The sequence below is a fragment of the Rhinolophus hipposideros genome (assembly GCF_964194185.1).
Source record: "Rhinolophus hipposideros genome assembly, chromosome: 20".
In the NCBI taxonomy this organism is placed as follows: Eukaryota; Metazoa; Chordata; class Mammalia; order Chiroptera; family Rhinolophidae; genus Rhinolophus; species Rhinolophus hipposideros.
The window spans coordinates 38,081,969-38,193,915 of NC_138066.1; the positions used below are offsets into that span (position 1 = coordinate 38,081,969).

Sequence of the window (111,947 nt, forward strand, 5' to 3'; positions counted from 1 at the left end):
TTTATTGAGTGTTTACTATATGCTAGGCATTGTGCCACACGTTGCCTAGGCTACTGTGAACAAAACAGACATGTTCCCTGCCCTAATGGCTCTTTACGGCTTGGAAGGCTGGGGAATTTTTAAATAAATCCACAGCCAAATAAGTGCTACGAGGGAAACAAAAAGAGAGGGTGCTATGAGAGAGAATAACGCAGGACCTAAGTAGACTGGGAGTCAGCAAAGACCTCTCTGAGGAAGTTACATGTAAGCTGAAGCCTGAAGAATGAGTAGGATTATCATGTGTATGAGGGAGACAGAGTCCTGGACAAGGGGAGCATTCCAGGTAGAAGAAATAGAAAGCACAAGGTCTTAAGGAAGAAAATAAAGAAGACGATGTAAAGGAACCATGTGAAAGCAAGAGGGTACCGAGGTGAGGCTGGAGAAGTAGCAGAGGCCACACCACGCAGACCCATGTACACCACATTCAAAACTAGATTTGATCCTAAGCTCAATGAGAAACCAATGAAGGATTTTTAAGCAGGGAAGCGACATGATCCAATCAATGTCTGAGAAAGATCATTCTGTGATGCTGTATGAACAGAATTGATGTGGCCAAGAGTGGAGGATGGCAGTAAATTGCAGACGGCTGATGATGGTTTGGACTGACGCGGAAGGACGTCTTAGGAGTAGCAATGTGAGGTCTTGAGGATGAATTGGATATGAGGAGGGTAAAGAGAGTTTCTGTCAAGGTTGACTCTAAGATCAGGAAATGCCATTTCTGAGATGAGAAAGACTGAAGGAGGAGCAGATTTGGGGCAGCAGAGGGTAAATTAGGAGTTAACAGTAATGTGGACAAAGAGAAGGCTGTAATGTAAATTTGAGGATATTCAATTCTGTTACAAAAGATACATAAGTTTATAGTTTGTAAAACATGAGTGAAACATTTTAAGGTGTGTTAAGTATGGTTAAGAATCTAGCAAGCAAAATGTTTGTTAGACAGAGGCAGACATCATAGGATGTATTAAATAGTTAGCAAGTAGAACATGTGTGTGTTAAACATAAATAGGAAGGACCAACAGATAGATGTCCAACATTCACGAGGCATCTGGGTACCAGAGTCATGGCACAAATGCATGAAAGTATGAAATATTCATGATATCCTGAACATGCATAAGACACACGAGGCACTAAATATACCAAAGGCACTAATATTCAGAAGACATTAAATATACATGAGCACTAAATATTCATGAGGTTTTAATTCAACTATTTGGTGATACTTATTCTGACTCCTGTTAGTCTACCCAAGATAAACAAACATACCTGTGGCTACTCAGCAGGCTAATTGACAAGTTATACGTATGGCCTGGCAAACTTCTTCCCATGCTTGGCTCAGTGCACTTTCCATCTGTGGGTCCCCTTGCTTAAGTGTCAACTCTGGTCCTTGTTATCATCAGGGAAGGCTGATGCAGCAGAGAGATATACACAACATGTGAACAATGCATACCCCAAATTCATGTAGTGGGGCCCTTCCACCCTGCTTGCATCCTACCCTAAGTTGGTGAAGTAGCCCCATCCCTTTCTCTTTGCTTCTTGCTGTGTATTTTAAATTGATTTAATAAACCATGTGGTTTGAGCATTTCAACTTGATCTCTGATTCTTTCTGTTCTGTGACCTCAGGGATAGCTCACTTGGTCGTGAAGTTGGAGGCTACCATTGCAGGAAGAGGCTACCACAACAGAAGTCATGGGTGTATTTTTCTGTGGTGGCTACCATGTAAAGTGGTGTTTTGGAAAGATTGTGTGGCATGGATTGAAGCAGGGAATACCGAATGTAGAACTAAGGTGGGAGTCCTGGCTAGCAGCTCTGAGACCCTACACCAGGGTGGGAACCCTCGGAATAAAAGGATGGGATGGATTTTAAGAACTATTATGAAGGAAACATCAGCAGGATTTGATAACTTACTGGATGAAGGAAGACCTCTGGGTAGAGTCAAAGACTATTCATGGTTTTAAATATGGGTAGCTGAGGGAGTGATAGAGCCCCTGAATGAGATAGGGAGAAATGGAGGAAGAACTGGCTTGGAGGTAAAAACCGTTGTTTTAGGCTAGTTGGTTGCAGGTGCTCCGGGGACCATGGAAGCACTCTGGTTCTGCAAGGCAGGGAGGATCATGGAGGGGACAGTTTAATTATTTGTTTCAAATGTAAAAAATGGCTTATTATACCTTTGCTCCTCTGAGTGCCATTGTAGATGACTAGGGAGAAGAATCATCCTGGTTTCATTTCCTCCCGCCCCCAATGCCACGCACCGGGTCCAGGAGAGTTGAGAAAATTGAGGGGCTTTGTTGCATTCAAGACAACTGGTCTGAAACTCTTCCTGTTGATGATTTGTTATCATGGAGGGGATACAGGCCATGAGATGGGCAATGTCCTGTAGCCACAGCCCACTAAGGACACCAAGTGATTCTTGGGGGGCGATAATGAAGGCAGAGTGCCTGGCAAATGGTTGTCTCACCTTCTTAATTTGTCAGTTTGGAGCTTAGGCCTCAGGAATATAAGATGAGGGTGTGGCAAGAGTCATCCAGAAATGGAGTGAAAATAAGACTTATTGTATAGGAGGACTCAGAGTTAACGGCAGGCAGGCAAGATAGCTGAGTAAGTTGGGAGGACAAGAAGTCAGGCAACAGGAATCCAGGCTGGGAAACTGGAAAGCAACAGATGAGGCACCAGCTAGAGAGCTGAACATCAAGAGTCAGGAATTCAGGCCAAGAAGTCCCCCAAACAGACAGGAGCAGCAAAAATGCAGCTGAAAGCTTTAGAGTTCAAGGGGTCTCAATTTCCCAGTTAGGACCAGACCTATCTCAGGGTGTGGGTTCCTTATCCTTGACAATGGTTTTACTAATATTATCTTATCTTTTGCCCGACCAGGGATGTTTTCAAGGATTAATCATGAGAACATACGAAGATCTGACAATTAACTACGCAACTCGTCGTAGAAAAAGTGCTACGTACCTCATTGTTGAATATCACCATGGTCACCTTCGAAGTACTCCCCTTGGGAAGCCATGCTCCGATGCCAGCAACTAGTCCACCCTTCAAAGGAATTTTGGAACTCTTTTTCTGGAATGTCGTTGTATTACCCTTGATTTCCTGAATATCATCAAAATGTCTTCCTTTCAATATTTCCTTTATCTTCAAGTAAAGAAAGAAGTCATTGGGGGCCAGATCAGGTGAGTAGGGAGGGTGTTCCAATACAGTTATTTGTTTATTGGCTAAAAACTCCCTCACAGACAGTGCCGTGTGAGCTGGTGCATTGTCGTGATGCAAGAGCCATGAATTGTTGGTGAAAAGTTCAGGTCATCTAACTTTTTCACGCACTTTTTGAAGCCTTTTCAGCACTTCCAAATAGTAAACTTGGTTAACTGTTTGTCCAATTGATACAAATTCATGATGAATAAACCTTCTGATGTCAAAAAAGGTTAGCAACAAGTTCTCGAACTTAATTGTCAGACCTATTCCTAGTATTTAGTCCTATGCTAGCTTGAGTCCAAGTATCATTTATTTGGTCATCTCTTTGGAAATAGAATCACCTCCTAGGGTGAGGAGGCAGGGAAAAGGAAAGGGAAGCAACAACATTTGGAGTTATCCAGGTTCATGGGCTTACTGCAAGGTGTTCTAAATCACCAGTTCAAACTCCTTGTTATCAAAAACTGTGAGATCTGAGAAATGCCTCCATGCAAACAAGACCACTAAGGGCTTTAAAGGGGGCTAATGATAAAGCAACTGACTCCCCTTTCCTGACCTTGAAGAAGCAAACTGTCAGGAGTTCTACAGCTTCAAGGAAATGGATTCTGCCCTGTGAGCTTGGGAGAGGCCTCAGCTTAGATAAGACCCTGGTTCCAGCTGACACACTCATTACTATTTTGTTAGACCCTGTGCAAAGGCCCAGCTGACTTGTGTGTGTTTTAAGCTGCTAAAACAATAATGAAAATAAAGGAGACTAATGAGAATTTCGTGGGAGCCAAGTCTACCCTAACTTACTACTCGCAATCAGGCATCTACCTATTTCTGCATTCCCTGAAAACAGAAGAAAAATAATGTCAAAGTCACCTATTTTGTAATGTTTTCAAAAGCTTCTTCAATTCGTTCATATTCATTTATTCCTTTATTGTATTATTAGAGTATAAGAACCTGAGGACAGAGTTCATGTTCCTTTGGAATAGAAGTTTTTAGGCTTTTAAAAACCATAACCCATGGCAAGAAACACATTTTACGTATGACCTGTATACATATACTTATATAAACATATAAGTGAAACAAAAGTTTCTCAAGACAATACTAACCTTTCCTACCAGCCATGTACTCTGATCTTTTCTATTTCATTTTGGTTTTTAGTTTGCTTATTTTGTTTTTAATGTTGGTTACATCTCACTAATTGATTTCACAATTCACTAATGGATTGAAACTTGCAGTTGAAAAAACTGTTAATGAGTGTGTGAAAGGCATAAGGACTAAAAGCTGGGTTTGAGCCCCAACTGCCATTAGCTGTGTGGCCTCAGGCAAATTACTTTGTCTCTCTGGGCCTCATTTTTCTCATCTGGAAAATGAGGAAATTGGACTTAATGATTTTGAAGCTGCCTTCCAGCATTAAGGTTTGTTTTGTTTTAAATTAGGAAAGATCACTCAGAGCAAAGACATATCATTAGAGACCAGGGCTAAGATCATCCACACCCTTGTATTCCCAATTACGACTGTATGTATGGATGCAAAATTTGGACAGTGAAGAAGACTGGTAGGGAAAAAATGGATTCACTTAAAATATGGTGCTGGAGAAGCGCTCTATGACACTCTGGACCGCCAGAAAGATGAACAAGTGAGTCCTCCAGCAAACTAAGCCTGAGACATCACTGGAGGCAAAAATGACAAAACTGAAGCTTTCCTACTTCGGACACATCATGAGAAGGCAGGGTTCTTTGGAAAAGACAATAATGCTGAGAAAAATAGACAGCAGCAGGAAAAGTGAGGGGAAAATGAGATGGATTAACTTCATAAAAGAAGCCGCAGGCATGAGTCTGCAGGAGCTGAGCAGGGCTGCTGGGGACACGACATTGTGGGCGTCATTCATTCAGAGTCACCAGAAGTTGAAGCCAAACCAATAGCACGTGACACAACGCCCCCACCCAATGCTGCACACCTTCCCCCCAAAGTACACTCATACATAGCACCCAGGACTGGGTTCCTGTTATTATTGACTGAATGACTATGTCACCTGGGAGGCCAGGCTGATAAAGGGTCATCTAAAAAAAAGTTAGTGATGTTAGTTCTCACCTTAATATCTTAATATCCCCTTGAAGGAAAAGCCTTCCAGCTATTGTACAAATGGTTAGTCCATTTGACCTAATTTGGTCATTATCATCACTTACTGCCTCTCCAAAGTCTTTATTACGCACTTAAATGATGATAATAGGTTAATAGCTTACAGCAAACTATAACCACATGTCACGAAAACCTAAAAACCTTACAAGCAGATAGGAAAGATGCTATCATTATAAAAACAAAACAAAAACAATGCTGCTTAAAAAGAAAAAAAACAGTTGAGGAAATTTTCTAGGACTAAGTGCATAGTCCAGTCACAAAGGTAACAAAGCTGCTAAGAGGCATTGCTGCATTATGAATCAATACCTTCTGTTTCCACACCCAGGGCCTTTGTTCTCTGAGAACTCAGATCCAGGACTATACCATCCCAGAAGTGGCCTGTCTTTCTGTGGCTGCAAGAGGGAAGTTAGGCTGGGTATGAACAACTGATTAGGATTTGCTAAAATACCCCAGTCCTGCCATGCCATAGTTAAAAGTCCATTTGGTCTTGGTCCCATGTATTTTCCTTTCCACTTTAAAATATGAGTATCTTCTGAGGCTAAGCCAATCCATGTGTTTCTGATTCATTTACACTTAATTTTTCCAAATAGTGCTCCCTGACATCCCTAAGTTTCACAGATTTTCTAGAAGATAGGAAATAGGGAGATGCCAAGTGTGGAAAGAGATGGAGCTCCCAGGCACCCACTGGGATTCTCCTCCTTAGGAAAATGATGTCTCCTATCCTTACAGCGGAATCTGAGTTGAGCCTGACTTCAACTCCATTTACCAGCTTCAGCCCTAGCCAAGGTCATAGTTGTAACACCTGGGCCAGCCAGCATGGGACTCCATCCAGAACATAAAACATAATGAAGCTAGAAATGAACTTGATCCTTGATAGCTTGGCCAGGACATGAAGTAAGGTCATGTGTGAGAGAAGCAATGATTCTTTGGTGCTTCCACTATCCTAATCATATTCCTCAGCAGGAGGGCTTAGATGCCCCCTCTAAGCAAATCTGACCATAACAATGACATAAAAACATGAACTAGAATAACATGATAGGTAGCCCTTGATGGAGAAAATATATGGAGACAATACAACATAGTGGAGTGGAAAGTGCTGTAAGTAAGGCAAACCTGGGTTCAAAGCTTGGATCCAACATTAAGTCCAGGGAATTTAGGCAAAGTACTTAACCTCTGTGAATATCATACATAAACCCTCACCCCAGAAGATTGTTGTAAGAATTAAATGAGATTATGTGTATGGAGGATAATTAATATGCACTTAATAAATGGCAGCTAGTAGTGTCCTATTATCTGAAAGTAAAATGCCATATGGTGAATTCATTCTTTATTCCCATTTAAATCAGGCTCTAAGCAGTCTCCTAATACCCTGTTGAGTCCAATATGGAAGTTTTGGTAATAATTAATCAACAATAATCTAATGAGAATGTGTTATAAAGCTAGTGCTGGATGTTATGAGGGTGCACTGGAGAAAAGAAAAAAAGTAGCAGGTTAACAATGTTGAGGAGACATAACTCTAGGCGCAGATGCTTGAGAAAAATCACAAAATAATTTAGCAGTAGATTAACAGAATCCAAGTTGAGTCTTGTGCTACTGACAATGCAGAAGCAAGCTCGGGGGACACAGAGGTATGCTGCAGGATGGCCTTAATCAGGAAAGGCCTCTTTATAATTTTGAACTTGAACTTGAATTTTAAGCTTCCTTAATACACTATGGACCTGAAGCCTGGGATTTTATAATAAAAATTCAACTTTTTTGTGCGTGTTAAAAATTGATGGAGAGGATGGAATGGGGGGAAACTGCTTAATGGATATGGAGTTTACTTTTAGGGTGATAAAAATGTTTTGGAACCAGATAGAGTTGGTGGTTGCACAACAATGTGAATGTACTCAATGCCACTGAATTGTTCACTTTAAAATGGTGAACTATATTACATGAATTTCAACTCAATTTAAAAACTCATGGAAATAAAATTATATTTTTAAAGGATTAGCTTTCCCAGTTATTAGAAAATATTTTTAAGCTACAGAAATTAAAACAATGTGTTATTGGCACAGGAATAGATTATAGATCAAGGGAATAGAATGGAGTCAAAATGCAGACTCAAGTGTACTTGGGATAGTAGCTAAATAAGACAGTTAAACTCAGTGGGGAAAAGATGGATTGTTCAATAAATGCCGTTGGAACAAGTGGCTAACTATTTGAGAAAAAAAATAACGCTGGACCCATACCTCACAGTTTATACCAAAATGAATTCCAGATGGGTTAGATAATTAAATGTAGAAGAATGGAACTATGAGAGTTCTAGAAGGAAAATATGGTAGCACGTTGTATAATCCTGGGCCTGGAACCAAAATGGAAAAGACTGATAAATTTGACCATATACACAAAACACACAAATAAAAGCAATTTCTGTATGTTCTGCACGGCAAAAATTACTATAAACAAGGTTGAAAGACAGATAACAAATTGGGAAAATATTTGCAATTCTTATTATAGATAACTAATTTTTTCACTATGCAAAGAACTTTTTCAAGAGAAAGCCAATCACTTCTATTGAAAACAAGAATCGGGCCGGCCCGGTGGCTCAGGCAGTTGGAGCTCCGTGCTCCTAATGCCCGAAGGCTGCCGGTTCGATTCCCAAATGGGCCAGTGGGCTCTCAACCACAAGGTTGCTGGTTCAATTCCTCAACTCCCACAAGGGATGGTCGGCTGCACCCCCTGCAACTAACAACACAATTAACAACGGGCAACTGGACCTGGAGCTGAGCTGCGCCCTCCACAACTAAAGACAACAACTTGAAAGGACAACTTGACTTGGAAAAAGCCCTGGAAGTACACACTGTTCCCCAGTAAAGTCCTGTTTCCCTTCCACAATAAAATCTTAAAAAAAAAAAAAGAAAAGAAAAGAAGAATGGATAATTTATAAAAGAAAAACTGAATGGTCAACAGACATATAAGAATATGTTAACCTCATTAGTAATTAAAGAAATGTAAATAAAACCAACAAGGCGATTGTATGTATTGCTTACCAAATTGATAAAGAAAAGACTTATTACCCAGGCGGTAGATCCTCTCGTACATCTGGTAAAGGTATAATAAAATAGTATAACTTTCCTGGAAATTTTTTTCTTTTTTTTCAATCCTTCTAAGTCTATAGATAGACTTAGAAAGGTCTTCAGAAAATATTGTCTGGTGAAAATGGGGTACACATCACAATGTGTCCCCCATCTCTTTTATAACATTTTCCAAAGAAACCATGTAATAACCAGAAGCCCCAAAGATGGGAAATTTTTATAACCACCCTAAGTGTAATAAAATACACATGCACACACACTCACACACAAAGATGTCCATGAACATGACAGCACATGAACTCAACTATATAAATTGTGAATTGTAATTTTAGAATGGTCAGGACAGAAGCTAAAAATAAAAATATTCTTTCAGCACCATCTCATAGAAATATTTACCACTATCATGTTAAATTATGCCCCAGTGTTTCTATTTGTGATGAGAAAAATTAGATGACATGTGTTTTCCATTATGCTTTGGGGTGTGTGTGTGTGTGTGTGTGTACATAGAAGAGAGAGACTGAACGCTTTGACAGTAGGGTGGGATTGCTAGGGATTTAAAAAATTTTTTTCTTTAACTTACTCTATATTGTTTAACCTCTCCAGAACAAGCAGTGTTATCTTTGTAAACTGAAAAAAAAAAATTAAGAAAAGAGAAAAAATTAAGGTGCAATGTATATATATTTTTTTTCTTCTTTTTTTAAATTTTTTAAAATGTATTAGTTTCAGGTGTACAAGACAAGGTAATGTATATATATTTTTAAGCTGAGTGTTTTAGTAACTGCTTCCAGCATGGGAAATTTCTGAAAGAGAAGCAGTCGCTAGCACACAATGTTAAATTCAAGGCTGTGGTCCTAGCTTTGCTGTTAACAGCGATGAGATCACTCACAAGACAAATCACCTCTCCCAGCTTCAAGGTTAAGAGGAGACTAATACCTTTTCTGCACAAAGTCAGGGCCTGAATCAGATAATATCAAAATCCCTGTCAAAAGCTTTGGGAACCCCTGATCTCAGTTCAGTTAGTGTTCATTTTGATAAGATGGCGAACTTGTTCTTGGTCTGGCTTAGAGGGAGCGAGAATAACAGCACTCCAATTCATCACGATCACTTGCATCATTCACTGAATGCACCATTTAGTACTCAGCCTCTTGACTGAAAGGCATGGACAGAGCAGAAGTTCTCAAAGTGTAGTCCACGAGGCCAGAGGTTTCAGCATCACTCCTGAATTTGTTAAAAATGCCAATTCTGGGGCCACACCCCAGACCTATTCAATCAGAGACTCTGGGAATTGAGCCAATCAACAAGCCCTCTAGGAAATTCTGATGTAGGCTGAAATGTGAGAACCACTGGCATAGGTGAAGCTATTCAACTGATGGCTGAAATCAGCCATGTTGCTTATGACACAAGAAGTATTATTGTGGGGGCAGCTGGATGGCTGTTGGTTAGAGTGCGAGCTCTCAGCAAGAAGGTTGCTTTAGGTTCAATTCCCGCGTGGGATGGTGGGCTGCGCCCCCTGCAACTGAAATCGAAAATGGCAACTGGACTTGGAGCTGAGCTGCGCCCTCCACAACTAGATTGAAGGACAGCGACTTGGAGCTGATGGGCCCTGGAGAAACACACTGTTCCCCAATATTCCCCAATTAAAATATTTTTTTAAAAATAAAGTATTGTTGTGGCAGATCAGAACAAGATGATTGACACAGAACATAGCTTCTAAAATGTGTTCAGTTCCTAAAATTTGTGTGGCAATAGCCACACGTATAACACTGGTGTCTTATTCCAAAGGTCCACAGCATTTGTATGTTGTATGTTGAAGAGCTACTTTTTATTGTCTTAGAATCCTTGATTGTGCTTGTTATGAAACTTTATATATATATATATATATATATATATATATATATATATATAGAGAGAGAGAGAGAGAGAGAGAGAGAGAGAGAGAGAGAGAGAAAGGGATGAAGAACAGTGAGAAAAAGCATTATTGTATATTATGTTCTCCTTCCTACCAAAACAACTGATGCAAACCCAGGACAGTTGTTTCTAATTTATGGGTAAATACCTACTAGTCAGGGAGTCTGCTCCACCTCATGCCAAAACATCTAAGTGAAAAATGAAAAATTTTGCAAATGAAATATTTGGTGCCATGTAAGCTTTAAAATGTTGGTTTTAAAATAAAACACCTTATATTTTATTTTTGTAAAAGCAAACAAACAAAAAACAGTATTAGTGTAGACCTACAAGCCTCACACATTGCTGATTATTTCCAAAAGACAGAAGTATTATCCTGGAAATTACAGATAGTAGAAAATTATCTTGAAGGCTGATTATGATGGTGATTACATGAGTAGCTAATTGTGAGAAGATAATAATGCCTTACTACAGACTGAGAATTAAAACAAAGTGACTGTGATCTTATAAACGTCCATTTCTCCAGGAGCAATCCTTGTGGAAAACATGAGTTCTAGAGTCAGCTCTGGCACCTCCACTTCTGTGATTTGGACTTCTCTGAGCCTCAGTTTTCTCATGTGTACATTTGAGGACTGAGTCAAATGACCCTCAAGGGCCCTTCCAGATCTAAAATTCTATAATTCTATGGTTCTAGCAACTTGAATTTTTCTGTATTCCAATTTTGTGAGGGAAAAAATTATAAACAAAGCTTTCAGGAAGTAATTTTAATTATATATTATTAGCCCAGTCCTATCTCATCGAAAGCTCCAGTGCTATACAATGATTATGAGTTCAGAATCTATTCTGAGGGCACTGTAAGAGGCTGAATCACAAAGTTTATGTTATGGTTATCAAAACTATACTATTGGGCATTTTACTCTGTTCTAGTTATATAAATATTTGCTAATATGTATATGGTCTAAGACAACTTCCATTTAACCAACATATGGAATGCATTGGAATACTTCATTTCTTGCTCATTCTGATTAAGTGGGAGTTCAGTGAATTTCTCTCTCTTCTGAGGAATTCAACAAGTTTTTATTTCTGGCAGTTCATTAACATCACTCAATCTTTGAATGATGAGACTAGAAATTATTGTCTGTAGGTTATAGATGGGGATGTGGAATCAGAAAAATTTAGAGTTGTAAGGAACTTTAAAGGTTGACTAATCAGACCCTTTATTTTACAGCTGAGAAAAATGAAACCTAGAGAAGGCAAAGACCCAAAATTTGGAGATCGTCTGGACAAGACGTGGAATAAAACTCTAGGCCACTTGATCCCCAGCTTATTTACCAACAGAAACTCCCCCAATAAATTTCCATTTTGGTGCCCAATAGTTAAGACCTAGATAGGAAAAGCTAGTTTTGTTTAGGGTTTACCTATGTCATGGGTAGTTTCTATCTCTTCCCAACCCCAGCCTAGGGCCTAAATTCAATTCAACTATACAATTGTCTGAGAGAGTTCTTAAATGAATAGAGATGCAAGACCTCTTCTTAACTTTGACAATGAAGTGTGGTTGAAATGGGGAGCCCCTTTTAATCGTTAATATTTACATAATCTCAATGTTCAAGGAAGTTGCTTACAAACTAGATCATATTAGAGAGTTAAACAGTCCTTGGTATAATCAGTAGAGCAAGGAAGAAAAGAATGAAGGATTCATGTGTGTTGGGGAGACTGAGAACTCCAGACTGGTGAAATCTATTAAGGAATGATATTATGGGTAGAAGGGACAGGTTAAGGAGGACAGCCAGGAAGAGCACTGTTGCCAACAGCACTGTTATCAATTAACATTCTGGAAACCACAGCCATACTTCTCTTCTTTGGGGATCCTATAAAATGAGACCATAAAGATTCACTGAGCCAACAGCGCTGTGGTTGCATATTGGTGCGAGTGGTAGGGAAATAAGCATCAAGAGGCTCACAAAGGCATCCAGACGTCTGCTTCACTGGAGTGGAAAAACCATCACAGTGATTTCTACAATACATCTGGCAGGACAAGGTGCCGCAGAAGCCAACTACACTAGTTGAGAGTAGGCATAAGCTGTACACACAGAGAGAGGTTTAATTCAAGAGGTGTTGCTGAGTTGTGAAAGAAACGGGCCTGCCCTAAATCACAGGCTCACCTCTCAGTCTGATGGAAATGTCAGTCCTGTGTTCCCGTCCTTTAAGAAGGAAGGCCCTACCTTTGGGGAAAGAAGCTATTGAACATCTCTGTTCTCATTTGCGGGGTCCATAAGTTCCCTGTGCAGTTCTAGGAAGCCAAGAACATTATGGGCCTGCCTCTTTGTAGCCTAAATAATGCATAAGTCAAATTTTGTCACTCCAAAATACCACTGAGATTTGGGCAAGGAGTTGGACCTAAAAGCTAAGCAAAGGTTGGGAACAAAGAAAAGGGGCAAGTTAAAAGCAGGGTCCTCTCCCAGGGAGTATGTGGAAGCTGAAAGTCTAGAACAGGAGTGGGCAAGCTTTTTCTGTAAAGGGCCAGACAATAAATATTTTAGACTTGTATGCCATAGTGTCCTTGTCACAGATACTCTACTGCCACTGCACAGCAAAAGCAACCATAGATGATACATAAATGAGTGTGCCTGTGTTCCAATAAAACTTTATTTATGAACAATGAAATGTGAATTTCATATAATTTTCAGATATCATTTTTTTGTAAAAATTATTTTCAACCACTTAAAAATTTAAAACCATTCTTAGTTTGTGGGCCATATAAGAACAGGCAGTAGACCAAATGTGGCCTGCAGGCTATAGTTTGTGGACTCATAGTCTAGAATAATGATGTCCAATAGAAATATACTGACAGCCACATAGGCAACTTAACATTTTCTAGTAACCCCGTGTAAAAACTAAAAAGAAACAGGTGAAATTAATTTAAATATATTTTATTTAACCCAATCTATCCATATATTATAATTTACTTATGTTATCAATATAAAAAGTACCAATGAGATATTTCACACTCTTTTTTCATTCTAAGTGTTCAAAATCCAGAGTATATTTTATACTTATAGCACATCTCAATTCATTCCAACTATATTCTAGGAGCTCAAGAGCTACACGTGGCTGGAGGCTACCATGTTGGACAGTGCCGGTCTGGAACAGCATCAGAAACACCTGGAGAGCTGTTCAAGTACAGATTACTAGGCCCCATCCCCAGAGCGTCACACTTAGTAGGAATGGGTAAGGCCCCAAAACTTGCATTTCTAACAAGTTGTCAGGTGGTGTTGATGCTGTTGGCCTGGGGACTATGCTCTGAGAATCACTTGTCTATAAACTGGAGCAGAAAGAAAAACTAGAGAAGCAATTAGGAGCCAGGAATATGTAAAAGGAAGAGGCGAAAAATAAATAATAAACAATGGGATATCATTAGACACCTAATAGCCAAAATTCAAAGCACTCATGACACCAAATGCTGGCAAGTTTATGGAGCAACAGGAAACCTCATTCATTGCTGATGGGAATGCAAAAGGATACACACTTTGGAAGACATGTGGGCAGTTTCTTATAAAACTAAACATACTTTTACCATACAATCCAGCAATCATGCTCTTTGGCATTTACCCAAATGAACTGAATATATGTCTACACAAAAAGCTGCACTTGGGTATTTATAGCAGCTTTATTCATAACTTAGAAGCAACCAAGAGGTCCTTCAGTTGGTGAATGGATATATAAACTGTGATACGTCCAGACATAAAATATTATTCACTGCTAAAAAGAAATGAGGTATCAAACTATGAAAAGACATAGAGGAAAGGCAAATGCATATTACTAAGTGAAAGAAGCCAATATGAAATGGCTCCATACTATATGATTCCAACTATGTAACATTCTGAAAAAGATAAAATATGGAGACAGTAAAAAGACAGGTGGTTATCAGGGTTAGGAGGGAGAGTGGGATGAATAGGCAGATCACAGAGGATTTTTAGGGCAGTGAAATTATTATGTGTTATACTGTAATGGTAGCTACATGTCATTATACATTTGTCAAAATCCATAAAATGTACAACACCAAGCATGAACCCTCATGTAAACTATGGACTTTGGGTGATAATGATGTGTCAATGCAGGTTCATCAATTCTAACAAAGGTACCACTCTGGTACAGGATACTGATATTGGGGGAGGCTATGTATGTGTGGGAGCAAGGAGTATAGGGGAACTCCCTTACTTTCCACTTAATTTTGCTGTGCACCTAAAACTGCTCTAAAACATAGTCTATGGGGGGTTTGGGTGGGGGTGGAGGGGAGAGAGAGAGAGAGAGAGAGAGAGAGAGAGAGAGAGAGAGAGAGAGAAACACCAGATTATTAAACCAGATAAGCAGTAGGACTCCAGATCAGAGGAAAAGAACTTGAAACAGAGGTAGAGCCTTACAACTGGGAAAACCTCTCTTACTCCACCCTCCAAAGCAGGAGTTAAGGAAGTAGATTCTCCAGATTTCAATTTTGTAAGTGTCCTGGGGGAAGGACAGAGCTGGAGAACCCAGCCTAATTAGGGGCCAGCTCAGAATGTGAGTCTGTTTTAAAAGCTTTTGCAATGGAACAATTATCTCCAGGCTCTGACAAACTCCAAAAGATTCCAGAGCCTCTTCTTGTTTAACACAATGATTTACAAAACAACCCAACCATCATATTGGACTTATATGTATGTCCTCTCACAATACCTCAGACTGCTGAAATAGAAAGTGAGATAGATAACATACTATAGAAATGTGGGCTTCTTAAAGATTACAATAATTAGGAGGGCTATACATTTTCAGGAAGATTCTATAAATTCAGAATCTATTTCCCCCCCTTAAGGGTATATAATCATGCAATTTGGAAAGCACTTCTTTCATGAATGTCCTTTGATTACCCTTTGGAAGAAAGCTTGCTTGCAGCGTACATCACAACACGTAAAGCTTTCACGGACCTTTAAAAATGGGTCCCCTCATAAGTCCTTGAACTTTGTGGTCTAAATTAAAACTCTGAATCCTAACTTTTTTTGAAAAAAGAAGCTGTTGTCTGGTCTACTGGTGTCAGAAGACTCTTCATTATATAGTCTGAGGATCCCTCAAATTCACGAGAAATTCAAAGGTCTAAAGAAAATTTATAAAGATATCTTTTTAAGGTGTCTTTTTTTGGTGGCAGTCTTCTATGAATACTTTCTAACATCTGTTTCCAATCAAACACTGAGAAATAGAAACTCAGTTTTTGAGGGCAATGAAACAGATATTCAGAACTTTTTATTTTACAATGAAAACTCTAGTTCAATGCCTAATTCGTCTGTTTAAATATCAAATATAATTCTGTTAAAATCCATTAAAGAAATGTTATATTTAGAAAATATCAAAATATAAAAAGATGAGAAAGAACATGAATTCTGGCCTCTGAAGGGATAGGAGACGTTTGCTATAGAAAAAGCACATTAATATTATCTTTGATAAATATTGATCAACTCAAGTATCTTTCCCCACTCTAAGCAGAAACATTTACTCGGGAAAGGTAAATGCATGAATCTTTCAGGGTCTCATCTCAAACTAAGAAGAAACATACAAGTTTCCTGGAGCACAGATTAAGAGAGAGTGACTTGGTACCCGATTCAAAAAGCAGAAAAGCAGAAATAAGCTAACCTCATACAAAGGAAGAAGCTATTCAAATAATGCTGGAGAGCCAGAAAAACACTAATTTGAGTATCCTAAAAAAGGAAAAGCAGTTTCAAATAGCTTTAGAAAGGAGCATTTTTCTTTTCCGCTGTTTGCGGCGCGAGTCAACACGAGCAGCAAAGTCTCCCGCGACACCCTGTACGAAGGGTGCGGGAGTTCCTGCACGGAAACCAGCGCAAGCGCTGGAAGTTTTTGGAGACGGTGGAGCTGCAGATCAGCTTGAAGAACTATGACCCTGAGAAGGACAAGCGCTTCTCGGGCACCGTCAGGCTTAAATCCACTCCCCGCCCCAAGTTCTCCAGCTGTGTTCTGGGGGACCAGCAGCACTGTGATGAGCCCAAGGCTGTGATATCCCCCACATGGACATTGAAGCGCTGAAGAAACTCAACAAGAATAAGAAACTGGTCAAGAAGCTGGCCAAGAAGTATGATGCCTTTTTGGCTTCAGAGTCTCTGATCAAGCAGATCCCGCGAATCCTGGGCCCAGGCCTGAATAAGGCTGGCAAGTTCCCTTCCTTGCTGACCCACAATGAGAACTTGGTGGCCAAAGTCGATGAAGTGAAATCCACCATCAAGTTCCAGATGAAGAAGGTGCTTTGTCTGGCAGTGGCCGTTGGTCACGTGAAATGACAGATGATGAGCTTGTGTACAACATCCACTTAGCTGTCAATTTCCTGGTGTCATTGCTTAAAAAGAACTGGCAGAACGTCCGGGTTTTATATATCAAGAGCACCATGGGAAAGCCCCAGCGCTTGTATTAAGGCAGAGTTTAGTAAACCATAGTGCTACCATTAAAAAAAAAAAAGAAAAAAGACAGAAAAGAAAGAAAGGAGCATTTTGTAAGACTTCCAATAAGCTATTAGAGGTTGAGAAACCATATCTGGCAGCCCAGTTAATTTCAGAAGAAATAATTAAAGGAATTTAGTCCCTCAAGTCAGAGAAGCCTGTGAAGAATTGCATAGTTTGAATTGCAGCAGGTTTGCAGCCCATTTAGGTCATTGGACCACTCGTCCATTAGGAAACTGGAAAAACAATTCATTTGATACTTGTGAGCATATATAACAATCCTGCAGTGATTAAATTATATACTGATTTGGAATTATATCATTGCTCTTTATTGAGGATTAATTCAGAGTTCTCTCTTTAGCATGGAAGTTGTGCTCCCATACACTTTCAACTTTCAAAAATAAGTGCTTTATTCAAACTCAGAGTTTTACTTGGGAAAATAATGAAATTATTTACTTTATCACTCAAAACATTTCTAGGGCTGACCTGGTGGCTCAGGCGGTTAGAGCTCCATGCTCCTAACTCCGAAGGCTGCCGGTTCGATTCCCACATGGGCCAGTGGGCTCTCAATCACAAGGTTGAGTTCAATTCCTCGAGTCCCGCAAGGGATGGTGGGCTCTGCCCCCTGCAACTAAGATTGAACACGGCACCTTGAGCTGAGCTGCCGCTGAGCTCCTGGATGGCTCAGTTGGTTGGAGTGCATCCTTTCAACCACAAGGTTGCCGGTTCGACTCCCACAAGGGATGGTGGGCTGCGCCCCTGCAATTAGCAACGGCAACTGGACCTGGAGCTGAGCTGCGCCCTCCACAACTAAGACTGAAAGGACAACAACTTGACTTGGAAAAAAGTCCTGGAAGTACACACTGTTCCCCAATAAAGTCCTGTTCCCCTTCCCCAATAAAATCTTTAAGAAAAAGTTTAAAAAGACAAAAATCCTTTACAAATTAATCTATGAATACAATGTAATTTCAATAAAGAGTCCAAATGATTTAAAAAAAAAAAAAACATTTCTAGGTGGCAGACTGACTTTTTTTTTAAATGAAACGTAATTTTTTGTTCCAAAACAAAATATTTAAGTATCTGTAAAAGTATAAAAAGGACTTCATTAATGTAACTGAAGAGTACCTCATTGTACATTGTCTTCCAGAGTTGAAAAAAAGGTTAACCTTTAAATATATTTTGGAGGAGAAAGTCTGCCTTCTGCACTAAGTTTTCAGGATGAAATAGACTTAAATTGTTCCTAGTTCTATCAAAGAATGTTTTTAAATATATTTTTTAAATATCCAACCATAAATTTATTTTCATTTAACTATCCCCAAAATAGCAAGGGGTAAAAATGAGTTTGTTACTTGAGGACACCATCATTCTGAGTTGGGTCAAGGTTACCAAAATGTGATCAACCTTATTATATAAAAATCTTTCATGGTTGCACCTATATAGGGACATTTAATAAATGGAGAAAGAAAGTCACCATTGCCCCTCAAAATTTTAAATTCAGATGAAAGCAGAGAAAACATAAAGTAATTGAGTATTTCTAACTCCTCACCTTAATCTGAAGTTTGTGTATATCTTTGGATAAGATTGTGAAACCAATCCCACCCACATCTCAATATACACATGCAATGAATGAGACCTTCCAAAAAAAGATACTGCATCACATTCTCTAGAATGGCTATGATTTAAAAAAAAAAAAAAAGGAAAAATGTTGGTAAGAATGTGGAGAAACCCTGGTGGATTGCTGGTGGGAATGTAAAATGGTGCAGGTTGTGTGGGAAACAGTTTGGTGTTTCTCAAAATGTTAAACAGAATTACCATAACGCTGGCAGCACACTTAGCCAGTCAGCCCAGCTCCAGGGAGAACTGTTGTTCACAATCTTAGCTGTAGAGGGCACAGCTCACTGGCCCATGTGGGAATCGAACTGGTGACCTCAGCTTTAGGAGCATGGTGCTTCAACCACCTGAGCCACCAGTGGGCCAGCCTGTAGCAGTATTATTAACAATAGTGAAAAGGTGAAAATAATCCCAATGTCCATCAACTGATGAATGGGTAAATAAAATGTGGTATACACATATAGCAGAATATTATGCGGCCATAAAAAGGAATGAAGTTCTGACACATTCAACAATATGTGGATGAACCTCAACATTATGCAAATGAATAAGACCATCACAAAAGGACAAATATTGTATGATTCCACTTATTATGTATGAGGTCCCTAGAATAGGCTAGTTCATAGTGACAGAAAGTAGAATAAAGGTTTCAGGGGTGGGGGGAGAGGAAATGGAGAATTGTCTACTGTGTACACAGTTTCTGTTTGGGATAATGAAAAATTTCTGGAAATGGATAATAGTGATGGTTGCACAACACTGTGAATGTACTTAATGTCACTGAATTATACACTTTGAAAATTATTAAACCAAAATATACAAGGAACTGATGCAACTCAACAACAAAAAAACAAACAACCCAATTGAAAAATGGGCAGAGGACCTGAAGAGACATTTCTCCAAAGAGGACATACAAATGGCAAATAGACAGATGAAAAAAATGCTCAACATCGCTAATCATCAGAGAAATGCAAATAAAAACCACAATGCGATATCACCTCACCCAAGTTAGAATGGCTATCATCAAGACAAAAAAGAAAAAAAAAAGAAAATTATTAAAATGGTAAATCTTATGTATATCTTATTACAATAAAAAAAGATATATAAGAAGATTCATAATTTTTCAAATTCTTCTTGGTGCTACAAGAGAGAGACAGAGAATAGTCAGTTCTCAATGCAAGAAGGAGAAATGAGCTTCGTGTCAGCAACTTAAAGGGTGAGGTAGGGAAAGAAATGTAATTGGTACAGCCACATAACCTGGTCAGCTTTCTAAAATCAAAACTGAGTAGAGATCCAAAATAACTATGAAGACAATATGGGCCAATAAAACTCATCCAGCTACCGTATTTCTATTTGTGCCTGAGTTATAAGAACGTCTTCCACTTAACTGAGTGCCTCTCAAGTTTTCATTTTAAATATAAACACCTTAGAGGTGCTTCCTGTGTTTATTTTTGTCATCTTCGATATTTCAGTGCACACAAAAAATTTTTTAGCATTGGAGACAAAAACTCGCATTTTTCTGAGATACCACATCCCCAAATGGGACTGCCAACGTAAATGACTGGTTGGGTGCGGATAAGTGTACTTTGTTCAACAGTTATATTAACGCCAAAATGCCTTCACACCCACTGTAGCCTGGAGCCGAGGACAGAGATCGGCTCTCCCTCGGAAGGGAGTCTCTCAACAGGCAGTTCCAAAAGGGGTCCCTCACCCTCTGTAAACGATCACACGTCTATTAATCTCTGGATGGCTCCAAAGGATTCTGGGAATTGGGGGGGCAAGGGGCAAAAATGAAATGTTGGCCCAAGGCTCACAGCGGATAGGTTTAGGATTGTCAGCCAGTTGCTGAGCTATTTCTCACTTCTCTCACCCGGTAGACCCGCGTTCCTTCCCCACCCTCCACGCCCCGCCTCTGGCTGCCCTATTAGCCAATCATCCGGCTGGTGCTTGCCAGTCTGGGCCAATCTCGGACACGTTTACTTTGAGCGGGAAAGGCTCAAAAGCTGCAGGAGAGCGAGGGCCGCTAACCGCCTCTTGGCCTTGTCTCTAGGGGGTAACAGGCCCTGGAGGCAGTTGCCCATTGGCTGGGCAGCGGGCCAATGAGGGGGTGCGAAGCGGGGGGGCGGGCCTCACAAGAGGGGGCGGGGCGGGGCGCTGTCGAGTCGCGTGCCGGGGTTGGCATGTAACGGCCTGTCCCCCCCGCCCATCCTTCCCTTGCTTTGACCCCCACCCCACCCCCGCCCACAGACCCGCTCCAGGCAGCGCCCGGGGCGGCGGCGGCGGCGGCGGCAGCGGCGGGGTGCGGGCAGAGGGAGCCGGGCCTCGACGCCCCCCTCGTCCCCGTACCCCAGAAGCTGTACCTAGTCCCAGAGGGGCTAGGGGGCCCCATGGAGGTGAGAGGCGGAGACCCCTGGCCGCCCCTTCACCCCTCAGGCCTGAGGGAGGGACTTGAGGTAACCGGTGGGGACGGTCAGGGTCCGGGTGGCGGCCAGGCTTGGAGGATGGCGACCGTGAGGAGAGGCTGAGGACCGGGTGCAGCCGCACACGCGGTTCTCTGAGAGGGCCGCGCCAGGGCGGGAGAGGGTAGGTCGCTGGTGAGGAGCCCCGACGGGGCGCCCGGGCCGAGCCGCCAGGACCCGCTTCCCGCGCAGCGACAGGTCGGGTGGTGACTGGGGGTCGCGGTGCGGGCTGACAGGACAGGCCGGGTGGGACTAGGGACGCCCGGCTGCCTCTGCCGCCGCCTCCACGTCGGGCAGCGGCGGCGCTGAGGGGGGCCCGCTGGCGAGGCCTGTGTGGGCGCGGAGGGCGGCGCCTCCGCGTGGACCCGCAGACAGCCCGAGGGCAGGGAATCCCGGCGACCCAAGCGCAGGCTCCAAATTAGCGTCGTCGGGGATTCCGACTTGGGTCAGGGAAACAGTCGTCCGCTGGCCGTTTCGGCGGTGGCTTCGCACTGTGTGATGTCGCCTCTGGTTTCCTGTTCCTGTCCGTGCAGCCCAAGGTGGCGTTCCGTGGAGGTGCGAATCGCTGCTGGAACCTCGGGGCCGACGCCAGCAGATTAACGGATGTGTTCAACAGCGTGATGCTGACCGGCTCCACTTCCTTCTATGATTCCTACAAATCTCAGGTGCATTCATCAATGGCCCTGTGCTTGAGGATTTATCCCGAATCAGATTCGTTTGCCCGAGCCGATTCACATTGGTGTTTAAGTTGCTCCATTTAGAACCAAAAAGCCGTAACAGTTTAAATAGTTTTTGCATAAGACATATTTTGCTTTAAAAATAAGTCAATAAGCCTTTTCACTGATTCTTGCTTTCATCTTGTGCTCAGCATCACATGATGCCAGATATGTAAGAAAATCCATATTTTCTGACTCAGACCTTAAAATGCTTTTTCCTTCAAACATTTATTGTTAAAGACAAGATTTGTGTCCCTCCTTTATTATCTGGCTTTAACAATGTCTTACATTACGTGCTACCTTTTACCTCACCTAAAACGTTTAATTTTGTTAGGCGTGTTAAATTATTAGTCTTAGGGTAATGTAAGTCATTTTTACTTGAAATCGTTTAAGCAGGACACCAATGTTGATATTGTTATACTAACAGTATCCTGAAATAAATTATTTAATCCACACTACAATCTTGTGTTGTGCTCACTGTACAGACTGAGAAACTGAGGCTCACAGAGCTTGATTTGTGCTCTAAGTGACAAAGACCAAGTGGAACCCAGGTTTTTCACAGCCAAGACCAGCATTCCACTGCTCTCTATAATGTTAACATCGCTACTGAAATTTACCAGAATTTAATTTCAGTTGTTTAAAGTATATCAAGATAAGTGATGCATTTTGAAGTTACCCAGACTAATTAATATGCCAACCCCAAGTATTTGCATATTTAATTTCCATAAATGTTTTAACTGAAAAGGATCCAGGTATTTATATTTGAATCCACCACATTACTTTAGTTGCTTGTTTTATCCTAGAACCTGAAATTTAAATCAATCTTTTAAAAGGATTTATTTTTTATATTGAAAACTTGTTTTTAAATGTGAAATATACTTGAAAAAATATTCCCAAAATATATTTAGTTTCCAATGCTATTTACCTCGTTATTACATAATCTGAAAATGCTCCTTTTGTTTAAGCAAATATTTCAAGAAGATGAACAATTATTTATGTCGCTTTGGATACTTCACACCTAAAAAAGAGTTAAGGTGGGCCTATGATAAAAACTTCAGAATTAAAAGAAAAGATTATGAAAGGTTCTAAAGGTAAAAGCTTTTGTAAAAGTTCTAACATCTGGAAAGGTAGTTTTTAGTGGCACTCTTAGCAAAATTTCTTTTGTGCCTCAGTTTCCCCTGCTTTAGAATAGTCATCATAATAGAAGCTATAAACAAGAAAATTATATTTCAAACAATCACCATAACCACTATTTAAGCAAATGGTTGTAAAGTAGTTGAGATTCTTGGAGACTGGATAATTGGAAGTTATTAATTTTCATATTTTATTGGTATAGTATAAGCTCAGTGTCATATATTTTAAGTGTTGTTTTTCAATTATGTCTATGAAGAACAAAAATTTAGGAATACTTTGATCTAAGTATGTCTTCTCTCAGTATATAAATTTTGACCAATAATAAAAGCCATTAGAAAAAATTTTTAGCCAGTATTATATCTCGTCTGTATTTATAAGAATGTATCATTTCTACTGTGTTATGTTTGGATATTATAGTTATTACATCTAAGTTCCTATTTGCAGAGTTAAAAATACTTTCAGACTTCTTTAAAGAAGCATTTTTCTAGAATAAAATACATCTAAACGCTTAATCTTTTTTATTTGTTGTTTATTAAATTCATTCTATTTAAAGTATTTTAAATTATTTTCACTGTACCTCAATCCTTTTTGTAAGGAGGCAGGATTTTAAATAATTCATTAAAATCTTAAAATTCAAATGTTTTACCGTATTTACTCAAAGTTCATTATAGAAGTGTTCACAAGAAAAAAATGAACTAGTATTTTTCTTCTAATTGAAGTAATATCTTTAAAATTTCTGAAAAGACCATAACAGTTTATATATCATCTCATTTTGCAATCTCTTGGAAATAGAGACTGAAAATTAAAGATACTGTTTTAAAAGGTCCTAGAGTAGAATTAAGAAGACCTTGAGTTTGGGTTTTAGTTTTGTTAGCTATTGGCTCAGTAACTTGTAGCCTCAGTTTTCTCACTTTTAAAATAGAATACCCGTATCACAAGGTTGACTGAATGCAATAACATATATGGAATTTCTTTGAAATTCTATATAAATGTACATTAACTTTTTTAACAGATTGAATGCATTAAGACTGAGTTTTGTAAATGATTTATTAAAAGTAACATTGATAATTTCCACATTATGCTTCTCTGTTCAAAAAATTAAAACTGCAATAATTGTAGGTGTTTTATACTAGGGATAAGCAAGAAGTACCCCCAAAGGCTACATCTGCCAAGAGCCTGTTTTTATAAACAAAATTTTATTGGAATACAACCCTGTCCATTTATTTACATATTGTCTGTAGTTGCTTTGGGGCTACAAGAACAGAGCTGAAGAGTTTCAACAGAGACCTTAGGAGTCAGCAAACCCTAAAATGTTTATCTGGCCCTTTACAGAAAAATTTGCCAACCCCTAGCGTAAAGTAAGCTTAAGTAAGTCTAGATTTGATTTTGTCTCCCAGCTCTTACTTATTATATCACTAATATTCTGTAACAGATACAGTATTGATGTGTCTGATATACAAACATTTCTTTAAAATTTCAGAGTGAAGACAATGTTGACTTAAGGCAGACCTATACTCCACTTTCTTCATCTACAGAATATTCATGTTCTGTAGATTCTTCACTTTTGTATGCACCATGGTCTACTTATGGAGATGATATTAAACAGCCTTCTAATTCTCAGATCAATGTAAAGAACAGGTAAATTAATAAATTATATTTCTCTGGCCAAGTGAAGTGTTTTTAGTTTGATTACATGGGATCAGCTCTTTGTTCCCTAGATCAGCATTTTAATTTTATGCTTTTAATTTTCATGTTATGGCATTATAATTTTACGTTTATCAAACTTTTAGGAAACCCTAAACTGGGAAGTTATGTGTATATAATTGTTAGCTTATTACTTTTTTTATTCATTAGAGACAACCCTTAGTGAATAAATCTTAAGTTCCTCTTTTGAAAGATATATAAATGAGTCACAATTTTTAGATCGGTGTTTTTCATCCAATTCTAAATTTTTTTCCTTCACAAGTACACAATAAACAGGATTTTATCAAACATAAGATACTTTTAATTATTGTTCTACTCAATTCCACCAATAATAAGGGCCTACTCGAATCAGATTCTCTCCTACTGGGAATATTAGCATTGACATGGCAAATATTATCCCTGCCTTTGTAGATCTTACAATAATGATGATGATGATGACTTGCAGGCACTGCAAGTATAGTAGGATTGAAAAGAGGAAGTATAAAATATTATGGGAGCCTATTGCAAAGAGAAGTCTAAGGGACTGACATCTACATTTATTTAATTATACACAAGGGAGCAGTTGATAGAGGCTGATGCGTGTTTAGTATAAGCAGGAAATAATTCTTTTAAAAATCTTATTTAAAAATTGTTAAAATTTTTAATTTTTTTGTAAATTCTCTATAAAATAGTGATTTTAGAAAGACTATGTAGCATAATTTTATAAAAAGCAAAAGTATTTTTTAAGTTGATACATGTTCATTGAAAAATTAAGACTTTACAGAAATATATAAGGGAAAGTAGAAGTCCACCTTAACACTGCCTCCTCATTTCCCAATCACAACTATTAATAGTTTAGTATATATTACATTGAATATTTTTCTAGATACATACTAATATGCTATTATACAGAAAAACTTTATATTGAATATTTGTGAGATAACATGTACTAGAAAAAGCATTAGATTTGTTGGCAGACAATTTTGTTTAGCAAGTAAAAGGTTTGGCAAATCCTACATCCTTGCAAAATATAAGTTTCTTCATATCATAAATGATCATTCATTCAACAGCTGAATGATTACTAATACTTGCCCTTCCTGTGTTATGAAATGTTTGAGTGTTGTGCAAATATAAGGTATTATTTCTAAAATCTTCTAATATTATGAAATGTTGGAAATAAAATATGAGAAAACAAGAAGTTACAATTTAAAACAACATATTACTTCTAGGAACAAATCACTCCAAATCCACAGGAGGTAAAAAGGCACCAATTTTCCATCATTTGCTTTTTACATTTTGTATTATTTTGACAGTGTTAGTCAGTCACCAGGTAGAATTTCAGGTAGATGGAACTCCAGTGATCTCTTTGGCAAAGATTTAGGGATAGCCCCCAAATATGTTACTTTTAAGGAACAACTGCAATATTGCTGTGGAATTGTCAATAACCATATCACATTTCACTTTTTAATCTAACATTTAGTATAAAGAGACACAAAAAGAGAGCAATGGGTCCATATGGTTTTCAAATCACAATGAAAAAACTGAGCCACTGTTGATGGAATGATGTATAATAGAGCCAGACATGCTCTCAAGAGCAGCCAAGGTACTAAGTATCATAGGTCAGAGATTTATATTTGGTCACCTAAAATGAGTAGCATGTGTTTTGGAGAAATAAGAGGTAAGCATACATTGTGAACTAGACATAGGATTTGAAATGAAGGAGAAATATTTATGTAGCATAGACAGTATGCTAAAGGGAAATTATTCTTGAGTTCTTGTTCCTTCTTTATTTGAAATGATGGTATAGATTCAATCCAAATATTTTATAGAAAAATAATGGTAGAATAACTCTGGCAATAAAAATCAATATATTGTATTTCAGTGTGAGTAAAATAACTTACATGTAATATTTATTTGTAGGATTCAAACAGAAAGAAATGACTATGGCAGTGAAACAGACTTATATGGACTTGTGTCTAACATTTTGGAAGAACAAGATAAGTCACAGCCATATTTTGCTGATGGGTTAGTATATTATATAAGCTATATAGTGTACAGTAAACTTTCAAATTCACATATAGTAGATTACCCTATTAACTTTTATTTTTACTTAATAAAGGATCATCTGACAGTAGATATCTTAATTCAAATATCTGTTTTTTGGAGCCTTGATTTGTTAAGGTCCTTGCCATTCAATTGAAAGTTTCAATCTAAGATTTGATTTGCTATTAAGAACTTTCATTTGGAAAATTACTCTTGCATAATTCAGAGCTATTTCCCTTGAGTTCATGAGCTAAAGTTTGGCTTAAAGAGTATAAATTCCAAGGAGCTTTTATACCTATATCCCAAAGAATAAAACTATCGTTTCTGCTTTCCAGAAATCCACGTGGATTGTATTCATTGGTAAAAAATGTTTAAATATGCTTTAATTGTTTTATTTGGGTGTGAAAGCCATATTACCCAAATGCCCTATTTCATAAATAGGGAAATATGTAGCACACATGTAACCAATTAAAATATTTTAATTTCAATAATAGTTTGAGCAAAATACATCTTTTTTTATTGAAAAAATTGTGGTCAACACCACTTGTATTATGTTACTAACCTAATTAAAGGGAAAACTTGTTTTCTGCTTACTATAGATAAAAAGTTTTTGTAAGATCATGCAGTCATCAGCCTCAGGCCTTAGTTAATGACTCTTGGCAAACTATAGTGAAGACATATTAAGATTAAAATACATCATTTACATAGCAAATAGCACATTTCAAGTGATAGAGAATTATTTGGATGTCAATTATTTGGTAGCTTATAAGGCAAAGTTGGAAAGGATTAGAGAATGGTGAGGGGGGTAAGATAAATGTTTTTGAAAACCTTTCCTTCTCCACTGAGGAGATAAAGTCTTAAAACCTAAGTTGTAATTAAATATATTTACTTGTTCTAGGACCTGCTCCTCCAATTTAAAGTCAGTTTGGCCATTGAACACAAGCAGATATGCAGATCACCATGACCTCTTAACAGAAACCAAAAGGCCAGTAGATACAGCCATCTCTCAGCAAGCTTTTTATAGTGGTGAAACTATGTCAGCAGTGGAAAAGCAATACCTGCATAATAGTAATTTTACACCACAACAAAAAATAGATGAACTTTATCATGGATTTACTGGTTTAGACCTTGAAGAACAATGGATGTACCCCTCACGAAGCGATCATTCTAACTATTACAATATTCAGACAAATGATACAGCTAAGACAACATTCCAAGAATATCCATTTATCAAAAACTGCTTCACACCACAAGCTGGCATATCTGACATCATGAAAGAATCAGGAGTTGATACTTACCCTTATGGAAGAGAGAAAATGTGTGTTAAAAGTCTTGAAGCACCATTACAGCAGAAAAGGGCAGAAATATTTCTTTCCCAATTTAATAGATACAATGAAAATGCAGATTATTGTAGATATCCAGAATATGCTCATCCTAATAAGGCTAAGCTTAGTAAGTGTTCGAATTTTAGTGTCCAAGATGGTAAAAAATTAGCCAACGGCACACCTGAAACACCAACTGTAGAAACAGATACCTACACAAAGTTATTTCAGGTTAAACCAGCAGGTCAGAAAAAAATGGAGGAGACAATACCTGACCAACAGAATTTCACATTTCCGAAAACTACACCACACCTGGCAGAAAAACAGTTTGCAAAGGAAGCAGCATTCACTGCTGATTTTGGCTTAAAATCAGAATATGGACTAAAACCTCACACAGCTTGTCCAGCTACTAATGATTTTGCTAATGTCACAGAAAAGCAACAGTTTGCTAAACCTGACCCCCCAAATTCTGAGTATTTTAAATCAGTGAATTTACTGTCAAACTCAGCAACATCTGCAGCAAGTATCAACTTAAATAGACCAACTTGGATGAATATCCAAACAAAAAATAACACTCTTATTCCTTATCGAAATCAAGGTAACTTGATGAAATTAAGTAGTCATTTAAGTGCAGCTTCAAAAGGTTCTAACCATTCTTCAGATTTCCCCCAACTATCATCCACGAATTTAAACCCAACTAGCAATTTATTTCAGAAGTATTGCCAAGAAAACCCTTCGGCATTTTCTAGTCTTGATTTTAATTATAATGGTGCAGAAAGAATTCAATCTGTCAATCACATGGAAGGACTGACAAAGACTGCAGAAGAAAACCTCTTTGAATCGGTTACTGATAAAAAACTAAAGCAACCAAATGGATTTTGTGATAACTATTCAGCTCAGCAGTATGGGATCACTGAAAATGTAAACAAACATAATTTTCAAGCCAAGCCCCAGAATGCGCATTATGATCTTCATGAAGGTCCAAAGCATTTAGATGGTTTATCTCAAAATACATACCAAGATCTGTTGGAGGCACAGGGTCATTTTAATAGCCATAGACAGGGAAGTGGAGACAACAATATTAATAGCCGTGTGAATCACACACAGGCGTCATGCTTTTCTAATTACATGATGGGAGATTTAAGGCATAATCAGAGTTTTCAACAACTTGGTTCCAGTGGGTTTCCCCTAAGATCCACCCACCCATTTGGCCATTCAGTTGTTCCACTGTTGGAGTCCTATGATTTGTTTCCTTATGATGACTTAAGCCATTTATACCCTTATTTTAATGATATGATGTATGGTGATAATTCCTTTTCTGGTTTCGTGCCAACTCTTGGACTTCAAAGACCAATTAAAACCCGTAGTGGACCAGCCAGTGAACTTCATATTCGTCTAGAAGAGTGCTATGAACAATGGCGAGCGTTAGAAAAGGAGAGAAAAAAGGTAACACAAAGCTATCCATTTAGAAGTAACTTAAGAAGATAGGCAGTGTGTCCCTCTGCCTATCTTCATGTTGTTTACCTTAGTGTATTTTGAGTACTTGTCTTATTTCCAAGCCGAATTCTCTAATAAGCAGTATTTGTGAAGTCCATGACTATAAGAAATTAATTAGGTGACTTAGACTAAGAAAGCTTGTGATTCAAAAAAAAATTACTTATGTCAAGTCCATTTTGCCTATGAAGTAGACTTTTTCCTTAATGGGTTAAAAGTTAATTTCTTTGAATTTTTAAAATATTAAACTGTTGGGAGTGTTCAAGTATTTTATTTGCATTAAGTACGACAGAAAAATATTGTGGGACTGTGGTTTGTATTTGCTGCCTTTTGATACCAAAACAGTTTTTAAGGGAGTAATTTTCAATTTATTGCTTAGGCCTATGAGAAATATTCACAATTGACTCATGTTTGGAAAATTCAGCACCTAAAAATTATATTTTACAGACTGAATTGGCCCTTGCCAAGAATTACCCAGGAAAAAAAGTATCCAGTACTAACAATACTCCAATTCCAAGGCTGACTTCCAATCCATCTAGAGTTGATCGCTTAATTGTGGATGAACTTCGAGAACAAGCCAGGGTAAGCTGTAAAAACTTCCAATAGTGGATTTTTAAATTGCTTAATAAAATTTTAAAACATTTCAGCAAATTAGAGTTTTAAAGGATTTTTAAATCACATTTATCTGTAACTCTGTGAAATATATTCTTTTCCATGTTTGGTCCTAAAACTATGATTAATATTTAGGAAAGGGAAAATAGCCCCCCTCATTCATTTGAAAACTAGGTTTTGTAACTTAAATGGTTCCTCTTCAAACCCAAATTGGCAGTGGAGCTAATCCTCAACAGAAAGAAATTTTTTAAAGCAAAAACCATTTTGAATATTATTTATAGGGAAAGTCCCATTTCTTTGTCACAAGCATTTGTTTTCTAGCTTGATGAGCAAGTTGTGTTTGCATTATAAAGATGGTAAATTAACAGGGAATTACCATATTTAATTTTCTTACCCCTGCACTCGTGTAATTCAACAAACATTAAGTATATACAGCAGTGTATTAAATACTGATGAACAAGTATGTAGGTATGCATAATTTTGTAAAATAGCCTTGTTTTGGAAAAGTAGTATATCACTTCAAATCAAATGTAAAGAATCCTGATAATTGTCCTTTTGTAATTTAACGAATTATTATTCCTATTATCTCTTGTAATTTCAGAATTTTCTAATCAACTGTAATAAACTCTTTTTTCTTTTTTGACCTTCCTCTCTTAAAAAGTGAAACTCTTTTCCAAAAAGAACTTGATGAAAATGTCTGAGAAAAAGCATATAGTGAAATATAATGCTTCTGTGATTGAATAATTTTTGGAATTATAAAAATCAACATAACAGAGTATTTTATTAAACATCAGTTTCTTACTTTTACCATACTGTCTTTAAAATATAGATATGAACTACTTCAGTGGAAAAAGATTGATTTTACCTAGCTTTCAGCCTTGGTCAGGTGGGATTCTTTTATCAAATTTGTAAATTTGTACAATGGAATTTATCAATAGTATAGTCAGATACTGATATGGGTTACAACCAGATGTTATGTTAATAAAAACTTCAGTCTTTTATAATTTTTTCTTAAAACTGTTCCAAGTTAAAATTCCTTTTTCTTACTAATACATTTCTTGGCAATAAATTAAAGGATTGAAAACTGTGGATATTGGATTAGAAAGTGCAAATTAGTAGACACAATACAGTTATGGGAATATGAAATACAGTATGGGGAATATAATCAACAATGTTGTAAAGATTATGAGTATGTAAGGTGCCAGATGTCACTGGACTTATCAAGGGGATCACTTCATAGACTGTACAGAGGCCTGACCACTGTGCTGTATACCTGAAGCTGAAGGAGAATAATATTGTATGTCAACTATAAATACATATGGTCACGGAAGGTGGAGTATATATAAGATAGTCAATGGTATTGTTAACAGTTATGTAAGATGTCACTGGGGTAGTATCTTGAGGGAGGGGGGTTATCACTTTGTGAGGGGTGTAAATGTCGATTATGTTGCTTTGTACACCTGAAACTAATAAAAAGAAGACTGTGGATGTTAAGAAATACACTTTTACCAGCTTTGGTTATGCATCACATCAATTTAGGTTATGTTTATAGCTGTTACAATAATTTTGTTTTATGTATATTTAGCAACATTAAATCAATAATACAGAGGGCAAAAATATTTTGATATGTACTACTCTCTAGGTTGCTAGTGAAGAAAGATTTTTAAAGTTTATTAAAAATCACCAGTGCAAATTTTTCTTTATACTGATCAGTTATTCAAAATGATTATTTTAAAAATATGTAATTGATAGTTCACTGGAGTTATTTTTAATCTTTTTTTTTCTTTTGTTGTTTTGTTATCCCTTCAAGGATCTAGGTGGTTGTACAGTTGGGAGCAAAATATTTAATACTTCTACACTTTTGTTTTCTCCATGGGCCTGAACCAGCATATACTTATTTCAAAGAAACTTAATACATATGAGTGTGAAGGTAGAGGCGTTCATTCAGCTGCCTTTAGCTTCTTAATAGAGAGGTATTTTCCTAGTCTCTTCAATCACTAAACACCAAGTGCTTATGTGAATTTTAAATCATTTAGTTCCCAAAGGAAATTATTCAAAAAGTTCTTTCCTCTACCTTTCAAGATTAGAATTTGAAACAAGTTAGGTATATACAACTATGAAACATTCCCCTTACTAATACATCAGTGCCCTTTTTAAAGCTTACTTAACCAGAAGATTGAGACTTCCTACTTTTTCTTAGTTCTGATAATCGTAGGATTCATTCTGTATTATTTCAACATAAATTTTAAAAAGTATTTTCTGGATTAGGGATTCCTTAAAACAACAAGTAGGCAGTATCATCATTATCTGAATATTTGTGATTTCCAAAAAGAAAACATTGGAGGCCAAGAGAAGACTTGCTGAGGTCAGGATTAATCAGTCTAGGACTTCTCTCGTTTAGCTTAATTGTTTTCCCTTTAGACTATAATACCTCCTCATAACACTATTTGCAGGCTACTCTTTGCAAAAAAACAGTGTCAGATCTATATTTGCATTTACTGTTAATGACATAGGAATGTTTGAATGTTTGACTTTTTCATTGTTGCCTATTCTCATTAATTGGTTACTTGAAAAATTTTAGAATTAACAGTACAAGTAGATACTGAAGACTGACTTTCCATCTTTGTTTCCTCCAGCATGATGTCAGGACACAGTAAACATTCAGTTATTTATTGAATAAATATTACTGCTCTCATCTCTATTCTGCTTCATTGAAGATTTGTTTTTACTTAAGTTAATGACAAGGCAATGTGGTTACTTGCCCTTATCGAAATTTAAAATGTTTCCCTCAGGTTGTGACTTTACTAGGCAAAATGGAACGTCTTCGAAGCTCTCCCCTTCATGCCAATATCTCTACTGCTCTTGATAGACACTTGGAGTCCATTCACATTGTACAGTCACGTAGAAAGGATGAAATTGTTAATGCTTCAAATCGACAAAGGCAAGGAGTTCCTAGATGCCAAGATGACAGAGGTACAAATATTAATGCAAATTCTGTTGATAAGGCAATGAGATAGTTTAACTAAAATCAGGTTCTAAGTTTAAAAGGTTAGAGTGCTGGGCCGGCCCGGTGGCTCAGGCGGTTAGAGCTCCATGCTCCTAACTCCGAAGGCTGCCGGTTTGATTCCCACATGGGCCAGTGGGCTCTCAACAAAAAAAAAAAAAAAAAAAAAAAAAAAGGTTAGAGTGCTATAATTTACACTTATCTAAAGAATAAATTGGTAAATGCTGCCAACATAATAGATACTCCAAAAGTATCTATTCTATCCATTTAATGATAGTAACTCTGTCAAAGTCTGTGTTCTACCCAAAGCATAGTCATCATATAAATCAGAAATAAAGTAGTAACACTTTTAAATATTACGTCAAGTACTTTGGTTAGCTCAGTCAATATCCATCCTTCATTTATAAAAATAATGTTTGATCATTTAGTAGCACAGCACTGGGTCTTAAGAATTAAGGGTTACTTAAATGGTATCTAATGTGAACTGGCCCTGAATGTTTCTTTTATAGATGTTTTTGCCCTTGCTTCAGCAATTAAAGAGATGTGTGTGGCTACTCGGAAAGCACGCACTACCCTGTGGTGTGCATTGCAGATGACCTTGCCAAAAACAGCCAGTACAGCTGGCCAAACAGATGTGGAGAAGTCTTTACAAGATATAGTAAACTGTGAAGATAAAGTCCATGAAAGCATAAATAGTAGCAATCCAGTGAACCAGAGAGGTGACGCAAACAAACATTAAGGAAATGAAATGCCAGCAGAAAGAAGACTAAAAAGCTGATAAGTAAATGTATCAAGACATGCTAAAAAACTTTAATGAACTTGTCAAACTTGAAAATTTCAGTACATTAATTTTCTTTCAGATTTAAAGTTAGTACCTTAATGAAGTCTAACTTCTATTTAAAAACCTTCTGTTTGGAATGAATCAGATATAGTTTAAAGTGAACTCAAAGGTAAAGTTGACTACAAGTTCTGAGTAGTCAAAGATAAGTTTAAGTAAATATTTCCTAACAGCTAAAATATTGCTTAAACCCATTCTGCAGTGCAGGTAAATGCAAAAGTGAAATTCTTCTAGAAGATAAGTTTCATTTAGGTCTGCCTTAGTAAGTATAATTCCAAATAATGAATCTAAATGACTGTAACCCAATTATGGCTACAGTCTAGTAAGCAAGACAAGTTTTGATTGTGATATAAAAGTGTTTTCCTTATAAAACTTGATAATATCTAGGAAACAAAGGAAAGCAAAGATGAACCCAATATTCATGTAAAATTTTAATATTTAAAATACTACCATATTTATAAATTTGAAATCTTAGTGCCTAAGTATATGGAGGGAAATGCATCTGATTCTCCTAAATTAGTGATAAAAGTGCCAGTGTAAAAACCATGCAAGTTACTGAATATAAAACCTGTTCAAATCATTTGTATACATTCTTAAAATTTAATTACACTATCAATTATTAAATAGTTCCAATTTTAAAGTATTTAAATTGAATCAAAACATTTCCTTTTTTCAGGATCTTTTAGACTTGATGCACAGTAACTAAAATAATGACTTGTTTCAATACCCTTAGTTTGCTGCCTTTTATAAGGGTATCACGAAGTTCTAAAATGTATTTTTTTAAGGTTAATCTTTAGTTTGCAATTGGTTAGTGTATATTTTATGTAGTTGTGTTCATTAGTTTGCTTCTGTATTTTTTTAAAAGAGCTCTTGTAAGCTTGGCTTTTTCTGTTTCTCATCACTTAATAATATCTTTGTATGGAACCCAAGTAATTTATTCATTAATATGAAATGTTGGTATTATGTGACTCAGAAGATCTTGGGTTTTAACATTTCTAGCATGAGTTAAACTATAATATAATGTACTGATGAAATTTATTTGAACTATCCTTGACTAGAAACACTGATGTTTTAAATGTTGGTGTTTTTCCTAGTTTTAGAAATCCTGGTATTAAAAAAAAAAGTTTAATCACACCACATAAATTTTCTTTAGATGATGTGCAGAAGAAACTGATTGAGAATGCAGGAGTAACTGTAGGGAGAAACATTTTGATCACTGATACCTTAGAACTACCCAAATGAATTACATTGAGGGTAGTCAAATAAAATAGATCACCCCACCAGTCACTGCATAGAAAGTGGTTAAGTTTGACATAGACATGTTGGATGTTATGAAAACAAATATTGTACTGAATTTAGTCTCTCAGGAAAAAAATAAATTACTTTGTTGAAAATATTTGTTTTCCATTTTTTGCCTGTTTGTATTATTTCTAACCTTAAGATTCATTCATGTTAGAAAGCCAGTCAAATTTCACGTAACTGATAAGAACTGGTGCTAAGTTTTAAATTTCATTACTATTAACATGTAAGTAATAATGTTGGTAAATCAATGCCATTCAGATATGCTTGGATCTAACCCTACCTCCTTCAAAGATGAAATTTTTGCTCTGCCTTTATGCTAATCCAGGCAAACCAGGATGAAAATTCAGAAATGAAACACTAGTCCATTAACAAAAATCAAACACAAAAATTCCTTGAAATTTTGTTAATCACATCACCCTGTAGATAATTCTCAAATTGGTTAGTTGTCCTTTTCTATGGTATACCTTCTAATGGATGGTTTCTTATGTACTCGTATTTCTGAATTACATAAAAACATTATAAAATTAACATCACACAAGATTTGTAGAACTGATAAAACTACTGCTCTCATCATTTCTAATCCAAAAGAATTTGGCATACTCCCAATTTTTTTAATAGTAAAAGCACTTTATGTAAACGTGGTTGAAAATTACCTTGAAATATATCAGTGTCCTTTCTACTCGAATGACCTTTTACTATAAAGTTTTAGAGTTAAATAATGTTATGAATAAAGCAATGAATAATATTATGACTGAAATTCCAATTTGGCCTAAAGTCATCATACCATAGATGATGTGGTTGTTTAAAATTTGCCCTTTGCAATACTGAACATTTTAGATGTAAAGGATTTATTAGCACCTAAGTTACCTAATGAGTTGATCCTTTTTTTCTGTTTAAGCATTAGTTCAAGTGTACACTTAACTACAACATACATGACAGAGTCCCAGAAGAATTGACTACTGTTAACGCAGATTGAAGTAAGTACCCTTCAGAGGTCCATGGATATAACCTGACTGCTTCAAAGACCCAAATAAGAGAACAAAAATCCAAAATCAGGGGTTACTAAATTAAAATAGGCTTTCTCATACACTATCATAGCGACAGCCTGTTGCCACTGCCACATAAAGAACTAAGTAAGACTCCAACAGTACTTCAAGGAACTTCAAAGCAAATTTACTGACTTCGCGAAAAACAAGGTAATCTTTCTGATCTCCTAATACCCAACCTCACAGGCAGAGAATTTATAGATTTCAGGAAGAGGTTCTACTAGTAAAAGAGATTATGGCTAATCAAAACAAAGCATAAAGTAAAATTTAACACATTCCTAAGAAACTGTCCACACACAATTCACTTCTATGGATAACTGGAAGGAATCAGAATAAATCAGAAGACACTGATTTAAATAAAGTTTATTTTTTAAAAAGGTGGTTTTAAAAAATTTTTTGCAATGCCACGGTTATAGGAGTGTTGACAGAGATAACACATCTTTTCCTTAACCATGCTTCTTTTTACCTTCTGCACAAAGGTAAAATCTCTAATGGTATAAAACAGAGGTCGGCAAGCTTTTTCTCTGAAGGGCCAGCTAGTAAATGTTTTAGGCTTTATAAGCAACATAAGGTCTTTGTCATATTCTTTCTTTCACAACCCTTTAAAAATGTAAAATCCATTGTTAGCTTGCACCATACAAAAACAGACTGAGCCAAATGTGACTTGCAGGCAGTAATTTGCTGACCCCTGGTATAAAGTATCTACTTTGTCTTGTCAGAGAAATTGCTCTCTGTAGGCTTCTTGAAAGACTGTTGCCTAAAGTAGAGAAAGGCCTTATTTAAAATTGAATGTGACAGAAAGTAGAAATGGAGAGTTCCTGCTCATTTTGACTCTCCCAAGCAATTTTCCCATTCACTTAGTCAATTATATTGTTGCGCACCTACTATGTACACTCTTAAATATCTTTGTGTTAGCAGAGATTTCCAGTGTTTCTTCCTTAAAAGGGTGGTTCCTCTAGTTTCTCTAAACTTGTAATTATCAGGTCTTTATACTTCTATATCAGGTCTTTATGCTTTAAGGCCAACCAGCATTAAAATCTCCACTAGTAATCGAGGATTCATGATTACAAAAAATGAATCTAGCTAACAATGATACCCTTGCACACAATACTGACACACATCCTTAAACTCACAACCTAGATGAGGAAAAATGTAACTATCTCCACTTAAAAAGATACTTCTTTTCCTCCCGTAAGCTGAACTTTAAAAAAAATTTTTTTTTCTCAAATCTAGAACATCCGTCAAATAATTTCTTCTCATTTTCCTAGTTTGTTGCCATGTAACATAAAATCTGGATCCAGGTAGGGCTCTCCATCAGCTTTCTATTCCAGCTGTAAAATAACACATTTAGGGGTAAGTATTACTTCTGAAGCAATTTACACTTCCACATTTCATTTCAGGGAAGGAGTGGTCATGATTCTGCTCCTTTAGGATAGAAACTGTAACTTAGCTTTCTGAATATTCCTGCTGTTTATTGAAGGTGAGGGAAGACTTTTGAAAGTGGCCAAAAGTTGCACAGGATTTCATACTGAAATATAAAGGTTGCCCCCATTCCAGATCTTTGGAACAGGCATCAACAATAACCTGATTACCCACACCACAAGAGACATGGCACAGTCTGTAATTAGAAATGTTTGTCATTTTCCTTTTGACCATGTAAACAAAAGTGTAAATGCCTCGGGAAATCATTCTGCAATGTTCTCTCATTTCTCTTAAATAATGCATGTGCACAACCAGCTCTCCTTTTGATCAGTTCATGAGGAGAAAGGATAGGGTAGACTGAGGTTATCGCTTTCGCTCCCCTCTTTGAGTCCTTTTCTTTTCCTTTTCCTTGCGCTCCTGCTTGGCTAGTTTGTCCTTCTCCCGCTGCAGCTTGTCCTGTTCCTTCTTCCTTTGGGACTCATCCCGAAGCGAGTCTCGCTCCAGCTTTCTGGCATTGAGGACATCTTCCACATTGGTGTTTCGGAACAGAGCTACAGTGAGTTAAGGGATGAGGGCAGAGGTCACCCAGGTCCCAGCTACTGCTCTCTTTCCTCATTCTTGCTGTCCCCTCTACGTGCTGAGTGTTGAATACTCTCTACCTACTCCTAGTTTGTTTTGTGTGTTTTTTTCAAATCCTTAACGCTTATCCTTGGTCTGATGGGAAATCCTAAAAGTACCATTACAAAAGTTTAAAACTAACCCCCAGGATAAAAATCTCATTCAGACTTATCTAAACATTTTATGAAAATGAAATTTCATTCTAGAATAAGTGCTTACATCATTCAATGTCAGACTATTGTTGGAGTATCTAAGCTAGTTTTAGTGAATAGAATATTAATATAACTGGCAAAACTTTTATGTAATAGGCACAGTTAAAATGCCTGAAGAGTAAAATAAGTTGTTTAGCATTACTAAACTTTATTTCAATTTGTTTTCCTACACCACTAAAGCTTAAGTGAAAACCATGTTCTAACAAACACAAACTCTGAATTTATAAAAGATATAAAATAATAAGTTTAGCCAGTTAGAAAACTACCTAGCCAAAAACTTTACCCTTCATCTCTTACAACTTTAAAAACAACCTGTTAAGCTCCTCTCTACTCTTAAAACATCTTATTTCTGCTTCAGTGCTTTAAAAATAACGATGTCTCCCTAAAATTACCATCCCTCTTCTCTGATAATCTACCACACTTCTCACCTTTATGAAGGTGGATTTCTAAATCCACTTTCTCTGGGAAGCTTCTCATAAGTGACTTTGCTCAGCACATGTTTCAATCTGTCCATATTTTTAGCTTCAAAATATTTGGTGTTTGTGTTCTCTTTCCAACAAATTATAAGGTTTTTGAGGACAAAGACCAAAACTGTAATATTATTTTAATTGCTTCCACAGTGCTGGGAAAGCCAGGGCTATCCACGGAGAATACAGATTCCTACTTCCCTGAGCAATCCTTCCTCTAAGCTAACCCTTTCACAATACATGTTAATATGCTTTCTTTGGGGAAAGTTCTTGCTAAATTGACCACTTAGGGCTGTCCTAGAAATGGGGCTCACAACACTGGCCTGACATGAGTTCCTGGAAGTACAGGGAGCCCCCAGCAACGACAGCAAAGTAAAAAGAGATCCTGAAGAGGATTCTACGGAGAAACACATGGGGAAGGACACAGAGAAGGATACACTTGTGAGAACCAATGTTCAGAGTGGTGGCCCCTGAATCATCCTTCTCATCTGCTTCGGTGAGTGACGTTAAGGAACGTCAGATGAAAAACAAAGGTTAGCACATCCCAACCCAGCATCAGAAAACATTCACTAAACTGATGGGTCAGACAAGCACAGTGAATGGAAGGACTCTGCCAGGGGCGCGGTAGTAAACCCAAGAATCATCTTTAGAAGTCTCAACTGGAGGAAGACTGTTCAGAGCTTCTGTAAAACCCTTTTCTCTTTGGAGGCTGAAAAGAAACTCAAGCTGGTCTGGGTGGACTGCCACATTACCTGGAAGCCAGGGGACGGTGAAATGACCTGTGAAACAGTGGTTCTCAAAGTGTGGTTCCCAGAACTCCCTGGAAACTTACTAGAAATGCACATTCTTGGGCGTCACCCTGGACCTAATAAATCAGAAACTCTGGGAGGTAGAGCCTGGCAATCTGTGTTTCTACAAGTCCCCCAGAGAACCACTGCTTAACATACTCTTTTCTAGCCTGAGAAATGAGATTTTGTAATTGGAACCACAGCTATGCCAACCCTGGCAAAAAAAATCATGAGGTTTCGAAAACTATAAGAGAAGTTGGTTCAAAAGAACCTAAGAATTCTTTCCTAAACTAGTGCTTAGACAGCTGACATTTCTGGTATGATGTCCACTCCATTCAAGTGGGCTCAGTAAACGAAGCATTTCCTAAAGAAACATCAACGTCACAGGGAACTAAACCTACTTCTACCAGCAACACTTTTCTTTTTACGCAGTCCTCACTCAAATTCCAGATTTCTGGTGTTGCTTGGGGGTCCAGTCTCACTTTCAATTATGTGGTCACCGGAGTATTAAAAAAAAAAAAAAAAAGAAAGAAAGATTCAAATGAAACTGCTTCAAATTTGGGAATCCTTCACCCCAAAATATCGAGGTTCTAGTTCTGATTTTGCCACTAATTCTATGAATGTCTCTGATCACCCACTCATCTCTTAGTGCCTCAGTTCTTTATCAACTGAGAAAGAAGATAAAGACATTGTACACAACACGGTACAGCATAGAATGGTAAAGAATCACAGCTATATCTTATTTTCTGAAAACAATATAGATGGTCCATTACTAGGGCATTGTTTGTTTTACACTTAAGTTTTCAGGAGCATTCTGATTACTCAAACATGTTGAAAATGTTAGTCTAGTATCAACTATTCCAACATTAGTCCTCACACCCATGAAGGGCCACAGATCACTGCCGTTTTAGAGGAGAAAATCAAAGCTCATTGTAAAGCAGTAAACCCTTCTGGCTGGAGCCTCTGGGAATGGTGCTAAGACTCTGAAAAGGATATTCTTCATCTGTCACATCAGCATACTGGGCCAGGAGGGCAGCTTTTCTCTGCTTCTCCTCTTCTGACACCATCTTGGGCTTCACCACTATCTGTGCCTGTTTCTCAATTAAAGTGGCAATGGCCTGTACCTCATCTGGGAGGTGGTAGAAGGGGAGGGAGGGACAACAAGGTTGTATGAGAAAAAACAAGCTCACCATATCACTAGTCCACCTAGACAGTGCTCGAAGTAAAAGAAATGGCATCTGCTGACTCCTTAGAGCCCTGGGGTTCAAAGGAGGTACCTCGAGGGCCAATGAGAAAGGCAAGAAAAGACCATGCAGGCCAGGCTTTAGGTCTTGTATCATCGTCAATCAGAGGAGCTCTGCTTTTACTTGTTTTATATATTGAAGTTCTGCTCTTAAAAGAAAAAAAAAAGTGAAAAGCACTGCATTACAACTGTAGGAAATTAAGCCTCCAAATATGCAACTGTCTCCTCGCTCAACCCAGAAACCTAAAAAGGAATCTAGAATCAACTTAAGTTGGTCCCTTTCATGTTGCTAACTGTACCAGGTGAAATCTTAAGCTTATTTTAAAATAAAATCAACTATTAATTTCTCCATTCTCCCAGAAAAGACGTAATAGTGTCAAGTAGTGGTTCTCTTGCCTGGCTGCATATTAGAATCATCTTGGAGAGCATTTAAAATAATACCAATACTTGGGCCCCAACCCCAAAGATGTTTATATAATTGGCTCATGGTGTGGCTCAGGGCCTGGCATTTTTAAAAGTACATCAAGTGACTCTAACGTACAGCCAAGACTGAGAACTATCAGTGTAGAATAAATTTTATTAATGTTTGGTTTTCATGATTTGAGTTTTCTGCATCCTAATGGTAAGTATATTCACTCACTTCTCTTTCATTTTAAAGTGTGAAGGCTTTAGCTGAATAAAGGAAAAGACCAATCATCATTTGTGTTGTGAAACGAGAATATGAAAAAGATCAGGGGTGGGAAAATATAGTTGACCGCCTCCCCCCAACCCCATACCTGTAATGCAACTCTACAAGGGGTAGTGGGAAAAGGATAAAAAAGAAAAAAGAAAAACCACAGTGAAAATAACTGTGGTCAGCTGAAGTAGAAAAGGGGAAAAGGAAACTAATATTCAGTTAAAAAGTTAAAGTAAGCTGCTGGGTGTTTGCCAGTTTAAATTATCTTAGAGAAAATGAGTATCCAACTGAGAAAACTAAAAACTCTCACCCTGACAGCTGTAAAGTAAAGGTTGTTGGAAAAGGCACTGGAGGTTAGACATCAAAACTCCAACTCTACCTTCTTTTTTCACTTTGGTAACAACATTCTGAGTCTCTGTCCATCGTTCCACAATCTCCTTGCAGATGTTAAGGAGAGAATCTTCTTCCTAGTTGGAAAAGTAGACTAATTAATTTCCTGAGAGGGCCCTCAATTTGAACCAAACCTATGCAGAGAAGAAATCACCAGAAGGTTTGGGAGCCACAGAATAGAGTATGTCTCTCTTCTGAGGCTCTGGTTGCAGAAATAATCCTGTGTGAGATTCCCAGAAACCACACATGCGGTCAAGAGCACCCACTCCATCCTGGCAAGCTTCAGGGGAAAGGATTCCCACTAACTCAGAGCAGTCTTCGTCTTTTGAAGCAATAATCTGTTACCTGAGTCCAAACCCTCCTCTGTGAAATATTCCTCTGCCGAGATACTCAACTTAGTACATTCTCCAAGGTTGATCATTTTCATGCTAAGAAACTATTAATAGGGGCCAGCAAGGTGGCTCAGGTGGTTGGAGCACCGTGCTCCTAACGCCGAGATCGCCAGTTTGATTCCCACATGGGCCAGTGAGCTGAGCCCTCTACCGCTAAGATTGTGAACAACAGCTCTCCCTGGAGCTGGGCGGCCGTGAGCAGCCAGTGGCCAGCATGAGCGGCTGTCAGCCAGCGTGAGCGGCCGGCAGCCAACAGCTGCTGTGAACAGCCAACTGACCCCCTCAGCCATGGAGCCCAAGACTCATAATACCAGCATGGGCCAGGGAGCTGTGTCCTACACAATGAGACTGAGAAACAATGGATTGAACCAGAGTGGGGGAAGGGGGAGGCGGAAGAAAGGGGGGGGGAAACTATTAATAGTCTAAGGCAAAATTTATGCCTGCCTTTATCAGCAGGCATACAGCTCCAAATAATGACACCATGAAAAAAAATAGATCAGGGAGCTAGATCAGGGAGCTGGTACCGATGGGTACCCAAATTACTTCAAACTTTTTTTTCATAGAGTATTTAGAAACTTTTCAGTTGGAAATAAAAACTAATGCAAATTGCTTGCCACCTACTCTTTCTCCCTATAACCTGCAAGGTCAGGGTCCAAGAAAATAATGTATTCCACTGGGTTGTATTTCTACTGAAATTATGAGCTGCATCACAAGCTGTGTTAAAGCTTTCCCAATATAGGTCAATCTCACCAGAGCAGTCTCTGGGACAAAAAGGGGTCCCTTACCAGTAGGTCCTGGGACACCTATACTAGTGTTATATTTCAACCATGTGCCCAATCAATAAACTCCCCCTAGTGTTAGTGGAGATGAAGGCAGAAGAAATGATCAGGAAAAGTGGACAATTTGGGGACACAGCTCAAAGTATTCATTTCTGAATTCCTGAATCTGGCTGTAAGAGGCTAAGTGTCAAGATTATCTCTCTTCTTTAAAACTGATCTCTTATTCCTACATCTACTCCCCCCACAACACACACAACAATGATCACTGCATTTCTAAATAATATAAAGGATAAAGCACAATATTTGCTTCTGTTCTGCCTCGGCATGACAAGACCTCTACCGCAAACTTACCTTTTTGGACTCCCACCTCCAAAATAGGAACCGAGAGGGTACTTCCTGCAGGCTTTAGACATGGGACAGCCCTGGACATTGCTCTTAAAAGCCACAGACATCCTAGACATCCACAGACATCCCTCCTTCCCCACCCCCGCCGCCATGAACACTGTCAACGGATGGGAATGAAATTGGTCGTTAGACGTTTATGATAAAACTCTCATTTAGACATTTCAACGCCTTCGGAAGAATACTCACCCACGGACATCAGAGAGGGTCTTGACCCCCGAAATAAGGGAAAGCCCTTTCTTTCTATGCGCCTGCAACATTCCGGCTTCCCAAAACCCTGGATGGGGAGCAACTCTCTTCCCCCGCGGCCCAGAGCTCAGAAGAGTATTCCTCTCCCAGGTGAGACCACTAATCTTCTGGGGCACGGGGTAGAGGAAAGGGTATACAAAGTACTGACAGGGGCTGGCAAGAGGCTAAAGGAATGAGTTTGGGCTTACCAGGAAAGCAGAGAGGATACTCTGCAGAGCGTCCAGCTTCTCTTCTTCCTCCTCCTCCTGCAGAATACCCAGGATGTAGGAGCCGTAAACGGCTCGGTCCACTCCCAGCGCCTCCAACCGTCCGTCCAGCCACGATCCAAAGCCGCTGCCCCCGCCATCGCCTTCGCCCGAGGAAGCCGCGTCCACTTCACTGGGCGCCGCCATCTTGGGGTCAGGGTCCTGCCAGCCTCTAGGGCGCCTACCGCAGTGCCTGACGGGCCGCGCCGCGGGCCAACTGCGCATGCTCAGAGAGAGAACCCGTGCAGGGACGCTTCTGGCTTGAGCCGGGTGAAACTCTACTGAGTCCCCTTGGCGTTTTTGACCTTGCGAATAGAGTGCATCGTGGCATGCGCACGGTCAAGTGGTCACTCAGGGACCCTGGCAGGTGACTGTTCTTAACAGAATCTTTTTTACAGTGGGGGAAGTTCTGACAGGTTTAGTAAACTTGGCCAAAGTCACGCGGCTAATAACTAAACAGTACTGGAACTGAAGTTCGATTCCAGCGCTTCGACCCCCTTGGTCCAGCTGCCCTTACGCGCACCCTTGTGTGATAGATACTAAGCCACCCACTCGCACACAGCTTTCAAGCAGGGACCTGCTGACTCTGTCCAGAGTACCCGCGGTTGCTTTCGCCTTTCCAAACTCCTCCCCTATCAAAACTCAAATTTCAGAAAACCTTCCTTGATTCTCTACCACTAAGGTGTGCTGCAGTTGCTTCTCTCCACTTAGCATGATGTACTTAACGCAATACCGGACACATAATAGGTGCTCAATAAATACGCAGGCAACCTCAAGGCATTTCATTCATTCATTCATTCATTCATTCATTCATTCATTCATTCAACACTTAACACAGGAATATCTTTGAGGCGCCTTCTTTATCTTTTGCCAGGCCCTGTGCTAAGAGCTTTTTTAAAGTGGATCAATTTATTAATTAGATAACATCCTAATTATCCATTTTGTTCTCAATCAGGAATTTTATAAAGGACCAAGAAATTCTATATTGCTGAAAAGAGAAAAACAAAAACATTTTCATTGAAGTATTTCACAAACTGTTCTTACATGTTCTTATTTAGGATTAGAAATAGTTTCACAGAATATTAATAAAATCAATAAACAGTGATATGTAATCAATATTTGTTGTTGATAATTTTTTATTGATTTTACTTAGTTGATTATAAAGAACTTGAGAAAATACCAGGCACCATGTTTCTAAAATGTTTGATGCATTGTCTCTTGCAACCTTCCAACAATCCTGTGAGGAGATGCTTTTATTGTCCCCTTATTGAAGATAAGGAAACTGAGACACAGAGTCACACAACAACAGAGAGCCTAACCAGAAGCAAGAGCTGGTACACAGCAGCCAGCGCCTCAGCTGACTTTCTAAAACACTGGGCTGAAATGAATTACCCAAGAACCTGGGATGGCTTTCCCGGAACTGCAGAGGAGGCTGGCAGGTCACTGGCTTGACTCCTTCATTCACTAAATATTGAGTACCTGCAGCATGGCATTGCTCTTAGACACTGAAGATACAAAAATGTATGTCACAAAATCTCTGCCCTCAAAGGGTCTTAAATCCAGTGAGAACAGACATGTTTAAAAATAATAACATATGAGATAAATGTGATAATGGCGCTTTGGCTAATGGAGGTTGCAGTAGGATGCCTAGAAGATTAAATTAACGTTGCCTGTTGGAGTGGGTTTGGAAGCTGTGGAGATGGGAGACTCAGAAAGTCTTCTTAAGGGAGACAATGCTTACACTTTTTTGAAGAATAAATAAGAGTTCTTAAGACAAAAAGACTGGAAGAGATAGGGAGCAGATCCAGATGGGAACTATGTGCAAAGTTTTGGTAGGGGGGGCCCTCCAGAGAATCATGTATAGCTTGGGCAACAGAGTTCAGATGGAAGATATTCAGGTGATGGCCACAAAAAGAAAGGGAAAGCCTTGTATACCTTGCAAAGGGCCTTTTGAGAGAGATCTCTACCCTTATTATCATTGAGATAATAATGTAATTGAGTGGACATGGAATACTATAAAGCTGAGAAGAAATACAAGATAGTGTGAATATTCGCCCCATGACTTCTGTGTTCTCACTGAATTAGAATGTGACAGGAATGGAGCCAGAAGCCAGAGTCAGCCCCCAAAGACTTGCCCCTGTTTCAAGTTCTCAGATGTATCTACTAACCCAGTGGCTGTCTTGCAGATGGGGGCTTGTCAGTTGAGAGAAGTGGGAGCCATCATAACTCAAGAATCATAGTTTGAGGTCAGTGCAGTGCCCCCACAACCAGAAAAGTTGTACTAAATTATGTTAGGGGTTTTTTTTGTTTTATTTTTTTACTTTTTATTTTGAAATAATTACAGACTCACGGGACGTTGGGAAAATAGTGCACAGAGACCTGTGCACCTCCACCCAGTTCCCCCCAATGGTAACATCTTACAAAACTAAAGTACAATATCAAAATCAGGAAATAGACACTAGTGCAATTCACAAAGGTTTTTTGAAGGCATGGCAAGCTTCTCACAAAACTGAGTGAATCCTCTTCAGACCCTGCATTAAAAAAAAAATCCTCATTGGCTACTTTGTTACAAAAGTAATTGCTCATGGTTCAAAACAGAATTCATACAACTAGACAAATGACAGCTTACAGAAAAAAATCAAAATGGCTTTTTACACTACAAAAAGACGCTGTTGCATTTATAATTATAAAAATATTCAAATTAAACTTGTGATAAGATACCTTATTTGCTTCTCAGGTCAAAAAGTCTGGCAATACACTGTATTGAGCTGTGATTGGGTAACAGGCACTGGAAAATGTTGGGGCAGGAAGTAAATCGGTACAATCTTATTGCAGGGCAATTTGAAAAGACCCAGCATTTCTACTTCTAGGAATTTATTATAATGCATACGTCTATGCAGAATGACATAGTTATAAGGATATTCGTTGCAGTGATGTTTATTGTAGTGAAAGGATGGAGACTGGCTCAAAAACGCTGCAGAAAGTATTGTGCAGCTGTAAAAATGGAGGAAACTCCTTATGTACTGATGTGGGACAAAATTCAAGATATGATGTTTCAAAAGTAAGCTCAGAACAATATGTAATGTTTGCCACCATTTGTATTTGAAAAGAAGATGGGCAGGAGGGAATACATATACACACATGTCCTTGCATGTGCATGACATATCTCTGGAACAATACACAGGGATGTGAGCATGGTTGTCACCACCAAGGAGGAAAACTCAGGGAAATGAGTTTCAAAGCATCTTGTTTTAAAGAAAGGTGTGAGCTATTTGTTATATTTATCTATCTTCCATCTTTTTTTTTTTTTTAAAGAAATAAAGCCTACTTGAAACATTTACTCCAGTCTCATTTTCCTCCCTCTGTCCCCAGAGGTAACCACTATTCCTGGATTTGGTGTTTATCTTCCTCTTGAATGTTTTGAAACATAGTACTTATTGCTACATATGTAATACATATTACAAATATGTATGTATCCATCCATGTGTATGTATCCATAAACAATATATAACGTTTTTTGCGTGTTGGACTTTTTGTGCTTTTTTTCACTTTTTTGTGTGTTCTCTTTTCACTTAAGATTGTTTAAAATATTTACCCATGTTGATACATGTAGCTCTTGTCCATTCATTTAAACCACTGTACAGCATTCCATTGCTCGAATATGCCCCAGTTGGTACTTTCCTCTGTTGATACTTTCCTCTGATGATGGACGTTTAATTTTTTTCCAGATTTCTGAACAGTGCTTCAATTCCCATTCTTATATAGGTCTCCTTGCCCACCTTTGGGAAAGTTTCTCTAGGCCAGTGAGCATCAGATATATTTTTGCCACATACTCTTAGCAGTAAAAATATTTTCACCATGCACCCCTAATGTATGAGTATATATTTATTTATAAATTAAATATGTGAGCGAATATATCAAATTAGTATGTCCATCATACGATGTACAAAAAGACAACGATAAAAAGTAAAGTAAATAATATATAACAAATATTTATTTGTCTTATAAAAATCCTTAGTGAAAATAATGTGGTTGAATATGTTTTATTACTTTCCCCCTTCTTATATATTATTTTTAATGGTGGTAAAATGCACATGACGTAAAATTTACCATTTTAACCATTTTTAAGCATACACTTCAGTAATGTCAAGGATTCATTACGAGCAAGGGTTTCTCTTGAATTTCAGTGATTTTCTCACTGTTGGCTAGCCGACTCTCTCTGGATGCTGATTGGATTTTCATCGAACCTGAGAGTTTGTACCTGGAGTGTTCACCTGTGTATGAGTCATTAGGATTATTTGTAATCTTAATCTTGCTTCTTTGAAGGAATCTTGTTAAACCCTTGTTCACTTTGGGAGGCATTAGGAAAATCCAGATAGCATAATCTGTAAATGCATTTATCTGGGCATATGTAAACTGCATAGAACACTGAAAAATAAGCACACCGTGGAGCACTGAAAGAAAACACACACACAACCCCTCCAAATAGGAAGACCCCTTGCCCCTTACCCAAAAAACTAATTTACTACATAATCCAGGATGTCTGACAGGAGTGACCCATGGAGGGCACCGGTATCAATCTGCTTACTAAAGATTAGTCAAGTTTACTTGGTTTTCTTGTAAAGAAAAACAAATTTAAATTCTAATACTTCCTTTTAGCACTCTGGTCATTATCCTGTGCCTGAGGGGTGCACACCTCTTTGGAGACCAGAATATCCCTAGAAACAGAATTGCTGGGTTGAAGGGAATGTACTTTACTGAATATCATCAACTGGCTCTCCCAAGCACTTTGCTCCAGTTTACATTCCCACCCTTTTCTTCAAACTTTTATTGAAACTTGGTTTTAATATACTTTATTTTTTTGCCAGCCAAAAGGGTGGGAAATGACATCTAATTGTTGTTTAATTTGCATCTTCCTAATTACTAGTGAGTATGAGCATTTTTTATGTTTATTAGCCATTAAAATGTCCTCATTTTTGGATTGCCTGTTTATATCTCGTGGATTTTTCTATTGGATTATTTGTCTTTTCCATACTGATTTGTAAGAGTATACTTTTACTTTTTTCTATTTTATTAATTTCTATTTATATTGCTGACTATCTGCAATTTGGGGGTATACTCTGTTCATTTTCTGATTTCTCTAGGTGAACACTTAGCTGATTCATTTTCGATCTGTCTTGTTTTCTAATATAGAGTATATGCTTAAGGTCATATTTACCTCTAGGTATTTTAGCTGGATGTCATTTTTTTAAAAGGAATCTCACAACTTTTGATATGTAGGTTTTCATTGTTGCATTTCTAAATATATTACAATTTCCATTGTTTTATTCTCCTATTATGAATTCTTTAGAAGTATGGTTTTAAATTTCCAGAAGTATGCATTTTGTTTTATTCCTTTTTTTAAAAAAAAAATCTTCTTGTTATTGAGTTCCAACTTCATTGTATTCTGGTCACAGGATATGTTTCTATGATATTGATTCTTTGATACTTTAGTGGCCTAGTGTAAGTCAAATTTTATAATGCTCCATGTGTACTTGAAAATAATATTTGTTTTCTAATATTTGTATATTGAAATTTGTTATATCACTTAATCTTTTATATGTTACTGATTTTGTTTTATGTTTGTTCCCTCTGTCATACTTTTTAGGGGAAAAGTACATTAAAATGTCTCACTATATTTGTACATTTTTCAGCCTTCCCTTGTATTTCTGCTTTAAATATTTTGATGCTTTGTTGTTAAATTCATATAAGTACTAGGTTATTATTGTTCCTGGTGAATTGTTTGTCATCAAGCAATGACATCTGTATCCCTAATAATTCTTTATCCCTTAAAGTCTATTTTGTCAATTTCAAAATCCCTGTATCAATTTTCTTTCTCTATTGTGCCCTAAATTGGGAGGCAGCAGAGAGCAATGTTAAGAGCACGGCCTTGGAAGTCAGACTGCCTGGGTTCGAATCCCAGTGCTAATACACCCTGGCTGCGTGACTTCAAGCAAGATATAACCTCAGTATTCCCACGTGTAAAATGGACATAGTTATTACCTACTCCCTAGGATTGTTCTGGGGATTAAACTCATTACTATTTTTAAAGCACTTCGAGCATCATAGAAAGCACTCCATCTGTATTTATAAAATAAAATAAATAAACATATCTGAATCCCTTTTCTGTGTCATTACTTCACAGGTATAATCACCATATGGCCAGTAGATACTGAAGTGCTGCAGAAGATACCTTTATTACATAAGTCATATCACATATGTGTGAGTATATCTGCAGAATAACTACTAGACACGGGGTTGCTGGGTGGAAAAATATGTACATTTGTAATTTTGCTAGATAGCGCCAAATTGCTTTATACAGGAGGCTGTACTAGCAAAATTGATCTTTGCCAGTCTGTTAAGTGAAAAATGGTATTTTGGTGTAGATTTAATTTGCATTTCTATTACTTTAAGTGAGGTTGAGCATATTTGAATGCTCTTTGTATTTCCTTGTCTGTGAATGTTCGCTTACCCATTTTCGTTTGGCTTGTTGGTCTTTTCTGTATCTCTCTGTACAGATTTTAAAGGAAAGTGGCTCTTGTTCTGTGCTATGAGCTAAGTTTTAATTTTTTTTTTTTTAATTCTAAGCACTTCCCTTCAGGAATCAAGAAAAATGGTAAGAAAGAAAATTTTGAATTATTATCTCAAAATATTTTCTGCCACATAGTAAAAGCTGCCTTTTTCTGGTCGTTGACTTTGTGCTAAACACATCTTTAATCTTGAAAACCTCACTACCTGGTAGATAATATTACCTTCATTTTACAAATAAAAAACTGAAGATCCGAGAAATTCATTCATTCATTCAACAAATAATCATTAAGCACCTACTTTGTTCTTTACTTTAGGGATATAACAGTGAGTAAAACAGAAAAAGTCTTTGTTCTTATAGGCTTACATTGCTGGGGAAGGGGGGAATATAGAGATTAAACAAGTAAACAAATAAGATTCGTTCTGATAGTGGGAAGTGCTGGGAAGAAAATAAACCAAAGTGGTGTACCTGGCAAGGAATGGGGGAGCCACTGTTAGGTTGGGTGGTCTCAGAAGTCCTATCTGAAAAAGTGAGATTTGATCTGATACCTAAAAGGAAACAGAAGATCTGGGAAATGGAACTGTTAGTGCAAAGGCCCTAAGGCAGGAATGAGCTAGGCTCCTTCAACACAGAGAAGTTTGGTCTGAGGAACAAACAGGGAAAGCCACCAGGAGTTTTTGAAAAGAAAGGTAATTTGATCTGATTATATTTGCATCAATCAGGATAGGCTAGGTTAGCAATTCTGAAAGTTTTGGTTTCAGGCCCCTTTTCATTTTTTAAAAATTGAGGACCCCAAACAGCTTTTTTGTTTATGTATGTATTAGCTATCTATTGTTGTGTACAAGTCACCCCCAAATTTAATGACTTAACACAACAATGATCATTTATTTTTCTCTGTATTCCTGTGGACCTGGAATTTGGGAGCAGCTTGGCTGGGATTTTCTGACTTGGGATCTCACGAGGTTGCAGTCATCTGAAAGCTTGACTAGGGTTGAAGGATCTGCTTGCAAGATGCCTCAATTACTCGAGTGCTGGCTGTTAACAGGAAGCCTCAGTTTGTCTCCACAGTGAGCTTCTTCACAGGGTGCTCATGTCATGAATGCTGGCTCCCCCCATAACTGGCCATCCAGGAAACAGCAATACAGATATTGAAATGTCTTTTATGACCCAGCCTCAGAAACCGTACATTGTCATTTCCTCGTTATTCTATTGGTCCATAGCCCTATTTGATGTGGGCATGACTGCCAAGAATCCAGGATCATTCCAGACCCTCTTGGACACTGGCCACCATAATGGGGGTACATGTATTCTTAAATTTATATTTACACAAATATATGGTGATGGAAGGAGAACTGACTCTGGGTGGTGAACACACAATGTGATATATAGATGATGTATTACAGAATTGTACACTTAAACCTATGTAACTTTACTAACAATTGCCACCCCAATAAACTTTAAAAAAAAAAAAATCACTAAAACTCATCCCAAACTTGCGGAAGGATTCGCTGAATTAATATTGTCCTTCTAGGGCTCCCGTAGGGCAGTCCTGCGCTATTATATTGTTTTAGGGGCGGAGCCCACAGGAAATTTAAACCGTAGCCGCGACCGAGGGCGCCTAGAGAATGATGTTATACTTGCAGAGCAACAGCCAGAGCTCCGGGGTCTGAAAATGCTCGTGGAGTCCGCGAATGTAACACGGCGGCCTTGACACACGAGGACGGAGGCCGAGACAGAGCCGAGAATTTGGGGGAGCCGGGAAAGGGTACGGATGCCGGGAAGGGGAGTGAGGCGTGAGAAGGAAAGCGGAAAGGGGTCCTGAGAGTGGCAGAGAGAATAACGGGGTCGGGAAGTAGGCACAGGAATTGGAGAGTGGGTAGGTGCAGAAGGTGGGGAGGGCGGAGGGGCCAGGAAGGGTCACAGTTGAGATCTAAGGGTGCAGAGGGACTGAGGGGACGGGAGCCTGGAGGGAGCCACGGGCACTGCAATGTACAAGAGGTGGCCAAGAGGCCCCGGGAGTTGAGGAAGGAGTCTGAAAGGAGGGGGAGGGACGGAGGGACAATTGCCTGGACGGTAGCGCGGGAGTTGAGCTGGGTTGTGGGTAGGGATGCACCTAAGTCTTGCTGTTGCTGGTCGCCGCGTTGGGGACTGTGCGGGGATTTGGGGGGCGAGGGAGGGGATGGTGGAAGGTCGAAGGCTACTGAAGGTGTTTCAGCTGCTGTTTTGTCCATTTTCAGGCGACGATTGCCTTGAGCTGGAGAATTCAATGGCTGAGAGTAGGCTCCGGGCTCCGGACCTAGGTAGGTAGCAGACCCAAACTAGTGATGCGAGGTCGAAGTTGTTCCTCCTGCCCCGGAGCCTCCTGGGAGGAAAAGGCCGGGAAATGTTAGCCTTGTTGGGGTATTCTAAGTATTAGTGGTTGTGTGTGTGTTGTTATGTTGATGGATGTCATTGATCAGTTAGGAATTCGCGGTAAAGGTCAAACAAGCGCTTTCTGTCTGATATTATGAATAGGATTAGCAGACAGATGGGCAGTCAGTGTGGAGCTTATTAAAGCCCTATTCGTGGTTATTTTTACCGTAAAATTCTTAACTTTATCAATAAACTTAAACACCCCTACCCAATTATGTAAGTGTTTTAGCACATAGTCACTTCCCTGGATACTTCCCCCCTCCCCCTCCGGGTATCATCTAGCTTTAGTTCTGGATTATTACAGATACACCATTTGGTTATTGCCTTTTAAACAGTAATACCCTTTACTAAGTTACTTACTCTTCCTGCCCATGTCTTGTTGCTTTCTTCTGAATCTATCTCTCTTTTTGCTGGAGAACTTCCTCCAAGAGTGTTTTCCAAGGGGGGGCTTTTGGAGACTTGTATGCCTGAGGATATCTTTATTTCACCTTGTATTTAAATTCTTGGGTCAAAGTGTTTTTCCTTCAACACATTAAAAAACTACAGTAATTTCTTCTTGCAAAAAGTAGATGCTGTTGAGAATTGATGTCAATCTGATTCTTGTTTCTTTGTGCCTGCTTTTCACTTTAGAAAGCTTAGATTATTCTCTTTACATTTGTTCTGAAAATTCACTATGACTATGTGTGGATTTTAGATGGTTTTAGTAGTTTTGTGTTTACGTTATTATGATTGTATAAAGGTTATTCACAGCTGAGCCATATAGTAAACTATGAAATATGCTCTTGTTTTCTGTGTATGGATCACTAATTCACGTCTGAACTCTTTTTTTTTTTTTTTTTTTTTTTAAGATTTTATTGGGGAAGGGGAACAGGACTTTATTGGGGAACAGTGTGTACTTCCAGGACTTTTTTCCAATCAAGTTGTTGTCCTTTCAATCTTAGTAGCAGGGGGTGCAGCCCCCCATCCCTTGCAGGAGTCGAACCAACAACTTTCTGGTTGAGAGGATGCACTCCAACCAACTGAGCCATCCGGGAGCTCACTGGCAGCTCAGCTCAAGGTGCCCTGTTCAATCTTAGTTGCAGGGGGCACTGCCCACCATCCCTTGTGGGAGTCAAGGAATCGAACTGGCAACCTTGTGGTTGAGAGCCCACTGGCCCATGTGGGAATCGAACAGTCAGCTTTCGGAGTTGGGAACATAGAGCTCTAACCGCCTGAGCCACCCGGCAGGCCCCAAACTCTTTACCAGAAGCCTTTTTTTTTTTTTTTTTTAACCACAATCTTTTCTCAATACTTTCAAGTTCATCAGAGAATCTGTCAGTTTCTTCTTTGTCTGGGAGACGTACCTTCTGAGACCATTTGTCTTAGTACTCAGGTCTCCTGCAGCTGTGCACTAGACCTGTCCCACTGATTTCATCCTAGGATCTCCCTTCATCATCCTATGGAATTCCCTTTGCTTCTTTTCTATGTAGATCCTCTATATACTAAATTCCATACTTTCTTCTCTTTACTTCCTGTTTTGGATAGAGTACGTCTTCCAGTATAATTTCCTGAGGAAGGGTACATTTCAAGGACATTTTTTGAGATCTTGCAAGTCTGACAGTTCTATGCTACTTACAGTCAAATAATGATTCACCTCGGTGAAGAGTTCTAGGTGGGAAATAGTTTTCCCTCAGAGTTTTGAAGACCCATTCCGTCTTCTCTTAGCTTCCATTGTGCCATAGTAAAGTCTGATGGTGTAAATATTTCCTAGCCTCCTGAATACTCCAAGGGCCTAGACTTGCCCTAGCTCTGACCCACCCCTCCCCCCATCTAGCATTATTGATCTCTGGCAACAATCTTATTATTATTGACTGTCTTTCTAACTTCCAAATTGCTCATCATTATTATTGGTTTATATGGTCAGTGGTTGTTTAGATTTATACATATTTTTACCAGTTTTTTTTGGCATTTCACTCCTTCCTTCTAGGTTCTGTTTCCTTCTTTCCAAAGTACACCTTTTGAAGTCTTTTAGTAATAATTGGTTGGTGATAAACTGTCTGGAGTTTTGTTTATTTGAAAAATGTATTTTATCCTCATTCTTGAATAGGATAGTTGCTTGAATAGTTGCTTAGTCGGATATAAAATTCTAAGTTGACATTTATTTTCTCAGCATTTTAAATACTTATTTTAATAAAATTATTTACTAATTTAAATGCTTTATAATCTATAACTGTTCATTCTATTTGGAGCTCTCAGGAATCTAATCTGGCTGTCTCTTATCTCTGGTGATTCTTATCCATGGAGGTTTGTTTCCTTCGTGTATTTTATAGTGTTGAAGAGTGAGCTACTGTTTGATGAGGCTTTTATCTGAGGAAATTCTGGGAACTCTGACTGAGCTGTCCACCCCTAGAGTTGTTTTGCTTTTGATTCTTAGAAGTATGCCCAAAGTGTTATTAGCTGGGATTACTTTTTACATTAATTTCTGTTTGGTGGTGGTGGTCATAGGTTCTTAGACCAACCACATAAGTGGTATGAATTTGAATTCCAAACTCTTGGGAGGCCTGTGGTTTGGAGCTGTCAGGGAGACTTTCCTTTCACGCAGAGCCCAGGCTAAAATAGATAATATTCCTTTGTGTCTCTTCTGGTAGATGGATTATTTTCTGTTTTACCTTTTCTCCTAGATTCATGCAAGAGTTCTCAATACTTTTCTTTACGTGCTATTCCGGTTTTTATGGTTCTAGTATCCTCCCTTGCTTTTTTTTGAGGATATTTATCATCCTTTAAAATTCTTTTTCTGTCTGGTCCATTACTTACAACAGATAGATAACCTATACCAGGGAAAGCATCTTTCATAGTACTTGCTTTCTTTGGTTGCCTCATATTTTCTTAAAAGCTAATGTCCATTCACTTGAGACTATTAGCTGCACTGACTGGTAATGTGCTCCTGGAAGGAAGCTGCAAAGGCTTAGACCCCGTCTTATGGCCCTCCAGTGAGTTTAGGGACTGGGGGTTAGATAGAGAAGGAAAACCAGCCCACGGCAGGAACACTAACCTCCCATTCGTCTTTGTATGCCCAGGGCCTAGCCGGTGGACACCACACACAGGCTGTTGGTGAGGGTTGCTCGACTTGTAGGACTGCGTCTTACCTTAAGTTTCTCACTTTGTTCCTCTTTTTTGTTTTCTAGGGGCTCAGCTAAGAGTTTCCAGTTGTCTGGGAAAATGCCAGAAAAGCTCACCAGATGCTGGGAGGCGGCAACCCTTTTCTGGAAAGTCCTTTTACTTGGATTTGCCTGCTGGCAAGAATCTCCAGTTTTTGACGGGGGCCATCCAGCAGCTGGGTGGGGTATGTAACCTGCTTCTCTCCTATGGTACCATGTGCCTTGGCAGGTTGTAGGGCAGGAGCTGGAAAAGGATTATATCTGTGTCTTCCAGATATTTTCAGTGGTATCACTACATTTTCCAAAGCAATTTTAAGTATAAACCATTTTTATTAAAATAAAGTTAATTTGTTTGCTAATGAAAAAAATATATAATATCTGTTCATTGTTGAAATTTTGGAAAATATGGATCTGCTCCAAGTGCCAACCATTATTTTTTGATGTATTTATTTTCTTCTGGACTTTCTTCTCTTCTCCCTGTTCTTTTCTTTTCTTTTCTTTTCTTTTCTTTCTTTCTTTCTTTCTTTCTTTCTTTCTTTCTTTCTTTCTTTCTTTCTTTCTTTCTTTCTTTCTTTCTTTCTCTCTCTCTCTCTCTCTCTCTCTCTCTCTCTCTCTCTCTCTCTCTCTCTCTCTCTCTTCTTTCACAGCTTTACTGAGATAAAATTCACATACCATACAATTCACACATTTAAACTATATAATTCACTGGTTTTTAGTATATTCACAGAGATGTGCAAGGGCGATTACACAGTCAATTTTAGAACATTTTTATCACCCCCAAAAAAGAAACCCATACCCATTGTCAGTTACTCCTCATTTCCTCTCAACATCCCAACCCTGGGTAACCACTTATCTACTTCAGTCTTTTTGTCCTTTTTTTTTTTTTTAATGCTTATTTTCTGTGTAGCTATGATCATGAATACATTTTTAATTACCAACGTTTTGCCCATAACCTTACAACATTAGCACTTTCCTATTATTATTGCCCCTCATGTGCATTATTTGTATTGAGAATATAATATTCTTTTGAGTGGATTATTAATTTACTTAACTTACCCTATGGACATTTAGATTATTTCTAAATTCTAGCTCTTATAAATAACACCGGTGAACAACTTTGGGTAAAAAGCATTTGCTGTATTTGAGTCCTTTAAAATATTTTTAAAGCAGAGGCATGTCATGTGATACTTTTAGTAAGGGGTTGACAGGGATGTCTCTTGTGTTTCGGAAATAGGATGACAGTGCTTGGTCCAAAGCGGGCAGATAACTGGGGAAACTGCCCAAATAGGCTTGGGATCCAGAGGCTCTTTGGTTGTCAAACTGACAGAAACTTGAGGACGTCGGGACTCCGCAGTGGGGATGGACTGAATGACAATTATATACACAAACTGGCCCCAAATTACAGTTTGAACTTTTAATCTATTCTGTCATCTAGCCCTTGCTGTATAAAAAGCCACCCTGGAATTTGGCCTTAAAACAAATGATTATTTCTTACTATTCTGTGGATTGGCTGGGTGGTTTCCCTGCTGGTTTCATCAGGGCCTCACTCCTGCAGCTGCATTTGGCTGCAGGGTCAGCTGGGCTGGAAGGGCCTCACTCACGTATCTGGTAGTTGGTTCTGGCTGCCTCTGTGGCTTGTCATACTCATACATTGCATGAGAAGCTTCTTTTATGCACTGTATGAATTCTACTATTGTGTGTATACAGTAAGCGAGACCAGCCAACGTACACAGTGGTCTCAGGGCAGCCTTCCCTCCAGGAAGGTGAAGGGAGAAGCTACAAGACCTCTTGAGGCCTAGGCTTTAGAACTCACACCTATTACTTTGACCATGAACATGACTTAAGTATCTTCTCACAAACATGAGTGAAGTATTGCACTTCAGGCACTGTGTTGGGCTCTTGAAATACAAAGATGAGTCAGACCCCCTCAGTGCCCATGAGGGGCTTATAGATAAGGTGAGCAATACCTATGCAGCTGAGTAGTAGCCAAACCCTTTCTGGTTTCATATTTTAGGTTTCTTTTGGTAGTGCAGTCAAGTTTACAGGTGTAGTGTCTGGATGTCCCAGTGTATCTTCATGGAAAAACCATGGCTTACCCAAGCTATCCTTTAATCCTGTCTAGCCCCTTCAGTGTGCTGTCGTTCTGTACGAGCTCGAACTGGTCAAATAACTGAAAGCCTCTGTCCTGCTGCTGGGTCAGGAGCAGCAGTTCTGGAGACAAAAACCTGTATTATATATAATCCCTATTATATCTCAGGATGATGTCTCCTTGGGGGCCCAGCGCAGAACTGCATTTGGTCTATTTAAAGACATTGATTCTAGAACTTCTGGCAGCCAAGATTTCCTTCCCCAATCTCTCAGTATTGATGATTCCTCATCTGCCCTTTGGTTTTCAGCCACCTCTGTGATCTGGTTTCAGGTAATTGAGGGTTTTCTGAGCAAAGAAGTAAGTTACATCGTGTCTAGCCGCAGGGAGGCGAAGACAGAGAGCACTGGGATGAGCCACAGAGGCTACTCTAGCCCCAGCGACATCAGAGTGGAAATATCGTCCCTGAGCGATCCCAAAGGCAGCCACACCAGGCCTTCACAGAAACCCGCAGACTCGGTAAGAACCTCATGGAGCAGGAAAGGTGTGTTCAATACACAAAGGAAGTAAGCCTCGGTGAGCCCTTTGAAGCAGTGTCTGGTTTTAGTTTCATCCAGTGTAATTGAATTTCTCATTTGAATTCAGGGGCTAAAAATATTTTATCACAGCTCTGGATCTAAACACTTCACAACATGCTCTCCCCATGGTATTTCTTTTATGATGTATTGTCATCCTTTATGGGACTGCAGAGTCAGAGTTTCAAAAATAACACCCTGTTTCCCCGAAATAAGACCTACCTGGACAATCAGCTCTAATGCATCTTTTGGAGCAAAAATTAATATAAGACCTGTTATTACATTAAATCATATCAGGTCACATCATATCATATCATATTATAAGAGCATGCCTCATTGCTCTTCTCTTCCCATCAGGTGCCTATGAGCAGAGGGAAAGAGCTTCTACAGAAGGCCATCAGAAACCAGGTGAGCTGAGGGAGACAGGTGGAGGTGAATGTCTCTGACACACGGAGGGTGAAGTGGCAGGAAGAGGTTACAGTGATCTTGTGAGAAGAGTCATTAAAGTGACATCAAGATGGGTGCATTGGCTGTGATGAGAGAGGATGACATCAGACGCGGGCCGCAGGGCGGGAAAAGTGCAGCCAGCATAGCTCCCTGCTCCACCGTGGGGATGGGTATTTATTGCTGCATGCTGAGTGAGAGCTTTCCTCACAGAGGACCTTCCAACAGACAGCTCTCTTCTAAGCTAGTGTTCCTTCCTAGTTACCAAGTGGCCGGAGCAGAGCATGTAGATAGACCAGCAGTCCATCACCGCCTGACGTGGCCTGTGTGGAGGGTGAGGGTCTCCCCGGGGGTGGGACATGACCAGGGGTGGGTCATGTGGATGACCCAGAGCTCCTAGACAGGACAACCTGTCTCTGTAGGGTTCAGGTTTTGTGACGTGTCATTCTCCTGCCTGACGGCTCCGTCTTTCCAGGGAAGCAGCAGCGGACGAGGCAGTGGGAGCAGCAGCAGCCTCCTGACCAATGCCCGCTTCTGGGGAGTGAGGATTCTGCATGTGGATGGTACCGTTTCTGTCCGGGGTTCCTGTGCAGGGGGGTTGCTGGTGACTGACGGGGAACGTCTGCTTTTAGAGGGATCACAGTTGTGGAAGCTGGCTGGAAGCTAGGTGGGCTCGGTTACTATGTCAATCCACAAAGGTGGGAGGGTGTGGAGACCAGCAGTAATGAATGATAGCAGAGTGTCAGTACTGGAAGGTGCCGCTCCATTTAACCCGCTCAACAGCATTTCCGCAAGCTGGTGTCATGATCTTGTTTTACAAATAAGGAAATAATCCTAAGATCCACTAATGACCACTTATCAGGTATTTACTCTGTGCTAAGAGTTACCTCATTTAATCTTCACCGCAGTCCTCTCCCTAGTATACAAAGGAGGAAATTGAGCCTCAGAAGGATTAAGTAAATTATCCCTGGTCTCACCAGGAGTGAATATTGTGGCCCAAGCTACTCTGGCCCAGCTGAAATCCACATTCTTTCCTTTCTATAGGGTTACCTCACACTGTCACCACCTGTCTGCAGGTTGTAATAAATTTACCTGGCCCCCCAACTCCACTTTGAGTCTGTGGGTTTTCTCTGATCCATGAAGGGGACTGGTCCAGATCCAGCCTGCCATCTTCCAGGGGTTAGAGAACTATGTGGGAAGGTGCAGGTCTGGGATGTGTGGGGGTTCCATCGTCACTGGAAAATCAGCCGTGTCTGACTTGATCTAGTTTCCTGCCTTCCTGTGTGTTAGAGAAGCTCCAGCATGTGTAACCCCTGTTGGGTCTTCCCTCCTAAGGATACATCTGAGTAACTCAGATGGCTTGGCCTCCCCCACAGAAACAGCTCTTTCGTGGTCCCTTAAAGCCCTTTGTGAGCCATAAGGCACCTCAAGCTGTATTCAGTGCTACAAAAGAGTGTGAAGCCAGTTTAGGTCCTTTTCCAGAGGTGGAGGACCCAGCCCTTTCTTTTATTATCAGCAGGTGCAGAAGTGACACATAGCCAGAAGGTGGCAGGCCAGGCTGGTGTGATCCAGTGTGGCAGGCTGGGTGAGACTTGAGTCCCCCAGCCCCAGGAAGGGCCTTTCCTGGGGAAATGAGGAGCGGGAGCCTTTAGCCACAGCCCTCTTGTTTTCTCCACAGAAATGATGATTCACGTGCAGCAACTCTCTCTAGATGCTTTATGTGTGAAGAAACAAGGGCCAAGGAAGCCAGAGGTAGGTCATCCTGCCGAACCGAAGGGAAATAAATGGATGGTTTGCAAACTGTGAAGTCTGTTACTACTTTACTAAATCTATGACTCCCCCTGCCCCGGCCCCATGGCCATTCTGGAAAGAGAAAGAGGAGTGTAGCCTCTTAGTCAGCTCACCCCTGGTGTCCACAACCTGGCCTCTCTCCTCCCCCCTGCCCCACCCACCCCCGTGCTACCTGCAATCCTCCCGTGATGCACTGAGGCATTCACTGCAGCCAGGGTCATGGACTGCCTGTGGGTAGTCCTGGCCTAGATAAGACATAAATGCGCATGGCCTGCTGGCCAGGCTGCTTTTCTGGGGACAACTCTTGGCCTGGGAATGAGCCTGCAGATAGCATGGGTGGGGGCAGGGGTGTGCAGTCTGAAATAGCTGCCATATTCCAAATTCTGGTTTGGCTTTTCCTTCCTTTGCTGGAGTCAGAACTGTGTGTACCACATCGAGAGAGCCCGGGCTAATTTAAAGCCACAGTGCCTTCACCCAGCCTGACTCTGAGGAAGGACTAAGCCCTGCCGGTTCACCCAGGGCCTGGCACCCAGGAGCAGGACCAACAGCAGTAGCAGAGCAAATCCATACCTGGTGAAGCACTCAGCCTCCGTGCCCCTTGCTTCATACCTTATGGTCTGGGGGTCTTTTGCTGCTGCTAAATAGATTTGCATGCTCACAGTTGGAAAAAGTATACAGTGAAAGTTTCTCCCCTCTACCTTCTGTTCCGCAGCCACCACGCTCCCTCCCTGAGATAACAGTGTGAGTAGTTCCTCGGGTATCCTTCCAGGACTCGTGCATTTACAAGAAGATGTGTCAGAAATTCCCCCTTTTATGCAAATGCACAGTATTTTCACTTTGCATTGTTCACTTCATCTATTTTGTAGATAATTGGGAGTCTTTTGGAGTGAGTTCTGGGTGCAGTCTGCTCATTGGAGAGGGGATGTGGAAGGCTTCTTTGGGTTGTCTTGCCCTGGAGGTGTGGACGGGAGGAGGACTAGCAGTCCCATGGAGTCACTGGATCACTCATCCCGCCCCCAGCCCCCAACTCTGACTTCTTCATTTTCTACCATTTAGCTTTTAGTCTTAGCTTTGTTTGACCTTGGCCTGAATGTTGGTTTTGACCAACAGTCAGGTTCCACAAGATAGGGCACAGGAAAGCAAAAGGCACTGTCTTCACGCTCGTCCTGTAAGCTGACCTGGAATGGCCTTGTATTTACAAGCTACCAGTTAGTGAGCACCTCCTCCGCGTTGGGTCCGTTAGCTGCTTTTAATTTCATCTGCACCACATCCGAGGAGGTGGTGAGTGCCCCTCACATCACAGGCCGTGCAGCTCCAGTTCCCACCCAGGCCCGTGGGGCGCCACAGTTCTTGCTGTTGCTCCGCCCTGCATTCCCTCCACAAAGTCAGCTTGAGATTCACAGGCAGTGCTCACCCTGGAGCATGTCCCAGGAGAAGCGGAGGGAGCCATTGTGCTCAGGTCTGCTCTAGCTCAGGGCCCAGCCGACAGTAGGAAGCCAAGTGGGGCAGACTCACAGCCACTCAGCTCACCAGCCCGGTTCCTTGACCCCCCGGGCTCCCTCATGTCCCTAACCTATTTTCCCTTTCCATTTAGGGAACATGTCCAGCAGAGTCAAGAACGCGGAAAGGTCAGTGTAGTAGCTGTTCCTCATCTAATTGCAATCCCTCCCTCCCTAAATGCTTCCCTGTGACTCCTTCTGTGGCAGCATCTGCTCACTTTTCTGCGGCAGGAAGTGAATCCAGGTTGTGTTGCCCCGTTGCGTTCCCAGGGTTTGGGCTTTGGAGAGGAGAGCAGTGGGGGAGGGGCATCCATGAGCCAGTCTAGAGCTGCTGGGCTGGGGTTCCAAGACCCCATGCGGTCACTCTGGCTCCTGTGTCCTCTGGCTATTTCTGGCCATCGATTGAAGTTCCGAATCCTTTTCCCTCTGATTCAGGAGCAGTTTGGGGTGGGCAGTTTGACAGCTGCCTACCACTTTCAGAAATGCCAAACTCCCTGAAATTGACAAACAGGCAGATTGATGGGCCCGGCTCCCGGCTTTTCTTGGACAGCAGGAGAGTTTCTCCCCCTGGATGTTTCTCCCAAAGATGCTCTTTAAGTAGCATTTATTCGTGCACAAACAGGAGCTAAGAAAAGTCACTTGGCACCTCTTGTGTTTGAAATCTGTGGGGAAATTGATTTTAATAACTGTCTCTGTTAATTAGAGAAGGAATTGCCCCCAAAAAAGTAATTAAAGGGAGCTGCTGCCATGCAAGGAGAAAGGCTGCCATTTTTTGTTTGGGCACTGGTGGCCACCTCGAGTGGTCTGGAAGCTGTGAGGTGCCAGCCTCTATGGAGATTTGGTGGCTGTTAGTTCTGCCCAGGCTTCCAGCCCCTTTGACAGGACTTCTGGTCACCAGGGGAAGGTAGAAGTGGTTCTCAATGCTTAAGAGATTTTGTACATTGTGCAAATAACTAGCTAGTAGTAGAGGATGAATCTCTTGATTAATTGACTCCAGGTATGTCCTCCCAGAACCCCTTTGCCCTTTTTTTTTTCCAGAATCAGATTTCACCTATGATTTTTTTTTTTTTTTTTTTTTTTTTTTTTTTTTTTTTTTGCTATCCTTCTGCTAAGATCTCTAAACACTCTTCAGCTCTCTTTCTCTCTGCTCCTCCCTCCAAAAAAACGCGAGGGTCCTCAAGGAGAATTCTTCCTGGGAGTGTTTGCAGGCCCCTCAGGATTCTGAGACATGAGGAGTAAAGGTCTGGGCAGGAGCTGAGGCTTTTAGCAGAAATGGACAGGGGCTGAGTTTTCCCCCCAGCTAGGTTCCTAATGGTTGGTTGACAGCCTACAGAACCCACACGCAGAAGGGTCCTGCTGAGGGATGGCACGCCTCGGAGTCCGGGTACCCTGCAACCTCTCCCCACAACAGTGGAACTCTTTCTCCCAGGGTAGAGGCTAGATGAGATGGGAATGGGTGCCTCCCCTCTGCCAAATGGAAAGGCACACCTTGGGGCAGCGTGTGTTCCAGCTCTGAGGCTCTTAGGCTTTGGCAGGGCCTCGCCTCTCTGAGCATTTCCTGTGTGTGCAGTGCGGGCTCTGTGCTAGAGCAGACAGATACTAATGTATGCACTCTTCCTTTCCAGTGGCCAGACTGAAAGCACCGTTCCTCAAAATCGAAGATGAGAGCAGGTGAGTGGGGCCTCCTCCTTCTGCCCTCACCCTGACCAGGCCCATGTGGAAGAGAGGTCCCAAGCTGAGATGCCGTCAGCCCTGCACCTTTGTCTTCCCAGAAGCGGGTTTCTCCCCGTGTCATAGAGAAGTCTCACACAGACCAGGAGGAGCGTCTGAGGCATGCGCAGGTGGCACTCCTCTCAGTCATGAGTCAGAGGTTAATGACCCTCTGTGTGAATGACCTCCTCCGAATGCTCGGCTTTTACGAGCTCATCATGTCCCATCCAAGCTCATGATTTCTTTGCATTTTCTGCTAGGTGAACACTGACCCTTACTATCAAATCATGGCTGGGCCCAGTGCAGTCATCTTGGCTGACGTGAGGGCACTTGGGGTGGTATTGGGATTCCCTTTACACTTGATGAAGCCTCTTGGTTTTGCTGTGCAGAACCCTCAGTATGTCACTGTATCTCGTGACAACCCTGGGTGGAAAATAGATGTGGAGAGTCCATCCTCTTTCTAGTGGGGAAACTGAGGTCAGAGAAATTAGGGACTTGCACGTTATTAATGAATCTTAGCTGAGGCTGGAAGCCAGTGTCCTGACTATCCTGCCTGGCGCCCTCGCCACTCTGCCCTGTCTACCATTAGGGCCTCTTATCTAGAGCAGGAGGGTCATGTTGATGATAATCTGATGAGCCATTAGCCACGTGGGTTAGCACTGACTCTTTAATAAATACCGTGTTTCCCCGGAAATAAGACCTAGCCTGACAATCAGCTCTAATGCGTCTTTTGGCGCAAACATTAATATAAGACCGGGTCTTATATAGAAACACGGTACTAAAGCAAAAGTCCATGTGGATGTATAATTATCTCAAAACAAAAAGTTTTTTAAAAGAGAAAAAGCCCATGTGTGCCCAGCGGAGACTCCTGGGACCAGAGTTTTCTGGGTCCCTCAGCCATTGGCAGAACAGCTAAAGACCCAGCCCTGGGAGCCTGGCATGCCTGCCCATCCTCCAGAGGGGCCCGGGTGCCCTTCTGGCCCTGCACATTATAGAGATGGCTTTGGTGGCCCAAAGTGAGTGGAAAGAACACGGATGGCAAGAGATGCTGTCCTCTCCAGGTCCAGTGGGATGTGGTACATGTCTGTTAGTACAGCCCCTTCACAATCACATAAATACAAGTAGTCACTACTCGAATGCAGTGGCTGAGAGATACCGCCAATGCCTCAGCATCTCTCATTGCACACGGCAAGCACCGGTGATGTCACTGTCACTGGAGGGGGGCACACGTGCTTATGTGCCCCTCGCATCACAGGCAATGGGATATCCAAGCGGAGCTTAGGTTTCTCGTGATTCTTTTCATGTGCTGTTCTGAAGCAGATGCTCTTCAAAGTCTGATAGCCTTACTATCAACTTTCCAGCCTCCTAAGCAGAGACAAAACAACACTGAAAAGAAAGAAGGCGGGTACCAGGGCTGTGGAGAGTATCCCCTTCTCCTTAAGGGTCTAAGAAGCCTCATTGTTATTTCACTCCTGGGGCCACAGGGTTCTCACCACGCCTGGAATGCATGGCCTGCACGCTGCCAGGAGCACAGGCCATGGTGTCAAACCCGGGGTGCCCACAGTTTATGAGCAGGGTTTGCTGAGTGTCCACACCACCAGATCTGGCTCCGAAAGTCTTTTGAATGTGAGCAACTTGAGGCAGACCACCAAAACTACTCAGCATGGGTCTAACTATCCAGAACCTGCACTGCGCCTCTTTACCATTCAGAACCACCCCTCAGATGGCACCTCAGATGGTTCCTTTTCATGGAGCAGGAAAGTCACAGCTCTGGTGTAAACATCCTTGCCTTTAGATTCTGCTCGAGTCCTCAGTGATTGTTTAGGGTCAAGAAGCAAAATGGAAAGGTGGGAAGAACTAGACATGCCTTCCAGTGGCCACTCACTAGGCCACTTACTAGCTCTTGGGTGAGTCCCAGAACCCTTTGGGCTTCGTTTCCTCCACTTGTTGCACTCAGCTCGGGGTGGCTATAGGATTCAGCTGAGGCTTGAAAAGTCGACGGGGAGAACATAAGTATTCATTTAAACCTAGCAAGGGTGATGAGTTTGAGATCCCAAAAGATGTGTGGGTAAGCCCACTTTATCAGGATCGGGACTCTAGGGATTGGGCGCCCCCCCCCCATCCTTTCCCTTCCCCACTGTAGTCAAAGTGGAAGTTTTCTGTGTTTCAGGAAGTTTCGTCCTTTCCACCATCAGTTTAAATCCTTTCCTGAAATTTCTTTTCTGGGACCCAAAGCTGCAAGTCCCTTTGAGGCTCCGACGACCGCAGGCAGCTCACACCGTACCAGGTGGGTCCTTCTGGTTCCTGAACAACAAGGGCTGGTTACAGGCCAAAGACCTTCCACTCGGGGGCCTGCTGGTCAGATTTGGGAATGGCCATGTGTTAGCTCCTTAGGCGAAGTCTATTCTGGGAACTTCGCCCAGGGAAGAGACATGAGGAATGTAAGAGTGTTCATCCATCTTATTCAGTGTTCTCCATTCCTACTGAAGAATTGGACTTGTGTCCAGAGGACAATCGGCTGGTTTCTGAAACTCCGAGCTGTAACCACCTTCATCAGAATCCCCTGGGGTCCCATTAAAAATTCAGGTTCCTGGACTGCACTCCACACCTGCAGAACCACAGTCTCTGGTGATGGAAAAGCTGCATCCTCCCACACTCCCCGGGTGATATGATGCACACCAAAATTTGAGGCCTTTGGGCTAACCGTGAGGAGTAGCTAAGGTTATTAGTTATCTGGGGGCCCCAACTGGCTGGTAGGCTCGTTGGTATTCCTACTTGTCAGATCTGTGAGAATGTGAACTTTTACTGACCAAAGTGCAGAAGAAACACGGCTCGAGTGATAAGGGAGAAGACAGATTGAACCAAGGGAAGGGGACATCGACAGTGGAGGGGGTCAAAGGCAGGACAGTCCCCCCTGCTGTTGATGCCTTTTCCCTTTCATGTCACACGTCAAATGAATGTGGGCTTCGGTATGAGCACAGAGCTGCACTTGTCCTTCTAAGGATTCTTGCTGCTGCCACCCCCATGCCCACCTGTGGTTTGAGATGTGTGGGTAGGGAAAGGACAGAGCTAGGACAGGGTGCCCACGGGGAGGTCTCATCTTCCTTTTTGCCTCTCCTGCCACCTTTGGACGAGTGGTGCTGAGAGGAGCAGGCCTTCCTGTGGCTGCCCATCTGTGTCCATCACCCCCTGACCTGGGCCCCAGGCCCTGGAGCAGCAGTTCCTGCTCTGAGAGCCCCAGCAGTGACCACTTTGTCCCACCTTGTGCCCTCCCCAGAGAACCCAAGGACCGAGAGCCAAGCCCACAATCAGCGGCTCGCACCATGCCCAGGAGGAAGAAAGGGTACTGCGAGTGCTGCCAGGAGGCCTTTGAGGAGCTCCATGGGGTGAGCCCCTTCCCCGCTAAGCAGCTGCTCCCTGGGCTGTTCTGAGAGAGCCTTTCCCGCCTAGTCTCTCCACCCTGGTGTGGCTGGGAGGTCTGCGGGTACCCTACCCTGGCCGTCTAATGCCCTGTGCCTCCTCTCATCCCCGGACAGCATCTCCAGAGTGCCCAGCATCAGGGCTTTGCCCTAGAAGCCCACCCATATGCAGAAGTCGATCGGATCATTGCCCAGCTCAGCCACAGCTTTGCGGACATCCCTTTCCAGGCCAGCCTCCCCAGGTGAGCGCCGCCGTGCAGCCCTGCCAGGGGTGACAAGCACAGCTGCACTCCCTCTTCTGTTACCACCCTCTCCAGGTGGGAAGGAACCTCAGGGTGGTGACAGCATGGACCAAACTGTGACATTTTTCTCTTTCCTCACCTTGCTGTTATGTTTGATTTAGAGATAAGGGCAGAGGGTGGGGAGAGACCTCTGTGGCTCTAGCCGATTGGGACTGGGCCCAGACCAGAGCATGGCTCCCCTCCTCACACATGGGCACAGTCCCCCCACAGTTATGGGGGACTGAGGGAGCAGCTCGGCATACCTCTGGTCATGTCTGCATGCCTGTCTGGCCTTCTCAAGTGGGGAGAGTGGGTTCCTGGGTCCCTCCCAGGTGAGTGAAGAGCAAGGTCTTTCTGCCTCTATAAATTACTCCCAGAAAGGATTGCAGGGGTTTCAGTGGAATTCCAGGGCTCACTGAGCTTCCCACTGCTGCCCACCAAGGAGCTGTAGCTTTACCTCTCACCCCAAGTCTGTCCCTGGGCTCAGCTTGGACAGCCAGACTCCATGCTATTTCCTGCGGCTGCCAAAGGGCACAGCTTCCTCTGTGAACTTACTCAATGGAACAGTCTAACCTGTCCCTCCGGCAAGCCCCGACCACAGGCCGCAGAGAGGCGCAAACAGTGCTGGCCACTACTGCAGGGTCAGACCCCGAAAGCAGGCCTTTCACAGGGTCCCAGAGTGGGCAGCTCTCTTCAGCAACCCAAAACCCAGAAGGGTAGCACCATGCGTGCTCCATCACCTCCCCACCTTGCCCTCTTCCTGCCGGGGAGCATCCCAGCTTGCCACCTGCTCTGGAGTTGAGCCCTGTGACACACGGTATATTTCTGTCCTCACAGGCAGCCAGACTCGCCGGCTTCGGATCATGACCCTCTGTGTCCTGAGACTGTGCCTCGCAGCCAGCCCTCCGATGCCAGGGCCTCATCTTCCAGGATGAGGGAGAAAGACGACCACCAGGCCCCAGGCCTCCCGGAACAGGATGGGACAGTGGGTGGCATGAAGGCACCAGCTGAACACGTGGGGGCTGGCAAGACACCTGGACCAGCAGCAAGTTGTCAAGAGCTGGGGAGGTTGGTTGGTACCACTCTGCACCCCCCAGGGACACCGATGTCCAGTAGCCCTGCTTGCCAGTGCCTCCTGACCAACTCCGGTTTTGCGGACCTCTCCTCTGACACAGACCTGGCACGTGTTGGCCACAAAAGGAAGGTTCAGTTCTCTAGTGGCAATGCCGAAAAGAGGCCAGGGGTCTCCTGGCCACAGGCCTCATTCTTTGCCCCAAAAGGCCCCCGTCCCTGTGGCACCAGGCAAACCAGTAGCAGACATCTTTCTTTTCCCCTTCTAGCCCATGAGCCCAAGCCTCTGGCCTTCCTCCTGCCCTCTTGCCACCCACAGACCAGCCTCTCCTTCTCTGACCCCTCCCCCTCGCACCCCACAGACAGGCCATCAGAGCTCTGGGCCACACAGCCCCCCTGGCCGGGAGGAGGATATTCCCCAGGACCTGAGGATTCTGAGTGTGCAGCCCCTGGTTCTGTCTCCCAGCAGGCTGACCACCTTCCCAGCTGCCCTGCAGGTCCAGGCCAGCTGTCAGCCAACCTGCATTCAGCTGTGGGCATGCAACCCCCAGGAAGCCCTGTGGAGAGCCAGGCTCCCTCTCTTCCCCACTGTCTGCCAGCCAGTAGAGGAGCCAGCTGCTCCCGGTGGTTGTGGGGCCCCCAGCCTCTCCCAGTCCCTTGCCTCCCCATCTCTCAGCCCCAGCCCAGCAGCAACAGAGAACTGCTCCTGTGAGTCCCTGAGGGCACACAGCTCTTTATGGGGCCAGACAGCTCCTTCTCAAGGGCCAGGTACACAGGTCGAAGGTATGCCTCTGCTAAGTGCTGCACACCCAGCCAGGCAGACCGATACACCAGGGCCTCCCCAACGGAGCCAGGAGGAGTCCCAGGGCCTGGCCTTTGAAGTCCGAATGAATAGCAGTTGTCATGGCCGACAGAGCCGGTCCTGCCACCCACACAGTCTTCAAGCAGGATGGAGAGTCTGGGCTTGGGGGCAGCCCTCTCCTACTCCTACCTCCAGCCATGTTCCTGACCGGGCCGGGCCATGATCTGTGATGGGCTTGTCCATCACTTGCCAGGAGGCAGAGGCAAGGTTGGCAGAGGGAGGAGTCACAAGCTGGAGCAGCAGAAGCCCTGGCCCCGCTTCCTGTCCCTCCGCAGGCACTTGCCTCGGGTTAGTTATCGGTGTTCCCTACCACCAGCCTCCTTTCCCACAAGCATGTGGCTCTCCTGCTTTCCAAAATGCCTTGTTTGTGTCCCCTCCCCCAACCCCCACGCTCTGCACTCATCCTCAGGAACATACGAAGCAGAGGAGGGGCTCGGCTGCTGCACTTGCAGAGCTCCCCTGCTGCACTTAGTGGGGGCCCAGCACTGACCTTTCCCCTGAGCCCAGGATATGGCCAGAGCCCCCTGGGGGAACAGACCCCTGTCTGCTCTTCCCTGCCTCAGTCTGGGGTTCTGTTCCAGGGTCAGTGGCTCACGTGCCAACTTCTCCATCACTCTCTTTCCTCCCTCCCCAAGGACCTCCCCCCATTTCTTTCAGCCAAGCCATTAATCTGGAGACAGAGATAGGTTTGCTATCGATTGTTTGGCCACTTTTTTTTTTTTTATTACATTTTGTACTGTGGTTCTATTCATCCTTCTGTGCTTGTGTGTTTGTCTCTTTAAATGTTGAAGCTACCAGAAGCCTGGTGCTATTCTGTGACTCCTTTTGGAGGAAGAAAGGGGGGGCCTAGCTGTGGGTGAGGACCTGAGTTGTTAGTTTGGAAATAGAGCAACTGTGTGTACAAGCCTCAGAGAGGTCATGTTTGGCCTTTTCATGCCATTCCTGTTAAACTTCACAATTAATTTGGTTTAGGAACTAAATAAAGTTGCTAATGACAAATAACAAAGAAATGGGGCTGGAGTACAGTGTGCCAGGCCTTCTTCTGCCCTCCAGTTACCCAAGCAGGACTGAGGGCCCGGCTGACATGGACAGAATAGCAGGATGGGGGCCTCCCGCAAATGGGAGAGCATGTGAATGCCACCATCGTCCGGAGGCCTGGCCCCTGCGGGCAGAGGGCAGGTGGGGCAGCGGCTGTCCCGTTTCAGGTCACTCACTTGGTCCTAATGTCCACTGAATGGCGGCCTGCAGAAGGCATGTTCGCCACCCACTCCCGAGAAAAGGCCTTTGCTCTAGGTCCCTAGGAAGGGCCCTCTCCCCTTCTGTGCCCTGGTGTGACAAGGAGATGCCTCTTCCCCCAGTGCCTTTCCCATAATGCTGCCTCTGGATGAAAAGTTCCCCTCACCCTTTTCTCAGGCGTTTCCGATACCCCCACGTGCTGCTCACTCTCACTGACGCACCAGGTTCTGACACCCTCATCACCATCTGCCCAGCACCTCACATCCGACTGTGGGGCCCTCCCCTCCCATCTCAATGGTTGTGACCTTGGATATCACATCTCAGCTAGGTCACCACAGCCACGTCTCTGTTCCGGCCTCCAGGATATATTTATAAATTCAGACGAGGCCCAGAGCAGAAGGGTGCTGCTTGACATTGGGCCCCTTGGCATAGGGACGGATAAAACCTACTCCCTCCTTCTCAGCAGATGACTTTAACTCAGGCTCAGCAGGCACTGCCTCCTCTTGCTCTCAGTCCCCCTTCAACATCTGACTCAAAGGAAGCATTGTCCTTCCTCCCCAAGTCCCCCATCCCTGTGCTTTCCAGCCTGTCCCACCAGCCTTGTCAATCTCCTCTCAGATTCTCCACCTCTCCTTCCTTCTGCCTGAAAAACTCCATCCTGGAAAACACTTGTATTGATCCTGCAGCTTGAGGAATGCTCGCTCCTGTTCTCTAGCTGCTTCCTGCAGCCTACAGCCAAGGTCTCCAGGCTTTACAGCCACTGCCTCAATGGTGTCCGCACCTCCTTCCCCCTCCAAACCTCACCGTGGAGGCACTCTGCTAGGATTCTGTCCCAAGGTCACCTGCTAATTCCCAAAGTCAGGTTACTTTCCTCCTGTCCCACATTCTTGAAACCTGGCTCCCCCACTCCCAGTGACTCCAGCTTAGCCTGGTTCCCCTCTCTGCAGCTTCCGCCCTCATTCAGCAAAGGCCTGAGGTTACTCCCAGAGCCCTAACCAGCCCTCCAGCCCTCACTGCTTCTCCAGACGAGGGCCTGGGATCCTTGTTATAAGATCTGCACACAGGTTCTTTCACTTCTTTGCCATTGTGATCTGAATTGGTAGCTCCACGTCTGACTCCCTTCTGAATTCTAGTCTTCACCTGTGCTGGGTGGGAACGCAGGACATCTAGCCACCACCCCAGCTCACATTGTGACTTGGAGCAAGTCCCTTTACTGAGCTTCGGTTTTCTTATCTGAGTGAGGGGCTTGGATGAGATGATTTCAAGGGTCCTTCCTTCCAATAATAAAATACAATGACCAACAAAACCCCTCCTATCCTGCTGCCATCACAGACCAACTTACCTAGGAACTCATTCCTGGTCCAAGGCTGCTCCTTCGCACTGTCATGTCTCTCCCAGCCTTCTCTAATTCCTGTCACCTCAGCCATTCCAACCAGTCCCAGGTCCTCCTATTCACTCTCCCTGCTGACCATCCCCCTTTATGCCCTCCCACCTCCTCATTCTCTCCGCCACCTCCTTCCCCCGAACCCCATCCAGCCACACTGATCCACTTGTGTCTGACCACCGTAGGCAATCCAGCCCCAGGATCTTTGCTCTGGGTCCCTGCCCCTCGAGGAGAGCAAGAATGCCCCACTCTGCAAGTTCATATTCCATATTCTCCATGAACACTGTAAGCCTTCAGGCCACAGTGGCCTGAGTTCAAATCAGATTCTGCCACTTTGTGACCTTTGATAAACTCCTGAAACTCAGTTTTCTTAATCTGAAAAATGGAGGTAATAGTAGGTGCTGCCTCACCAGGAAATCACAAGAATTAAATCAGATATTTGTGAGGTACTGGGCACAGAGCTTGGCACATTGTAAACACTCAATTAACTAACGTATTACCACCCCACCCCACCTCCCCACCGCCCCACACACCCGTGATGCCAACTTCCTAGGCATTTCAGTAGCGCTCATTTTCACTAATCTTCCACCTGGTGACAGCTCTCTGACCCGCACCCCCATCTCAGTGTAAATTTGTGGATGAAGCTGCTAAGGGGCTCTGTAAGTCACCCCATCCTTGGGCCCCCTTTATTCTCAAGGCCAGTTCCCAGAACTCCAGGAAGATCCCTTGTGTGGGGGAGAAGTGGCAGTGGGGTGGGTGCTGCACCCTTTCTCCCCCCATAGCATGTTAGGCCCCTGGGGGCATGACTACATTTGTGCACTCTAGACCTCTCAAAGGATGGGTGCCCCGGCATTCTGACACCCCAGGTGCCTCCAACCCCTCCCTGAAGAGAGGCATCAGAGCCTCAGGGATTCTAGAAGGGGGCCACTTGGACAACAGAGAAAGAGGAGTACAAGGCTCCCCTCAGGGGAATACTCAGGTGATAAGAGCGGTTCTCTCCTGGTGGAAAGGACGGACACTGGCCTGGGATCCAGGCGGAAGCACAATGAACTCCTGTCCCAATGCTATGGGCTTTTCCGCAGCTCCCCAACCCTCAACATTATGGCAACAGTCTCTCCGCGTGCTCGGTAGAGAGGGCCCCAAGGCCCCCAAACCTTAAAGGAATCCCTTGGGTCCTGGACAAGGGCCAGGAGGCTGGCTTTCTCCCCAGCACCTTACAGTCAACACGAGTGGTGCAAGCTCAGGATGAGTGAGCTCAGGATGAGTGAGCCTTTTCTATGCACCAGGCACTGCTCTGGGACCCCAGCTGGTTGCTGGGAGCCCTGAGTCCTGCTCTTACCCACCATACCACCCTGCCCCCTTGTCTGGCCTCACAGACTGGGCATGGGACCTGGACATCCTCCCTTGGCAGGAATCACTGCCCATCACTCTGCCCCAGAACCGGGTCAGCCGACACCCCTCCCTCACCTGCAGCCGCTGGGACTTGGTTTTGGCCTCATATAAGCCCAGCTTGGCCCCATATCAGCCCAGCTTGGCCCCTGTGCAGGAAAATTGGAGGGAAGAATTGGCAGAAGGGCAGGAAGAACTGCAGGAGAAGGAGGCCCCAGACTTCCTAGTGGGGGGGGGGGCTCCTGAGGGATGGCTAGGGACCAGAGCCCAACAACTCCTTCAGTAGGGGTGACCCTGAGGGTGGCATCAAGACAGCAGGAACCGTGGCCACTGTTTTCCAGAGTCCCCAGGGACTCCTGTGGGAAAAACAAGCAATGTGCAGAAGGGAGCAAAGGAGCCTGCCATCTCCATCTCGGTGGGATTGGGTTGGGATTCCCCCAGGGAGCCGTTGTTTGGGGAGAGGCTGTTGCTACAGCCCCTGACCTCAGGAGAGAAGGTGGGTGAGGGAATTGAAGCGGGCTTCCTGCTTGGCAGAGGCACACAGTTCGTAGAAGAGCTGACCGGGAGGATAAGATGGGGGAAATGGGGTGTTGGCCTCGGGAGTGGGGTGTGGTCAAGGGAGGGTGGACGCCCAGCTGGGACTGCTCAGAGCTGGGGAACCCAGGAAGATGAGGCATTGTTGGGGGTCAAGGGGCCGTACAAGTGAGCCTCCACTGTAGCTGGCCCAGAATGCCACCAGAGAGAAGTCACTTTGGGGTCCAGGAAGGTCCACAATAGGAAATCCGAGAAACCAAGGCCACAGAAGTGGGAGGAATGTGCCTCAGACTGAGGCCTGGCCACAGATTTGGCTTGCCGTGTGGTTTTGGGCACTTGGTGGGGTGTGTGGGGGATCCAGGCTCCCTCAGGCCCAGGGCACCGCACTGTGAAATGACAAACCCCGCCTATCCTTTTGGGAGGTATATCGGATCAGGGTTCACTAACGTGGCCTTGTACCATGGCACAGATGGGGCAAGCCAGACACAGGCTGATGGTGTGTGCGTAGGGTGAGGGGGCATGGGATTGATGGACCAGATGGAAGGCAGTGGTGGGGATAAAGGTGGCGAGAGAGGAGTGGGACCCTGGATATGGGATGCACTTCTCACTGACTCGCTGTGTGACTTTGGAAAGCTTGTGTAGCCTCTCAGAGCCTCAGTTTCCCCATCTGTAAAACGAGGAGCACAATTTCTCCCTCCTGGGCTAACTGTGGGTTTCCCGGCAGTATCGCATAGGTCTTCGTCACCCTCGCCTCCTCGGCCCTACACCCTGGAAGAGGTTTCCAAGATGTCTCCAGAGTGAAGGAACAATTGGGTCAGCCTTGTTGAGCATCTGGGGCTGGAATGGCAGGTGGTTGGAGGGGAAGTCACCCGTTCCCAGCATTGATGTCAGCGCCTTCTGGGAAATCACCTTCTCACCTCTCTTGGGCCTAAAATAGAGCTGGGGGTGGGGGGTGGGGGGTACTGTCATGAGCCAGAGGCAACTCCCCCAACCCTGGTGGAGGCCCAGGGTCCCCAGTAAGGTCGTTCCTCAGTGACCTGTGGTCTCCAAGGGTGGGTTCAAGGAGGTTTTGGCTTTGGGCCCACACCCTACCCCCCCACTCTATCTCAGGTCTCTGGCTCCTGGGATTCCGTAGGAGAGGTCAGAAATCCCTGCCCCAGTCGGGGACCCATGTTGCCCAGGAGACTAGGAGCTGAGCTGGAGGAGCCCAGCTCCAGGGTATGTTGGGGATCAGGTGGTTTGGAGACAGGGCAACTTAGTCTGGCCTGAGAGGGAAGCTGGGGGGCTCCACAGGTATCTTCTGCTCCTCAAAGATTTGACCTGGCTAGTTCACATGACGTTTAGGGAGAAGGATTGTGGTACCCAGTGTGAAGGACTCAGGAGGCCAGAGACCCCTCCTGGAGGGGTCAGGTGACAGCAAATCCTGAAGCCCTCCTGGAGTCAGGGGCATCTTGGGCTGGAAAAGGAGCCTGCAGAATGGAAAGGGATATGGATCAAAGGTGTGGGAGGACGCCACAGTAATCTGCTCCGGGCAGTGGGCGAGAGACCCCAGAGGCGCCCAGAGGGGCGTTAGGCAAACGAGCCTCTGCCGCTCTGTCCCGTCCCTGGCCCCCCCCCCGCCTTCTCAGCTCAGAAAGGCTTCGGTCGACCGGGGCTGGGGCTGGGGAATCCCCATCCTGGGTATAACGCCCCAGGGGCGAACATGGGTCGGGCAGCCACGCCCCCAACACCTCGATAGCACGGGTCCCCAGATGGGCGGTCACCAGGTCAGAGCCCGGGGTCCTTGTGTATCCTCCCTGCCTCCCGCTACAAATCTGCCGGTCCTCGGCGCTCCACAGGCAAGAGGTGGCCAAGGAGGGGGTCGCGAGATGGGGACCCGGTGCGCCCCGCCCTGCACCTGCCGAGGGAGACAGAGGTGGTGCGGGAAGGCCGGCCCCGGGGCGGCGCCTCTTTTGTCCTCACGTCTCGGCGGCCCCGGCCCTGCCCCGCTGGTGGGGCCCCGGGGGCGGGGGCGGGCCCTCGGCTCACGTGCTCGCCGCTCGGCTCTTAACCCGGCCCGCCGCCCCGCCGGGATGGCCGCGGCCGGAGCGCGCTGAGCCGGGCGCCCTCCCTGCCGCCGCTAGCCTCGCCCCCCGCCCGGCGGGCGCCCCCGCCTGCAGCTCCGCAGCCGGCGCCCCCGCCCGCGTCCCGCCTCCGCCCGCGCCGCGCCGCTCAGCTGCAGCCCCCGGACCGGGAGGATTATGAACGAGCCATGAGGCGGCTGCGGCGCTGGGCGATCGCAGCGCTGCTGCTGCTGCCGCTGCTCCCCCCGCCCGGTGAGTGACCCCCGCCCGCTCGCCCTGCCCCCGCCCCGGGTTTTGCGGCGGTTTCCGCTGCAGCCACATTTTCCTGCAGTGTTCTGGGTGCCAGCGGGTCCAGAGCGCGGGAGGGTGGGGGCGGGGGAGGACGGAGAGTGCGGACACCCACCTGTCCCTATCTGGCCCGCCCCACCGCGGCCATCCCCCTGCCGCTGGCCGGCGGACTCTGCAGGTCTCTGCGGGTTTTGGGGGGGGTGGAGGGAGTCGTGACGGTAGTGCAAGAGTGGAGCTCCTGGCCCCCTCCCCATCCCATCAGACTCTTCCCTCTGCAGGGCAGCATATTCTCCCACCCAGACCCCCCCGGGGTTCCAAGGGCCACACCAGAGTGGGGGGTAGGGGGTGCCCACCCCATTCCCAAGTCTCTTGCCCCAAGGTGGGCATTGCCTGCAGCAATGGCCTTGTCTCCCCAGGTCTTGGGACTCCGGGTGCTGCTGGAGCTCTGCATTGGAGGGTATCACCCCACTTGTGGGGCCCGGAAGCCCCTGAGGTCACAGAGCCCAGCCGCCTGGTGGGGGAGAGCTCCGGTGGAGAGGTTCGAAAGCAGCAGTTGGACACCAGGGTCCGTCAGGAGCCACCTGGTCGACCGGTGAGTGGGGCTGAGTGGGGAGGCCAGGGGTCTGAAGCAGGCCTTAAAGCCCAAGGGAGGCGGGAGGGGGGGCAGGGGAGGACAGCCAGGGGTTGGGCGCCTCCCAGGCCACTGACTCCAGCTGCTTCCCTCTTTGTACAATGGGCTACCAAGTGGGTGCTGGAGACTACTAGTGGGAGCACCCCCACCTGCCCCACTCCAGGGACCCTCCATCATCGTGGGGTTCCTCTGCACTCAGTGGACCGTCATGGCCAGGATTCAGTCCAACGTTGGTCAGCCTTCTGCCAGCCCTCCCAAAGCAAGTGGTTCTGCTCTAGATGGGGCTTGGGTAGGGCAATAGAGGCAGGGAGAAGCAGCTGAGCCCAGTCAGGGATTAGGGTTCCTGGGTTCTCGCCACAGCCACCCTTAGTGGGCTTCTTGGGAACAGCTTAGTGCTTGCTCCTGCCTCAGTTTCCCCCTATGCACTGAGAGGTTTGTTGTTCTTCCTGTCCTTGCTGAGGGTGGGGCCTTGGAAAAAGGTTCTTGGCCCCCAAGCTCACCCACAATGCCGCCCACCCCTGTCCCTTTCAGCTGCCAGGCCCCTCCTGCTTCCCAGAGGAAGGTTAGGAATGAAGGAGATTAATTGCAATTAATAATTAATTAATATCATGTGAATAATAATCATCCAGATGGAATATTCATTCAGCACGCCTCGGCTCTCCAGGAGCTCGAAGCTGAAAGTTAGCCAGGCCAACGGGGGCGATGGAGGGAGGGATGGTGAAGGCCTGGCAGAAGTAGGAGATGTAGAGGAGAGACTCAGCGGAGGTTTCAATCAAGGTCTGGGAAGTTGGGGGCAGCTGGGAGTGGTGGGAGGTATATTGGGCTGGGCAGAGGGAGGAAGGAGGGAAACGGAGGCTAACGTTGCAGACATCTGTCAGACTGGCATCTGGCCTTGCCTAATGTACTTGGTTAAAAGCCCTTAGGGGGGGTGGAGGGGGCTGTGGGGGGTGCAAGGGGGGGCACTCGGGAAATGGAATGGAGCAGGAAGGCAGCATGCATAATAGATGGACCATCACTCAGGGCTGTGCAGAGGTGGTTAATGGTCCTGAGCAGGCAATTCTGGGTGGGGTGGGGGTGGGGGCGATGGTGGGAGTGTAGGAGATGCCTTCAATACCTGCCCAGGCTCCCTGGGAGGTACCTAGTACCTCCCGTAAGGTACTAGGGCAATAGGGATGGTCCCAGGGCCAGAGCAGGGGTGTCCTGGCTGAGTGTGGCCCTTAGATCGGCTTTCTTCTCTGGTGTCCCCCCACCTGTGAACTATGCACCCCAGGGCTATGTTGTCTGGGAGTTGACAGCCTGGCCTCACTGCCAGGACTCCTGGCCAGTGCTTTAGGGATGTACAGATTGGAGGATGAGGTGATGCTGTAGGTGGGGTCAGAGGCCAGAGGGGAGGGAAAAGCACAGAGCCAGGTAAGGAGGAAGAGTGAGTGCGCCTTCAGCCTGTGCTTCCTGAAACGGGGTGTGTTCTGGGGGATGGTGGTACCTGTGACACTGGAGAGAGCAGGATGGGTGCAATTGGACTGGATGGGCTGGATGTACAAAGGAGAGGGGAATCTCTTTGGGTCATTCTGCTGGGTAAGTGGGTGGCATGTGTGCGTGTTTGATGTATGTGAACGACGGAGTCTGAATATGCCCAAGGGAGTGCCTGAGGAGGTGGGGGTGGAGGGTTCTGTGGATCTGTGAGGCAGTGGTCACTTCCAGTTGGGGGTCTCTCTGGGACTGAGCCTTCTCAGGGACCTCACTGCAGCCTCCCCAGGGGATTTACTCAACCTCAGCTTCCCCTTAGGTGGAATTCTCACAACTCCATAAGGCAGGTAACTTTTGTCTGCCCATTTTGCAGGTGAGCAAACTGTAGTTCAGACAGATTAGGTAATTTGCCCAAAATCAATCAGATCTTAAGCAGTGGAGTAATTTTCTCCAAAGCCAGGTACTTCCCACAGCACCATTCTTCTCCAGTAACTCTGTGAATTTTGGCACAGGGGGCATGTCCCCAACCCCACCCAGTACAAGGTGAAAGGCCAAGGGGGACAAAAAGACACGTCCAGAATATTTCCCCCTGACTGGAAGGAGACTTTGCAACCCTCTGCCTCCTACCTGGCACTTCTTCCTGGAGCACGTCTGGCCTCGGAACCTCTGGGCTGATGGTGGAGAAAGTACAGCATTGAGACCAAGTGTCCCAAGGATGTGCCCCACCCCCACCCCCGGCACTCTTGAGCTTTGTCCAAAATTATTGCACTGGTTTGGGACCTAAGGCAGAGCAAGGTGATGGGTCAGCAACAAGATCTCCATCTGCTGTGGCGAGTGTGGCGGCACATGATGGTTGGTAGGGTCTGGATGGTGGGCCTGGGGGCTAACCTGCTCTGGCTTTGGGCTGGTCACAGCACCTTTCTGAGCCCATCTGAAAATCAGGATGATGATAACATTAATCTCAGCCCCACTCACTACCAGGAGGTGGTGACAGGAAAGGGCTTTGTGTGTGAGGACTCCTGGCTTTTGTGAGGGGGAATGAGGGAGACGGAAGGTGGTCAGGAAGGAATTAGAAGCTAGAGAAATTAGTTTACTGGGCCCTTACTTGGGGCAGGCAGTATTCTGCCTTTATATCATCTTCATCACAATTCTGGGAGGTGGGGCTATTATCATTCCCATTTCACAGGTGGGATAAGAGGCACAGAGAGGTGAAGTAACTACCCCAGGTCACACAGCATTTAAGTAGCAGAATCAAGATTGATATCCAGAGCAGCACTCTTAACCAGTGAACTCCCTGCCTCTTGCTCAGAGATACAGTGAAGAGGGGCACAGGGGACCCTTTGTCCTCTTTGCCACTACTCTCAACACCTCACTTCTGTCCAGTTTGGAAACAGCCTGGACCCAAAGCTCACAGAGGTGGGGGAGCTTCTGGAAGTGCAGAAACCTGGGGTCACAGGGAACCTGCAGCTGAGGGGTGAGGCAGAAGCACTAGCAGGACCACAGTGTACCGTTGGGCTGGTTGTTCACTGTACAAGGGTGCCAGGGCAAGTGGGCTGAATGAAACCGGTGGGCTCATGAAGCTGCATGCATTCTGAGGGGACCTTTTTTTAATCCATACAAAGCTGTTGTGTGGGTTATGCCTGCACATGGGAAACTCAGACTCCTTCCGAACCAAGGAGAGTGTAGGATGTGGGTAAGAGAACAGGGCAGGTGGGAGTAGGGTCCCAGGCCCAGAAGACAGACCCTCATCTGAGCCAGCTGGGAGAGGGGACCTCAGTCACTGGACCGAGTTCCTGTGAGAACCACCCAGACCAGCATTTACTGGAGATGCCACCCTGGAAGCCCTCGGTTGAGGATCCATGCTACAGTGTTTGTGTTTTTTTCCTGCAAAGAGGTGAGGGACAATTGGGCAAGGCTTAGTCCCCAGCTCTTGCAAGATGGCAGCCAGGGGCAAGGAGCCACAGGGTCTGTGTCTGGAGCCTGAGTACCCCACTAGGGCCAAGGCCACCGTGTGGTCTCTGCAGCCAAGGTTGCAGTGCTATCCTGGGATGGGAGGCAGGGGAGGGTCCTGGGAGGGAGGCCGGTGGCTGGAAGCCAGGACTAGAGTTTGTGCTGGGTTCAGTTTGCGCCAGTGAGGGCTATAAACGGAGCCTGCATGAGGTGGTGCAGAGAAAGAGTTCACACAGGAAGCTAAACTTCTACCTGAAAGACTGCACATGTGGCTTTGGTGTGGGACAACCTCAGTGGGGCCCGGCGCCACTGCTACTGACTGAGTAGCTTGGGCAAGCCACTGATGCCTTCCCCATCCATAAAATGGGGATAATAGTAGTCTCGACTTCACCTAAGCGGCTACAAGGATCAGAGGAGATGACGTGTGTACCAGTGTCCGGCCTAGGATCCAGCAAGCCTAGGTGTTCTGTGAGGACTGCCTTCCCTCCTGAGGGTCAGGGCCAGGTGCTGGCAGGAGGGCTGGGTGTCAGAAACAGGAACCGGGGCATTTGGGGTTACCTGTCAGGTTCTGGGTGGGGTTGGGGGGACAAAGTGGAGAGGAGTCTTGAGGCCTCCCAGCCAGACTCTGGCCTGTGGGCTCCACCTCCTTAAGCAGCCCTGCTGGCTGCCTAGCGGGACCCAGCTGCCCAGAGTCTGTTCTTAGAGGGACTAATGACCCTGCAAGGAACTGACTCTGTCCTCAAAAATTTAGGTCAGATCCCATTATCAAAAAGTCATCCAACTATTCTCACTGTCTGGGTCTCCCACTGCCCTGCTGATAAGTGGAGCCTCATCGAATCTTGGGGCATATGGGGCTGGGGGAGTTGGCTGCTGGGGGGAGGGGATTTCTCCCAGGTGGGGCCCTGCCTCTGACTCTGCCCTATCTGCTCCAACCCGGCTCATGCAGTTTATCCCGTTCCTCAAAGCTGGACCATTTACCCTTCCTTCTTCATTTATTATTACGTATTATTACTAATCTTTGTGACAATAACATGTTAAAAGGGGCTTTCATTTAATCCTCATGACAACCCCATTTCACCAATGAGGAAACTGAGGCTCAGAGAGGTTAAGCAGCTGACTCGGGACTTCTGATGGCTTTCTATTCAACTTGAGTGTTGAGCCCTGGCAGGGAAAAAAGCAGGGGTTGCCGTGCTCCAGGGGACTAACGGTTGCCCACGTGAAAAGCTGAATCAGGATGTCAAGAACTGGGTGCCTAAGGGCCGGGGAGCAGAAAGGGACAAAGCCTCTGAGGGTTGGTGGGTGCAGGCTTTGGCACTGGGGGTGAGGAGACGGTCATAGGAGAAAATGGAGGTTGGGGGAAAGAGATTCAGGGCAACTATGGATGCTTGAATTTTCTAGGGCGTTTGGGAACTCTAAAGACCTTTAGTCTCCCCCTTCCCAAGACTGACTCTGAGGGTCTAGGGGAGAGGCCTGGCCTCTGTTCTTGTGATTCTGGGACTTCAGCAGTACCTTTGCCTCCTTCACTCTGCACCCGTGTCTGGTCAGGTCTGCCACAAGGTGCAAGCAGGCGCCTGGGGAGTGGGCAGGCCAGCGACAGGGAAGCCCGGGGGAGGGCACAGTCAGCCCAGCCAGATGGCCACTGCTGCCATGGTAGACGGAAATTCCAGCCAGAGGGTGAGAATTGACCCCACACCTCCCCAGCATGACCCTGGGACAGTCACCTCCAAGTGTCTTTCCCTGAGCCTTGGCCTGGCATTTGTAAAATGAGCACTAGATGTCCTGGGCGGGTTAAGATCAAATGAGCGGGAGCACGTGACAGCTGGATGACTGGGGAGCAAGAGGCAAGAGCAGGGCACAGGGTCGAGGCCCGGCTGGCCAGTCGGTCACCAGCTGCACTGAGCTGGGTGCAGAGGAGGGCAGGTGACAGGAGGGGCTCCCAAGGGAAGGGCTAGAGGTAACTGGAAAGATCAGGGGCAGGTCAGGGGTAGGAGGCAGGCCAGGCAAGGAGGAGTTTGGCTTTGATAGAACACAGGCGTAAAGCTTGGCTGGGGGGTGGGTCTTAGGACGCTGGTGCCAACAGAAGCCCCCTCCTCAGATGCCTGGGGTACAGAAGTCCTGGGGACTGAGGTGGGTTTGCCTGTCCTTTGTCATCCTTTAGACAGGGGGTGTCCCCCTGTGCCCTCCCACGGTCGGGCCAGGCCAGGCAAACCCACCCAGCTATTTGGTCTCCCTCCCCTTCCTGCCACTGCCTTTGGTAGGTACAGGAAGTGATGGGGACAAAAAAGGAGCGGGTGTCTACTCTCCTACGAGTCCGGGCTTTCCCCAGAGCTGGGTGTCAGCTTTCTTTGCACAGAGAGGGGAGAGGCCAGATAGGTTAGCTCGCTGATTTCCTGAGGGTTCTGCCAGAATCTTCCAGGCCCAGGACAACCCCCACCACACAATACAACCTCACAGCCTTGCATCTGGGCTCATCTTACCCTTTTCAGGGGGATCATCTGGGGCTCAGAGAGGTTGCTGGATCGTCCCTGAGGCTACACACACTGAGAGAGTAGAATCAGGGCCAAGGGGCTGCACAGGCTGCTCCTTTGCTTAGCCAGTGTGGGGGTGGGGTTCGGGGGCAGAAAGAACAAGCAGAATCAGACCTGAGGGCAGGGACGTACAGAGGTGGTCCAGGCAGGGATGGGTGGGAAAAGCGGAACTAGTCCAAGCCCAGGAAGGGCGATGGAGGGCAGGGATGGCCCCGACCAACAGTGGCGTGGGTGTCCAACAGTGGCGTGGGTGTAGAGTTAGTAGGTCAGGGACAGGGGCTATCAGAGGTGGTCTAGGTCAATGGGCGGAGAGGGAAACTGTGATTCCTTGTCCTTGAATTTTCATTTGAGTCTGGTCGATACTCTAGGGCAGGGGTTTCCAAACTGCGGCCCGCGGGCCAACTGCGGCCCGCAATCCATTGTTAATTTGCCCGCAGCAAATTCCAAAAATATATTTAGTTTACTTAAATAAACCAGGTGAGGAAATACGTACTTCACCTTGAGTGAGTGGCCGGCTGTTTGTGTATTTTACCGCATATGGCCCTTGGTAAAAAACATTGAAAAAAGTTTGGACACCCCTGCTCTATGGGCTCAGGACAGAGCTTGGAGCCCCAGTCAACCAGGAATGGGGTGAGTCAGTGTCCTTGAGGCTCAGAGGGCTACCTACCTAGGCTCTGGCCCTCTACCCCACCTAACCCCCTCTCCTAGCGCCTCTCATGGACACTGGGCCATTTTAAATCTTATCTCACCTTTGGGGTGAGAAGGCCCTGGAAGCTGATTCCCTAGGCTTGAATCCCAGTTCCGCCATATGTTAGCTGTGTGACCTTAGGCAAGTTAGCTGCCCTCTCTGTGCCTTGGTTTCCCCATCTATCAGATAGGGATAACAGTAGCATCTTTTTCATTGGGTCATTGTGAAGATCAGATATGATAGCACTTGTAAAGCATTTAGAGCAGTGTTGGGCACATAACTGCTCAGTAGAGAGTAGAAATCTAGGTGGTTGATGAAGCCAACTAGCACCCAGCTATGGGATTTCATGACATTGAGGCTCCCTTCCATCTTGCAACCTGCTCCCCCCAAAAGAAAGGCACAAACAAATTCTGCCCGGCCCAAGGTGGGACCCTTATCTGGGGGCCTGCACTTAAGTCTTCTTAAATGCAGAGGGGTAGGAAGAAGGTTCCATTCCCTCTCAGGCCTCTCCCATGCTTCCTCGTCTTTTTTAGGATCTGAGGCTTGGAGTGTGGACATGCGAGTCGAGAAGACCAACTCCCCCTCAAACTAACCTCTCCTGCCCCTTCTTCTCTTGGGGTGGCTTTCCCTCCAGACACACTAGCTTCAGGTCTGGAGTCCCCCACGACCCAGGCCAGGGAGGGTAGCCATCTTGCTCAGGCCTAGTACGTTGCCATGACAACCTGGATCCTCCCAGCCCAACTGCAAAGGCCCCTCTGAAAAATTTATCAGGAAAACTTCCTTGTTTAAAAATTAACCATGAGATTGAAATATTAAAGATGAGCTGCTTTGGGCAAGGCAGAGGGCAATGGATTTGGGGGGAGAGGAGCCAAGTTCTTTCCTCCCGACAGAATGGCATCTGCCCATTGCCCCAGCTTCCAGGGGCTTCACGATCAATTCCAACCCACTCCACCCCTGTCTGCAGAGTCCGACGCCTTCTCCTTAGATTGAGGCTGGGGCCAGGGTACAGGAATAGGAAGGAAGGCTCTTGCTTTAGCAGGTTCCTGGGGTCACACTGCACCCCATCTCCTTTTTGGCCCTTTCACATACTACTTCCTAGGGCCGCCCTTTAGTCCAACAGCAAGGAGGGCCTGGCCCAAGGCACTGGGCAGACTGAGTTGCCCCTTTCCATTCCTGCTGCTCCCGAAGACTGGCCCCAGAGAGGCTAGGCTGGCACCTGCCCCTTTCACTGCTCACTGTGCCCTGACCCCCCCCCTGGTAAAGGAACAGGGTCTTGGAGAAAGATGAGTTTATGCAAAGCATCTTCCCCCAAATCGATGGTCTCCACAGCTACTGGGCTGGTCCCCTCCCCTCCCCAGGGCTACTCCCTCTTCTGGAGCTTCCAGGATTCCCCAATTCCCACCTACAGGCTTCCCCAGCTTGACTCCCCCTCTGCTTTTCCCCCACCCCCAGCCTGTCCACCTGGCCCAGGTGAGTTTCGTCATCCCAGCCTTCAACACCAACTTCACTCTGGACCTGGAGCTGAACCAGTGAGTGTGGTCTTGAACCTGGGAGGAAGGGCTACAGGCGGGTGGGCAAGGCAGGGCCTGGACTTGGCTGGCTGGAGGGGTGCCTCGGCTGGGGCAGGGGACCTAGATCTGGGCCGGGGGCAGGGGATCCAAGCTTGACTCCTCCCCACCAGTGACCCCTTCTTCTTCCTGCCCACTCTGTTTCAGTCACCTCCTATCCTCACAATACGTGGAACGCCATTTCAGCCGGGAGGGGAAAACCCAGCACAGTACCGTGAGTGTGTTTGGAAGAGGACAGGGGAGATGGAATGAAGGGACAGGTGACCATTGGAGATGGGCCTGGGGTATACTTTATATTTGGGATGGGCCTGGACCCTTGGGACCCTCCATCTCTCGCCACCTTGGAGGCTCTGAGGATCGGAGTCGAAGGGTGTGGAGCCCTGAGCTCCCCTCACCAAGCTCTAGAGGCCTGACCCCAGCCAGCCTCTGTGCCTGGCATAGAGGTACTCAAGTACCCTTACTGCTTCACGCCCAGACATTCTGGGAGAGGGCAGTTGGGGAAATGCCCTTCTGCTCAGCATCAAGGTCCTGGGACTTCTGGCTGCCTGGGACACGAGGGTCCCAGCCATGGAGGCCCAGGGGCCCAACAAAGATGAATGAGTGTCTATAAATAGCGCCCCCGCCCCAGCCTGTTCAATAACTGGAGCATAAGTAATTCTGCCAGAAGTGGGGAGAGGGGTGCTGGTCCCCTTTAACCGGTGAGCTGGGCCAGGAGGACATGCTGCTCAGTTCCTCAGCCACAGACCACCTATCCAGGGGTGGTCCATGGGAGTAGTGGTCTGTGAAGAAACATTGTGTGAAATCTCACGTGCATGTTAGGGGCGAGTCTATAGCCTTCATCTGATTAAGTGAGCTAATTCATGGTAAGTGCTTAGAACAGAGTGGTACATAGTAGGTGCTGTATGCATGCTAGCTATTCTTCTCAAAGGAGTCTGGGATCCCTGCACCAGCCCCAACAAATGGTTAAGAACCACTGATGCAGTCCAATGTCCTCATTTTCTAAGTGAGGGGAAGGAGGTCCAGAGAGGGCTAGGAACTTGCCCAGGGTAAAACAGCAAATTAGGAACACAACCAGAGTAAAGCCAGGCTGCAGATTTACAAGTGTACCCAGGACTGCAGCCACCTGCATACGGGTGATTCAGTGGCTCTTACCCATCCTGCTGCCTTCATGCCATGTTTGCTCATGTGCTGCTGTTCCTCCAGGGTGCTGGAGACCACTGCTACTACCAGGGGAAACTCCGAGGAAACCCCCGCTCCTTTGCTGCCCTCTCCACCTGCCAGGGACTGCAGTGAGTATGGGGAGGGGCGGGATGGCTGAGCAAAGCCTCCAGCCCCAGGCCTGGGGACTGTAGGGAGCGCCTCTCTTTCTGCAGTGGGGTCTTCTCTGATGGAACCTTCACCTACATTGTGGAGCCCCGAGAGATGACTGGGCCTCGGATAGCCCCCCAGGTGAGCCTTCATGGTCCCCTCTGACAGTCCTGCTCATCCTGATGGCTGTCACTGCCTCCTTCTCCTCCCTTGGTAACCTCAGCCTCACTGCTCTCCTCAGTGACCCCAGCTCCAATGTCCCCTCTGTCCCCCAAATAACCTCTCATCGGGCTCCAGTGTCCTTTGCCCCTATCTCTCAGGGCGCCCCCAGATCTTGACCCTGGAATCTGAGCATCTGGGAGATCAGATCCGACATGGGAGCTCTGGCCAGTTCTGGGTCACCCTGGGGTGGAGTGGGGGTAAGGACTGGAGCTGTCACCCCCCCACAGCTGAGCTCAGAATAGACCTCGTAAGCTCTCTAAGAACTAACTTCCCCTCATTGCAGGGACCACTTCCCCACTTCATTTATCGGACGCCTCTCCTCCCAGCCCCCCTCGGATGCAGGGAACCAGGTAAGGGAGAGAAAGTGGGGCTGGGGAGGGAGCTGGTTGTACCCCTCTTTCACCTGCCCCTTTCCAAACCAGGCTGCCTGTTCACTGCCCCTGTCCATTCTGCTCCTCTGAACCGGCCGAGGCTGAGAAGGAAAAGGCAGGTACGGGGCCCGCACAGACCTCGGGCTGCAGAGACCTCAGGCTGTGGTCCAGAGCAGGAGGACACCCCATCTATGGCTGGGGCAAAGGAAGACTCTAATGGATGTGGCTGGGGGCCAGGGAACCATCTCTGGGAGGAAGCGCCCCACCCCATTTCCTAATGCCCGCATCTACCTATGTCCCCATCATGGGCTAACGGGAGTTGCCAGCCCTAGTACCAAGGCTGGAGAGGGATGGGACACATGCCAGTGCGGGGCTGGCATTGTCCCTGGCTAGAGTCCGGCCTCCCCAGTCTGACCATGGCTTGGCCACAATGCCAGGCATGGAGGGGACCGATTCCAAGTGCCCACCCACCCCCCCCAGGTCCGCCGGGGCTACCCTACAGTGCACAGTGAGACGAAGTACGTGGAGCTGATTGTTATCAATGACCACCAGCTGGTAAGTTCCCAGGCTGGGGACAACTCTGGGAGGAGAGGCTGAAAGCAGCCTTGCCCTCCACCTATTCTTCTCCTAGTTTGAGCAGATGCGACAGTCAGTGGTCCTCACCAGCAACTTTGCCAAGTCCGTGGTGAACCTGGCAGATGTGGTAAGCCACCCTCTCTTCCTCTCCCTCTCCTCCCAAGCTCCCACTCAGCCACACACATCCTTGGGGTGAGCTCTTGAGGGCATTATCAGCCACTGACCCCTACTTCCTGGAGGTACAGACTTCAGCCCTATCCCCCCACACCCACTCCCACCCTCCAGCCTTCTCCCCATCTTCTCCCATCCGGGCCTAGATGTACAAGGAGCAGCTCAATACCCGAATCGTGCTGGTTGCTATGGAAACGTGGGCAGATGGGGACAAGATCAAGGTGCAGGATGACCTCCTGGAGACCCTGGCCCGGCTCATGGTCTACCGACGGGAGGGCCTGCCTGAGCCCAGCGATGCCACCCATCTCTTCTCGTGAGTCCCCCACCCCATGTGTCCTGCCAGCCTCTGCAGGGTTATTGAACACCTGCCCTGTGTCAGGTGCTCTCAGGGTTTGGGACTGGGCTTACCTTGCACCTGCCCCCAGCCATTTGCAAGAGGTGGGGCATTCTCCCCTGCATTGTAAGCTGATGCCCCTTTTCCCTACCCCCAGTCACCTGTGCCATCACCTCTGCCCATCCCCTTCCCTTCATCCCTTCTCCTTTCAAACTGCCCCAGCATCCCTTTCTCGTAGGGGAAAAATCTTTTAAAAGGTCCTTGCAATTAGAGATGATTTCATAGGAACCTCTCATTTGGCTTATGAGCAAATGAACCCAAAGAAGGGAAGAGGCTTGCCTGAGGTCACACAGGCTGATGTGAAGGCCAATACTCAGCTCCCCAAGGAAGGGCTTTCGTGGGGGATGCTCCCCATCTTCCCCACACAGCCCAGGGGAGTCACTATGGGTAGGGCAGGAGGTTTTCCTGACAACCCTCTCCCTTCCAGGGGCAGGACCTTCCAGAGCACCAGTAGCGGGGCTGCCTACGTGGGGGGCATCTGCTCTCTGTCCAGGGGTGGGGGTGTGAATGAGGTGAGCAGTGTGGGGGCATGGCTAGGCTGGGGTGGAGAGGGGCTGCTAGGGGCATGAGCCCTGTGCCTTTTGGAGGGATGTAGACATCTTTGTACTCCATCTTCCCCACCCCAAGTATGACAACATGGGGGCCATGGCGGTGACCCTGGCCCAGACGCTGGGGCAGAACCTGGGCATGATGTGGAATAAACACCGGAGCTCAGCAGGTATCAATGAAGACCCCTTGTGGCCCCACAACCAGCCCAGACCCATACCCAGCAGCTCCAGAAGAGAAGAGGGGGTCTGTGGGGGGGGGGCGGTCACCTACTCTCCCTTATATCCACCTGGCTCACCTCTCAGGGGACTGCAAGTGTCCGGACAACTGGCTGGGCTGCATCATGGAGGATACTGGGTGAGTTCTTGGGGACAAATCGGGGGAGGGTTTGGGGCCAGGAGAGTCCTAGAGCAAGCACAGGGTGGCAGTCTGGACGTGGCGGCCTCAAGAGGCCTAGCTCTCAGGACCACTCAGGATTCCAAGAAGCCCCGTTTTCTGCGGGACTCTGCACAGAGAGACCCAGATTCCCCGGCGGGACATCCAAACTGACGAGACTGTAGTGCACACTGTCTCCACCGGGCGCCGCCAAAGCCTCCTTTGGAGGCACCGTCCCTCCTTGGGGCCCCAACCTCTGACTCGAAGTCCAGAGGTTGGGGGAGAGGGGCCGGAGCGACGTCCCCAGCCCACTCCCGCTTCATGGGCAGGCGGGAGGATTCTTGTGTAGTCTCCGGGCACATAGACCCTCAGCTTCCTGGACAGGGTGACCGAGTCCCTGGGGCAGCCATCCCCAATCTTGAGAAGGGGCGAGAGCGTGGACTGGAGGGGATAGCGTGGGCCAGGACCCAGCGGCACCGTCCCTCACCCCTGCCCAGGTTCTACCTGCCCCGCAAGTTCTCGCGCTGCAGCATCGACGAGTACAACCAGTTTCTGCAGGAGGGCGGCGGGAGTTGCCTTTTCAACAAACCCCTCAAGGTACGACACCCAAGGCGTGGAATCAGGGAGCAGGCTTGGGTTGGTCCGGGTCAGACTCCCGACACCCCTTCTCTGTCCAGCTGCTGGACCCCCCTGAGTGCGGAAACGGCTTTGTGGAGGCAGGGGAGGAATGCGACTGTGGCTCGGTGCAGGTGAGCGACCAGTGCCAGGTGGGGAACAGGACGCAGGGGTGGGTGTGAGGGAGGCTCTGGGGGTCCGGGCCCGCCCGCCTCCCTCCCCTTCTCCCCGCGTCCCTCAGGAGTGCAACCGCGCGGGCGGGAACTGTTGCAAGAAATGCACCCTGACTCACGATGCCATGTGCAGCGACGGGCTCTGTTGTCGCCGCTGCAAGGTGAGAGACCCGCCGCTGGAGCGGGAAGGAAGCGGGACCTAGCGGGATCCCAGCTGCTAGTGATCTGTAAGGGGCGGGATTTAGGGAGGAGTCGTCGCTGGAAAGCGCCAATGAGGAAGAGAAGGGCGGGGCTGCTGAAGGCGGGGCTATGAGGAGCGGGGCGGGGCACGTTGCAGAGAAGTGTTGGAAGGGGCAGAACCTCGAGCTGGCCTGGGAGCGTCTGAAGGCTCCAGGAGCCGGCGGGGCCGAAGAGGCAGGCGGGCGCGGGGTCCGAGGTCCCTGCCTGAGCCCTGAAACGCATCCCTTCCTCAGTATGAACCGCGGGGTGTGTCCTGTCGCGAGGCCGTGAACGAGTGCGACATCGCGGAGACCTGCACCGGGGACTCGAGCCAGGTCCGCCCTGCCCTGCCGCCTTACGGAATCCCGGGCGAGGCAATCCCTATTTCTATCCCTATCCCTATAGTTTTGGCTCAGCTGGGCGACAACTATTCTCCGTGCCCTCTGCTCTGCTGCTGGCGTCCCCGCAGATGATCAGCCTCAGTTTCCTCATCTGAGAATGGGGTTGTTCGTGCCTCCTTTGCTCCTACGATCATAAACCTGTGTTTATAGTCTGGCTGGTATTCCCAGCACCTGGTGCAGTACCTGGTGTGTGCTAGGGATCCGAGTGGCTGATACTATTAGTAAATATCTCTCAAGTCGTTATTACATGCCAGGCATTTAGTTCTCCCAGCCCTGGGACAGAGGTGCAGGAAACAGGGAGACTGAAGAGGCTGTGGGACTTGCCAACCTGCGTGGTCTGAATTCCAGTTCAGGTCTCCTGTGGAAGAGCCCTGAACATGAGACCCCACATGGGGGGCATTTGGCACTCCTTCATTCTTTCTTGAGGCCCGCCTCAGCTCTCAGTCCTGGGGCTGCTCTGCTTAGTCCAGCCCCTCTCTCCACAGTGTCCCCCTAACCTGCACAAGCTGGATGGTTACTACTGCGATCATGAACAGGTATGATGGGATGGGGGCTCCTCCCCCTCAGGGCTTCTACTCAGTACAGTCTATTGTCTCCACTGTGGCCAGTGTGTCAGTCCCTGGTCTCCTGTTTGTCCCTTAGGGCCGCTGCTATGGAGGTCGCTGCAAAACCCGGGACCGGCAGTGCCAAGCCCTTTGGGGCCATGGTGATTCTGGCAAAGGGTGGGAGAGGGGATTCTGGAGGACCCAGGATCGAGAGGCTGGGGAGGGGGCAGGTTCTGGCTAAATGTGCCCTCCATCAAATATGTGGCTCCCCAAGTTCTCAGGGACCCAGCCACACTGGGGGTCAGCCAGAGTGTTGGAGGTGCAGGCCTGAGGTCCTGGGGTGACGGGTGACACCTAGCATCATTTCCTTACAGTTGCTGCTGACCGCTTCTGCTATGAGAAGCTGAATGTGGAGGGGACGGAGCGTGGGAACTGTGGGCGCAAGGGGTCAGGCTGGGTCCAGTGCAATAAACAGTGAGTTGCCAAGGCTCCTGGTTGGGCCTCCCCAGCTCCGGGGCCAGGAGGGTTTTTTCAGAGATGGAGCAGCAGGTTCTTATAGGATGTGCCTGTGGAGAATACGTGGAAAATTATGGTGTGGGGAAAGAGCATATCTGAGTAGTCAGACTTGGGGCTCACTGCTTCTATGCTGCCCCAACAGGGACGTGCTCTGTGGCTTCCTACTCTGCGTCAACATCTCTGGAGCTCCTCGGCTGGGGGACCTAGGGGGAGACATCAGCAGTGTCACCTTCTACCACCAGGGCAAGGAGCTGGACTGCAGGTGTTGGCTGGGACCATGGCTGGGGAAGGGGAGTTTGCAGCTGTAATGGAGTGGGGGGCATGGGCGGAGGCCAGCTGTGCCGTTTCCCCAGGGGTGGCCACGTGCAGCTGGCTGATGGCTCCGACCTGAGCTATGTGGAGGACGGCACTGCCTGTGGGCCCAACATGCTGTGCCTGGATCATCGCTGCCTGCCAGCCTCTGCCTTCAACTTCAGCACCTGCCCGGGCAGTGGGGAGCGTCGCGTCTGCTCCCACCATGGGGTAGAAGCCTGAAGGCCAGGGATGGTGGGAGGGGTTTACAACAGAGGACAGGGCCCTGCTAACCTCAACTGGCCCCACCCCACCTCTAGGTCTGTAGCAACGAAGGGAAGTGCATCTGTCAGCCAGACTGGACAGGCAAAGACTGCAGTATCCACAACCCCCTGCCCACATCTCTGCCCACTGGGGAGACGGAGAAATATAAAGGTAAGTCTGGTGCTCACCGGGGTGGGGCTCTGTCTTTCCCCTTCTCCATGCCTGCCCCTGCCAACTGAGCCCTGCCCTCCTCCCCAGGTCCCAGCGGCACCAACATCATCATTGGTTCTATCGCCGGGGCTGTCCTGGTTGCGGCCATCGTCCTGGGCGGCACGGGCTGGGGATTTAAGTAAGAGACACACATGTTTCCTACAGCCCCTGGTGTCCTCAGGGATTATCAGAACCCCAGGATGGTGAAGCTGACGGGACCTCCCTGAGAGGGTAGCTAAACCAGAGCTCACACATCACGGTCCAGGAGGTTTTACATTAACAACGCTGATTTCCAGCTTCTGTTGAAACATGAGAAAACTGGGCCTTACGGTGCCTCTGTGTGAGCCTCTGTGCCTCTGTGTGAGCACGGCCAGAGAGGAGCTAAGCAGGGGTGCCCGAGACAGGGCCTGCATCCTCCCCCGGAGACCCCACCCAGCCTACGGTGTTCCGTGGGCATCTGAGTTTGGGGGCCTGGAGCTGGTCTAACTCCCTCAATGTTCAAAGGAGGGGCCTGAGGCCCAGGGTCACGCAGTGAGTTAGTTGCAGTTAGAATTCAAACCCAGGTATCTCTCCCTGGGCCCCTGGCCTATCTCTGGGGCAAGGGGCTTCATGGGGACCAAAGGCCCTTCCCTGAGAGAAGGGGAAGTTCACAGATGGTTCCTTTTCCTTTCTTTCTGTCTGTCCTCTTGGCTCCTGAAGAAACATCCGCAGAGGAAGGTATGACCCGACCCAGCAGGGGGCCGTGTGACAATGGCCACGTCATCCCTCCTGCTGTACCTGTCTCCATCTCATTTGTCACCTCACATTCTGTTGATGGGGAGCTGGGAGCTGATTTCCCCACGCCTGTCACTGCTGTCACTACAGGGGTGGGAGAACCTGCTCCAGGAGGAAAGTCCTCAGCCTGCCCTTGCCACTTCCTTTTGCCCACCCATCCATCCCCTCAGGCCGTGGTCCGTTGGCTCCTGCCCTTCCTATGGCCAGGTGGACCCTGGAGCTGTGGTGCCTGCAGCCCTCATCTCCTGGGAAGGGAGCCTACCTCCGCATCCCATCTGTTTTGTCTTTCATTTCACCGCTGTCTGACCTCCTGCCAGACCCCCTCCCTGGCCAGCCTGTGACTTGCTGCCTTAGGGCCCGGCACTGACCTCCCAGGGCCTGGCTCGGGGGCTCTCCCTCTGGGCCCTGCCTCATATCTTCCCCTGATGCCCCCTCTCCGTTCCAGGTCCGGAGGGGCCTAAGTGCCACCCCCCTCCCTCCGAGCCTGGCGCCCACATCTCCGCCCTGAACCACAAGGCTGCCCCTGCCCAGCCATGGAGGGAGGCCCCATGCAATGTCTTCTGGCCTAAGCCTTTCGACTCTTGGCCCCACAGGGCTTTGGGTGAGGGGCTGTGGCCCTGCCCTTCGCACTACCAGGGTGGACCAGGCCTGGGGCATTTCTCTCATGGTCCCCCACCCCACCTTATGCGGCTTTGGCCTTGCACACCAACTCTCCCTGTGTGAATGTAGCTTCCGTCATCACAGACTGCCACAGCTCAAGTGGTGAGAAGAGAGCTAGAGGGGTGCCCCGGTGGGCATAGCCTGGGGTGGCCCCACATCAAAACCAGGCAGCTGGGACCAGGGTTTTAGCTTTCTTGGACTTAGGGAGAGGGAGCTGACATCTACAGCTTTTTCCTTTTTTGTTGTTGTTTTGTTTTTTGTTTGTTTTGCTTATTCTTAACTGATGAATGTAACTCTGGGGGTGCTGGGGTCAGCGCAGTTGTGGGGATGTTTTGCCATTTGCAGAAAGGACTGAAGGAACTGAGGCATGACCATCCCCGGGGCCCTCCCCTGGGATGAACACACCTGGAATCCTCTCACTGAATGCAGAGACGTCCCCAAGCCAGGCAGGGGCCAGCATCCTTGCCTGCTTCCTCCTCCCAAGCCCTGCTGAGCTTGGAGAGAAGTTTGAGTGCTGATTCAAACCAAAGCTGCCTGTTCCGTGCCCAAGCCTAGATTATGGGTGCGGCAACCACACGTCCCAGGTTGTCTTCAGTTCTAAAATGACCATCCCGCTGTCCTTGCGGGATGTCTAGAAAATACTGTCCTGTCTAGAAAATACCGTCCCTGAAATAAAATGGCACATTCCCCCTTTCAAGAAAGGTGATTCTGGGGCTGACTCAGGGTTTAGGTGCCCCCTGGCATGGCCTAGAGGTCCCAATCTGGGACATCCTTCCCAGGGAGGACTCCAAAGTAGGGAGGGCCAGTGGCTGGAGGGTTAGGGGCTCTGCCTGTAATGTGCATGAGGAGGTAGGACAAGGCAGGTCTGTATAATTCTCAGCCTCTAGAAAAGTCCTCAAGGCCCTATCAAATCTTGCCTGTTACCCCTGTCCCAGGGCCAAGTTTACGGTTGTTTTCCCCATTATGTCCTCTGATCCCCACTGCAGCCGAGCCAGGGAAATAGGCTGAGGCTGTGCAGAAGTCCTCGGTCCTCCCACAAACAGTCCTGCCCATGGCCTACCCTCACTTGGGGCAGAGGAGCTCTGCCTCCTTGACTGCTGAAGACCAGCTGGCAGGGGCAAGATGGGGGTCAAGCTACCTACGATGAAAGCCAGAAATGAATGGACTCTCCTGGATTCAGCAGGGGTTTCGCCTCACCCCAGAGCCTTTGAGTCGCCTATTTTAGTCCCTCTGCTTCTGGGGCATCTTTGAGGAGGACTCATGCAGGAGATGGCTCCCTGTTTATCTTCACTACTCCTCAGGGCAAACGGGACTGAAACCCACTGACACCCTTTTGGAGGGTTGCATGCGGCTACAGTGGGGCCCTCAATGCTGAGCCCAGCTGGCACTGCCCAAGCGAGGGCGATGGGTGGAGTACCCCTCTGCCCAGTCCTGCTCCCCCAGCGCCCCTAAGCTGGGCCCGGGGTAGGAGGACAGGGGCGGGGTTTTGCGCTCTTGCTGCAGTACCTGACGGCGCCCTCTGGGGGTACACACGTATGCACAAGTGGCGATGCCTCCGACACAAGCATTTGGATCCACATGTCCACACAAATGTGAATACCTCTGCACGCATGGACACGGCTGTGTGTGTGCACGTGGGGGTGGGGTTGTGGAGAACTCGAGATTTCCTGTGACCAGGCCACTTGGCTCCCAGCTGTCTGCATCCTCTTGCCCTCACCCTGGCAGCACCCAGGGACGACTGGAGGCTGAACGGGCTCCATACAGCATCCTGTAAATATGTCATCTGGGGCTCAGGGTGGGGAGGTCGGGACAAGAACACCAATTAAAGATTATGTCTGGGGGCTCACACACACCTGTGTATCTCTTTCTGTAAATGACAGCACTGTGACTGGAGAACCCTTCCCTGCCCTCCTTGGCACCGGAGGGAGCGTGATGATGGGGACACTGAAGGCAGGAAGTGAGCACCCAGTACTGGGCTTTGGGCATAGTGTTCCATTCAGGCCAGGAAATACGCACGGACAGGGTGGAGGGCCTGGCCCTATTCTGCTTCTGATCTCCCAACAAAGCAGAGCAGAGGTGAGACGAGACGGACCGTGTCTTAATAAAAGGCAGAAGACCCACTTCCCTTTATGGCTGAAGCCAGAAAGGCCACTTCTTACCTCCCAAGAGATTCTAGAGACCTGGATAAAACCGCTAATCTGGTCCCCAGGGCTCTGTGCTCTGCCCCCTCCCCCCAGAGAGAATTTGTTCTTTTCCCACCTATGCTTCCTCCTGCTGTGCCTGGGGCAGGAAGGAACTGAGCAAGGCTGAGAGCTCCTCCCCTGTTGAGTCAGATAGATATGATTCCTATCTTCCACTCCAGAGCCCTTTGGGCCTGGGGGTATGTGGCTCCGGAGTCCTGCTAGTTCAGGGAGAGATAAGTGAGAGGTGGGGACAGGGAATGCAGGAATGGAAGAATAGAGAGATGCTGAGAGCAGCGGGCAAGGGCCCGGGCAGGAGCTGCTGGAAACTCCAGGATCATAGCCCCATTCCCAACGGGCAGGACCACCTCAGTTCACGTGCAGAGTAGGATGCAGGGCAGCACCCTGCTCTAGCATTTCAACCACCCAGGACATCTGGAACATCTGCCTCAAGTCTCCCCCACGGCAGACAGCTTCTTCCCATTCCATTCAAGCACGAAGCAGCCCAGCTACAATCTCTGGGTGCGCCAGTCATGACCTGAAGTGTGGCTTGCCCTCATCTCTGCTCTGGGCAGGAAACCCTATTTTCACCTTTCTTCATTGTCCCTGCCTCTCAACTCCACCCCTGTACTTATCCTTGTCAGTGCCCAGTCTGTCATGACCTTCAAACTCAGTCTGATGTGTCATACAGCTGACCCCTGGGTAGTGAAAAGTGTGGCTTTTGGCAGGCAAATGGCAGAGGGCACAGGTGAGGCCCAGCACTCGTGGCTCTTGAAGGTCGGTGCCCTGTTACTCTCACCACCTGTCTCTCAGCCTTCCACCGAACTCTGGAGCCACAGGTGTTTCCTGCCCAAAGGACGGCCCTCTGATGCCAGTGATCCACCCATCTGCCCAGGCAGAGGGCTCTGGGTTCGAATGGAACATCAGATTCGGTTCAGATAGATACTCTGAAAAGTACTTTGGCTTCAGAACATGTCACAGGCAGTTCTGGCAGAGAGGTTCCCAAAGAGTGTGGAACCAGAACTTTGAGATTTACTGCAAAGGCCACTTCTTGTAAGGGATTCCCAGGTACTTTTTTTTTTTCAAAGGTAGAAAATCCTTTGATAAGTTCACTACCCCAGGCTGTCCGTCCCTAAACCAGTGCTCATCTAGTGAGGATTTCTGGGTAGATCATGGGCACAGATTTCAAGCGCAGTTCTGTTTGTTCAGGCTGATGTGTGGCTCCCCTTGGGGCCCTCACAAGTTAAAGGCAGCCAGGATGGAAAACTGGGGTCATTAAGCCCACTGTGCACCTTGCAGGCACTCACAATCCACTTGAGTTGAAGTGACAACACATTCCTTAGGCCCACGCCCACGTCTAGACCTGTACTGTCCAATACAACAGAATGCAGCCCACCAATGCAAGATACATATGTATTTGTACATTTTCTAATAGTCCCATTACAAAAGGAAACAGGTAAAGTTACTATTGACACCTTTTTTTGAGGACCAGCCGGTGGCTCAGGTGGTCGGAGCGCTGTGCTCCTAATGCCAAGTTCACCTGTTCCATTCCCACATGGGCCAGTGAGCTGCGCCCTCAACAGCTAAGACTGGGAACAATAGCTCTCCCTGGAGCTGGGCTGTGGTGAGCTTGCTACCTTGGGCTCTTTTGTTTGTTTTTGGGGATTTGTTTTCTGCACTAAGTCTTTGAACTCCGAAGTGTATTTTGCACTTCAAGCACATCTCAGTTTGGACTAGCCACATTTCAAGTGCTCGATAGCCACATGTGGTTGGTGGCTACCATATTGGATAGTGTAGGTCAGACAATAACTGATGCTGTTTTAAGCAGCATTATCTAAACCCAGGAAACTGAAATAAGGCAAGGACACAAGGGAAGTCACAAACTACAGCAGGAAAAACTTGGATCAGCTGCAGCGAAAGACCTCATTTAAAGGCAGAGGGAATCGGCGTACTTTCCTAGAAGGCAAGCTCGGAGTTAGGATGACCCTGGCAGGACTGGGAAATTGTAACTTGACTTAGTGAGAGACCTAGATGTGCCCTGCCCTGAAAGCGGCTCTGGTCCCCCAGGAACTTGCTGTAGAAAAGTAAAATTTCTATCAACTTTTTCAGAAGGTCAACAGGAAAACAGGAAACCCTGGCACGGAGGCTCAGTGCTAGGAAGCCACTTCCTGCCAAAAGGACTTTGAGGCAAGTCAGTGACAGCTTGAGCTTCAACTTTTGGCCATTGAAGGTGGAGATTCCCATTTTGGGAGGAACCACGAATACATTTAAGGAACTGAGATCTGCACACCACCTCACACAGGTCCCTGAGGACTTGCCCTCAAACCCAGAAACCCTCATTGCCCCTGACCTTGGCTCTAGCATTCATGGGGGTCTCTTCATGCCTTCTGGTGTTGAAAGCAAAGGCTGGAACTACACGTAGTTAGTCCATGACTCAAACTACTGCTACTGTGTCCTTTAAGAGGCGTAAGACATTACAACCTCCACACCATCCCTGGTGACAACTCCTGTAATGTGCACTGGCAGCCCTTGCAATGCTGCGGAAGTGCCCAGGAGGGCCCTCCACCACCTGAACCTTCGGGACAGAAGTGTCTTCCTGCTCCATGACGTCGATGAGCCCACGAAGCCCTGGGTATAATAACATCTTCCCTGCAGAGCACTGGCGAGAGCCTTCCACTCAGCCACACGCTGCATTCCAGGTCAGCTATGTATAAGGGGACAAGGTGCCACTAAGCCCCCCAGAATGCTGACAGGACACCCCTAATGTGTGGCTGCCCTTTGCTCTTACACAAGGCTCTTCATGTGGTCCACCCGACCATGAATGGAGACCAAGCCTGATTTACTCCTTGCGTGAAGGGACAAGGATGGCAGTGCCCAGTATACTCACTGGCTCCGTGCTGCCTTGGGGACAGCCCTGGCCGCTGGGCTCCATGCTGGGGCCCCCACTGCTTTCTCAGGCAATGCTTCAGTTGGGCTCTGAAGTGTTAACTGCGGCTCCCCCCACCCCGAGTCCGACCCCTCGTGCACAGTCCTGGCCTTTCGCCACTTGAACCCTTGCCCACTTGGCAGCCTACAGGCTTCCTGACAAGTGTCTGACCAGCTGCCAATCTCTATTCTCCCCAAGAGCCGTCTGCTTCTCCCTGGCAGCTGTAGTGCCCACTTGGGTTTAAAAATAACTCACTGTCTGCCTTTCTCCTGCCTGACCCCAGTAACTCCCTCCCAGTTGAGCCTGATCCTGGTTGCCTTTGAAAATAAGGTGCCACCATCATTCCAGAGGCCACCGCAGGAATATGTTCCAGCATCTCCATAGACTGTATAAAGTTTGTCCTGGGAAACTCTTTTATGTGATGAGGCACCTGCCATTTCTCTAATCTGAGGTTCATTCCTGGCTTGAGGATTTAAGCACAAGAGTGGCGTGGTGGGAGGCAGGGCTGACCTTAGGGGGAGAGAGACTCCCAGGAGTGCCTAGACTGACATCATTACGAAACTGTAGTCGCCAATCTCAACTGGGTGCTCACAGCAATGGCCTAGGCACACCTGCATTTACCTGGCTGGTGAACCCCCCTCTCCCCACCATTTAATTCTACCTCTTTTGCTCCCTAGAAAACTCACCCCATCTTATCCCTTCTCACCCAGATAACCTCTCTACTCAGTCAGAAACCCCATTCTTTTTTAGTATATATGCTGCCAAAGCGAGCACGAGAAACCCCATTCTTAAAGCCAGGCCCGCACTCCACTTGCATTCTTTTTTTAAAATTAAATTTATTGGTGTGATATTGGTGAATAACGTTACATAAGTTTCAAGTGTACAATTCTATAATACATCATCTGTATATTGCATTGTGTGCTTACCACCCATCGTTGCACTTGCATTCTTACCGGCGCTCTTGGGTACTTCCCCCAAGGGCCAAGCCCTCCCCTTTACACTGAACCCCAACCCCTCCTACCTTCTGAGGACATCATCCAGCCACTTACCAATCCTCTCCTTGTTATCGCCTTCCCATAACCCAGGATGTTTCCAGTCTTAAAAACAAAACCAAAAACCTGGCCACTGGCCCCACATCTTCACAGCCATGTTTCTTGATAAAATTGCCTGCTCCCACCATCCCATTTCCTCACCACTCATCCAGCCCTTGGAGCAAATGCTGCAGGCAGCCAACTCCAAATCCATCTCCTTCTCCATCCCATCACCTGGGTTCTGACAACCGGCCCCGCTCCTCTGTGCCCTTTCTAGTCCCTCCTCAACCTGGGAGCTCTGGCTCACCTGTTGGTCTGTACTTTCCTTTCCAGCTCATTTCGGGCCCATTGTCCCCGGTAGGCTCCAACCTTCGGGATGTCTTTCAGTTACTTGAAGGTTCTCACCCTTGGACCTTCTCCCCATTTACGACTTCACCACTTTATGTGACTAACTAAACCTCCCTTAGGTCTCAATTTATGTTGCTTGCTCCGGAAAGCAAGCCTGGGTGGGGGGCTCTCTTTCATATGCTCTTGGAGCACTTCCTAGTTCTCCTTTCTAGGTCAGAGAGCTCAGCACACTGCATCGTGAGAGCCTGTCCAAAGCCCGCCTCCCCACAGGAAGCATCAGCTCCATGAAGTACGGGGGTAGGGCTACCTTTCAGTGTCGTATTCCCAGCAAGGAATCTGGTGCCTGCACCATTCATGGTCCTTAATAAATGTTTGTTGAATGAAAACAAATGTAGTGCCAAGGTTATACGTTGAGCTAGGAGGGAAAAAAAGGGACACACAAAATTGGACCTGAAAATCCAGCCTGGCCCACACCTGTCCGGGTCACTGGAGTTGAATCTGGAATTTGAGTGATCTCTAGGGTGTGGAAGCAAAATTTTCATCTGAGACATGTTCCTTGGCATGTACACTGGAGAAATTTATTTCCCACTACACAATAGAAAGGATAACTGACTTGTGGCTATAAAGAAAGAATGGGGATTATATTCCCCATCCCACCCCTCTACCTCAAGTAACTTCTCTTTTAGCCTTTCTAGATTTATCAGTGGCAACATCACTCTTCCAGCACCAGGCATCGGCAGCTACGACGCCTTAGAACTCAGCCCCTGTGATCGAGTGCTTCGGCTGGGCACTGGCACAGCATCTTGGGTGAACCTCACACTCACCAAATGTGGCAGGTCTATCACCAGCCGCACTTCCCAGGTAAGGAAACCCAGCCTTAGAGGTGCTCCCTTAAACTACGTGGCATGTAACACTCATCTGACAATTATGTAAAGGTCCTGTTTTCTGCAACTATATGCCACCCAGTCTTGTTGGCCACCTCTTTGCACCTCCCGCACAGCCTTTACGTAAGACCTTTACGTCAGATCACCTAACACATCCCTGTTGGCGAAGCCGCTCATGCATGGCCTTTCCTGCGGCCCAGAGTAGACAGCCGAGCACGGGGGTAGAGCAGGCCTGCTCCAACACGAGGGCCAGCCCCTCCCTTCACAGGACTTTTTATGGGTTCTTCCCTTTTCCAAGTATTTCATAAATGTCAAAGATTTATAGTATTTACTTACTAAAATACTTGCCTGGCATCTCCAGGTGCTTAAGGGAAAACAATACAAGAGGTAAAGAAAAAAATCTTAAAAATCCGTGTTGTTAAAAGGGGATGGAAAGCAGAATCCTGTTTATTCATACAGAATTGCAGAATCTGAAGATGAGACGGACCTAGGACAGTATCCACTTCCCACTTGATTTCTCCTGCAAAACCCCCAGCTTGGCCTTTGTCTAAATTCCTATAGTGATGGGAAACATACCACCTGAAAAGGCAACAGATTCTTTATCAGAAAACTTAAATTGTAACCATGTTCTGCCTCCCTATCACCTCACCCATTAATGTCCCCTTCCTAGGACGGTCCTGTAAGTATGTGAAGATGTGAAGACGCCTATTTCTCCAGGCAAGTCTTCTCTTCCTCAGGCTACAGGGCCTTTGTGTTTCCTGAAGTGCCCCTCACGGGCCATAGACCCAGACCTTGTTTTGTCACGCCCCCACGGACCTGCCCCAGACTACCCACGTTCCTCCTAAAGCATGTTGCCCAGAAATAAAGCGAATACCCCAGTGTGTTGTGGCCAGCAGAGCTGAAGCCCAGTGGGTCATTACCTTCCCCAATGGGAAAATCTTACTTCTACGGAAGCAATCACTGCTCTGATCAGACTACATTAGGAATTTATTGGCCTTCATCTTACCAGGATTTGGCCTCAATCTGTAGATGTTAAATCTGAGAAAGTTATTTGGGTTAGATTTGACATAGCTTTTAGTTTTTAGGAAGGTGCCAAAAACTACATGTTGGTCATTGTTCAGAGAATTTATTACATGGAGACACTAGGTATTACCAGCTTGGAAACAGCGAAGACTCACCATTAAGAATTTGCATGGTTTTTCCTTTTGGTAACGCTGCAAATTCACATAAAAAATTCACTCTTTTGTTCTCTTGAGAACACGGGGCCATGGTGAGGCCATCGTGTTACTAGCAGCCGGAAGTATGAAACTGAGAGCGTCCACCGTTGTGCCGTCAAGTAGAGTGGTCATTAAAACGGCAAAGTAGGTTTGCAAGTGTTGGTAGGAAAAGCACTCCAAGATGAAGTAAGTGAAAAAATAGAAGTAGAAGTATTTATAGGATGACACCTTATATACAGGCTGATATACTGTGTTTCCCCGAAAATAAGACCTCGCCGGACAATCAGCTCTAATATGTCTTTTGGAGCAAAAATTAATATAAGACCCGGTCTTATTTTACTAGAATATAAGACTGGGTCTTTAAAATAATATAATAAATATAATATCTGGGTCTTATTAATTTTTGCTCCAAAAGATACATTAGAGCTGATTGTCCGGCTAGGTCTTATTTTCAGGGAAACTGGGAATGCATAGAAAAAAAAAACCTGCAATAGAGAAGTCACAAAAATGGACTAGCCATTATGCTCGGGGACTGAAACCGTTGGGAAAGGGATGTGTGTTTTTCATCCATTTAATACACTTTGGTAGTTTTCATTTTTAAGACATGTGCACGTATATTACTTTTTAAATATCAACAAGGGTTATTTGAGTGTGGAAGGTGGACCATTTTTATTTCCTACAGACTCTTCTGTGTTTGAAGATGTGTAAATGCATGTGTGCTTTTTAAAAAGACTATATAGTGGCAATGGCTTCTTAGGGACTGGGCGGTTATTGATGTCTTTTGTTTTCTCTTTTCTGAATTATCCAAGGTTTTTATAAGGAGCATGTGATAATACCTTTATAACCAGAAAGAGTCATTAAAATAACCAAAAACAAAACAAAAAGACAGCAGGCAATGGTATTTGTAGTCAAAAAAAGACATCCAAGTCAACACAAAATTATACATGGAAAAAGGGCACGTTCATTGTAAATCATGCCCCACAAAGTTCATTTTCATAACTTAAAAAAACCTTTAGAGCTCTTACATTTCATTTTACATAGTCTGCATTAAAATGTATTAATTATAATGTTTATAGAAATTTCATTCATGTACACTAGTAGTAGATGTTCCTGTTAAATTTCTAAGTGTTCCCTTTCAAGACAATTAAATTTAAGTAAATGCTCTAATTTTGGTACCACCAGTTTGGGATTTAGGGTCTGGTAGCCTGCTATTACTAAAGACAATTGTAATGCTGTTGAATAAATGCTCTGCTAAGCAAAGAATAGATACGTATATGCTTATATGTGCATAGATATTTCTGGAAAGAAATGTTAACTAAATAGTAATTAACTCTGAGGAATGGGAATAGGAAAAAATATGAGGACTTTCACTTTTTTATATCTTTTAGTAGTGATCAGAATTCTCTTATTTTGTATTAGTAAATTATTATTTTTTAATTGTGGTTAAAAAGTCATAAAATTTACCCTCTTGACAATTTTTCAGTGTACACTTCAGTAGTTTAACTATATTCACACTGTTATGTAACAGATCTCTAGCACTTTTTCATCTTGCAAAACTGAAACTCTATATCCATTGACAACTCATTTCCCCAGCCCCTGGAAATCGCCATTCTGTTTTCTGTTTCTATGATTTTGACTAATTTAAATATATAAGTGGAATCATACAGTATTTGTCCTTTTGTGACTGGCTTATTTCATTTAGTGTAATGTCCTCAGGCTCAGCCACGTGACAGGATTTGCTTCTTAAGGCTAAATTACTAGTCCATTATATGGATATACCATATTTTCTTTATCCCTCCATCTGTCAATGAACATGCGAGATGCTTCCACCTCTTGGCTATTGTGAGTAATGCTCTAATGAACATCGGTGTGTAAACATCTCTTTGAGGTTCTGCTTTCAGTTCTTTTGGATATATACCCAGAAGTGGGAGTGATAGATTAAAGTTTTTTAAAAAACAGGTTGGCTGCTATCCCTGAGTTTGGGTTGACATAGCTATTAAATTGCCGATAAAATTATAGAATCAAAAAAATGGTTTGCATCAAAGGAGAATTGCTATAACAGGGAAGACCTAAATGCATTCCTCCTTGAATGATTTTTTACCACCCTCCTGCATGAAGGGACTCAGACTCAGCATATAGTTAATGTTTACAGTTTTTCCAATAGTTCACTAAAGCCTTTTCCATCCTCTGTTACCAGGCTTCAGAGCACATGTGTCATGCAGAGTCTCAGCTCCTGCTCCCCGCACAAGAACGCAGGATATGATGAGGTCAAAAAAGAACACCCACGGAGCCATAGGTAGGGGAGTCACACCACTATAGTCTTGATGGCGGCTGGTCGTGACATGAAAGCAAACATCTGTCAGTACCCCAACGAGGGGTCTTCCTGCACTTGTCTCGCTGGTGGCCGGGTGAGACACAGGAAGTAGCATCAACACAATCCACAATCCGCTTGCTAATTGCACTTGCTAACCATAATCCTCCCTCAGCTTCTTTGCCAACCAACCAACCAACCAACCAACCAACCAACGTAGCCACGGCAGTTATATTAGTGGCTAATGGCTAACCGGTAACAGCTGACGGCCAACTAGCCACAGCTGATGGCCACCTACTACCCGAGCCAGCACCTTACCATGCACATGAAGCCGAGAGCCTGGAAACTGCTCTCTGGGACTCTGTCCCCACAACATGTCTGAGTTGAATCAAAGTAGGGTTGCCAGTTTTAGCAAACAAAAATACAGGACACTCAGTTAAATTTGAATTTTGGATAGACAAATTTAAAAAAAAATATTCGTATGTTCCATGCAATATATAAAAATTATTCACAGTGGATCTTGTGTTTTGTCTGGCAACCCAAAATCAAGGGTAGTGGGCTCCTGCCCAGGACACCTAGTCCAGGCCAACTCATGTTAACCTACTCACAACCTCCTGTGGCAGTACCTAGTTGTGCATTTCATATTCCCCTTTACCAAAACTCCCCCCCACCACTGCCACACACACACACACACACACACACACACACACACACACACACACCAAGCTTATATCTGTGCTGAATGGTCTACACTTCCTTCTCCAAGCTATTACCCAGGATCCTAGCCTACTATTCAGAAGAGCTGGCTTGAGTGGCCGCTCACAGCCTAAGGACAATGAGTATCAGTAAAAGTCACACTCACACTCTGTCTCTTTTAAGTCAACAAGCCCTTAGAAGCAAACCACTGGAATTAAACAGCATAATCACAAGCTGGTCTACAATCACGACTGACTCCAACAGCTGCAAATCGTTATCCACGATCATTTCCCTATCTGAATGCGAAGGAAATAATCCGTTGACAATTCGATTTTGCCGTTAAAAACATCTTAAGGAAGAGAGATCCAAGACGGTGGAGTAGATAAACACTGTGCCTGCTTCTTCCATGAACACGTTAAAATTACAACAAAACTATGGAACGATCAACCTGGAGAACCATCTGAAATCCGGCTGAACATAAGTTTTAGAACTAAGGATATAAAGAAGCAGCCACGTCGAGAATGGTAGGAAGGGCAGAGACGCGAAACCAGCTGGCCCCCAACCTTTGTGTGGCAATTGAGACCTGGGGGGATATCTCAGCCACGAAGGTTCCCCTTGGAGGAGCGAGAGACCTCAGCACCATACCAGCCTCCCCACCCCAGAGTACTGGTGCCGGGAAGAGAAGCCCTCACATCTGACTGTGAAAAACAGTGGGGATTCCAACCATTTGCGTGGGATGGAAGGCAGCGGGAAACCCAGGCGTCCTCTTAAATGACCCAGGCACAGATTCACTCGCTCGTAGGCACTCACCTTGGGCTCCAGTGGAGGGACAGTGACTCGGGGGGCGCTGGAGGCATACGGGGCGGGGGTGGCAGACTGACGTGCATGGCTTCAAGATAAGGGCCGGAAGGCAGTCGGCATTTTCCCTGTGTGCTGTTTGTCTCCTGTGCAGCCTGCAGGCAGCCGCCATCTTTAATGTGTTAAACCCGCCCCCTAAGCTTCCAGGCAAATCTGAATCTGATTGGTCTGGTGAGCTTCACTGCTCCGCCCTGTTGACTCACTAGAACCCCGCCCTACCCAATTCCCCCAGTGCCAGAGGCACTTTTTCTGAGAGCATCCAGCACTGCTTGCATTTCTTTCTTAAAAAACTATCGAAGTCCACAGGACCCTGATAGGCAGCAGCTGGCCTTGGTGTAGTCTGAGACTTTTGCTGGGTAGCTCCAGACTCAGCACTGGCACAAAACCAGTCTATATTAAGCTGGTGACCACAACTCTTCCACTCTAGTGACTCCTTGAGACCCTGCCTCATCCAACTCATGAACCGCACAAGGCTTTCAGTGGCTGAACCTTAAGGGATCCAGCAGGTGGCAGCAGGCCTCAGGGTGTCCTGGCTTTTTGCAGAGCTATCCCAGGCCCAGTACTGGTGGCAACCGTTCTCAGTTCACGGCGTGGTCTCTCCCATGTGCCTCCAGGGTCAGCACAGGCAGCAAACAACCATGGATTGTTTTGTAGCTCCTACCTGGTAGCCCCTGACTGGTCACAGGGCTTGCACTGAAGCCCATCCCAAGAGGCCCAAGAACCAACATGCCTAGAAGTTGGCTTCAGACCACAGCAGAGCACCACCCAATTAGCCCCACAAGTGGCACACCCAAAGAGCAGTCTCAACAGGAACCAGAGCCCATAGGGGTGAATACCACTCAGTGCTGTAAGCCTCCCTCACAGCAGCCTGTAAGCTGTGGATGTGGCCAAACCCCACAGCCAATCAGCCTGAGGCTCAATCCTACACACTGATGTGCCAATAGCAATCAAGGCTCACCTAGAACAGAAGGGCACGCACAACCCACACAAAGGACACGTGTGGAGCACCCAGAGCAGGTGACCAGGGAGACTGTGCCAGAACCCTCAGGGAACCTACTACATAAGGCCACCCGGCCAAGACTGGGAGACATAGCAGATCTACTTAATACATAGAAACAAAAAGAGAGACAGCAAAAATGAGGAAACAAACAAATATATCCCAAATGAAGGAATGGGAAAACTCCAGAAACAGAACTAAACAAAATGGAGGCAAGCAACCTATCAGAGACAGAGTTTTAAAAAAATGGTTATAAGGATGCTTAAGGAACTTAGTGAGAACTTCAACAAAGAGATGGCAGGCATAAAAAAGGACATAGAAACCACATAAAAGAACTGGTCTGAAGTGAAGAATACAATAACTGAAATGAAGAATGCACTAAAAGGAATCACCAGCAGACTAGATGAAGCAGAGAATTGAATCAGCAATTTGGAAGACAAGGTAGCAGAAAACACACAATCAGAAGAGCAAAAAGAAAAAGAATCCAAAAAAAGGAGGATAGTTTAAGAGACCTCTCGGACAACATCAAGCATGAAAACATTCACATCATATGAGGTGTACCAGAAGGAGAAGAGAGAAAGCAAGGGATTAAGAACTCATTTGAAGAAATAATGACTGAAAACTTTCCTAACCTGCTGAAGGAAATAGACATACAAATTCCGGAGGCACAGAGTCCCAAACAAGATGAATCCAAACAGGCCCACACAAAGACACATAATTAGAATGGCAAAGGTTAAAGACAAAGAGAGAATCCTAAAAGCAGCAAGAGAAAGGCAACTAGTAACTTACAAGGAAGCTCCAATAAGATTGTCAGCTGATTTCTCAACAGAAACTTTGCAGGCCAGAAGGTATTTGCACAAAATATTCGACATGATGAAAAGCAAGGACCTACAACCAAGATTACTCTACCCAGCAAATCTATCATTTAGAACTGAAGGACAGATAAAGAGCTTCCCAAACAAGAAAATCTAAAGGACTTCCTCACTACCAAACCAGTATTACAAGGAACGTTGAGGGAATTCTTTAAGATGGAAAAAAATGATCAAAATTATGAATAATAAAATAGCGATAGCTACATATCTATCAGTAATTACTTTCAATGTAAATGGATTAAATACTCCAATCAAAAGACACAGGAGGGCTGAGTGGATAAGAAAACAAAACCCTTACATATGCTGCCTACAAGATAGTAACTTCAGATTGAAAGACACACACTCAGAAAGTAAAGGAATGGAAAGAGATATTTCATGAAAATGGAAACTAAATAGAAAAACTAGGATAGCAATATTTATACCAGACAAAATAGACTTTAAACCAAAGACTATAACAAGAGACAAAGAAGGACCTTGTAATCCCACTTCTGGGTATTTATCTGAAAAATCCCAAAATGCTACTTTAAAGGGATGTGTGCATCTGTATGTTCATTGCAGCATTGTTTACAATGGACAAGATGTGGAGGCAGCCTGGGTGTCTGTCGATGGAAGAATGGATAAAGAGGAGTTGGTACATATGTACAATGGAATATTGCTTAGCCATGGATGGCAATGGGTTCTTCCCATCTGCGGCAGCATGGATGGACCTAGAGGGTACTGTGCTGAATGGAGTGTAAGACAGAGAAAGACAGATGTAATGTGATTTCGCTTATATGTGGAATCTAAAGAACAAAATAAACAAAACAAAGAAATCATAGATACAGAGAACATATTAATGGTTGCCAGATAGGAAGGGGACTGGGGGTGAGTGAAATAGGGGAAGGGATTAAGAAGTACAAATTGGTTGTTACACAGTAATCATGGGGATGTAGGGTATAGCATAATAAACATAGTCAATAATATTGTAATATTAGGTTGGTGCAAAAGTAATTGCTGTTTAAAAGGTTTAAAAAATTGCAAAAACTGCAATCACTTTTGCACCAACCTAATAACTACATGTGTCAGATGGGTACTGGATTTGTTGGGGTAATAAATGGGAGGGGGTTGGGGGGCAGAGTGAAAAATGTAAAGGGATTAAGAAGTACAAATTGGTATTTACAAACTAGTCATGGCGATGTAAAGCACAGCACAGGGAATGTAGTCAATAATATGGTAATAACTATATATAGGCCAGGTGAGTACTAATCTGTGGGATCACTTCTTTATATAAATGGCTAACCACTATGCTGTACACCTGAAATTAATATAAAATATTGAATGTCAACTGTAATTGAAAAATTCAAAGGGGGTGGGGAAGATGAAGGGGAATAAGAGGTCCAAATTTCCAGGTATAAAACAAGTCATGGGGATGTAATGTACAGCATGGGGAATATAGTCAATAATATTGTGACACATAGTACAATGTCAATGGTTGCTGGCCTTAGCATGGTGTTCACTTCTTTAGGTAAGTGAATAAATATGGTGTATATCTGAAACTAATATAATATTGTATGTTAGCTATATTTTAATAAAAGTCTTTAAAAAAATCTTAAGGAGCCCAAATCCTCATGCAGACCACTCTGCAGTCAGTGGTGACGCCTGCCATGGCTCTTAATGGCACCTGGGTACAGGATCCAAAGTTTCTGCCTGCTGGGCAGAAGCCACAGCTGCAACATGCTTTCAGAAAAATGGGCCAGACCAAAGGAGCTCCCTGTCAGTGTTTCTCAGTGTTCCCAGTGCAAAGATAAAATTTTAGTTCCACAGGACTACACAAACTAAAAATAAACCGGAAAAAAAACCTACCTAGTTTTGTATCATTTTTCCCCATGGTCAGGTCCCATTCAGGTCACTGGCTATGCATGGAAATCAGTTATGAACAGTTGCTTGGTTCTGCCTCGCCTGGAGTTTAAGGCCGTCAGCCAGCCCATGCTGTCTGTGATGGCCCCGGAGAGCAAAACAGACAAGGACACTTGTGGGAGGCTTGGCCCATGGTAAAGAGGGAATCCGGTCAGCTTTTCCTTGAGGCATCAGCACTGGGCTTCCTTAGGCTTTCTTTCACAATCGCCAAATCTAGTTTAACGTAGGCATAGCATGTCAAGGACAAGGCAAGGAAATGCTGTGCCATTTCCTCAGGATTGAGATGGCAGGCGAGAAAGCTGACAGTGAATGCTTGTCACCATATCATCATCTCTTCTTCCTTGTGTTTTCCAATCCTGAGTCACTTCCTATTTCTAATTTCCTCAAAGATGTCATTAAATTTGGGGTGGAGACATTTCTAAGTAATGATACCAGCTCATTCCACACAAGGTGGGATGGTTCCTTTCACAGGGGCTCAGTCGTAGTCATAACGCAGAAGTCCTGAATCCACATTGAGTCATTCTACAGTTCTCCACTGCAGGCAGCCATGTCATTCTGAGCTGGCAGATGACATGGTACTCGTGCGCTGTCAGGTCTAAACCTTCTTGAAACAAAGGAAATCATTTAAAACAACCCTTCTTCCCCTTTTATTCTGGCCCACACTTCAAGTTTTTATTTCTTTTTCCTAAGGTAAGCGTTTTTCAAACCTTAACCTACGTAAGAATTACCTAGAGATAATTTCTGGGTGATGCAATTCTTATCTTCTGGTGGTGATTACTCAACTGTATTCAACTATACACTAAAAAGGGTGAATTTTACATGTAAACTGTACCTAAGATTCTTTAAAAATCACCTAGAGAACTTATTAGTTCCGATTTGCAGGCCTGAAATGGGTCCAAGGAACCTACACTTTAATTGGTGTTCCTTTACTTCTTACACAGTGGTCCAACAGTCGCATTAGGGAGAAAACACTGTCCACACAGCAAGGCCCAGCCTTCCCTCTATGAGCAAATCCCATTAACAGCTGCTTCTGCACATGCCTCTGGGAAGACAGCAAAGGATGTTGGACTGAGCCCCTGGGCAGTCAGTGGGCAGACCGGGCTTCTGTTCCAGGTTCCGCCTCATGCCCGTGTAACATGCCTCCTAGCTGAGATAACTAAAGAAAGCAAATGCTAAAAGTATTGTGTATTAAAATTAACATAAGGCCCTAAAATCTTATTGTTTTAAATTCTATATAGCAAGGAAGGTAAATCCTAAAAGTACTGTATATTAAGTTTTATGTAAGCCCCTAAAACCTTGTTTTAAATTCTACGTAGCAAAGAAAATAGGTTTTAACTTTAATGCCAACACCTTTTCCAGGTATTAGTCTGTTCTGATGACAAATCTAACAAAGAATGCACTTTCAAAACTAACAGTCACTTAACTGCCCCAACAGCTTCCAAACAGCCCAGAAGTTTATTACCAAATATGGTTGGCTGGCCAGTTTGCAACGTGTGCTGCTGATGTGGGCTCTACGTGTGACCTACCAGTCGGCTCTTCTGTGTCTGGGGGATCAGAGGGCA

General features: G+C 45.4%; 4 protein-coding genes and 1 pseudogene across 11 annotated transcripts; 4 read left to right on the top strand and 1 right to left on the bottom strand.

The window, feature by feature from the left end:
- Positions 1-16,387: 16,387 nt before the first annotated feature.
- LOC308488498 (large ribosomal subunit protein uL1-like) lies at positions 16,388-16,788 on the top strand (annotated as a pseudogene). The gene has a single exon. The product of its transcript is annotated as a large ribosomal subunit protein uL1-like (transcript).
- Positions 16,789-25,091: 8,303 nt separating this feature from the next.
- Positions 25,092-33,627, top strand: MEIOC (meiosis specific with coiled-coil domain; the record flags this gene model as incomplete). Its single annotated transcript, XM_081028031.1, has 4 exons — positions 25,092-29,224; positions 29,720-29,854; positions 32,677-32,857; positions 33,398-33,627. The coding sequence occupies exons 1-4, from the start codon at positions 27,491-27,493 to the stop codon at positions 33,625-33,627; spliced, it is 2,280 nt and encodes a 759-aa protein (XP_080884157.1). The 5' UTR covers positions 25,092-27,490.
- A 2,794-nt stretch (positions 33,628-36,421) lies between these two features.
- Positions 36,422-44,124, bottom strand: CCDC43 (coiled-coil domain containing 43). Of its 2 annotated transcripts, none has more exons than XM_081028883.1 (5): positions 43,901-44,124; positions 41,880-41,967; positions 40,578-40,710; positions 39,231-39,289; positions 36,422-38,047 (listed from the first exon to the last, which is right to left on the bottom strand). In XM_081028883.1, exons 1-5 carry the CDS (start codon positions 44,102-44,104, stop codon positions 37,860-37,862), a joined length of 672 nt encoding a protein of 223 aa, XP_080885009.1. In that variant the 5' UTR covers positions 44,105-44,124; the 3' UTR covers positions 36,422-37,859. The 2 variants fall into 2 exon arrangements, with proteins under 2 accessions (XP_080885009.1, XP_080885010.1); XM_081028884.1 differs by having other exon boundaries at positions 41,811-41,967; positions 43,901-44,118.
- A 6,066-nt stretch (positions 44,125-50,190) lies between these two features.
- On the top strand, positions 50,191-70,808 carry DBF4B (DBF4B-CDC7 kinase regulatory subunit). Of its 4 annotated transcripts, XM_081028245.1 has the most exons (14): positions 50,191-50,218; positions 50,585-50,612; positions 52,763-52,825; positions 56,102-56,259; positions 58,494-58,679; positions 59,093-59,143; positions 59,655-59,742; positions 60,858-60,931; positions 62,565-62,598; positions 64,095-64,140; positions 66,350-66,466; positions 67,457-67,565; positions 67,716-67,840; positions 68,717-70,808. In XM_081028245.1, exons 3-14 carry the CDS (start codon positions 52,792-52,794, stop codon positions 69,660-69,662), a joined length of 1,968 nt encoding a protein of 655 aa, XP_080884371.1. In that variant the 5' UTR covers positions 50,191-50,218; positions 50,585-50,612; positions 52,763-52,791; the 3' UTR covers positions 69,663-70,808. The 4 variants fall into 4 exon arrangements, with proteins under 4 accessions (XP_080884371.1, XP_080884370.1, XP_080884369.1 ...); XM_081028244.1 differs by lacking the exons at positions 50,191-50,218; positions 50,585-50,612 and adding an exon at positions 52,095-52,290; XM_081028243.1 differs by lacking the exons at positions 50,191-50,218; positions 50,585-50,612 and adding an exon at positions 52,295-52,401.
- A 5,658-nt stretch (positions 70,809-76,466) lies between these two features.
- Positions 76,467-96,017, top strand: ADAM11 (ADAM metallopeptidase domain 11; the record flags this gene model as incomplete). Of its 3 annotated transcripts, XM_081029913.1 has the most annotated exons (27): positions 76,469-76,670; positions 77,123-77,298; positions 85,423-85,499; positions 85,686-85,752; positions 86,742-86,827; positions 86,912-86,987; positions 87,352-87,418; positions 87,491-87,558; positions 87,920-87,994; positions 88,071-88,142; positions 88,333-88,499; positions 89,008-89,092; positions 89,208-89,298; positions 89,432-89,483; positions 89,999-90,098; positions 90,179-90,250; positions 90,358-90,450; positions 90,763-90,843; positions 91,395-91,445; positions 91,552-91,615; positions 91,829-91,928; positions 92,113-92,232; positions 92,324-92,492; positions 92,582-92,696; positions 92,784-92,874; positions 93,435-93,452; positions 93,955-96,017. In XM_081029913.1, the coding sequence occupies exons 1-27, from the start codon at positions 76,607-76,609 to the stop codon at positions 93,968-93,970; spliced, it is 2,313 nt and encodes a 770-aa protein (XP_080886039.1). In that variant the 5' UTR covers positions 76,469-76,606. The 3 variants fall into 3 exon arrangements, with proteins under 3 accessions (XP_080886038.1, XP_080886039.1, XP_080886040.1); XM_081029912.1 differs by lacking the exon at positions 93,955-96,017 and having other exon boundaries at positions 76,467-76,670; positions 93,435-93,612; XM_081029914.1 differs by lacking the exons at positions 76,469-76,670; positions 77,123-77,298; positions 85,423-85,499; ... (2 more) ...; positions 93,435-93,452; positions 93,955-96,017 and having other exon boundaries at positions 87,491-87,554; positions 92,784-92,878.
- Positions 96,018-111,947: the final 15,930 nt, after the last annotated feature.

Excerpts from the sequence above, each read along its gene's own strand:
- CCDC43 (XM_081028884.1), bottom strand. The coding sequence starts at position 44,104 with ATGGCGGCGCCCAGTGAAGTGGACGCGGCTTCCTCGGGCGAAGGCGAT. Across the intron at positions 39,290-40,577 it reads GCTGATGTGACAGATGAAGA|CGAAGCAGATGAGAAGGATG; the intron begins ATATCCTTTTCA and ends AACGTCACTCAC. Across the intron at positions 38,048-39,230 it reads GAACATTGGTTCTCACAAGT|CTCTGTTCCGAAACACCAAT; the intron begins GTATCCTTCTCT and ends AACTCACTGTAG.
- DBF4B (XM_081028245.1), top strand. The coding sequence starts at position 52,792 with ATGGCTGAGAGTAGGCTCCGGGCTCCGGACCTAG. Across the intron at positions 56,260-58,493 it reads CCATCCAGCAGCTGGGTGGG|GTAATTGAGGGTTTTCTGAG; the intron begins GTATGTAACCTG and ends ATCTGGTTTCAG. Across the intron at positions 62,599-64,094 it reads AGAGTCAAGAACGCGGAAAG|TGGCCAGACTGAAAGCACCG; the intron begins GTCAGTGTAGTA and ends CTTCCTTTCCAG.